Raw genomic sequence first — 127,428 nt, 5'->3', positions numbered from 1 at the left:
CATGTGTTGTACGCATAGAAAATGACTTTACGGTACAGTAATACAGTATGGGTAACTATACTATGTACATTTCTTTTTGATTAAAATATTGTTGCAGTACAAAATTAAAATGTGTTTACATTATCATTACTACATTAGTGAAATACATGACTGCATGCAATATTACTACATTATTACTGTATTAATGAGGAAGAGTGTCTTTAGAAAGTGTCTGGGAAGCATTTAGTACCATATATAATCTCATACATAAAAGTTTTAAAACTGCATCCAATATTCGTGGTTTTTCGCTATTCGCGGGGGGTAAAGAACGTAACCCCTGCGAATAGTGAGGGAATACTGTAACTGCTGAATTTTGGATTACAATAGGCTGTTAGAAATTATCTCCTGGATGTGTAGCTCTCACCTTACATGTAGATAATGATACATGAGATTTCAATTCATGATTGGACTAGGATGACAAATCAGAGTTAACTACTAAGCAGGATGTCTCTCCTGGCCTCTTCTTCAATATGTGGATGTAGCTGATGAACATTGTGCCCCATGACAATTTTGTTCCTAGCCATTCAGTTAGATCTTGGGGACTGTGGACTTTATAAGTCAGCCTAATTAACTGATATTGTTTGCTTATCTCATTCAAGATTATTCATTCATTTTGAACACAAATACCAGTGCTGATGGAAATGGTGCTATCACAGGAACAGGAAGGGTAGAACATGTAATTATCAGCCAACTGTATATTGGTGCTTCTATAGTTTTAATATGTGTCAAACACTATAGGCACAACTTGGGTGTTAGAAACTTCACTACGTAAGTGGATCATCCATCAAAAAAAGCAGAGTAACATCAAAAACCTGAAAATATGATTGTACATTGGATGATAGTGTTATGGAAAAACAACTGTTGTACAGTAGCATCTAGTGCAACAGCATAATAATGCAGGATTATTTTGCTTGAAGGTGATGTTCTATCAGTTTGTTTGATGCTCAGATTATGGGTAGTATGTTACATTAATGATGATAAACTACAAATGCTGCAGGTGCTTCTGTGGCTGTTTATGATGATCCAAAGGAAGAAGTACTGAAAGATTGACCACAGCAATGACATCAATATCATAATCGATAACTTTTGTATATTTAAATGATGTTCAGTTAGGTCTGGGCAGCTATGACATCAACAACTAACAGTCTTTATTTTCCAAAATACTGGGAACCATTTATGGGTGATTGGATGAATCAGGTTTTCTGAAATCCACTCATTCATAACAGCCAAAATGCTTTATGATTTTTTTATAAGAAGCTAGAAGATCAACACTGAAAAGATTAGTGATGATCATTAAATATTTGACATTTGTGTAAGTGTGAAACATTTGCAATATGTACTCTACACAGAGTCAAGTAGATTTTTATGGTCAACATTCATAGCAGTTTATTGGGAATATTCTTAAGAATACTGTATGTGTGCAGTTTTATAGTGTAGTACCTTTGACTGTATTAGACCTGTAAGTCTTGCATATGATAACTGCAGGGATTATATATGTAAACAACATGAGTTATAACTCAAGCTGTGATAAGTTACAATAGGAGAATCTTTGGTTTACTGGATTTTAACTGTCTCTTGTGATGCTGGTAGTAGAAGATATAGTGATTCATAGATGTACATATGTTGGTAATGTGGCTAATGGTGGTAATAGTAAGCCAGGGATGTTCAACTTGTTTTACTAGTTGTAATTATACAGGTTATTTTATCAATCAGCATAGCATATGTATATCGTATATATTTAGTGAATACATAATGCTGTAACATATGTATATGTTTTATTAATGTGTTCGAGATTTTTCATTAATATCGCTCACCAATATCCAAAGAAAAGTATATTCAGTGTGCAGGTATCTGCTCTCACGTATTTCATCTTGTGCGTTTAATAAAACATTGCAGTTCCGTTTCATCAACAATTTATGTTTTGTCTCTTTTTCTTTCAAGTCAATAATGCAGGAATCTTCAGTTTTATATTAATATATATTCTGAGTCTGTAGTTAGAACATGCTATATTAAAAGTAAAACTACATCAGGTAAGATAAAGTGTTATTGTCTTTGTATTTCAATTCCTAGGTTATTCAAACAAGTTTAGATTTAAATTAAAATCCTTCAGAACATATCTTGATCTCATATAAGTTTAATAGGAAAATATAATATGACCTTCAGTTCTGGTTAATGTGCATTTTAAATTGTGTCCGGTGCAAGACTCAGAAGAAACACACCTATTACTGGTCCTTATGTAGTGCAAAAATGAAACAATTGTGTAATAACAATTATAATATGAAATAGTAATTTTAAGTGTTGGTTATCTACTTTTGATGGTCTTGAAATCAGAGTGAAAAAATCATAATGTGTTCAGCCAGATATGCACTCACAATAAGTTTTATTTCCTGATGTCCAACATTTTAATGATGTCATAAAAATGTCTGTTTCTAATATTGTTGGATATACACGACTGTATAGTTTAGCAGTTATTCTTTAGTTTATTTGGTAACTTAATATTTGAAGATTATTTACTTTTCATAATAAAAGAGTTAAAGTAATTATTTCAAAGTGCGATAGTTATAACAAGTGTGTTTGTGTAATTCGGCAAGAGTCATACCTCGCTAAGTTACTCGAATCTTCTGTAATTTTCTCGACACTTTGCATGAATATTGTGAAATTATATCATCACTTGCATAGTTTACTGAAAGTTTGAGGTCTCGGCAAATAATCCATAAATGTAGGAAACCAAGCAACTACAAGTCCAGTCAGAAAAAAGAAAACATGGATGGCCTGTGAGTGATTTGTCTTAACGGGCAGTGTTTTAAAGTGAGTTTCACAGTTTAATAGAGATAATGAGAATAACTTGTTTATTCAGAGGAGAGGGTGTTCTAAAGCAATTAAATCCATATGTGTGAACTTTGATGGAAAGGAGACAATTACTTGAAGTTTGAGATACAACTTGTTAACCTACAGAGTAGGATAAGTGAATTACACTATGTAACAAAATTTTTACTTTTTCTTGTTTCTAGGCAGAAAGTGTTATTTCCCAATTGCTTATGCCTAAGGTAAATGGAAAAGACCTATTTTTCTCTTCAAACTTTACTTTTGTGACCTGGGTAATGAAATATTTAAATTTACACATTTTCTAGAACATTCCAGGTAGATTCAGTGCTGAGTAGCTGATAGAGAATTTTCTCGAACTTAAAAGAATTTTCAAGAATTTTCTAAATTGTTGTAGAAGCCTCAAAGCTGTGCTGCTCCATGGTGGGAATAAGTATTCATCTCTTCCCCTGGCTCATATGGTGCACCTCAAAGAGGAATACAACAGCGTCAAGACCTTGCTAGAAGCCTTGAAGTATGATGAGTATAGCTGGAAGGTTATCGGAGACTTCAAAATGGTGGCATTCATGATTGGTCTTCAAAGTGGCTTTACCAAGTTTCCTTGTTATATTGGCCTTTGGGACAGCAGGGACACCACAGCACACTACAACAGGAAACACAGGCCACAATGGACCAAGTTCTCTGTGGGGAGGCACAGTGCCATGTGTGAGCCACTAATAGACCTCCAGAAGGTGTTGTTCCCATCATTGCACATAAAATTGGGTCTCACGAGACAATTTGTCACAGCTCTTGATAAAGAGTCTGCAGCCTTCAAGTACCTTTGAGAATTCTTCCCTAAGCTGTCTGAGGCAAAGGTCAAAGCTGGTGTCTTCTTTGGACACAAATAAGGAAGATCATGGAGTGCACCAAATTCCCCAAGAAGCTCAGTAGAAAGGAAAAAAAGCTTGAGGCAGTTTTATCACAGTGGTTTAGATCTTCTTGGGCAATCAGGAGGCCGAACATTATGTGGAACCGGTAGAGGCTCTGGTGAAGAACTAAGGCAAAATGGGTTGCAGAATGTCCCTTAAAGTCCATATCCTTGATGCTCATCTTGATAAATTCAAGGAGAACATGTGAGCATACTCAGAGAAGCAAGGTGAGCGCTTCCACCAAGATATACTGGACTTTGAACGCCGCTACCAAGGAGCATATAACGAAAACATGATGGGAGACTATATTTGGAGGCTGATACGTGAAAGTGATATACATTACAGTCGCAAATGACAAAAAAGTATTCACTTCTAAACATTTGTGTATAACGTGAGTACAAATCTTGATTCATATTTGTTTTATTCATACCTTATGCAAATGAAAATGTGCAAATTTGCCCGTTTTTACAGAGAAAATTGGTTAATTTCTAAATTTTATTATTCAGGTCACGAAAGCAAAGTTTGAAGGAAATAATGACTATTTTCTGTACTTTTACAACATAAGCAATTAAGAAATAACACATACTTTGTGTTACAAAATTTGTGTTACATAGTGTTATTCACTGATACTACTGACATGAGTAGAGAAAAATAGTTCATATTATCAGTTGGATTTTAAAGTAACTAAGATAACATAAGTGGGCATTGACAAGAAAAAAATTATTTAGTTTTAGATACAAATGTGATCTACCAGTGTCAAATTTTTTGTACCTACGTTTGACTTATTTTGAATATATTGTTTTAAAACAGACATAATAAAACTCGCATTTAGCGAGTTAACCAGCATTATACTGTGGTAAATGAAAGCGACAAAAGACGTGGATGGCTGTGAATAAGTAGATCTAAATATACACGACAGTAACGGTGGCAAATATAGAGTAGAGATTCCAATCACGCTATATAACCATGTAAACAGGTTTTGATAATTGGCTAGAAAGAGGTGTCTTCATTTACTAGAAAGGATTATTAAACAACATGAATTAGAAAGAAGAGAGTGGCAACAGAATACAGAGGGGGAGAAACATAAAAGAGAAGAAGAAAGACAAGAAACAAGGAAAGGATAGACTTAAAGAGGGAATAATACCACAAATTGAGATTCCCAAGCTTAACCAACAGAAAGAAGGACCCAGAAATGAAAATGAGGTCAGAGCCAGCTTGCCCAAATTTGATGAACAGATAGATGATTAGATGTTTTCTTGGAGCAATATGTAAGATTCGCTCAAAGTCACAACTGGACAAATGAGACTGAGCAGTCTGTTTCAACCCAACTTTCACAGCAAAAAGTGTACAAATGTAAACCTCAGAAGATGTCATGGACTATGACAAATTAAAAGTGACCTTGCTGAAATAATATGAACTTGTGGAAGAAATTTTTACATTGGGGAAACTATACTTGAGTTTGTGGAATGTGTACAGCAATATTTCAGAAGATGGACTGATATGACAAGATATGAAAATGGTTTTGAGAGACTGGCAGATCTACTAATATGTCAACAGTTTCTGAACATGTGCTCAATTGAAGCATTACTCTTCCTAAAGGAGAGAGCACCAAAAGACATGGACAAGATGATCAAGCTGGTAAAACAGTATTTGTAAAACCATAGAGGGAGTATAATTGGTAAGTCCAAGAATATCCTCTAAAAGTCAAGACCAGTCGTGGTTGACCAGGAGCAGATGTTTACCAAAAGTGGAAGGAATGTAACATACAAAGGGGGGGAAAAATATTTTATACTTGTTATAAAATAGGGTACACTGCAAATGAATGCAAGACCATTATTAACAAGCAACAGCAGAAATCTCAAAGCAGCGGAATATACTTACAAAGATAGTGATGGTAAGAAACAAGAAAAAAGTGAATGTCACCATAGATAATGTTACCAGGAGAAACAGAATCTAGAAATCATGTCATATTTTTCACATGAAGGAAGTGCCATTTTCAGAATTGATCAGTGCACGAGTAATGGTCAGCTCGAGTTAGCAAATGGATCAACAGTGACAATGTGAACAGAATATGTTACAGATACTGAATGGTGCCAATAGGTGAAGGATATGTTGTGGATGGACAAGAAAGTGAAAGTGAGACACTAGGTGCAGCAGTGAGAACCACTCTAATATCAGATAACATGCAAGGTGCACCTGGATGTGTTAATTGATGGGCCAGTAAGAAAGTTTTCCAGAGTAAATATAAAGATGGATAGTTCATATTATATAGGAGACCTTGAAGTAATATGTAGGAAGGCATCAGTTATACGATTGGCAATTAGAAACAAGTCTTAAAGTCTTGAAAAGTAACATCCCAACTGTAGGTTCAGGTGAGCTGAATGAAGTGAAAAAGAATCTTTGGGTCAGTGCCCAAGAGAAAGTCAAGTGCAATATAAAATGAAAAGAGACTTATAAAATGGAGGACCAGAAAGGAAAATTGAACCAAACCTAGCAAAGTGGTTCTACTGTGGAATCAAAAACCCATTAAAGGCAGTCAAAAACACTTCTATAACAAGAAGTCCAATGATTGACATTTCAAGGTTGGACAAAAGGTCTTAGTTTTGCTACCTGGAACCAACAAAAAACTCACCCTGCAGTAGAAAGGACCTTTTGATGTACAGGAAGTTCTTAACAGAATGCAATATAAGGTGAAAGTGGAAAGGACAACCAAGTTCTATTATGCCAATTTGTTAAAGAAGTACTTTGAAAGAGAAGACCTTACAGGTGCATCTAATGAAGAACAAATGGAAATGGCAGGTGTTTTCATAGAAGCAGGATATGAAGACACTGACTTTATTATACAAGATAAAGATCTTTTAGGCCCTAATACCACTGAGCAAAGATAAGACATACAAGGATGTCAACATAAATAAAGAACTGACTGGCAAGACGAAATACTAGATCTACTGTGTCAGTATAAAAATAGATCAGGAAAGATAGGCCTCAGACAACACAAGATCAAAATGAAGAAAAGGGATCCTGTCAAAGTGAAGACCTCCCAGAGCTGGATGGTTAGGGCAATCTGAGGGTCATGGGTTCGAATTTCCATCACATTAAACATACACGTTCTTTCAGCCATGGGGACATTATTATGTGATGGTCAATCCCAATATTCATTGGTAAAAGCATGGCCCAAGAGTTTGCAGTGAGTGATGATAACTAGCTGCCTTTCATTTAGTCTTACACTGCTACATTAGGGATGGCTAGCGCAGATATTCTTCATGTAGCTTGTGTGAAATCCAAAACAAATAAGCTGTATCAAAGGCATTACATAAAGAGAGACTTTTACTGATAAGGATAGAACAATGTTTTGACCTTCCTAGGTCATCTTCAGGTTAAGAAAGAAAGAGTTTGCATGTTACCGTTGACGAACACGTCTCAGGGATGAGAGTAATTTTATAAGTTAAATTGCTAAACAACTATTTTCAAGTGTCAATGACAACCTGGCATGGCAAGATGGTTCGAGCACCATCATCAACGTATGTCACTAGGGCAAAATGCTAGGCTGAAATTAATGTGTAAGAGTGAGGAAGTTAGCTGATTAGATTTGTAGGATCAGTTCACTGGGAGAAGGGAATCTGTTTGGAATAGATGGTTTACACTTAAATATAGAAGGGCCCAGGGTATTTGCAGGGGTAATTAACTCAGCTGTAAGGTAAGTTTTAAACTAGAACTAGATAGAAGTAAGGGTAAAGATAAACTAAATGAAACAAAACTAAGATGTAGATGAAAGTTTATCATAAGAAATCAGTATAAAAGTATTTATAAGAACAGGCTTAATTGTTACCATTGTAATGATAGAAATGTAAGAGATGATTTTAAGGCATCAGTAAGGATAAAATATTTTGATATAATGGAAATAAGTGAAACATGGTTAAATTTTGATGAAAGAAGCACATGGTCATGGGTTATTTAATAGGGACAGAGTAGTAAAGAGTGAGGGAGGAGAGGCTGTATATGTCAAGTGTGGGTTACAACTTGTTGAAGTTGATAATATTAAATATAACAGCAAGGAGATTGAATGTATTTTATTTTCTGTTAGAGGATATCAAAGGAAAAAGTTCTTGGTAAGGAATTTGTTACAGACCACCTGATAAAACTGATGAAATTAGACAAAAATTTTAAAGTGAGATTAAGATTTCAGCTGTTAATAAAGTCAGAATTAGGGATAATTTTAATTTTAGACATATTTATTGAGATACGTTAGAGTCAAATCATGAGGGAGAAAGGTTTCTGGAAACTGTTCCAGGTGTATTTCTTCACCAATTATCCAAGGAACCTACTGGTAATAATGCTATTTTACATTGTTAACTTCTAATATAGAAATGGTTGAAAGAATGGAAAGTTGAAAACACCTAGACACAAGTGATTATTGCTGTGTTGGGTTTGATATTTTGCAATGTATGGAAATCAGGAATAATATTTTGAATCCAAATTTTAAAAAAATTGACTTGAAGGGATACAACAAGAATTATCTGTGGTGAACTGGGAAGCTGAGTTATTTGGAGACATTGAATAAGTGTGGAGAATTTTTAAACAAAAAGATTTTAATATTCAAAATAAACAAAAAAAAAAAAGGTAGCTAAAAGTCAAGAACCAGGTTAGCTCCCTAAGGGTATAAGAGAGACAATTAAATTAAAGCATCATAAATTTAAGAAATTTACATTGACTGGTATTATAAAAGATTTAGAAGATCAATAAAATTGGTCAAACACAAAATTAGAACATCCAAACAGATGTATGAAAAACATTTGGTTGAAAACTTAAAAATTAACAGATTTTTTAAAAAGTATATTAGAGTTAAACAAAATATTACAATAGATATAGAACACTTGAAGGATCACAAAGGAAAGCTTGTACCTAATGATTATGAAATGGCTAGGTTATTAAATTCTGCCATTTTTTCAGTTTTTACTAACAAAGACTTCAGAATATTTTTCATTTTGAGCAACTGATAGATGAAAAAAAGGTTGAACAAGACTACTCCATAAATTCAGAGTTTGTTCAAGTAAAATTGGGAAGTTTAAAGAATGGTAGGGATTCTGGGCCAGATAATATTTCTCCTTGGATATTAAAGGAGGTCAAGGATGATATGTGAGCCTCTTGCAAGAGATTTTTTTTTGTGAGTCCTTGAATAATAGGCAAGTCCCAACAAATTAGAAATTAGTTAATGATGCATCAGCAGTCATACGGCAAGTGTTGGTGGCCGAAAAAGGGACATTTAAGGTCAACCACAAAGGGAACTAGAATGAGTGCCCCCTAGTTAAGCAATATAAGCCATGATTGATAAACTGTCAGAATGATTCATGATTGATCAAATCCTAACAAGAGGAAGAAAATGAACATGTTGGATTACCAGAAGTTCCAAGGTGTGAACATAATACCTTTACAGCTGTATATCTATGTCCTGAAGCCTAATGCTGATCAACCAATGCCTCCTTGAGGTAAGCATTAGGGAAGAGAAATAAATCTGAACGAGGGGAATGAAGAAGTCATGACAATGTGGGGGCTTTGTTCAACCAATACATATCACTGAAGAAGAATGAAAGAAAAATTATAATGAGAATATAAAGGAACCCTATCAAAATTCATGCAGCATCCACTGAAGAAATTGCATATGTGCAAGTGCTCAAAAAGCACTTCTAACAACAATTATTTTTGTCATGAAAAAACTACCATAATGTTAAGCAGCCTATCAAAAGCTATTAAAATCCCACTATCTCACAATGAACACCATAAAAACACTTTATACTCCAATATGCATCAGCCTTCTCAAACTAACAAATCTGTTGAAAATAACAGTGACCTCATAAATTGTACAAGTAATAATGAACACTTCCAACATATCTCTAACACTTTTAATCTTTCTGACATAACTCTATCCAAAGCACAACTCAGTCTCCTTAATAAAGGTTTCAACTTCTACCCAAATAACAGTGATATTAATGACCTTCATGAATTCTATAGAAAACCCCACCCTATTGAAGATCAACATATACTGGACTTCAAAGAAATGTCTTTATGGATACCTCCACCATACAGAGAACCACATTTAGAGAGTTATATTAAAGCTGTAGAAAATAACATAACACATATCTTAAAATCTTCCAAGCAATGTCCTAACAGTATTGACCAAAAAGATGTGCTTTAAGCAATATTAAATCAAACAACATCATAAAAAAGTCAGCAGGCAAGGTTGGTGTTATTGTTATTTTTAACAAAGATAAATATATCATGGAAACAAACAAACATCTAAAGGACACTAATTTCTATAAAACAAACTCTCACATGATCCTAAAACTCAGTTTATTAGGAATTTAATTGATAAACTTAAATAATTCCTCTGAAACAATAAAATTAATAAAGAAACCTTTCATTATTTGATATCCAGACAAGCTTTTCTTGGTAGACCAAATCACTTACCAAAAATACACAAACCAAAGAATCTTGGCCAACCCATATTTTTTGATATAAATGTGGCTACTGATAACCTATCTTTTTTTTGGTTACCAATACGTAAAATACATTTCCTGTATTCTTCTCTTTTAAATAATGAATACTACCTATATTCTTTACATCATAGACGATATTAAAACTGATGGATAGTTACCAACCAATAGTTTTCTTTGCATGATGAATGTTTCTTCCCTTTACACCAATATTCCACATGATGAAAGGACTAAAAATTCTAAAGTCCACATTAAACCTTTCTATCCCAACAGAATCTCGAAAAGTAAGTGATCTTGCAGCATCATTTAACTCTTAACAACTTTGGTTTTATTAACAAGCATTACATTCAGATTAATGGTACTGCAGTGGGTACCAAAATGGCTCCCAATTATGCCAACCTTTTTACGGATCATAGTAAAAAATCAGCTTTTACAACTAAGTCATGCAAACCCTCATACATGAAAAAGTTACATAGATGACATTTTTCATTTGGACAGCCAGTCTTAAATCTCTAACAGAATTCACACTTGCAACACCTTTCAAATAAACAATCAAGTTTACCTGTGGTTACTCTCCTACACAGATTAACTTTCTTGACATCACAGTTTTTATAAAAGACAAAATTTTACAAACTGACTTGTACAAAAAACCTACAGATAGACCACAATACCTTCACAATAAAAGCTGTCATCCCTCTCACAATAAATAAAGCATTACCTTCAGTCAAGCATTTTGAATAAAGAAAATATACTCAGATGAAACAGACTATGGAGAAACACACCAAGGATCTAAAACAAACCATGTTACAAACAGGACATATAAAGGTAATGAAATCGAGAGACAAACTGAAAAGGCTCAGACCACTCAGCTGAAAGACATCCTAATTAAGAGCAGTACTAAACTTTCAAATAGAATTCCTTTTATTATTACCTATCAGTTTAAACTTAGAAATGTTTCATGAATTGTGAAAACACATTTTCATTTCCTATAGCTTAAAAATCATCTTTAGCAGACATTTCCTGAAGTTCCTGTTGTCTCCTTCTGAAAACATAGAATTCTAAAAGATACCCATGTTCACAAAAAAAGTGAAATACGTCCCACCAAAAAATGTTCATCATCCATGTAATAAGGCCTGTTATCAAACCTGCAAGTTCATAAAAAAAACACTGACTCATTTCTGATAAGCACAATCAAAGAAACTAAAATATCCAAAGAAATCACTAGTGAAAAAAAACATCATTCATCTTATACAGTGTAAAAAAATGCAATCACCAATCTGTAGAACATACACAAACAACTCTTAGAGAACATTTCAACAACCATAAATTTTCTATTAACACTGAGAAAGATCTCTCTGTTGTTCAACAGTTTAATCATCAACCTGGTCATTCCATTAATAATATTACTCTCATTGGCATTGAAACAGGATTCAAAACTAAAGCAGATAGAGAAACAGAAGCATACTGGATTGTTAATCTAAACACTGCAGAATGAATCTAAATCCCAGAATCAGTTATCTCCATTCATTGGTTTCATCTTTGTCAGAAATATTATATTTATTCTTTGCTTATTTTTTCATATAAAATGAAAGCTGAATTTCCTTAAGCTTACTATATGTTTAAGATAAGTTTTCATACCTGTTTTTATAAATTGATTAGTATAAGATATATTTTTCAATCAGTTTCCAGATGTCACATTTATTTTACTTAAAAACGTAAGTTTAGTTTTAAATATACACATATTGAACCATTTCTAAAATAAAATATCCCTAACATCTTTTCACATACCCTCTCACCATTGGCTATGTTGTACTAGAAATTAAACATTTACAACAGTAACATAGAACAATAGATATTTCCTGGAAATCCATATGACTTTCATGATGTCAATAAACTCCTCTTACATATATCACTCATTTGATTATACTGACATTCTGAGTTTACCCCTGAAGAAGAAAGGTTCACTTTTTGAAAGAACTTGGATAATAGGGTTTTCATTCATATGTATCAATAAAACTTATCCATTATCCCCAGTTTCTTGTGTTGCTACCTTAAGGAAATCCAAAAACAAACCTCACAGGACACAGGGTCAATGGTACCTGAGAGTGTGGCACTTTTGGTCCTACTAACATGTAAATGAGGGTTTGTAAACAGTATGAAACATGATGTCCATAGGATCCTAGAGGAGGCCAGGAACACAAATAACTGTGCTAAGTTCGGGATCAGTGACCCTTAAAACCAACTGCAGAACACCCATTACGTTTTTATGACTTTCTGGGCACATTATAACACAATTTAATATTAGATTATAACATACAGATAACGAAAATCCTGTCGAGCCACCTGAAACTGATCCTGCTACCTCAATTTGTTATGGACAAATAAATTTACAAGCATACACAGTATGAAGTAACACAGGATTTAAAGTCACAACATATATCTATCTGAAGTTGTGAAGATTTTAATTGCACGTCTATAGTTTAAATGTTTGTCACTGTGCCATTTCATTGAAAAAATGAAATCCACAATGTGTCCTAATGTCCTATAACTTATTTGCAAGTTAAAAATGCAATTATGGAACTCTGTAATCAACATATAAAATATTTAAATTACAATATTAAATGAAGTTTTTAACATTTTCTTCACAATATTTTAGACATTTCAAAACATATGTATCAAAACCAAATCAAGTTGTATGAATTTATATAAGCCAAACAAGACACTACTTAATTCCTTCCACACCTGTCACAGGTCAAAATCCATGTCATCACATTTATTTACTTGAATTTAGAACTGAACTACTATTTCATGAATTTATATCAGTAAATTTGGTATCAACTGTAGAATATAATTCAAATTTCAGCATTATACATTATTCATAAATATATTCTTAATCAACTAAATCATAAAGCCTTAATGGCCAGTTTTGATGTATTCTCCTTCTTCACAGTAGTCCCAACAACCGAAGCCTACAAGATAACTTTAGCACTTTATATCCAAGACCCCAACCCATTGATACATATCCCCAGTAACCAGTTAGCAAGCTTTATAAAATTCACTACCACCAAAATTAACTTTATGTTCAATAACCAAAACTACCTACAAATAAATGGCTTAAGTATGAGGAATCCTGTGTCACCAGTTCTAGCCAACATTTTTATGACATAGATTGAATCGGTAGCGATCAATTCGGCCTTACACCCACCACTGTACTGGTACAGGTATGTTGATGATACAATTGCTGGATTCACATCTACAGAACGCACACTCAGGTTTTTCAATCACGTTAACTCAATACACCCCAACATTAAGTTCACCTGTGAACAGGAAAAAACTTATGAAATAGCATTTCTTCACCTCAAAATCACTAGAACTGATATACAATTCAAAACAGAAATCATAAAAAAAATCACCCATACTGGATTATACATTACCTTGGACTCAACACATTAAGTTTTAATGTACAGTGGTACCTCGGTTCTCGAGCTTAATCCGTTCCAGAAGGCTGTTCGAAAACCGAATCAATTTTTTCCATAAGAAATACTGTAAATTAAATTAATCCGTTACAGACCTCCAAAAATTATGCTGTTGTTTTGAGTTAAGCACAAAGCTACACAATGGGCTATCTGTGCTCTGCCCACCACGGGTATCAAAATCCGGTTTTTAGCGTTGTAAGTCCGCAGACATACTGCTGAGCCAATGGGAGGGGCAAAAATTACGCATTATGAAGCATTTTAAGAAAAAATATTGCATATTTATGCCTGTAAAATAATACTTGCATTAAGTCAACCACAAAAACTATAAACACAATAAAAAACAATAAATGAAAAGTTAACTGCACTTTACCTGTGCTGAGGAGAGCTGATGGCGCAAGTGAAAGGTGGTGAGGAACGTGGAGAGTAGGTGGGTTATTATTGTTTAGAAGGGGAGTCACCTTCCATAAAAACGTCAGGTTACTCTCCTTCTGGGGCTCTTTTCTGTCTCTTTGCACCGCCACAACCTGCTTGAAATTCACTCAACCAATTTTTCACTAAAAACTTGTCTAATGAGGTTTGTTTCTACCTGCTTTTTAAAATGTTTCTTAAGTAAGACATGACATTGTCATTGAAAAGGTTTATGCTGTGGTTTGCTACAGCTTTGTCAGGGTGAAATTTTCTCCATAAAACTTTGTAACTCTCCCCATTTTCCACACATTTCCTTGATTAGTGAACTAGGAACATCCTCCCTTCCCTCCTCCTCATCTGAAGACACTTCCTCAGTTGCCTTTTGTTGTTGCTCCTTCTGAAGGTCTTGGAGTTCTTCTGTAGTGAGCTCAGTCTTGTGGTCTTCCACCAACTCTTACACATTATCAACACTCACATTCAAGCCCATACACTTGCCTAGTGAGACAATATCCTCGACAACAGGCTCAGCCTCAAAGCCTTCAAAGTCTCTATCTGCTACTGAGTCTGGCCACAATTTCTTCCAGGCTAAGTTCATGGTCCTCAAAGATACTTCCCTCCAGACGTTGTCTATGATTCTCAAGCAATGGAAGATATTAAAGTGATTTTTCCAGAACTCACTGAGGGTTAACTCTGTGTCAGAGATCACTTCAAAGCACTTTTGAAACAGTGCTTTGGTGTAGAGTTTCTTAAAGTTCGATATGACCTGCTGGTCCATGGGCTAAATAAGAAGAGTTGTGTTAGGGGGCAAGAGCTTCACCGTAATAAAACTGTACTCCTCCATCAACCCGTCCTCCAAGTCTGGTGGGTTAGCAGGTGCACTGTACATCACAAGAAGGACCTTGAATGGCAACTGTTTTTCCGTGAGTTAATTCTTTACACTTGAGGCAAACACTTCAGGGACTCACTCAATAAAAAAATTGCCTGGCTACCCATGCTTTACTATTAGCCCTCCACATGACATTTAATTTACTTTTCAGGACATTATTTTTCTTAAAAACCCTCTGGTTCTCAGAATGTTACACAAGCAAAGGCTTAAGTTTTAAGTCCCCACTTGCATTACTACATAACAATAGAGTTAGCCTGTCCTTCATTGGCTTGTGTCCTAGCAGTGACTTCTCCTCCTTGGTAATGTAGGTCTACTTTGGCATTTTCTTTCAAAAGAGGTCTGTCTCATCACAGTTGAACTCTTGTTGGGGAATAAAACCCTCAGCTTCTACATAGTCCTTAAATTCCCTAACAAATTTATTCGCAGCGTCTTTGTTAGAACTGGCACCCTCCCCATGTCTCACCACACTACGTATGCCACTTCTCTTCCTAAATTTTTCTAACCACCCTCTACTCGCCATAAAGACATCACTTGTATCAGCACTCGTTTTAGGGGTGTTTTTCAGAAGGTCAGCATACAACTGCTTTGCTTTCTGACAAATGATAATCTCAGAAATGCTATCACCAGCTGTTTTTCGTTTACCCAAATCAACAACAGTTTTTCTACCTCTTCCATTGTTTGGGATCTTTGTTTCGTAAGCACTGTCACTCCTTTTGCAATATCAGCTCTTTTGATAACCTCTTTATTTTTCAGTATGGTGCAGACTGTAGACTTCGCCATACCAAACTGTGTAGCAAGGTTAAACAGGCGAACTCCACTCTCATACATCGCTATGGGATCTTTTTTCACCTCTATTGTGGCTCTAACAACTTTTCTTTTTGGCTTGCTGCTTTCATTTTTCTTCTCTGACCCCATGGTGGCTTATTTAATCAGAATATTCAGAAAAACAACAAAAACAGACAAAAAGAAAAACGAGAACGTTCACAGCTGATTTTAGCGGGGGTGTGGACTGAGCAACAGGTGCGGGTACAATGTTTTGGGCAAGCTTGGCGTGGGCCGAAAATGGTCGAAGGGTCGTTCGGGTCATCAGTCGGGTTATTTCGGGGGGTTCGGCCACGACAGCTTGGTTCGGGAACCGAGTTTATGTTCGACAACCGAGACATTTTTTTCTTAAACAGTATGTTCGAAAACCGAATTGTTCAAGAAGGGAGTCGTTCGAGAACCGAGGTACCACTGTGTAAGTTTAAAACATCTCAATCTTTGTTTCGATGTGTCTCGTGATGCGGCTGAATTATTCCTTTCTAGTTTACAAAACTTCGATATTATAGCACCTATACACTACCTGAGTTATCCTAGATACAATCTATATAAACATTGCCACGGTCGAATATACAGGTTCAAGGTACTAACTTGAGTGAAAAAATAAATAACTTTCTTTGGCTACAACAAAATACGATGAAATATTGTAATGATTACCATGTTTATATAAAATAGAAAATTGTACGAACAATGTATCTGTTATACAGTTTGCATAAAAAAGAGCTATGAAACAGAATATTTTTGTTTTATAATAATTTTTTATAGCTGCCTCTTCTTTAAAATATTGTATTAGTTAACAAAATTAGTTTGAGTAATGTTTGATACAGTAATACAACTTGAAATCCTTGTTAGACCTTTTCCGTTGTTGGTGTAGTTACAGATAAAACGACAAATTTTATTTGTTGCTGATTACCCTGTGTGCCCTTCTATAACACTAAAGAAGTACAAGTTCAGACGAACTTCTCACAGACGTATTCATTGCTCAATTAATCTGATTTATGGTTCGTAGGTTGTAAACTACAACTAACGTTTTAATATAGAATTGAAAACAGTTAGTTACATGCAGAAATTCGTTTGTGCGCAAGCTGTTGCATTACTCTTTGCGTGACCTGTAGATAACAAATTGATTATCAGTTTTATTCTTTGAGTTCTATATGAAGATAGCCTATTTAAATTGTAACACGCAATGATATGACAGCGGCAGTAGAAGTAAAAAAATAGCGCTTTTTAAATAAGAGAAAACGATGTTATGAATATTACATATATTGATTTTAAATAACCAAGACTATTTTATTTGTAACAGTAACAGCTGCACTGAGCTCTGTGATATCATACTATTCCTTGAAAGAAATAAAACAAACATTTCCGAATAGTTACTTGTTAATAATACACAACTTCGAAGAATAACGGAGGATAGCTCTGTCAGGTTTTTTCCATCACGTAATTACCTAGTCATCGATCGTGTGGTCTGTTGTGCAAACTGCACATACAATAAAAATAATTTAGCGTAGTTTAAAGAACATTGATCTAAGACGTAGTTGTTAGAGTTTAGTTCTGTTTTGTTTTCATAACAAAAGGAACATCTCTAGTTCGTACATCAAGCACAATACTATTCCTAGTTTTCATAAACGAGAATCTGAAAATATAATACTTCCTTTTCTTAGAAGTTATTTACTTTATAAGCAGCTCAATTTGAGTGAGAACTTGAATTTACGATTTCTATATCTAGGTACACAAAAGGATATTATTTACTGTTTGGAAATAACAAGACCAACTGTAATAAAATCGTAAACTACACTAAAATATCGAGGTAAGTTTTAAAGTTTTATTTATATTTAAACGCAAAGTTACAGCAGGTAGTGCCTACTCTGTGTCATCTAGGGTTATCGAATCCCGATTTTAAATGTGTAAACCCTCAACCTTAGCTCTGAGTTAATGAAGGGCTTCAAGATAACACTAAGTTAAGTTCAAGAAACCAGACTGCATAAAAATGTTATTTCACAGCTACAATATTATCTAACGTTTGAATACTGAGTGAAGTTGAATAGTTAAATGTTTGTTTGCTTTTTGGTCTACCTGTACCCACTGCAAATATTGAAAACCGAATTTTAGCGTTATAAGTCCATTTACTTGTCGCTGAGTCATGGCCAGGGTAGCAGCCTGAAAAGAGGCATCAGTTTTCTAGCGTTGAAGTTTAAGCATTAACATTTTATCAAAATAAATAATAGCATTATATGACATTTTATTTGCATGGCTTGAGGATTAGAGAGGTCGATTTGCAATCTTAGGGTTACGGGTTCGAATCCCCATCACTAAACATGATCGCCCTTTCAGCAGTTAGGGCATTATAATGTGATCGTCAAGTACACTATTCGCTCGTGAAAGAATAGCCCAATAATCAACAGTGGGTCGCGTTAACTAGTTGTCTTCCCTCTAGTCTACCATTGTTAAGTTAGGGAATGCTAGCGAAACTCAAAACAACAAAATGTATATTAAAGAATAACATAAGGGATGGTAATAATTATTGTTATGGGAGCATAGAAAGGTCGAAGTAAAGAAAAATATTATTAGTCAATAAAAAAAATCATGAATATATTTGAAACGTTTTTGAAACACGATAAGCATTATCGAAGTTTAATGTTTTAGAGATGGTAAGTAGACAGCAAAAGAGCTATAAATGATAATATATAAATTGTTTACGTTCTTAGAGATTAGGCTTATTGTCAGGAACTTACTTTTTCAGTAATATGTAGTAATGTAAGTATATGAATGTGTTGGGCTAAGGATTCTTCTGCAGTAGGTGTTTGCGATATATTTGACGATTTTAAATATTATACAGTTTTATTCTTCTTGTTAAACATCCACTTAGACCTATTCAATTGCTTTAGAAATCAGTTGATAAGCCAAACTATTTTTATGTTATATATATATATTAGTTTTATCTGTTTGTTTGTTTTGGAATTTCGCACAAAGCTACTCGAGGGCTATCTGTGCTAGCCGTCCCTAATTTAGCAGTGTAAGACTAGAGGGAAGGCAGCTAGTCATCACCACCCACCGCCAACTCTTGGGCTACTCTTTTACCAACGAATAGTGAGATTGACCGACACATTATACACCCCCACGGCTGGGAGGGCGAGCATGTTTAGCGCGACGCGGGCGCGAACCCGCGACCCTTGGATTACGAGTCGCACGCCTTACGCGCTTGGCCATGCCAGGCCTAGTTTTATCTTAAACCCTATACAGTTTTCTCTCTCTTTTTTTTTTTGTCAAACGTCCATTTAGATAAATTCAATTGCTTTAGAATTCAGTTTACGAGTCAAACTATTTTCCTCCATTTTATTTGCTATAGTATCTGTATATAATTCACTTACGCTGTCTCGTGAGTTTTTGCGGTTGTATCTTATACTTCCATTAAGTGCTCTTCTTACTTCCAATTAGCATCTACCTTTTGTCAAAGTCCACACCGACAGGTTCAATTAGTTTGACGAGACAAATTATTCTCCTTCTCTCTTTCAAACTGTTAATCTCACTCTAACATGTCAACCATTAGGGTTTTCACACTATGATGGTTAACTTTGTTTTCCAACTTTTCTCACACCGAAATTGTCTTTCCCGTGTCTTTACTTTTTTACTCTCTTTCTCTCTTATTTTTGTACGTTTGGTCACAGCTATTTACATGTCTATAAGTTTGAACTTTTAGAAATCTCTATAGCCTCAACATCAATGAGTCACAAACACAAAATTAATTAATTAATAATACTACATAAAATAAATAGTCTTTTATATCTGACACTTATTATATTTGAGCTGTGAGATATCATGATATATTATTGAAGCAATAGGTACCCTACGTATTGCAAGAGTAGCAAGAGAAGATACGAAATTCAATTTATTATCAAAGCAAAAGCGGTACGTGACACGTGAATTATTGAATTATCGTGGTATGGATATTATAAGAATTAGTAAAGTATAACCTGAAAACTGAATACATAAGATTATCAAAATTGGTTGAACTCTCCTTAGCAATGAGAAGATTAGGTTATATTATGTGATAGGACTACTTCTGACAATAATACGTTATAATCTCCTTGCATATTATATTATTATTATCATTTATTATGTCTCTCGATTCCATGAAGGAACATAGGGCCGCAATCGCTTGCGGATTCATTAACAGGCTGGTTTTTTAAGTGAGTAGATTGTTAGCCCACTGCACAACCCCCCAACCAGGAGGATAAACCTGAGCCGTCCCTAATTTTGCAGTGTAAGACAAGAGGGAAGGCAGCTAGTCATCACCATCCACCGCCAACCCTTGGGCTACTCTTTTACCAACGAATAGTGGAATTGACCGTAACATTATAACGCCCCCACGACTGAAAGGGCGAGCATATTTAGCGTAACTGGGATGCGAACCCGCGACCCTCGGATTACGAAGCGCACACCTTAACGCGCTAGGCCATGCCGGTCCGGGAGATTAAAGGCAAAAATAATGTAAACAAGTTGTGTACCTCTGCTGTTGATTTGATGCATTTTTATCTTTAATAGTTTTGATTTTCTTTGTTTCATTTTATGACATTAAATTTATTAATTTATAAGTTATATTTCTAACTCTGATCCAAATAATTATCGTACTCTGGATCAAAAGCTCTTAGCTACATACATAACCAGACATTTCTTGAAAATATCACTTACATTTTAAATATTTATTGGACAAAAACAACGGATTTGAGGACTTTTTTCATGAGTAAAATAATTTAATTGATATATAAAATTGACTTATTTTAAATGGAAAAAGAAGAAAGTTTGACTGTCACCAGCTATTTTTGCTGTTATTTAATGAATGAGAGCCAGGCCTTGCTCTATTTCATTTAATTAAATAAGCAATTTCACTTGGCAAATTTGATATTAATTTATTGATTTACGCTCACATCTTTTGATATTTTAAGAAGCACCAAAAATGGCATACAAAAATCCGTATTTTTAGCTGAAGGAATGAGTTGGCAACTTTCACTTATATGTTTTAGTTTGTTTGGTAGAGTTTTCTATTATAAGGGAATAAATAACATTAGACAACACTTTTATAAACGAACATACAGGTTTACTACAATAAATGTTACTGAAACTTAAGCCTAATTAATTTGGAAAGAATTAAAAACGAGATAAACAATTAAATTCTATAAAAGTATATAATAGCAACTTCCTACGAAAATGATATACCGATTTTAAAGTATAATAAATCCAAAAATTTATTACCCATATAATTTTAATGAAAGATATACCTAAATTGAGATTTAAAATATTAAGTAATATCTCAGTATAATACATTGAGACAGATATCCTAAAGTTCGTACCTAAATGCTAATAATCATATACTGAAACAACAAACTTAAAATTTGACTAGTCAATAGAAGCACAATAGAATGTGAAAGTTCATGTGTGAGAGCGTCTATATCCACTTGATTCTCAGTAGAGTGGGAGATTGTTTAAAAGAATATTCTAGTCATACGTTCAATGAAGATTAACAGCTTTTAACATGAACTAGGTGAATGTGATGTGGTTTTATCCTCCCAGCATGTTAAAATAAATCAGTAACTTCAATAAGTGAGAGAGACACTTTTGATTCTTGAAAAGAAGCCAATGTTAAACAATCAACAAAGTGCTACTGAACCTTTACTCATACTTCAGATATTTACACACAAAATGTACAGAAAGTAAGAAAAACAGTTTTTCATAACCTGTCAGTGCCATGGGAATGCTATTTAATCTTAATAAAAATTGTTAGGTATTATAATTTATCTCGGACGAGTTTCTGATTTATTGTGTTATGTACATTATGATTTCAAATAGCCGGAAAATTTAATTTTAATTTAAAAGTTAACTGAGTTTCGATATATATCAAATTTATGAAATTTGTCAACAAGATTAACACACACAATTTTATTTCTTAATACAAATATATTTGAATATTCAAACAAAAAATAATACAGTTTATATTAACAGTTATTATAAATAGCTATTACAAATAATGATTTATATACAAAAGTTTTACATCTTACAAACAATACAGATTTTTCTGTCTGGTTTGAAACAATATTTTTTCGACGGTTCACGATGAACGAATTAATTCTGATTTGATGTCGTTACACTTCGCTTAAAGCCTAGCCTCACGACGTTTACAAGCTGACATTTCTCCAACGAAGCTGTCTAATATTCTAGTAGAAACACTAACGTCATGAAAGTTTGTAATGTTCGAAACCTGTAAAAATTCCTGGTGGAATACTTGTAGTTTTCCGATTAATAAGCGTTTATCATAGCTATAACTTCCGAGGTTTATAGTATACGAATAATAGCAAAACAACAATATTCTACTATTTTTCCGCGTCGATTTGTAAGCTTTAAAACAATATTGGTATTTGCACACACATATAGTACATTGTTGATTCTTACACGCGAAAATCATCTATAAATTTAGAGAATAGGCGGAACTTTCACGATACACATTTAACAATATAACTTACAAGCATTTCCAAGTATGCACAGGTGGACAAACATGTGGCCACCTTGAAAATGTTAATTTGTTATATCTTTTATTACATAACAGAAAAATATGTAAAACTATATGTTTTTCTCAGTGCATTTGACGTGATCTGTTCATATATGATCTCAAATTCTAATTTCAACACTGGCTTTTGTAAATACCTGAACGTTTCGTGAGTTTAGTTACATTGTTTCATAATAAGTGTTGTGCACCTGCTTCTTAGATCTTGTTATTCCAATTCGATGATTTCAATTCGGTTGAAATTTTTTTTCCTGAGTTAAATTGATTAACGAAATATTGCAAGACAGACACGTACTCAAAGAAGAATGGTACTCAATCACTACAATATCTGCACAAACTCACTGCTACGTCGATGTGAAGCAGTACTGACATTCAAGGAAATGCCGACTAAATATTAACTCCTGTCACTAGTTTGTGTTACTTTCAGTTTCAGTTTTATGTGGGCCTGGCATGGTTTGGTGGGTTAAAACTTGTAATCCGAGGGTCGCGAGTTCGAATCCCCGTCACACCAAACATGCTCGCCCTTTCAGCTGTGGGTACGTTATAATGTTACGGTTAATCCCACTATTCGTTGGTAAAAGAGTAGCCCAAAAGTTGGCGGTGGGTGGTAATGACTAACTGCCTTCCCTATAGTCTTACACTGCTAAATTAGGAACAGCTAGCGCAGATAGCCCTCGAGTAGCTTTGCACGAAATTCAAAACAAAAACAAAACATTTTCTGCGCTTTCACCTTGTTACTTATTTTTTTTCAACTGGACTATTTTCTACACAGTGTAACGTATTGACTATCTCTCTTGAAGCATAAAACCTAATATGTCTTTTCAATATGTGTAGAGTGAAATCTCCTCTTTATCTCTCTTCTACTGCATAAAGTGTATTACTATTATCAATCGTTTCAGCTCTGTGGTATGTAACAGAGTCATCCTGGAATTTACACCAGTCAGCTCCCCTGAAGTGATTCCAAATAATTGTATTTAACTAGTATTCGGCGATCTTAGTTCATACTTCAGTATTGATACTGGATTTCACAAAATGCAGGCGTTCTATAGCCTGATCAGAGATGTATCCCCATATCAGCTAACCTTGTGGATACTTGACAGTTGTATTCAAATATGCTAGATGAAACTCTTCTCTACATCGATGCCGTACAAAGTGTTTCCCATCAGACCCATTCACGTTGAACTTTGATTCAACTGAAGAGATAATTTTGTTTTACATCGTTTCAATCCAGTTAGTATGTTCTTTGAATTACTCTCCTCTCCTTGTTGGCTTTCTTACTGGGACATTAGCTGAACACAGGTGAGACTGGATGGTGCACGTGGTGGCAGTGACCTAAAAAGTTTCATGCCATGCTCTTTCGAGATCTGTGAACGATAGCCGAAGATTCTGCATGTATTTCGGAACACGATTTTCAATTGTTGTGGAAACGTTTTCCTACTCTTTCCTTCTGCTGTTCCAGACAGGCAGTCACTCTATATCTCTGTACTCAGCAACTTATGTTATATTATTCTTACAACATGCCTTATTGAAAGTTCCTCTTTGCTCAGCTGCTCAAAGAACCAATTACTGATTATTTCTGAGGAGTTAACTTGCAATCTTTGATCATGGTAGCATCTCTTGCACATTGTAGCAAATAAACTTCTAAGCTAACCCTTAGTAAAAACCTTTTTCCATAGAAAAAACAGCTGATGCAATTCCTAGACAATTTATAAATGTGTTGAATTAACACATTAAACAATGGTTCTGAAGAAAATCGTGAACAACTGGATGATGCAATAAACTTTTTCAGCATTATATATATATATATAACGTAACGTAACGTATATCGCCGAATACACGTACCACCAAGTGCTTTATTAGTTTATAAATATAACACCTGGCTACTACATGAATCATTTAGCTACGCTCAGTAATAATAATGGTAGTGTCAGCTAGGGTCCATCAAACTATTATCTATATATCAAGCTTCAAAAAGTAAACATTGACAAAACTTAGATAAAGTAAGACTTTTTAACTAAAAAGCATTCCATAATTAAATTTGTGCTTTATTACTTTACCTCAATAATCACTCAGAGGAAATACAATTATTTTTAGTTAGTAAGACTAGCACAATTCCCAGAGAACTAGATAGAAAATATAGCAAGTGGGAAAGATTATCTTGAAATGTTCAGCAACATTTTGCATCAAAAAATTATTTCAGTTGCTCAGAAAGCAAATATCACGAAGGCTTTTCAGTCATTGATTTTTCAATTACACAACCGTCTTAACTGAAAAAGTAAATCAAATGTTAAACATAAAACTGTGGTGGTCACATTTTAAGTAATTCCATCTGATAGCTCAAAAATCAAGAGTTGCAAAGCCCATTAACATGAACTTTTAAGTCCTTAGCTGTTATCTCCAGTTCTACAAACTGTGGATATACTACAAATTATATCTAATAGCCAAGTTCTGGTCATTAAATGTAATGCAGACATGGTATTTTTGTACTTCACGTTTTCATTCACAAGCTTCTGAAAGCAACGGTTATGACACTCGTAAAGTTATTGACTTTCTAAAGACACGACTGAACTAGCTGTCAACAATTAAGTAATTATTCTGAAATGTAGTATACATAATGTATCTCAATACCACCTTGTAGCTTAGAAAGTAGAGATCACTAGTTTATCGACAAATCAACCACACTGATTGAATAATCAAGAGTGAAAAACACAATGTAGTGTATATGCTTCAGTGTATATCACTTGAAAGGTTAGATGATAGGGAATTCCATCTCTTTTCAGTCTGTGGCTGTCCAGATCAGAAACTGCCCTAGCCTAGCTGGTACTAACCAATCAGCCCTACCAGTATTGACTTGAGGTTGAAACTGGAGTTTTATTGAACAGTCAAAAAAGCTTATTACTTCTATAGCTAGTAAATACTCATTAAGTTTTGAACTCCTTCTTATTTGTCAGGTGTGTCAACGTAACGCAAAAAAATCCCCATTTTCTTATGAATCATTGGTCTCCTGTTTAAGCCAGTGCATCAAAGTCTCATCTTATATGTATGGACACAGCTTAAACATATACTCCACATGTTTTTGCACATTTTGTATCAGCAGGTAATTTATACATTAATGAATCATTATGTCCAGCAAACTCCAGTTGCTTCTATACTGCGAATAATATCTACACTGGAAAATGTGTTTATTCAATAACAAATCACAACACTTCTTTTACACTCGAGTGGCCTCTCTAAATTGTTATCAGAATATCTCATTTGTGCCAACCATTATAGAGATCAGCCACAACATATAGTTCTTTGAACATTGTGGAACATATTATGCTCCATTCTGTAACACTGTTCTGATCTCTTTGTCGCTGATATCTGTCTGACAGGAACTTGCTGTCTTGTTATGGGTAGCCTAATATTCAAGCATTAACTAAAACATGCATCAGGGATAGAATACTTGATCACATTTCTCGTTCCATTCAAAGTACATCCAGATTTTTACAAGAGCAGAAAATGTTACTGATATTTTGGAGAAGTCTGCCATAATTCACTGGTGATATAACTTGAAACTGAGAAAACCATAACTTTTCACATTGTCATAAATTAAGACCAATCTTTCACAGCAGTTAACTTAGCAGGATCCTTTCATTCCCCTGCTCTTCCTACAATATGACTGAAAAATCCTACTTTTGTTCACATGATTGTACATTTTTTTTAAGTTTCAGCTTCAAGTCTACTTTATTTATCCACTGGAATACCATTCTCAGGTTATCAGCATACTCGAAAGTATACCTAAACACCAAGATATCGTTGATCTAGTCCAAACACCTCTACCACTGCAGTCTCTTAAGTATGAATTTTAAGAGCCTTTCGAAAGTGATGGGCACATTACACAGAACAAATAGCATGATGCAGAATTCATACAAACTATATAATACAATAAAAATCTTCTAAAAGCAACGCAGAACTTATATACACTTTGATTTTTCCTGAAAATCGCTGCTCAAAATGGCCAAGCACTCTCCAGTGTTTGTTTGACTCTGCCCTTTAACATCCATTCTATTTCAGTAATGATAATTTGCTTAGACCTCTTAAAAATTTGTGCATTGTTGCTTTATCAGAATGCATTGCCTGTATCTATGTGCTTTTGAATCAACATTGTTCAACTTTATCAGCCATTTGATCCCACAAATACATAGGCATATTCTACTATGAATCCACTGGGTCACTGTTGCTTAATTGAATGTAGATTGCTCATATAATCTTTAACTAACGATTTCAAGTGTGTTGGTATCCATTCACTTGGGCCTGTCCATTGTGTGAGAAATACAAGCTAGCATTACCAATAGCAATGGTTTCTCCCACTTTACTTACCATTGGAGCTGGATAGATGATTATATGTAAGTACAAAAGAACGTCATGTTTTAAGAGAGATGAATGTCCAAGCCAATTTATTGTCCTACACTAGTTTCCAGTAAATGGGCAGGGCCATTAAGGTCCACCCATGGGGTACATGTTTCAATTTCTGCTTTTAAATATTGTGGGACACCTTCTGGTGGGAGAGAACATTGACACATCAACAGGGAGAAATATTTCTCACCCAAGCGCTATCATGTTGGATGAACATCTTGTAAATTCCTTTTCCATAACAGGAACTAGATACACTTTACTTCTTCCTGAAAAATTACTACTAAAGATGACCAAACACTCAACTCATAGCTGGTATTACACATTCTACTCCATTCCGTAACACTGCTCTGATTCCTTTGTCATTGCCACCCATGTTTGACAGAACAACTCATAGAGTTGAATGAACCTTTAATTCTTCGAAAGAATATCGATATCTCGATCCCCTAGAATTTATCTATACATTCCAAAACATCAACATTCTATATATTATCCTCTATCAAATCCTAGAAACAAATGACTTTATTCCACCTTTTGAGGCTATAGATGAAGCGATTTCTAGCAGTCAGTAAGGGTAGGTAACAATTTAAACATACCAATGACATTAAGCCGAGCATCATTTACGTTTAACAATTTTATTAAACTTGTATTAATTCAGTGGGTCTTCAATGCAAAAAAAAAAAAAAAGATTTATGATTAATAGTTCATAATTCTAAAAGTTGTAGCCTGATTAAGGCTTTCAAAAAACCATTCAAGTGTCTCAAGATAAGATAGATCTCTTATAGAAAATAGAATAACCTTAAAGAATGAGACTGTTTGTATAAAAATATAAACAGTGGTATTGATCGATTGTGTGCAGCCCCCTAGTGGCACAGAGGTATGTCTACAGACATACAATGCGAGAAACGGTCTTTCGTAGCACGTGGTAGGTAGGACTAAACAAATTACTACTAAAAATGAAAAAAACCAACACAATTTCACAAACACTTTATTCCTACCTACGAAAAACCGACTCACGCACACCACAAATATACGGCATCCCCAAACCTCAGAAACCAGATTGTCCATTACGACCAATAATGTACACATATGAATCGTTTAATTACAATCTTGGTAAATACATATCATGGGCATTCTCCAAATATGTAACATCAGCTAGCTCATTCATCAAAGACTCTTTTAATTTCAAGTCTAATCTTAGAACTCTACAGACATACAATGCGAGAAACGGTCTTTCGTAGCACGTGGTAGGTAGGATAGAGATAGCCCATTGTTGTTGTTGTTTTTTGTGCGCATCATAATTGTATACACTAGCCTTACTTCGTGCTTAAAGATAAAATAATGCTTTTAAATATATACTTGGTAATGTTACTTTCGTGTATAAACCTGTATTTTAAAAGATAGAAACTTTACAAAGACATGCAAACACTACGCGCACAAAACAAATTCTGTAAAAAAATTTTAATTAAACAAACATGATGGTTTGAAGAAATGCATATATACATTTAAAATATAACCTAGTCAAACGTGAACAGAAGCATATATCCACGGTTTGATCTAAAAATAAATTATTTTGATTTCCTCTTGTTTTTTCATTCTTACGTAAATATATAAAATCAACTTAAAAGAAACTCTGTGGGTTTTTCAGTGATGTCGAGAAAACCCACTTGTAGAGAAATATGTATGTAAAATCGGCTCGTTTGTGTTGAGAAAATATTTTACGTAGAAGAGCGAACAACGTTTTGACCTTCTACGGTCATCGTCAAGTTCACAAATAAAGAAAGAGGTAACTGACCGGAAGCTAACCACATGTTTGGAAGGGGTTGTGTAACTGAGTGTAGGAATGTAGAGGGCGGTGTTAGATGTTTGAATATATAATTTTATATTATTTATTTTATTATATTTAATATAGGTATAAAGGTGGTCTTTTGTATTAGTTTCTTTTGGGTTTAAGTTGTTGTATAAGTAGGACTTCTTTCATTTTGCCTTTGTTTATGTTTGTTTCTTTATTTAATATTTGAGTGTTTTCTATGGTTATGTTGTGTTTATTTGACTTGCAGTGTTCGAAAACGTGTGAAGGTGACTTTTTATGTTCTTTGAATCTGGTTTCTATTTTTCTACTTGTTTCTTCAATATAGAAGTCGTGGCAGTTATCACATTGTATTTTATAAATAATGTTGGTTTGGTGTTTGTCAGTGTAGTTTTTACATAGTATAGACCTCAGTTTTGCGCCTGGTTTTTGAATAAATTTGGTATTAATTGAAATGTCATATTTTGTTACTAATTTTTGCCAAATGTTGGTTATTTGTATGCTGATGTCGGGAATATATGGTATGCAGCAGTATATGGTTTCGTGATTTTTTTATTCGTGAGATATATTTACTTTTGTTGGTTGATTTTGCTTTCTGTCTAGGTGTGTGCGTATAATGTTTTCTACGGTTTGTGGAGGAAACTTATTGATATTGATGAAGTATTGTTTTATTTTGTCTAATTCATCGTTAATTTTATCTGGTGAGCATAATTTTACGGCTGTGTTTATTTGGTTTCTTAGTATGTTGAGTTTTTGTTTTGTTTCATGTGCTGAGTCCCAAGGAATGTATAGTCCAGTATGGGTGATTTTTCGGTGGATTTCTGTTTGAAAGTGTGTGTCGGTTCTTGTAATTTTGAGGTTAAGAAATGATATTTGATTGGTTTCTTCCTGTTCACATGTGAAGTTAATGTTGGGATGTATCGACTTAATGTGATTGAAAAAATTAAGTGTGTGTTCTGTAGATCTGAATCCCGAAACCGTGTCATCCACATATCTGTACCAGTATAGTGGTGGATGTAATGCTGTGTTACTTGCTTGTGTTTCAACTTGTGTCATAAAAATATCAGCTAGAACTGGTGATACTGGGTTGCTCATGCTCAGGCCATTTGTTTGTATATAGTTGTGTTTGTTGAACATGAAGTTTGTCTGCATCGTGGTGAATTCTATGAGAGTTGCTAATTGGTTGCTGGGAATGTCTATAGATGGGTTAGGGTCTCGGATATAGAGTTCTAAGGCTATCTTGCAGGCTTCAGTGGTTGGAACTTCTGTAAAGAGGGATATAACATCGAAACTGGCCATTAAGGCTTTATGATTAAGTTGATTTAGATTAGACTTGAAATTAAAAGAGTATTTGATGAATGAGCTGGCTGATGTTACATATTTAGAGAATGCCCATGATATGTATTTACCAAGATTGTAATTAAACGATTCATATGTGTACATTATTGGTCGTAATGGACAATCTGGTTTATGAGGTTTGGGGATGCCGTATATTTGTGGTGTGCGTGAGTCGGTTTTTCGTAGGTAGGAATAAAGTGTTTGTGAAATTGTGTTGGCTTTTTTCATTTTTAGTAGTAATTTGTTTAGTTGCGTTTCGTGTGCCTTTGTTGGATTTGTGTGTATTGGTTTAAATTTGTTCGTGTCTGATAGGATGTTCTTCATTTTTTGGATTATTCATTCGTGTTCATTATGACTTTTGCGTTACCTTTATGTGCTTTTAGAATTTTTATGTTTTTGTCTTGTTTTAGGTTTTTAATGAAATTAATGTCTCTTTTTGTAAGATTGTTTTTTAGCTTTCTGTTTTGTGAAATTATGTTGATGGTTTTGTAAGAAAATTCTTTGAAAAAATGGTCAGCTTCCAGTCAGTTACCTCTTTCTTTCTTTGTGAACCTGACGATGACCGAAAAAGGTCGAAACGTTGTTCGCTCTTCTATGTAAAATATTTTCTCAACCCAAACGAGCCGATTTTACATATATATTTCTGTGGGTTTTTGTTTCTATTCACGTGCAAACTCTTACCCCCGTCATCTCATGACAGATGTGAGATATAATTACATTTTTCGACTCAGGGGGTCAAAACCTTGATGTATTTAACCAGACTCAAGGTTTCACGCATTAATTTATTTTCTTTCTGCCTAAAGGCTGATTGGTACAGGTCCTGATAAGTAATCAAATCGAACCGGATATGGTATTGTTGGCACACAAAAGTATAGCTAATAAAAAGAGGAGAAAGGGTCCCATACACTAATTTACTTTAATTCTGCTCAAAAGAATTTCAAGTGTCGCGGCTATTGAATATTTCCTCGTGTTCAGATACGGTTTGGTTGTTGCTAAGCACAAAGCTACACAATGAACTATTTATGTTTTGGCCACCATGAATACAGAAACCCGCTTCTTAGCGTCATAAACCTACAAACATACTAGTCAGCCACAAGAAGGGTGTATGTTTTTAAATACATTTAATATTTATAAGGTATGGATGTTACTCAATGTTTATCTAGCACTTATCTAAAGACTATGCAATAATATTGGTTATAGAATTTCATGATAAAGCCACTTGAGATTTGTTTAATTTCTTGTCTTGAACAGAAGACCAAAATATCGGACTTGTAATGTAGTTGTGTTCATCAAATTAAGCTATAGGTTATTGGTAGGTTTAAGGACAGTATAAAGACAACTGATGTCAGAGACGACGTTTCCTGAGTTGGTGTCTAAGAACTTCTCAACCGGTAGAGATCGCAAGTCAAATGACGACGCAAACGATGTAGTGTGGATACTCACTAGCGCTTTTCTCATCTTTACTATGCAGTCAGGTACCGTGTAATACTTTATCCTTTTCTCATCTTTACTATGTAGTCATGTACCGTGTAATACTTTATCCTTTTCTCATCTTTACTATGTAGTCATGTACCGTGTAATACTTTATCCTTATCTCATCTTTACTATGTCAGGTACCGTGTAATACTTTATCCTTTTCTCATCTTTACTATGTAGTCATGTACCGTGTAATACTTTATCCTTTACTCATCGTTACTATGCAGTCAGGTACCGTGTAATACTTTATCCTTTTCTCATCTTTACTATGTAGTCAGGTACTGTGTAATACTTTATCCTTTTCTCATCTTTACTATGTAGTCAGGTACTGTGTAATACTTTATTCTTTCTCATCTTTACTATATAGTCTAATACCATGTAATACCCTCTTTGTTTTTTTATCATTTTACCGTAAAGTCAGATACCATGTAATACTTTCTTTGATTTTTTTCTCATCTTTACTATATAGTCTGGTACCATGTAATGCTCTCTTTTATTCTTTACTCATCTTTACTATGTAGTCAGATGGAGTTAGGCACTTTGTTGTATTCTTTTCTCATCTTTACTATGTAGTTAGATAAAGTGAGATACTTTGTGTTATTCTTTTCTCCTCTTTACTATGTAGTCAGATATAGTGAGATACCTTGTGTTATTCTTTTTTTTTTGTTATTATTCTCTCAGGTACTGAATAATATTCTGTTCTATTCTTTTTTCATCTGTACTGGGAAGTCAATTTCTGTGTGATACTCTGATTTATAATTTTATCAGGGGGACCTAATTACCTATCTGTATATTTTCACTTGTGTTTTATTTTCATTATATGCAATACTTATTGGTGCAAGATGTGAACACCAATTAATATCCCTATCTTCCCACTTCGGTACACATTATCAAACGATTTGGATTATTCACAACTTGTAAGTTTTGTTCGCACACAGAAATTATTAGCGTGTGTTGTATGTTGTAAAACATAAAGCCACTCCATGGACTATTTGTAGTCTGTCCACCATCTGAACCTAAAAAAGTAAGAGAAATGAACGAAACCAGTTAAAATGGTAGTGAATCTTATGAAAAGGAACAGAACGTTCCATTTTCCAGAAGAAAATGAAAAAAAAATATAATTTACGTTATTTCTATATCATGCAAATTACAGAAATTTATCAAAGTTATTTAAAACAGAAAAGTCTATATGAAAATAAAAATTAATTATTCTCTAAGAAAACTTCTGGTATTGATTTGAAGAACACAATACTAAGGTATGCATCCTCTTATTTCATATTTAAATTGAAGTATTAGACAACCTGAGATTACTAACAGGACAAGTAACAACCACAAGTAAACAGTGAGAAATTTGAGATACGGCAGATTACTTTTGAAAATGTTGGTTTTAAACTTCAATTTTTTCTTATTTACTAATTTTAATTGATTGCTTTTTATTTACGAATTTTAAAGGCTATGCTTTGTTGGAGTCTGGTATTGTATCTAGAAAAAACGAAGTCAACATTCTTATCAAAAACGCAGCTAACGTTCTTCTGGGCGGATTCGCTTATTGGGCGTTTGGTTTCTCCCTGAGTTTTGGTAATCATTCGGAACTGTGGTACGCAAGTGGAGATTTCTTTACAAAAGCAAACGAAGATTCTATGGGGATGATCTATGCAAAGTTTGTGTTTCAAGTAAGGATCAGTTCTGTTATTAATATCTATAAGAAATGATAGTGGTTTGTTCTAAATCTTAATCAATTTGTTTAATGATTATTTCTCTATAAATCTTTTGGAAATGTAACATTTATAAACATAACCATTTTAAAAAGTACTAAGATTAATATAGTTTGAAATACGAAATATGGAATTTTCTAGAAAATGAATACTAATGTGATTATATATTGAAATAAGATACCCCTAAATTATGCTAATATGTTTATAAAAATTCCTCGTCAGTGGTTATACTAAATATTGATTAAGTATTCATTATATTATTCTTGTAACTGTAATATGCGAAACATAGATTTTTTTCAAAATTGTAAACGAGCACAAAGATGAAGTTTATGAATAGATTATACATATATCACAAAATCTCATACTGTAGGTGACATATCTAAAACTTCAAGTATAATATATTTGATTTTTTAACCACTGACCTTCAGAATAAAACTTTTGTATACAAATATTATATTTAACGAAGCAGACCTGGCATGCTGTGGTACTTAGGGTGCTCGACACGAGGGTATGGGCCCACATCATCTTTAACTGAAAGCCACCCAAGCGGCCGACCCCAAATCTCGATGCAACTAAAGTCAATTGTTTGTTTGTTTGTTTGTTTTGGAATTTCGCACAAAGCTACTCGAGGGCTATCTGTGCTAGCCGTCCCTAATTTAGTAGTGTAAGACTAGAGGGAAGGCAGCTAGTCATCACCACCCACCGCCAACTCTTGGGCTACTCTTTTACCAACGAAAAGTGGGATTGACCGTCACATTATAACGCCCCCACGGCTGAGAGGGCGAGCATGTTTGGCGCGACCCTCAGATTACGAAGCGCACGCCTTAACGCGCTAGGCCATGCCAGGCCTGGAACTAAAGTCAAATGATTATTTGTTTGTTTATAATGAACCATACAGCTACTGTCAATGTTTTAAACATTAGTAGGTTGGGATTCTTCTACAGTAGGTGTCTGTGACTTGTTGGCATTAAATTTGAACAATAAACAGACGCTATACAATCCACTTGTTTTAAAATAATATATATGAAAAGCAAGTCAAACGCACCTACAAAATGTTTATACTCTATAGAAAACTCACAGTTTTTATCTAAAGCTCTATATAATTTTCTTTCCTTTTCAGAAGTCCACACAAGTTGATTCAATTACTTTAAAAATCTAGTTTACAAGACAAATTATTTTTTCCACTCTTATCATAATAGTATCAGTGAATAATTCACTTACGTTACTCCTTATGTTACTACTATTATATATTTATCCTGAACTTTAATTGTTTGTCTCTTTTTCATCAAGACCCGCATGGGATGGTTCAATTACTTTAGAATATCCTCTGATAAAAAATATTATTCTCCTTAACTATGTTTAACTGTGAAACTCACTTTAAGATATCGCTCGTTAAGGCCAATCACTCAGACGTCAGCTGACTTCATACTTTCCTTTTTGAATGAACTTGATTCTAATGTGGGCTTTATTACATAGTTGTAAGTTTAATATACGGCGATGCTTTGAGTTACTAAGGCCTGGAACTTTCTAGTTACTAGGACTTTCTATGATGTATCAATACTCACATAGCGAGAAAACTTATAAGTTTCGAGAAAGATGACATTCACAATACAACAATAATTGAACTACACATACAATCATTCACAAACGATGACCTGACGATGACCGAAGACGAAACGTTCGCTCTTCTATGTAACAAAAATTTTGATCACTGATTATACATACAATATGTTACGAGTTACGTAACAAAAATTTTGATAATCATTCTCTTTAAAACAATTACTTTTAACACAATTATTAAGAAAATTAAATAATTATTAAATTACTAGCTAAACTAATTAGTAACTATTACAGTAAATAGTCGTGTACATCTAGCAGCTGCACAATGGGCAATCTGTATTCTGCCTACAAAGGGTATCTAAACTGGGTTTCTAGTAATATATTTTCGCAGACATGCCGCTGTGCCACTGGATGGGGAGGGTGGCTAAAGTCAAATGCAGAAAATTATATCTTATGAAATAACTAACATCTTATTGTTAATTAACAAAGGAACTTTTAAAAATTATACGAATACAATCGCCATCTATTAGATAGTTTGTTGTATAAGTTTTTATTTACTATTTTTATTTATTTATCAAAAAAGATTAGATATTGTTGGTATTGCATAAATCACCATACCAAGTTATTTGATGAAAAAAAAAGCTTCATTAAGAATCAACAAACTTCATTTAAAAAATCTATATCACCTCCTGACGACTTCATTAACAATGGACGATCATTTGTGTGTATTGAACAACTGAGCAAAAGTTTATTAGATGGTAATCTTAATTATATTTTTTTTATTAATCACAGCTCTACATTTTTTCGTTAGTAAGGTAAAGAATTGTTGTCGGTAATGAACTATTCGAATTGCATTTTACATTGTTCGTTACTATATACCTTCAGCTGTCCTAAATGTTTTTATTAAACACAAACTTTGTGAGTAACGAAATCCTGAGCTATGAATTTCTTTACAAAGTACAGTTGTACAGGTTTCTTTTATCAAACCTAAAGGTATCATCAAAAATGATTGTCTGATTAATGATTCGTTGAGAGCTCTGTTTTTCTCAACTTCAATAAATAATAAACTACGTTTCTTTATCAGTAAGGTACTGGAGTTTTAAATATTTCGATTGTAATGGACCACTGTATTAACTTGCATCCAAAAAGTATCTGATTTTCTATACATTTCCGGAATAATGAATTTCTATTATGTACAGTTACTACTATTGAACTCTTGTATCACATTTTAAATCCACAATGAACTATGGTTCTACATGTTTCATGACTAATGAACTGATTTGGTGTATGTTTCATGAAACCCAGATTGATGTTCTCGTTCCTTTGTTAATAATTAACAGCAGCTCCAAGTATTTAAGTGTCATGAGTGATGAACTGTGTTTTCACTTGCTTCATCTATCATATAATGTAGTTTAAATGCAACGCCAAATTCTCATTAATATTAATCGCGTTTCTATTTATTTTGTGAAAACAGTTTTAGATTAAGTTATATTTTATCACTGATTAAAATAATACATGGATAAAAACATTTCATTAGGAGCAAAAGATCCATATATTATTTATATTAAACTCAAGACACAACTTTGTTAGGGTTACCTGTAATTAACTCTGGTTAAACGTTTTTGATCAATAATAAACTACAGTTCTGTAAGTTCAATGATAACGAATTGTTTATCTCATGTTTTGTTAATAATAAAGTACAGTTCTAGTTGGTTTAATGCCATTAACAATAAACTTTTGTATCTTCTCCAGTAGTGTAGGCTATTCGTTATTAATACGGTTAGATTCACAATATTTCATGAAGAGTGAACTTTTGCTTTGATGTTTTTATGATAATTAAACAACTGCTACGTGTATTGTCAATATGAACTGTAGTTTTATAAGATTATAAAATTAACTTTTTCATCAACTGAAGTATTTGAGCAACTCAAGAAGCTTGATGTTAAATGTGGACCACATTTTAAGACAGTTACAAAGTCTAAGAGAAGTCCTCTCCTGGATGATATTTACCTTTGACGTATGAGATAAAGCCCATTTGTTCACTCTGACCAGAGACTCATGAAGAGAACTACAACCTGAACTGTTAAGCTGAATTTTCAGCTCAGCACAAAGAACACAGAGATGAATAAGAAAACGTATGACATCACTCATGGAGAAAATTCGCTATTTGAAGCTATTTCGCCACCAGAAGAGATAACATACACCTGGTAATGAAGGTGATAACTCATGGAACAAACAAGAGATTATCTGAGATGTGAGGCGATCTTTAGGAATCACATTGGGTCATAGATAAGATAATGATTGTGGAGAACTGGAAGGCACGCCTCCTATAATAACTAGTCGTTCTGCTGCTGAAAATAGAATAAAATATTTGTCCAAATGTAGAGTTTTGTTGCATTAAAATTAAATATAAATTTAAGCTTAATGTTAGTAAGTTCATAGAGGATTGTCAAATGAAATGGGTGTCAGAGACATCTATACTTAAGGAAGGCGGCATCTGTAATGAAAAGGTTTGAATGATAATTTCAGAAAGGTTGCAACAAAAACGAAACTACAGAAACAACTGCAGGGGCTTCAACTCGGTCAGCTTATCTTTCGAACTGCATGAGCTTCAACAAAGCCTATTAAGCTACATATACATCCTAATACTTAGACTTAGCTTCATTAGATATTAATGGATGAAGAGACTCTGAGGGCTTTCGATAAAGTCTTATGCTGTGGCAAATGCCACAATGACTAATATCAGGTGGTGCTCTCTCAAGAAAAACAAAAGCATCTACTATAATTGGGACTTACAGGAGACTACAAAAAAGACATGCAAGGTGTGCAGTTATGTCTGACTGTTCAATAGATAAAGAGGGTCAAATACATATCTGCTTCCATAAAACTAAATGTGTTCAGACTAGGTATGACCAATGGCATATAGAGTGAAATGATCAGTTTAATAGCACTCAGTATATGCTTACAGAGGTACATTGAATTAAGGTAAAATTATAGTTGAAATTGGAAGTGCTGAAACACCAACTGATTTTATAATGTACTAGGCACGTGGAGTGAAACCATTCCATCCAATCCATATATACTTTATTCTGGCAAATGTTTATAAACCATAAGAACTTGAAAGTAAAGAAGAATGTAATAATAGTTCAACCACAATACTGTGCAATTTTCTTTTGAGCATCAGGGATATAGCCAATGGTGAGATATAATTGATGTTGATGGGTAAAATCACACTGTATTCAGAGAGTGCTTGCTTTCCGTGTTGATAATTTTCAGGAGGAAGAATGGTATGTTAAGATTATATGTTAATTGTAGATGGGTGAATTAATTGATAAATGAATGAATGAATACGTGGGAAATTGCCCATTACCTCAACAAATTAGACTTGACTTCTATATTCTAGCAAATCAAGTTGGATGATGAAAGCCGACCAGTAACTGCTTATTGTACTTCACATGATAAGCACAAAATTTACATTGTCCCACGTGTCCTGAATAATGTGTCTGCTACTTTTGAATGACTGACAAGACTTATATTGAGAGGGAATCACTGGAAGATGTGCTCAATGTATGTTAACGACATTTCTGTGTTTGATAAACATTTAAGTCTACTTTTAAATACCTGAGAAAAGAAAGATCCTATAGACCACATATCAATAGAATGGATTATGAACTCTGAAAATTCAGTAGTGAGTATTGTACGTTGGATCATGGCACTAGAAGAGTATGAATTTGTTGAACATCACCAACTTTAAGTAAGAACTTTAGTGCTTAAGCAATTCAAACAGTTCAAAGAGAGATAAATTATGTAGAACCCTATACTGCTTCTTACAAACACATTTTTCTGGCCAAGATTAAGAAACAGCAATAAGTTGTTGAAGAATATAAAAGACTTTTGGTGATTCATATACTTATGTAAATTGGAACAGACCATCATTTCGCATTGGTGTTTGCTGTTGAAAATGGTGATCCTCCATCTTGAGTGTGATGTTGTTGGCGCCCTAAATGAGAAAATTTACACAGTATTTCGGTGTTATCTTCCCATTGTGGTTCTATGTCATATGAACTTTTTATTCCCTATGGCCTAAATGGTCTCTTGGAATAGACCACATAGAACAGCGTTTGTCAATCGGATGAAAAGTTAACCCAGGGGTTAATGAGATTAGAATCAGGGTGAATGATTATTATCAATTATATTTTGAATTGGGACGCTTTCTAAGTGACTGTTTCAAAATGTCCTGTAAACTAACAAAAGTGTTGCTTTTATCTTAGTATTTTTCCAGTTTTCTATTCTATTCTAATTACGGCAAAATATAGAGATTTTCTAATAAAGGGTAACCATCATCGTCAACTAGAGACCACTGCAGAACAATTTTCTCTTCAGGACGTTCTCTCTACCTTGGTTGAAAATGGCAAGAATTTGATGGTTTTTTATTTGCCCGATGTCCAAGTACATTTTTCTAAAAAAAATCAGTTTCATCAAGCAGCTAAAACCCTGAGTTTGAACAACTTTAAATAGAGAGAACAGCATGCCATTGCATATACTGTCCTCTAAGCAGCAAATAATTCTCTTATTTATAGCGGATATGAAATGTTTATGTTTTTTTAGGTTAAATATATATTTAGAAAATGTATGTAACTTATATTGTTAAGTGTGTATTGCTCAAGTTGAGCCTGTTCTCTACATTTGAAGAAGATTTTCGAGAGGTAAGAATCAACAATATATATATGTGTGTGTGTGTGTGTGTGTATTCTAAAGCACTAGCGTACCTTCGAATACTGTTGTGAACTTTCGAGAATTTCGCTTAAAGATTATAAATTGACGCGTAAAGATACAGTTTATTGAATATTGTTGCTCTGCTAGAGTCAGTATACTGTAAGCCTTGGAAGTCATAATTGTGATAAACGCTTATTAATCGGAAAAGTTAGATATATTTGACCAGGAACGTGTGTAGATTTCGAACATTACAAACCATTTCCAGATGAATGTCTCTTTGATTTATGGTGTACTGTCTGCTGATCTGCATTTCTTTGTTTTTAATATCATCACGTTCTAGGGACGTACTCAGCTTCGAAACTATAAATCAACTATTAGAACACTTCTTTTATTATCTGAGTAACGTTAAATGTTTAAAGTACTTTTGTTAAACAAATTTAATCATGCATTTAACACTTTTAATATCGTAAAAAAATAAAGTGAACGTAAGGAAACTTCCAGTATATTGTGAACTCAGGTTTAGAATAAAACAGTACCAGACATATGTTTCGTAAAACTCTTTGGTGTGTTTAACTCTAAACAGAAATAAAAGTATACAAGTTATTGATGTAGTTATAAATCATAACCGAAGATTAATTTTATTCCTGAGGATGGTGGTGTAAATCATAGAAACATGTAAAGTCTATTTCGGGTCTGGACCCTGTTATTAGAGAATTACTGCGCACTTATTTTAACGCTGTGACGGATTTTCTATTATATGTTTATTTTAGTTAAATATATATTTAGTAATACATGAAAGTTATATTGTTAAATCTGTATCATGAAATTCCCGCCTATTCACTTCAGTGAATTAAATTAGGACGTTACGAAGACATTATATAACTTTAGTGGTGGAAAACTTAATGTGTGATGGTTGAAGAGCTAAATGAATATCAACTCAGAATTAATTCGCTCATTGTGATCCTTCAATCAGATATCAAAACAGTTTCGGATTAGATACAAGACTTGGTATAGTTTATAAGTTTGTAAAACTTTTGTATATAAATCATTGTATGTAATAATCGTTATTTTAATTTGTATTACTGTTTTTATATTAAAATATATTTGTATTAAGAAAGAAACTTGTGTATCAATCTAGTTTGCAAACATCAAAAATTTGATACTTCTGTACATTTAATTAACTTCTAAATTTAAATCATAATTTATCTCACTTTCAAACTATTTGAAATCGTAATACGTAACAGTGTTGTGCCCCTTTAAATTGTATACATATGCATAGGTGATGTTTTGACTTATTTAATATTGAATATACTTTGAAACATGCATGAATTGTATATTTGAAAAACGTTTAGCATAAATATTCTATCTAACGATCTTCGCTATTTCTTTTTTTTCCTTCTATGAACATCAGTATTAATTGTCATTGTGATGATTCGTTTTGCAAGTACTTTAGAAGGTAATTTTATTTCAAACAGTTAAAGTTCTTGTCGCTAAATGCAAAGCTACACGATAGGCGATGTGTTTCGCATCCAACACTGGTACCGACTCCCGATTTTTCACATTGTAAGTTTGTAGACTTGCCGTTTTGCTCCTAGGTTCGGGGTCCAACAGTGGAAAAGTATTCAACTGACACGTAATATAGATCTATAACAGAATTTTATCGAAGTTGTTTAAATGTTATATTGATAATGTTTTTAAAAGAATTAACTCTATTATATTTATTAAAGGCCCGGCATGGCCAAGCGTGTTAAGGCGTGCGACTCGTAATGTGAGGGTCGCTGGTTCGCAATAACAAATATTTATTAAAAGGCCTAGTGTTCAGATATACTTGTTTGTTTGTTTTACGTTCGCGCAAAGCTACTTGAGGGCTATCTGCGCCTGGTGTTAAGGACACTTGACTCTAAGTTTGATGGTTTTTGGTTTGACTTCCAGTCACACCAAATATTCTCGCCATTTCAACCGTGGAGATGGTATAATGTAACGAGATCCTACAATCGTTTATAAAAACATTGCGCAAGAGTCGGTGGTGGTAGTATTGACTAGCAGCTGCTTTGTTTGTTTGTTTGTTTTGGAATTTCGCACAAAGCTACTCGAGGGCTAACTGTGCTAGCCGTCCCTAATTTAGCAGTGTAAGACTAGAGGGAAGGCAGCTAGTCATCACTACCCACTGCCAACTCTTGGGCTACTCTTTTACTAACAAATAGTGGGATTGACCGTAACATTATAACGCCCCCACGGCTGGGAGGGCGAGCATGTTTGGCGCGACGCGGATGCGAACCCGCGACCCTCAGATTACGAGTCACACGCCTTAACGCGCTTGGCCATGCCGAGCCTGACTAGCAGCTGCCTTCTTCCCTTTTGTTGGCTCTGCATAGCCAGGTGGGTTAAGGCAACTTAAACAGTAGCCCGAGAGTTGGCGGTGGGTGGTGATGACTATCTGCCTTCCCTCTTGTTTTACACTGCTAAATTAGGGACGGCTAGCGTAGATAGCCCTCGAGTAGCTTTGAGCGAAATAAAAACAAACAACAAAAACTTCCCATTAGTACATCACTGCTAAATTACGGACAGCTAGCGCAGGTAGCCTTCATGTAGCTTTGCCCGAAATTCCAAACAACCCAATATATATAAAGTGTTGATTTAAAATGTCACCAACTAATTTAATATATTTACTGTCATCAGCAGCAGTTCTGTAGTTTTAGTGTAGCAGTCATGCGGAAATTTATAAGAAGAAACCCGAGGGCCTGGCATGGCCTAGCGCGTTAAGGCGTGCGCTTCGTAATCTGAGGGTCGCGCCCGAGTCGCGCCAAACATGCTCGTCCTCCCAGCCGTGGGGACGTTATAATGTGACGGTCAATCCCACTTTTCGTTGGTAAAAGAGTAGCCCAAGAGTTGGCGGTGGGTGGTGATGACTAGCTGCCTTCCCTCTAGTCTTACACTGCTAAATTAGGGACGGCTAGCATAGATAGCCCTCGAGTAGCTTTGTGCGAAATTCCAAAACAAACAAACAAACAAGAAACCCGAGAGCATTATCAATGGTGTTTACAGACATTACAAGTTTTGTACAATTTAATAAGTACGATACATATTCCTGTATAATGTTTTAAGACTTGCATAATCATAATTTTTTTAACTTGAATACAGAGTTTCTTCAAGGTTTTACAAAGTTGCATCACAGACATAAAAGCAATTTTGCATGCTTATTCTAACTATATTTAAACAATTTTAAATCAAAACTATTTTAGAATGGATACTTTGCCATTTTCTGGCATGTTTTTATTGTACTTCATGAAAAAAAGTTCATATTTTCTGCACACAGCTACAGAGGTTTTACTTGTAAACAAAACGGCCCACTTGTCGATTTGTTACTACGTTTTCTTTTAATCATGTGAAATTAAGGGCAATTCGAAACTATGCAAACAACAACAAACACAAAATACCGTAATACCATATAAAGGTTTTACGGTGGTTGAAAATTTAAAAAGGTAGCACATACCCAATTTTGCTGGTTTTTGTTATGTACGGGTTGTGGAGCGTGTAAAAATGTTTCAATCAAAGAGCCCATCGATTAATTGATTACTAAAGACCATTAATTGTCCAGATCTTAAATATAAATGAAATGACTAACAATGGGTCAGCTCTATAAGTTTTAAAGATAATTCTTCAGCAGTCATTTTCTGTTTCTTGGAGAAGGATTTCCAGAAACCAGTCAAAACAGGTATAAATCGAAATCAAGTTAGATTTAACAGTTAGGGACTAGAAAAAAATCCTCTATTGCACAGAATGCTCCTCAGTCCTGCAAGATATAATAATCTGAATGTACACTGATGCCTTAATGACATTGTCAGCTGTGTATACTGTCGTTCTCTATATTGGCTATATACAGAGGTGGCAAAATCAGAACAAAATCGAGTCATCCGATGTCTTATCATCGTTTTATGAACAATGCGTGTCAAGTACTAAATAAATTAGGCCCACTTTTCATTGCCCAAGTAATTGGGAAAAATAGTTGCAAAAATAAGAGACTCTTGCAGAAATACACTTTTTTTCATTGCCAAGGCTTTAATGTGGCTCAAGGATATGAAATGTAAAGAATTTACTGTTGTGCACTTATTTTAGTGTCTTGGTTTCTTTCAGTAAAGTTTTCTTTTTTGCGTGTGACATATGTTGTTGACTATGCATTATGTAAGTCCTTCCTCTTCTCCAAACTCGTAGAGTTCTTGAGTAAGGATCAACAATATATATTATGTGCTTAAAACACGTAGGTCCAAGAAGTCTTGATACAACTGAAATAGAAACCCTTATATCCCGAGCGCTCTCAAAAGGTGGGCCTTTCTTCTTCTTCAGATTGCCCCTGAAGAAGAAAGGTCCACTTTTCGAAAGCGCTCGGGTTATAAAGGTTTCTATTTTAGTTTTATTGTATTTATATATTAGTGATCAACCGTTTGTGAGCTTTCGTGAAGGTTCTAGAGTCTCGCGTGATTTGTTTAAAAGCAGCCAGCCAAGAGACAAAAGTGGAATATTGTTGGACAATTACAGTCAGTACGCTAAAGGCCTAGAAAGCTACAACTGTGATTAACGTCTATTAATTGGAAAACTATAATTGGATCAGGAACGTTTATAGATTTCGAACATAATAAACCTGTCAACTTCAATGAATAACGTCGAACGTCAGTATTTCTTCGAGAACATTAAATATCTTTACCGGCGAGAAGTAAACTTGTAGCGGCGTGAGGTCAATCAAGCCTAGTCTGCTCAAGCGAGGTACCATATTATCAACTAGGAATTAATTACCTCGTCCTGGCCCTGGTGGTGGTAGTGAGTTTGGCGTTTTATGGCGCAAAACAATTAAGTTATCTATGCCTTGTGGACCTGGAGATCATAGATAAAATATGTAATTTTTAACAGAATATAAGTCTCATTGTTGTCTGCCATTTTGTGAAACTGTTGTATATAAACTATCACTTGTAATAACTATTAGTAATAATCGTTATTTTGAATTGCATCGTTTTGATGTTTGTATATTAAAATATATTTGTATTAAGAAAAGGATATTGGCTAATAACATAAATTTAATACATATTAACTAAGCTACTAAACTCAAATTCAAATTTCCGGTTATTTAAGATGGTAATGCGTAACGTACATAACGTAATAAATTGGAGACTAGTCGGAAATAAAATAATAACACGTAACAGAAGATACAGTATTTTTGATGATGTTGTCTTATTAAGCACAAAGCTTCTGAAGCACTTGTATACAGTGGACTACTCTACCAAGTACTTCAATTACTGCTCAAGTCAGGGCCAACAGTTATGGTGGTTGGTTGATTGAGGAATTACTTGAAGGACATTGTTTCATCCTGATTTTTCTTGGTATTTGGTGTAAAAATGAGAAATTTAATCAAAGTTCATATGTATTCTTACGAGTTTCATACTGGTGTTCTCTAAGTTTTAACAATTAAGAAAGCTGTAGTACCTAGACAATTTGTTTATTATAGTGCAAAGCTACTAACAAGTTTTGTTCTATTCCTCTTATGGAATCGCAGACCAGATTCTAGCGTTTTATATTCATAAACTTATCACTGACCAAGTTGGGTATCAGTTTTTATGGTTAGAGATGACATAGGAAGTCATAAACGCCCAAAGGCTTTTAGAAAGGAGTTATCACCTTTATCTTATGAGTTATCATGTATAATCAGTTAAATATTTGTAAAATAATTTGTGTTATTCACTCTAGTTATTTTTGTTTATGTAATACATAGAGATTTCTAAAGAACCTGAAATGTTATTAGCTGATAAACTGTAAAAAATTATAGGTATATCTAGAGATTTGTGTTAATAGCTTTTCCTTATTATTTTGATTCTTCTGACTAGAATGAACCTAACATGAACGCTCGTGTGAATGTTCTTCCACGAGGGTCAAGAAATTACTGAAAATGAATTTCAACAATAAACAGACATCACCTAATCCACTTGTTTTAAAATAATATATATATTCAAATCAAGTTAAACGCATCTACAAAAAGTTGTAATACTATTGTTTACCACAGTTGTTTCCAAAGCTTCAAATAATTAATTTTTCATCAAAATCCACACAGAATGTTTCAGTTACTTTAGAACCCAACTGGCAAGACGAAGTCTTCTTCTCTGTCTCTGTTGCTACAATATGAGTTGTAAAACGCACTTGGAAATCACTACCATAGCTGTTGGCTACCACAACTGTATCTAGAGCTTTAAATAATTGTATTCTTTTGATCAAAGTCCACACAGGAGGTTCCAGTTACATTAGAACATCCTTTAACAATATAAATAAATCTTATTTATTTCTGTTATTACTTTACAAACTGCAAAATTTATGAATCGTCCGTTATGTCTAAACTGACAATCACGCAATTTAACTTTTTCGCTAACTTACTTCTTCTAAGTATCTGCATGTATTGGTAACACCCTACAAAATAATCTAGAAATATCTACTCTTTTAGTAACAACAAGATTAAACATAACGAGAAAGCCTCAGAGACTTCGACTAATACGACGTCAACAATATTACAAAGGTCACGCATAACAGTTGAACTACAAACACAACTTACGACACGTACAGTTATATGAAGAAACATGTCATAAGCATCGGTTTTAAAATAATTAACTTTTTAAACTCTTGTTATGAAAACTAAATAATCGTTGAATATTAAATCACTAAATAAGCTAAATGATAACTCTAAAAGTGAACTCTCTTATATATCACCATCATGTGATGGCAACATTACAGCATGTAGGCTAAATAACCAAAAATATATATTTTTTTAACTTTATGTAGTGTTATTTACTTTGTATTTTTTCTTTTAGCTTGCCTATGCTACCACTTCAACCACTTTAGTGTCTGGTTCCATGGCTGAAAGATGCAAATTCACAGCTTATTGTGTTTTTACTTTCCTCAACACTATTGTGTACGCTTTACCCGCTGGTTGGATGTGGCGCAATGATGGATTTCTTGCTAGTTTAGGATCTGTTGACATAGGAGGTTCAGGCACTGTTCACTTGGTTGGAGGCTGCTGTGGTCTAGTTGCTTCTGTTATCTTAGGTCCCCGTATTGGGAGGTACGATAGAGGAAATGAACCATTACCACTCGGTAATCCCACAAACGCTATGTTAGGGCTTTTTATGCTGTGGTAGGTATTATAATAATTATTTTTTTCATTAGAAAATAAAGTTATTTTTAAAACAAATATTAATGAAAAATAAAATGCCAACAACAAAAATGCAGGAGAAGTAAAACACCCAATAAAAGTAATATGTAGAATAAAAGTGACCAAGAAAATATTAATTTTATAAACCAAAAAAGTAGATTATGAACACTACTAAAGTTCAATAATACCAAAAAACACGAACCTGTATGAACTCAAATATCAAAATTGTCTACACTAAAAAGTTAAATTCTATGGAATCGAGAGCTGATCCCAAGCAAAATTGTCGTCTTTGCAAAGTGTATATTCGGCGCTCTGCTCCTGTAAAATTGACAAGAACAGTTAATTGCAGTCTCCTACCTCAAGTGCCTATCCTGACAGATTGTGATTTTGGTTTTTGCTTTCTAAGGTGCAATACTTATTTCTGTCAGTTATTTATTTTGTAATAAGTTATATTACTAAAAACAAAGTACCTAAAAATCAGCTTGAATAAATGAGTTAATAAATATTTAGAAGTTATTTTTTTTAGACTTGATTGAAACAACTATGAAAATTTATTTTCGTTTGTGTTTTGTTTATGAAAGGTGGGGTTGGCTAGGATTTAGTGCTGGAAGCACTTTTGGGATTGTCGGGGACAAGTGGAAATACTCCTCTCGGTAAGAGTTGTATATATTTTCAAGACACAAATTGTGGTCCAAATATTCTGTAAACTCATAAATTCTTAAATATTAAATGTTTAAAATACTTTTATGAAACTAATTCAATCATGCATTTAACACTTATAATATCGTATAAATATAAATTGAAGGTTGGAAAATTTCCAGTATATCGTTAAGAAATACATAATTTGTCTTGAGTATCGAAAAAACCTTGCATGATTAAAATTGTAGGCACACCACAAAGCTAAGTTAAAGTGCAATTAAACCTTTTATGAACATTTTAGAAACTGTTTCAATAAATTAAATAATCATTAACAGTTTCATGATCCAAGCACAACTCTTTCCTCAAATCTTGAAAAGTTTACAAAATGATAGCACAAAAACGTTTAACAACTCGTAGTTTTGTGACTCTATGCATTAATGTAAATTGTTTATCATTAAATAATATTTATTTAGTCAATATAAAATAACTTGGGTGATATAAGATATATGTGATGTGCAAATACTATGAATATATCGTGTTTATTTCCTTATGATAGTCCCCCGTTAGGATAGCGATAAGTTTACGGATTTACAATGCTAAAATCAGGGGGTTCGATTCCCCTCAGCGGACCTAGCAGATAGTCCGATGTGGCTTTGCTATAATAAAAAGACACATCCTTATAGGCCCGGCATGGCCAGGTGGTTAAGGTACTCGAGTCGTAAACCGTGGGCTCTAGTCCCCGTCACACCAAGCATGCTAATTTAGCAGTGTAAGACTAGAGGTAAGGCAGCTAGTCATCACCACCCACCGCCAACTCTTGGACTACTCTTTTACCAACGAATAGTGGAATTGATCGTCACATTATAACGCCTTTACAGCTGTAAGGACAAGTACGTGTGGTGTGACAAAGATTCAAACCCACAACCCTCAGATTACGAGTCGAGTGCCCTAACCACCTAACCAAGCCAAGCCACTTATTTAATCACGAGAAGTTTCTTACAGTCTATTTGATTGTTGTATGAATTACATCAGTTTTTTAAAATAACACCTTTCAACGATTAGAACAAGTTTAAAGTATTGAGAATATCGATAAAAATGCTATATTTTAACTTGTCATAATTAGAAAAAATACATTCTAATTCATGTATATTAAAGTAATTTCGGCATACTTTTCGCAGGGGTGCTGCATTTAGTTAGTTGAGTTTTTCTTAAACAGAAAGTAAATTGTTGGTTCTGGACAGGGGTTTTATGACGCAAAGATTTGCTTCTTTGTTTGGTTAAATATTATGAAAAAAAGAATTTAAAACACAAAAAAGGAAAAAAATGCAAAATAACGTGCCAAAAAGTTTCAATTTTTGTGACAAATAATGTTAAAAATAGATGTAATTTATAGGCCAGTGAGCCATAAAAAATCTAGGAATATTGTCAATCAGAAAACTGTCACTACTGTCAGTGATGCTGTCACACATCAGAAAGAAATCTCGAGACAAAGCATACCTAAAACGATGTCACTGCTGGTGAACGTAGCGATATCACGAAAATAAAACGTGAGCATTTGTAAACTGAGGGATCGCGGGCTTGAATCGTTGTCACACCAAACATTCTCGCCCTTTCAGCCGTGTGGGCGTTATAATGTGATGGGCAGTCCCACTATTCGTTAATAAAAGAGTAGCCTGAGAATTTGGCGGTGGGTGGTGATGACTAGCTTCTTCCCTCTAGTCTTACACTGCAAAATTAGGGACGGCTAGCACAGATAGCCCTCGTGTAGCTTTGCGCGAAATTCAAAAAAACAAACAAACAAACACTGTAAACTAAGTGTCCAAAAGGCTAAAAATTGGTGGAGCAGTCACTTGTAAAATAAGTTGATGAGTGAGGAACCTGTATTCAATACGTAAAATAAAAGGCCGAACACCAACCTTAGGCTTGATCTAAAATATATAGTTGTGATGTTGCACGTCTCAAACTGATTGCCAACTGGCGTGAATCCTTGCTATGATGACGTATGGAACATACAGAACTGTAATACGGCCAGAGCAGACGAGAATAAGGAGAAAAGGAATGTTTTTTTTTTTAATTTCGCACAAAGCTACTCGAGGGTTATCTGTGCTAGCCGTCCCTAATTTAGCAGCGTAAGACTAGAGGGAAGGCAGCTAGTCATCACCACCCACCGCCAACTCTTGGGCTACTCTTTTACCAAAGAATAGTGGGATTGACCGTCACATTATAACGGCTGAAAGGGCGAGCATGTTTGGCGTGACGGGGATGCGAACCCGCGACCCTCAGATTACGAGTCGCACGCCTTAACACGCTTGGCCATCCGGGCCGAAAAGGAATGGAGATGGATAATGAAGAACAATTGGCCAGTCTGCTTTGAATGTCCAGAACAAGAAGTAAAAGGTCTAAAGATGTACTAATCCTCACTTTCATTCCACACCGGTCATTCTGTTTCTGTATTATTACTCCTTCTCCCACTGGGACATGGGCTGCAGTGAAATTGAGAAGTAGTACGAATACCTGTGCAAGTTAACTGAGGCCTAATTTACTTTCTTGAAAATGTTTACAGTGTAACAAATAAATAAATAGACATCCACTTCAGAAAGAATATTGTTTTTTTTAAATAAAGAAACATGAAACAAAAAGTATAAGATTACTTCATGGAAAATTTCCTTGAAGGTATCTCTAGAAGTTGCTTGTTTGGGAAACACTTTTGCAATTTGGAGGAAGTGATAAAGAATTCACAAGATATGCACGAGAAGGCTCGTATTCAGCAGCTGGCTTGGTTAGGGTTAAATGGAAATTAATGACATTCAATCAATCATTTAGAATGAGAAGGAACACTATCTTTCCTGAAAACTGTGTGTTGTTTGATAATCTGATAATTGGAATCGTCAGATAAAATACTTTTACTTACTGTAAATTACAATGTATCATGCAACCATGACTTTCCTTTAATACCAGCAATTATGGTCATACAGTTTTCCAGATAGTACTCCAAATCACAACAGAAATGACATTTTGTCGTGGCTTACAGAAGGTTTCCAGAAAGATTTTTCCCAACACAAATGTCTATAATTTCCAAGAATAGTGCAAATGCTAGCTTATTGTAAAATATTAAAGCGTTCCAAATGAAAGAGAGTGTGGTGAACCTGCTGTTGATGTGTGTTATTGTCTGGAATGAAGAGTAGTTCCCAACTGTCTATATTATCATAGTAGCTCATGCTATGAAGATAACTTCTGATGGCTAAGAAGCATATATACACGTCTCATAAAACAACAGTGACTCTTTGCAGTGGGTTACTTCCTACACTTCTTCTCACAACAGGAATAGTCCATTTATTTTTAGGACACATGAATTCGTAGAAATTGTATTTTCTAATGTAATTAGAACTGCATTATTAACCTATTCACTTTGAACAGCATTATTGCAAGTGAAGTGGCGATTTCTTGTTATATTTGATCATCAAGCCATGAGACCACGTGAAAATACAATGTATTTCAGATTTCTTTTCTTTCTTGACATGGCTGTTTGAATGTTACATCATAATAATATTTTATACGTATCCCGAGAGAACTGCTACTTATTTATTGATAGGCTGTGTGTAAAAGGATTTATAATTGACATAGGTAATTTAAGAATGTTCGATATTACACTATGAACCTTCGTTTTCACTTGCATATGTAGACATGCCATGATTCTTAATATAGTTTTCTGTTAGGTGTAGACTTCTCTCTCTGTTCGATTCCAGCTGCGATAGAATTTTCGATCTTAGAAGCTGGCCAGTTTAATAAAATACCCAACATCTTCCCTAATGAAACTAAAAATTTGTTTCCCATTTGTCCAGTTACGTTTAAGTCTTTTCCTTTGCTGTCTGAGCTCATTTCATTCTCTTGATAAGTGATTTCCTTAAATTAATCTGTTGCACATTGTGGTTATTTGTAACCCACCTTTTTGGATATCAACGTGCCTGAATATCACAAAACATCAAATTATTCTGATTTGAAATAGGTGTTAGCTTAACAGTCAACAAATTATTCTGATTTGAAATAGGTGTTAGCTTAACAGTCAACAAATTATTCTGATTTGAAATAGGTGTTAGCTTAACAGCCAACAAATTATTCTGATTTGAAATAGGTGTTAGCTTAACAGCCAACAAATTATTCTGATTTGAAATAGGTGTTAGCTTAACAGCCAACAAATTCTCTCGAATTCTTAATTTGTTACTTTTTCTTAGTTTCATTAATTTTTATTACTTTGTGATACATTTTGTTCAAACATGCTGTGCAATACTTAACGAGCCTTCATGATTTCTAGGAGTTTGTCATTTTATGTAGACAGACATGCTTGCAGAGATTGTTAAATCTAACATTATAACATTGAAATTATTTTGTTTTCATTTATGAATACTATCTATTCTCAGTTTTAATTATGAAATAAATATATGTAATGAACACTATACGTATATTAGCATTTAAAATCATACAAAAAGTTTCTGCTCGTAAAAACTGAGTGCTATCACCGGTGTTATAAATTCATAATTTATACAGCCAGTTAACTGCATTTTTATATAAGTTAATGGCTTATTACAACAGATACACTGTGGTACCACTATGGCATATTTACTATTATATTGGTAAATATTACCCTGCAATAGTCACAGCAGATTAGGTTGATATTTTCATTCATAAATTTGTAGAATTGCTACCCACTAAAATAATATGGCATTACCTATGTGTGAGAGGCCTTATCAACCTTATCGAGAAAGTAGTAAGTTTGAGCTGTCATAAGCAGTTGCAGTGATTTATCTTACTCTGATATGGTGCTAGGATGGAGCCCAGTGAAGAGTTATCCAACCAACCATACACTCTGGCGTTGCAAGGAAATAACACTCGTATCCAGAGAAGAAGCTAGACTATCCTGAGTCTCCTATGATGTATATGCCTGAAAATATCTGTCAAATTACTTATCAGAGTAATGCAATGTGATATCGAGCCTAATATGAAATAAGCATTTTTCTAACCAAAAACAAGCAGTTAGGCAGTTATTTGTCTCAAGAAATGATAAAATCCTAGAGGTTACTCACCGGCAATAATAGACAAGTGGTTATCCAGCTGAATGATGGAATGGTTATTGGTGTAGTAAATAAAGTAAAAGTAACCATTAGTTATAATGGGATAATATTAAAGCCGGCAGTTATTCCTTCTTCAAAACTAAGTACATAATACTAACACATCTTAGATCGTCATTTGATAACTATATAGAAAACTAAGCATAATGATAGCAACAGCTATACCTCAGTGAATTTCAGGCAGCATATACTAATGTAAATATCAAACAAGATAATCAACTGGGTCGAACTACACCGACATAACACTACATAGATATGTATGATGCACGCACAATCAACCAATAACTTCATAGGCTTCTCTAGAGTACTAGTCATATAGCCAGCACTGAAGTAAAAAGCTTGGTCATCTCTAGTAGTGATTGATAGGTACACCCAGATTGTGCATCGCTTTTCAAACAGATGAATATATAGCTCTCTTTAATGTCTTTTTTGTTGTGAACAGGCGAATATCTGAAGACAATGTGTATTGAGTGTGTTTTCTTATAGCAAAGCCACATTAGGCTATATGCCGAGCCCACCGAGGGGAATCGAACCCCTGATTTTAGCGTTGTAAATCCAGAGACACCGCTGTACCAGCGGGGGGCCTGAAGACAATGAAAAGGTTCTATTAGCTCAATTTGCTAGTCCTGATATCTGGATCCTGACAAGTCATATCGGATAATGAGAGCCTGGCCAGACTATATTGGTTTTACTATGAGAGATGGCTTTTATGAGTTTCGCATTAAGTCATTCAGCCAGTGTAATGTGTTCTCCACTTTCTCCACTAATAAAGCTAACACTAAAACGACTGTAATTAAAAGAGTGTCTAATCTATGAGAAAATATCTCCACAGATCTTACTAAAGTAGCAGTATTGTAAAGATTGGCCTCAGTATGCATCTAAAAAATAAGTCAACAGTTTCCTTGGTCTTGTGCCATATTACTAATATTTCGTGACCAATTATTCCAATGTGACCTCACCATTATTGACTCTTACTAAGGTAGTAACATGTTTGAGATGGTGTTAAAATTTGCTTTAGTACAAGCTTCAAGAGAGCATTTTGAATCACTGACAACAGTAATAATTGTAATTGCAGAATGTAGTAAAATGTATAATTGCAGAATGTAGTAAAATGTATAATTGCATAATACAATTGTATGCTTTGTTAAGTACTATAATTTATCCAAGACGAGTCTCTGATGTATTATGTTACCTGCTTTAATTTCAAATACCCGGACATTTTAATTTTAATTTAAAAGTTAATTGAATTTATGATATCTGTCAACAAGATTTATGCACACAGTTTTCTTTCTTGACACGAATATATTTTAATATATAAACAACAAGTCAATTTATAATAACGGTTATTACAAATAACGATTTATATATAGAAATTGTACAAACTTACAAACAATACCGAGTCTTCTATGTGGTCTGGAATTGAATATTTCATTGACGGTTCACGATGAGCGAATCCATTATGAGTTGATATTGTTACACTTCCCTAAGCTACCTAGCTCTTTAGTTTTTGCTGGCCTCACGCTGCTTACAAGCTGACTTTTCTCCAACGAAGATATTTAATGTTTTAGTTAAAATATACTAACATCCTAAATTAATTCAATAAAGTTAAACAGTTTGTAATGTTCGAAATCTATTAACATTCCTGGTCACATATCTATAGTTTCCCGATTAATAAACGTTAATCACAGTTATAGCTTCCAAGGATTATAGTATAGGGACGCGCAGTGATATATCCTGCTGGGGAAGCAAAAGCATAAAAGGTAGATTATAAAATTAAAAAAATACGTATAGGATGGCCAATAAAGATAAAATTCATTACATGCAGTCATTAATCATATGTAAGATTAAGTACTTCCAATTAAAGCTAAAAACAAGACATATTTGACTACTTACTTTATTTATATGTTAATTCCATCCTCCTTTATACTACTTCTATTAATCTTTTAAAAATGTTTATTCCTCTTCACCTTATTATTGGGATTCGATCCTATCTTCGTCGAATATCGCATTTGGCCCACCATGGCCAAGTAGTTAAGGCACTCGACTTGTAATCCAAGGGTCGCGAGTTCGAATCCCTGTAACACCAAACATGTTCGCCCTTTCAGCCGTGGGAGCGTTATAATGTTACGGTCAATTCCACTTTTCGTTGGTAAAACAGTAGCCCGAGAGTTGGCGGTGGGTGGTGATGACTAGCTGCCTCCCCTCTAGTCTTACACTGCTAAATTAGGGACGGATAACGCTGATAGCCCTCGTGTAGCTTTGCGCGAAATTCAAAAACAATCAAGCAAACCTTTTCTTTGTGCATTTACACATTTGTTTTATGTTGCCTATTTAGTTGGAATTCAATCCGGATTTTCATAATCTAGCTAGGCCTGGAGTTCAAACTATATGACTAGAGAAATTTTCCTGTATTTAATTGCCTCATGCGTGTTATTTAAATCATCAAATCCGCTTGAGTTCCATGTTCCATATTCACTGTTAAATAGTAACCACGGCCAACACAAAAGCTTCTGTAAGAGACATTGGTGTACATTGAATTTTCAAACGCACCGCTTTGTTCTTCCAGTCAGTTTTAGTGCTGGCATCGGTCTATCATTTCTGAACACAAAACTTATTCACTAAAAAAATTCAATAATACAATTACGTTTTCCTCTCATCTGTTGAAATCATATTCAAACCTGTAAGGTGATACTTCACAAAAAATTATACATAGAAAAAAATAACAGTATCATATAATACAATGCCTGAAGCACCTGCACATCACCTGAAAACAAAAAGGTAAACACCCACGAGTGGGAGATGTAGGTCGTTAAAAAAAAGTTTCCAAATACAGCAAGAGAATTAACTATAAAGTATTTTTCTTATTATATTTGATTTGTTCATTGTACATTTTGATTTATAAAATAGTAATTACGAAACGTTATCTTATTTATATGTTATTTATTTCGCTTAAAGTTTTTAGTGATGAAGATAATTTAATATATGGACTATAAATTGTCAATAAGTTCCAATTTTGCGTGTATTTTGAAATAAAATGAACTGGTAATAGAAAAGACCAACATAACATTCAAGATACGTTTTTAAAAGAAAACAAGTATGAATTTGAAATTTTTCATTCAGAAACTTATTCATGTAAGAAACATACTATAGTTTAAAGAATATATTATGTAACAAAAGTGCTTTTAGTTAGAAACGAAGCTTTTTATTTTAGAAAAAAACTAAAATCAACTCAAAAAGTAAACATTTTGCAAGTTGTTGTCCAGATTCTTCCTAACAGTACTTTCGACCGTACAAGGTGATTACTATTTATGAACGATAAAGCAGAGTGCTTTCGTATGAATCATCTGCAAACTCATAACGTCATATTTAGCTGATAGTTAAAAATTAATTTTTTTAACATATACTAAGGAAGTACAGTTTTCTTTGTACACACCTTTGCTGACTGTAGTAAACCAACAATATTCTGAAAACTTTTTCTTGGCGCTGTCGTGTTATAAACTTAAGGCGATGTTCTCAAAACTTCAGTTGGCAACAATGTAAAATATATATTGTTGATTCTTACGCTGGAGAATATTCTATAAATTTAGAGAATAGTCGGGAATCTCGGAATATACATTTAACAATATAAGTTACATGCGTTTTAAAATATCTACTTAGTTAAAGAACAAATACCAATATTAAAATAAATATATATTAATAAGTCTGCTATAGCTCCTGAATTGAGATAGTATTTAGCAAAGAAAGAACTACTTGAGTAGTCATTTTTATAAGAAACCTTTGGCACTACTTGAATAGTAAAACGTTCTCTGATTAAGTGGACTATGCATTCTGAAATGGTTGAAGAACTTATAAATCCCAAAACGACGAAAATATGATAGGATAAACAAACTGAACAATGAATTATAAATGAAGGAGGTGCACTGTACTGTTGTAGTCATCCATTGAGCAGTAATCCTCAGCGCATGTTAGGGCTAATAGTTCTCACAACTTTGAAGCAAAATGTTATCCAAACATTGCATAACACAAATATTATAGAGCACCAAACTGTTACATACACTTGTTGTAATGTTTAAAATTGTTTCTTTGGCTGCGTTTAAGTCTAGGCGTTCAGGGCTGATGTGAAAAAAACAATGTTCCACCCAAATAAACAGTAAAACTAAACAAGTTAAACTAAAACATTGAACTGGTGGTTCTCCACAGAAAATATACCACTACCAAAAATTAAAAACACTCACCTGTTTATACTTGTAATCACTGAGTAGACCATGGCTTATCCATTGGTAAATACGTTTGCCGAATTTGTTGTTGATGAACTAGCAGAGCACAGGATAGCTCAGTTCAAAGCACCTGGAACTGATCAGGAAGATTGCTTTAACATCCAGTTGTTCTCTACGTTTTATGACTTGTTAAGTTTTATGAGAATGCATACTTCACTTTATGACATACAGCTTGGTGATTTAGTAGAAAGGGTGATAAAGATAGGATTGAACACTTACACTATGCCATTATAGCACACTGTGAAATAAAATAGAGATCAACTAGACATTTGCTGAACATGTTAATATTTGATCAAGAAGCTTTGCTCCTAATAGAAATAATACATAGTTTACCACCTAAATTGCACGCAACTCCCCATAGTTTCTTCATGAATATGTGGAATGGTGAAGATCTACGTTAGTTGGTTTTCTTGAATTTGTGCATCAACAGCTAAGAAAGGCTACCCTGTGATAAAAAAGCGCTATGATAGAGTAGTGAAAGAACAATTGAACCAAAGGGGAGACTGGATGAGGCTTTGATGTGCGTCAACAGCATGAAATCCCCTTGGCTGTAGTTGGATATGACCACGTCTTGTGACCTCAAATGTTTGCCTATTAACATATGAATTACAACAGTCTATGGGTGCATGATAGTTATAGGACAACTTATATTTCATTTGGTTATTGAGCTGAGGTTTTGTATTCTGAAAATAGTTGATCAACTGATATTCGCCGATTTCATCTTGTTTTAGTCTGGAATAACAAGAATCATACAGAAAAAGACACAACTTATTCAAGTGATCTAACTTCTAATCAATATGGCTGGGATTAAACCCAGAGATGGTGATAGGATAATCATTAGATTGAACACCTCATTACTTAAAGGAAATGGTGATCCTTGCTCTCCAAGCTATCAAGTGATGCTTGCCTTACAATGAATATACTACGTTTTTGTTTTCACGTGATAACCACGAAACTAGAGTTTCTAGTTCTAGTCTATGTTATTTATACTATATCACTGTTTTTAAAACTGGAGATAATAGCTAGTCATCAGCAAATTCAAATGACATGGCGCTGTGATCCTTCCTTTCTGAGCTCTGGAGCAGTATTATAAGGTAAAGTGTATGCACTACATTGTATAACTAGCACACAAATATCTGAACCTAGGAAAACCCGTTGATTGCAAAACTAATAAGACCAAAAGGTCTTTCATCCCCTAATTGTTGAGTTATTTAGCAGAGTGTCACTGCAATAGGTATTTCTAACGTATGAGATGATATCTGTTTTATTAACACAGTTTAACCTAACTTGTGCCAGTTGATACAGTACCTATTACATTGACAGCTGAAAATTATAGGCATGAGTTCGAAATCTCAGGAGATAAGAGTTTGAAACACTTACCTTCTGACTAAGTTAGTTCTTGGAGTAAAACATCAGAGAAATCCCACAAGAATCATTCACCTGCTGGAGAATATCACATAGTCTTTACTAGAAATCTATTGTGAGCACACCAAAGAGGTGTATAACTTTTCTACATACAATGAGGGTATTGTATTTTGCTGAGCGAAATTTGATATATATACTATAGTGACAAGATGAACAATTTAATCCTGAGAAATTTAGCTGAAAAGCCGTAATTTAATTGACAGCAATCAATGGCTGTTCATTTCTGGATACCTGAAAAGGAAAATGGAAAGGTTTATGGCTAAAATGTGGCAACACTTTACTAAAAGCTACCAGCAGTAGCTTAAAAAGTAATTTGAGGCAGTTAAAAAGATAGTTGAGGGAGCCAATCTTTTGCAAGCTATAATTGTGTATGATGATGTACAGTGATAATAAATATATATGTCTAATTAAATACGTTTGTGGTCCGATACTTCTAAAATAATACAAATTCTTTCATGATTATTGGATACATGAGTGAATCATGTATATAAAAATATGATTATTAACCAACGTGTGAAATGAAATAAAGAAATAGATCTGAATACTTAAACTTTGTGGTCTGAGGTTAACTGTGATTATTGATTTGCTAGGTATTGTTTCAAGATATGTTACAGATAATATTTTCATTGAGTAGCCCAAGAGTTGGCGGTGGGTGGTGATGACTAGCTGCCTTCCCTCTAGTCTTACACTGCTAAATTAGGGACGGCTCGGTGTAGTGGGCTAACAACCTACTCACTTAAATACTTGTTGAAAAATCCGCAAGCGATCAATACTTGATGGAATCTAATGGTGATAACTAACTAATATTTTCATTAATACCAGTGAGAGAATATTTTAATTTCTGAAAAAAGATATTTAGCAGAAATTGAATTTTTCTTGTGAGAGAAGAGTAATGGAGAGACTTACTCGATATTGGAGAGAGAATGGTTTATCTGTGTTATTTAATTCATGAAATTATAGTAGTGTAAGGAATTATCAAACAATAGCTTAAATCTCTTAACATATATAAACTTGGTATATCCAGTGTTTCATTTTGTTGTGATGAACTAATTTCAGTCATACAGATATTTTAAAAATTAAGAAAAGCATATAGTTATATAGTTCCCTAAATATTTATTTAAAATTATTTAAGTACAAGGTACAGATTACAGTGAAGGAAAATGCAGGATGTAAGTATGCTAACTGGGTGAAAAAAATTGTTATACTGCCATGTAGGGCAGAAGTTTTGAAAAGTCTCACTATGCTAAGGTCTTCCAGTTTGATAAGGACTTGAACCTTCCTACTTACCCAAAAATACTTGAAAATTGTTATACTGCCATGTAAGGCAGAAGTTTGGAAAAGTCTCACTATGCTAAGGTCTTCCAGTTTGATAAGGACTTGAACCTTCCTACTTACCCAAAAATACTTGAAAATTGTTATACTGCCATGTAAGGCAGAAGTTTGGAAAAGTTTCACTACGCTAAGATCTTCCAGTTTGATAAGGACTTGAACCTTCCTACTTACCCAAAAATACTTGAAACTGGCCTGAATTTCCGACCTATGGATGATGATGTGTCACTATTTGAGTTCATAGGTAAACATTGGGTCTTTCAGAGTCAGTTAGTTGTTAAGCTGAGTTTGAGATCTCCAAAGATCAGTGAGTCCCAGTCGACAGTGCATTTGTCTACAGACTCTGTGAACTCATCAGAGTGCCAATGATAATCTCTCAAATCACGCAACAAATTACACCATAAGTGATAGTCAAATTGATCCCTCATTTTCTCTGCTTCGATCACCATATATGACTATATCAGTTGTCAATAAGGTGAAATAGGCAAAAGTTAGACACTGAATATATGCTTAACTCTGCCAGGACTACTACATTCCCAAGCCAAGGAAGACCTTTGATGGATTAAGATTTCTTAGATAAGTAGTCAATCAACAGGAAAAGAGGCACCACCACTACCACTAATAGTGAATCTGGCAGTACAAAACACTATCATTACAAAATAAGGAAGTATTTCCCCTATCTTACTACCATCAGCAGCAACAATGAGGAATTTTCAGGCCACTATGAGTCCATCCATCTCAACTGTCTACTGTAGATTTTGTTGAGATTGCCAGATCCCTCCAACCGAGTGGAATAGCTTCTATCAAAATCATCCTGAAAGTTATGTAATTGCAGCTTGTAAAACCCGCACATAGGCCATCATCATAGTCCAAAGCCTTGCTAAGAAATGAGTATCAAATATACATAACTGAGAAGAATATCATCTGTGACAGAAATCAACAACATTTTCTCAGTTAGATGAAAAGAACTTCCAAATATTGACAGTACTGACCTAAACCAGGTGGCCTTCACCCAGGTCAAAGCCATCATTTGGAACATAGCAGTAACTGACTGAAAATCTATATCTCCTTTAGAGGATCTGCTATCAGGGCTGAAATAAGAGTTGTATCTCTTCCTTACCATTTGATTTGTTAATGTTTGTACATATTGTTTATATCTCTGCATCTTGCTTTTATTTCTATTTTATTTTCCATTTTTTATTTCATGATTTACCTTGAAGTTAATAAATAATTTTTATCATTTAATACATGAGACTAAGAATTATTTTTTTGTGTTTCTATGTTTAGGAAATAGTCTTCTTTTTCTTGTAAAGCATTCTTTTGTTTAGTATCAGAATATACATTTTACTCTTGAAGACAGTGTTAATGATTATGTGTTACATTTTATTGTTAAAATGTTTTCTTTCTTTCGTTTAACTTATTAGATATTATTAAAAATCTTATGTGTGTTTGCATCAGTGTTAAAGCATCGATGGTTTTTTCGTCTGATGTATTTTGTGTTCAAGGGCATATTTATGTATTGGATTTACTATATATGTGCTAAATAATATTTTTGTAAGTATAATTATGAATTGTATTTTCTCGACTATGAGCTTTTACATTTTAATATGACTAATGATGCTATAAGGGCTCTTTTTCTTGCTTTCGCTTTGTACTTTAAGAATATGTTATTTTATATATTTAAACTAGAAAATGGATTTTTAATTATGTAACATGCTATTTTACTGAAGAGTGTTTGTGTTGTATTTTTCACTCTTCAAGAGTTGTAGCAACTTTATAGCATGTTTTAAAGATGAGAAATTGTTTGTTTGTTTGTTTTTTTAATTTCACGCAAAGCTACTCGAGGGCTATCTGCGCTAGCCGTCCCTAATTTAGCAGTGTAAGACTAGAAGAAGGTAGCTAATCATCACCACACACCGCCAACTCTTGGGCTACTCTTTTACCAACGAATAGTGGGATTCACCGTCACATTATAACGCCCCTACGCCTTAAAGGGCCGGCATGTTTGGTGCGACCGGATTTGAACCCGCGACCTTCGGATTACAAGTCACACGCTTGGCCATGCCGGACGGAGAAATAGTTAACATCGTTCTTGACCAGTGATATTTTTAAATATAGTCGTTCTAAAATGAATATTAATTATCAGCTTGAGTATAAGCCCAAATTAAAGAAAACAACAAGTGTGTATTTAAATACAGTATGTATTTTCCTCTTGTATTATTACAGTATTTATTATTTTTTGTGTATACGTGCAGGTTTCACACAGCATGTGGTCTAGAAAGTCTTTTAAATTTAAGATGCATGACGGGTTTTAGCTATATAATAAGTTATTGGTTCCACATATTGGAATTAAGACGGTCACCTTAATTAAACCAGTTTGTATTTCTGTGGTATGTAACATACCATACTTTTCATACCTCCTCCTTTCCCTCAGTTCGTATATAAAATGTTTTAAAATTTCTATATATATTGAGTAATATTTTAATGCAGAATTTCGGTCAAGGGAGTCACTTTGTTTCTCTCTCCATAGTTAGTAAGAGAACTACTTCAGTCAACAATAATTTCAGGTGTGTTTCTTATAGAAAATACTCTTGTAACACAACACATATTACAAAGAAAGTGGTATTCCTTCTGATAAATCAAGTGATGCACGAGGGATATAGCACCCGTTACTTTAAAGTGAGACTAATCGCGAGTCATGTCAATTGTGGATGCTTTGGTGTTATTGGTGTATAATGCTATGTTTTTAGCTGTGGCATATTCATAGAATTGTTATAAATCTCTTTTATACAAGTAAAAACTTTCAACTCACAGCTCCATCAGCTTTTGACTGATTTCAGATCTAATTACAGTTTTGGACTTGGGAAGTCAAACTCTTTCCATTGGGGTATTTGACCATGCCAAACGTCTTATGGATTACTTTACTCTAATCCTACCTAAAGGAATGTTAATTTGAGGATAGGTTGATAGAGATCCTGAGGAGTAATAAAATTGAATCGGGTGTACATGCACCCCACGCTTGGTATCGCTGGTGCGCACAAATAAACTCTTCAAAAAAAGAAACGCAAAAGGCAAAATTTCAGACAAATTGTTAACAAGTTTATTCCGGGTAGTTCTGTATGACATGTGTGAAACTTTGCACATTCACTGCTCAACATCCAAAGTCTGCAAAGGCGAAGTCCACGCTCACTAGTTGAAGTTTAACGTCACTCAACGTCAATAACGAGTATGTCCCCAGTGAGCATCAGTAACTGCTTGGCATCTTCTGCCCATGGAAGCGATGAGATGACGAATCACATCCTGTGGATAGCTGTCCACTCAGCCTGCAAAGCTGCTGCAAGCTGAGGTAGAGTCTGCGGTTGAGGTTGTCGCAGTCGCAGACGTCGGTCCAACTCGTCCCAAAGATGTTCGATGGGGTTTAAATCTGGTGATCTGGAGGGCCAGGGAAGAACGTTGATGTTGTGTTGTCTCAAGAAGACAGTGGTGAGTCGGGCTGTCTGAAAAACGTCGTTGACGTTCACCATGATTGGTTGCACATGGGGCCTAAGAATCTTGTAGACGGTTGCGTACGGTCTGATCGAAAATCCTACGCAGCCCTGGTATGGTTGAGGCAGTAGACGTCGCAATGGTGGTCCTATCCCGAAGGTAACGTAACCAGATGTAGCGATCTTGTGCAAGCGTGGTCACAAGAGGTCTGCCAGATCGTGGACGGTCACGAGTTGATCCATGTTGTTGGTGACGATTCCATAGCCTTGTGATGGTGCTTGGGTGGACATTAACAGCTCTGGCAGCATCTGATCGAGATTCGCCTGCTTCCAATCGACCAATGGCGTTGTTGCATTGTGCTTCTGTCAGTCTTGGCGTAACTGTATTGCGTGTCGGTGGCTTAACACTGAGCTATGGAAACCGAGAACCCGTCACTTTTATAGGGATTTTGCACATGTTGCACGTGCAGAACATGCAGATCTCTCAAACAAATGTATTGTACACGAATGCGTTTTGGCGAAAAATCCGATGTTTTCCTCCGTTTTCAAAGTGCACCACTTTTATTGTCATTTTGGTCTGACAATCAGTGCCTTAACACGTGTAACATCACATACTTTGAGCTTGTAACGTTATTACATATATTTCTCTTTAAAATAAAAAAATATCCCTTTTGCGTTTCTTGTTTTGAAGAGTATATAACTAATAAAAGGGAAAGAAAAGAAATATTCATAATTTATTCTAATAATGCCTAAAACAGTTTCAAGTGTCCCGGGTATTTCTGAATCTCTCATGTTTTAGTCTTGAAACAACAAGAAAAGACACAACTTATCCAAGTGGTCTCTCTTTGGTTCCACGTTATAACCTCGTCAGAAGAAGCAGGAGAAGCCTGACTTGTCAATTTTAAAAGAAATAAGTAAACAATGCTCGCATTTATTGTCATTATTGCCCGTTGTATTGCATGTGCAATATCGTAATTTATTATTATTCGGTTAGGAAGATTAAAAAAACATATTTCCATCAAAGTAGGTTACAAATAAGCTCAAAATCCATCTTTAATGTTTATGGCAAAGTGAAGGCCACCTGGATCTGGCCTCTATAAGTGAACTTTATCTGCAGTGAAAAGAAAGCACACCAGTGATAATTAACTAAATAATGTGATAAAGTAATCCGATTGTATAGGCGTTGCCCATTAACACGAGGAGACTGGCTTCCAGTATGTTACCATTGTAGAAACAAGCACAGGTAATAACCTGAGCTACGAAATAAGAATTATACTCTGTAAGAGATAGAAAGGAAATTCGTGAATAATATTTCTAAATCATAAGGAAAATATTTTGTATTTAATAATGTTTACAGAAAAACTAAAATGTTTCTTTGTTATGCTTTAATGCAATTTTTATTTTATGAAGTGGATTAAGTAATGGCTATAGAATGAGATTCAGCTGTAACAGTTGGTGTTTGTACTTTATATGATTTCACAGTTAAAAAAATAACTGAAAATTACTTAATTATAATTATTTAAATAACATTGTTCGCTCTGAATTTCTTCCAAAGCTGCTCGAGGGTTATCTGCATCAGTCAGCTGTTTCGAAATTAGAAGTGATATGCTAGAGCAGTGGTTCTTAACCTTTTTCATCGTCTTACCCCCTGAGACTCTCCAGGGTATTACCGCGACCCCTATAGTAATTTTTGTAATGGTGAACTTTGCGTAAAGTTAGAATAAAACAAAACTATATAAAGATCCTAATTTATTGAAAATGTTACAAATAAATGACCTTGAGAAATGCTACAAGTTCTAAACAAATGCAAAATCCATGGAATTACTGAACATACAAAACCTACTTATTCACTCAGTGTGAGGGTTGATATATATATATATATAATGAGAAAATGTACTGAATACGATGGAAACTTTGATATTTAAGTTTTTTAGTTCGATTTATTAATATTATATAGTTAAAAAATTTAGGCAATTCAAAACGTTGTAATATATGAAAATTTTTACTCAAAATTAGACAGGTGGTTGCGCAACAAGCATTTCGACGCGGTTCAACTGCCGCACTTCAGCGTGTTTCTCATTGGTGGGCAGTTACAGGCACTTGCCACAAAAACTACAAACTGCTCTGTGATTTTCCCAATAATTCCCTAACCATTCGTGACCCCCCGAGAAACTTCAAACGACCCTCCAGGGGGTCACAGTAGTGTGCTAGAGGGAAGGCAACTAGTCAACACTATCCACTGCTAACTCTCGGGCTACTCTTTAACTATGAAAAAATAAGATTGCCCATCACATTATAATACCCTCATGACTGAAATGGTAGGTATATGCGGTAACAGGATTTAAACTCACGACTTGCAAATTGCGAGTCGAGCTCCCTTACAACCAAGTCATGCAGGCTTAAAGAATATTTTAAATTGCAAATACACTGTGAACATTAAGCAGTTGTCAGTATTTAGTTAATATTAACATTTTTCTCAAGTGTTTTCTGCTCAGTTTCTTTGACCACTTGTTGCAACTGAAGAGATGCGACAAGGTTTATTGTTATGAGTTGGACAACTGAGTTATTTGGAGATACTAATCCAATGTGGAAAGAAAAATTAAGCAATCAAGATAAATATATTCTTTATAAAATGAAAATGTGGTTGGAAGTAAAAACCCAGGATGGCTCACAAAGGGTATAAGGAATAAAATCAAAGAAATTGAATTTACTTGCATGAAAGGAGATTTAAAAGATTGAAACGAGTGAAACAGGAATAAGGAAATTATAATGGTTGGTTAGAATTGTAAGAATTAACAGAAACGATTTAAATTTAAAAAATACATTAAATGTAAACAAAATGTTAAGGTGAGGTAGGACCTTTTAGAGATGATAAAGAAAGGCTCTTATCTGATGATATGAGATCGCTAGGTTATTAAATTATTTCTTTCTTCAAGATTTATTAATGAAGATAAAAGCAATATTCTTCATCTTGAATAGTCGATGAACCAGACTTAACAAAATGATTACATTAATACTGAGCTTGTTAAGAAGGAAAATGGTAAATTTAAAGAATGGCAGGGTTCCTGAAACGGATAGTATTTCCCTAAGGTTTTGAAAGCAGTTAAGGATTTGGTATGTGAGCCACTTGCTACAACCTTTACAAGTCTGTGAATAGTGAGCAGAACCCAAAGGATAGGAAATTTACTAATGGCAGTCCTCTTTTCAAAGGAGGTGGTAAAAATTGTCCTTTTAATCACAGGCCGATTATTCCTAAATTAGTTGTGGGAAAAGTTTTGGAAAATCTGATAAAAATGCTTTAGAAAGTCGTTTAACAAAACTCAAAATGTTATTGAATAGTCAACATGGTTTTATTAAGGGAAAATTTTGCCTTATAAGTCTATTGACTTTATATGAAAAGGTTCCTGCTTATGTGGATAAGGGTAAAGTTGTATATTTATGTACCTGGATTTTCAGAAGACATTTGGCATGAAAGGCTTGTAAAATTATTTATGTAGGTATGGGGATAATTTAGTTAATTAAATAGAAGTGTGGCTGGATGGAAGAAAGCAGAAGGTTGTCATAAATGGGGTTTTGTCAAACTGGATTAATGTCACAAGTGGGGTACCACAGGGCTGAGTTTTAGGAACTTTCCTCTTTTTGATTTACATCAATGACAGATGAAGGGATGATCAATAAATTGCTTAGATTTACCGATGATACCGAGGAATTGAGTTTTTCTGGTTGTGAGGAAGATGCTGCTGCTTTCCAAAAGGATTTAGATAAGTTAATGAGTTGCGTTACCGGTTTTAATTATAATAAATGCAAAATAATGCACGTGGAGAAAAAAATAATTGGGATTGTAATAACCCTACCAGTGTTGTGAAAGAAAGGATCTTGGTGTGTTGGTTAATCAGTTTCTTAAGCTATCCAAGCAGTATGCCGTTGCTAGTGGTAGCGCAAATAGGATTTTAGGTTGTATTTACAGAAATATTGAATGCAAGTGTAAATAGGTTTTAATTTCGTTGTATAGATCAATGGATAGACCATATTTGCACTATTGTGATCAGTGTTGGACCCCTTATATCAGGAAGGACATTGAATTGTTGGAAAAGGTTCAGAAGATGGTTATTATAATTGTTACTGGAATAGAGGGATTGTAATACAAAGAGAAGCTATGATCTCTGAAATCATTTTCTGTTGTAAATAGACGCTAGAGGGGATGTGCTTGAGGTGTTTAGAATTGTTAAGGGTATTGGCAGTGACTATGTATCAGCTTTCAGCATACTTAATGCTGAGAATGGTAGGACGACATGCCATAAATTTAAATTTTGGTAGGGCAAGACTAACCTTCAGCTTAGACAATTTTATTTTATTACAAGGATGTCTGGTCTTTGAAATCGGTTGCTTGTAATGTTGTGGAAGCAGAAAACTTAACTTAGTTTAAGAGGAAGTTTTGTAGTCCACTTTTAATCAGTCAATATAATGGGATATAAGTAAGCTTTTAGTAGCTGTGGATAATCTTGAGAATGATGTTGTGTGTCATGAATAATACAAAACAACATGTTATACATGTTGTTTTCTTAGGTGTATTTATTTACTTAATAGGGAAGAATATGAACTACAGAGAACAGAAAGAAAGCAGAAAATGTTATATTTAATATTAACTGTATGATGAAAAGAAACCAAAAACAGTGTAAAACAAAGTGCAAAGTTATCTCTATTTCTATGGATATACAAAAGTATATAGAAAAGATCTAAATTACAAGTTAGTTAATTTATGTAAAAATTGTTATATGTGTATAATCGTATGAATACAAATATATATCTCTTAATAAATAGTTTAATATGGTTGGAACAAGTTATTTCTGATAATAGTCATCACATGAAAAATGTCGAAAATAAAACAAAAAACAGCAAGTTTCTTTTGTTACAAAACGTTTTGAAAAAGGATGCTAAAGCATTGATTTTAAGTGATTGATATGTCTTATCTTTATTTTTACAGAGCTTCTGTGACAACTATTCTTGCTTCAATGGGTGGTGGATTGGTTGGGATGACGTTCAGGTAAAGACGTCTTTATAATTGTGCATCTCATATTGTAGTGTTCATTTTCTGTAAAATATAGATTTTTAGTAAATATTATCCTTGTCCTCTTTTGTAGACGTAATTCTGTTTGAAATTTTGTAAAGTTATAACTGTTTTGACAAGTCTACAATATAAAATTATTTCCTTTTATTTAAAAAAAGTCGTTTAAATACACTTAATCTTTGTAATTTAAGAGTGAAACTCATGAATGAACTTTATGTAAACATAACTCAAAACGCCTGCAATGATTATCTTGCACATATTTCTTTCTAATGACACTAATACTGTCTGAGAGTTTCAACTCAAATGATGTTGATACATTTTAATAGTTAGGAAATACAAAGGGCAGTAGAGGTCGTCACATTACTTACATTTTCTAGCAGATAACAACCTCAGAAAGCTCGAGTCTTGTGCTTAGCTAAGGCTAAACAAATAACATGTTCATTTCTATAAAACTACCAAACAAATCGTAAATTTTATTTAGATATCATTCAAAACTTCACTTTATGTTTTTGGCGAATTGAAGCATCAAACACGTTTTTCATAGGTTAACTTTGTTCATAATTAAAAAAGAGTTCACAATCATAATCTTAAAATGACCTTAAATTTTAAATCAAGTGATTATTATTTTAAGATTTATAAATCCAGCATTTTTACTGTTTGTCATTAATATGTCATTAGTATGCCTATGTAAAATCGGAAACTTCAAAGCATAACGAAATGTTTTAAAAACAACTTCAAAGTAAGATAATTATTATATTCGAAACATTGTAGCTTATAAGATACTGTATTAGTTTTCATACAAAGTTGTCTATATTATGTTCATATTAATATTTAGAATTGCAATTTATATTTTTTATTTGTGTAACATTATGTAAAAACAATCGCTGACGTTATCATACGGGCCCGGCATGGCCAAGTGTGTTAAGAGGTGCGATTCATAATCTGAGGGTCGCGGGTTCGCATCCCCATCGCGCCACATATGCTCGCCCTTTCAGCCGTGGGGGCGTTATAATGTGACGGTGAATCCCACTATTCGTTGGTAAAAGAGTAGTCCAATAATTGGCGGTGGATGATGATGACTAGCTGCCTTCCCTCTAGTCTTACACTGCTAAATTAGGTACGGCTAGCGCAGATAGCCCTCGAGTAGCTTTGTGCGAAATTCAAAAAACAAACAAGAAACAAGATCTAGTCAAAGATATGTAAAAATATCAAGAGAAAGATGAGAATAGTTATAGTTAAACATAGTTATTTATGTAGATCTTTAAAGTTTAGCGGAACCAACAAATTATAAACAGTGGTGAACTTAAGGTTGTGTGGGCCCAGGGGCTAATAACTTTTGTGGACGATTCATCTCATGTGATTTACATAGAATAACATTATCAATGGGCCCCATTGAGGTCTCTAGTGACTACCTAAATACGCCACGCTTATAAAATTGAAAATGAGATTTAAATAAGCATTTCTTCAGAGCAGATAGATGTTATACAATATGTTGATTATAGAAATAAATTAACATTAAGCGTTTTGCACATAAAATGTCAGAAACACAAACATTATGTCTTGCAAACTAAGTATATAATCAAAATCCGTAATCATTGTATTAAATGCATACTAAATCTGTACTTAATACACAGTTGGCTGTCTCATGCAATATTTACATTATATGACAGATAACTGTTAAAATGTGTCAAATAAGTTATTTAATATATTACTTACTTTATTCAAATAACGAATAATATGTATAATAAAATATACATATATAACAGTGTTATAATAGTTGTCTCGTTGAAATAAAGGTTTACTTGTAACTTTTAAAGTAGAATGCTAATGATGTAGTCACGTGTTGAGATGTCATATAAGCTCATAATCCATTAATATATTCAATTATATAGACACCATCTGCTGTAACAATACTAGCCCCAGTAACACAAATTTCCGAATAATACCATCCATCTATCACTTGTAGAAATGCCATTGAAATTATAAAAAAAAACTTTTAAAGTTGATAATATTAAAATTCTTTGGTGTTACTTTATGAAATTATGACATCATTGTCTCTGCCCCCTTCTCTCTACCTGGAGTAGTTACTCAGTGCATGCATCCAGCATCTTGCCTTACCTACTGATGTATAAAGAAATGCTTCTAAAATATTATTTAATAAACACATAAAATCTAGTCGTAGTTCATAAAGTATTATTAATGGATTTTAATTTGAATCGGTTCTTAGATTATTTGTGATTTTTCATTATTTTTATATTAATAACATTCTGAATATACAAATATCTCACCTCAGAATAGTTATGTTAAATTAGGGGCCAGAGCAAAGAAATTATTATTAGAAATAGTATCTCAATATTTTTATTGAAATATTAATAAATATATATATTTATATATATAGAGAGAGCACGTTCAATAGTAAGTTTACAGGCAGGCTTATTTTTCTAAAAATCGGGTTTCGGTACCCGAGGTGGATAGAGATACAGATAGCCCATTTTTCTTTATGCTTAAACATCTGGGGATTGTTTGTTTTTAGTTTGTTTTTTTTGAATTTCGCACAAAGCTACTCGAGAGCTATCTGTGCTGACATCTGGTGAATATATGACCAAATAGCAGTTTAATCCATTGTCTATAGATGTATTTGGCTTAAATTTAAATGTAGAAAAGTAACTTAAAATCAAATGTTATTAGTATTTCTCAACCCACATTTAAATTAACACTCACACGCATTATCATTTATTACTTTATCCAAAACAAATTAATATAAAAACAATAAAATAGGTTTAATAATCATTACTTACCTACTTTGTGATTGAAATAATTCTTGTTTTCAGCTTGTTTCTTGAACTGAACTTTTTTATTCATATAATTCTTGATTTTCAAAATTTTGAATTAAGATACGAATTGCGAAAGATCTCGATAGCTTCTACAAGGGCTCTGGGGGGAGTTTGTTAGTTTTTTAGTCGTAAGTTAACGGCCTAAAAATGCTGAGGTTCAGGGTTTGATTCCATGTCCTGGACACAACAGATAGCCAATTCAGTTTTGCTGTAAAAGTAACAAATGAGTAAAGCCTATGTGGGTCAACAATAACTTTCCACATTTACAATGCTAAATTCGAGCATTTGATTCTCTGTGATTTGTGATAAAAACAATTTTGTAAGTGTAGTAACTCTTACATGCATAGATGTTTAGCTTGCTTTTGGGTGCGAAATATTCATGCATCGTAACTGAAGTATGTATTGTTGTTTTGTTTTGTTTTCTCAAATATATATTCATAAGGGAACTTATATTGATTTACTGTTATCCTACACATATGTCAAGGTTTAAGATAGCAGTAAATATATAAATATACAACTGTTGCTTAAGGATAAAACTTATGGCTGATAATGAAATTTATTACTTAATTTGGATATGTTTGTTTGTAGTTAAGCATAAAGCTATGCAATGGGTTATGTGTGCTTTGTCTACTGTGAGTATTAAAACTAGGAGTATATGTCCGCAGATAAAACAATTTGCTACTGAGGTTAATTATAAATATGAAAATAATTCTTTGGTTACTTGATATGAGTGTTTTTAAATAAATGCTTTATTAATATTTTCAGACAAAGATGTCAATTTTATTTACATATTATCTACATTTTTGGTGTTTGTGTAAACATCTTGCATTATTACAAATATGTATATGTTGCAAAACTTGCAAACATTAGAATATTTTTTATTATATTAATCGGTTAGCTACCAGCAAAATTGAAAGATTTTCAACTTAATATATTGTAAACAGTATCAAGAAAATATGTTTTATTTAATAATTTTTCAACGCCTATTTGTATTTTTAGTTTTCTTACCAAAAAAGGTCTTCATGACATACCTATATTGATGGATTCTGTAATGGGGTCTTTAGTGGCTATATCAGGTAATACATTTTTACACATACTATTGGAAGGCATAAACTTAACTGCCAAAGTTTGTACTCAGTTATATTGGTTTTGTCAATGTTATTTACTTTATTGTGCAATGATCAAGCTGTAGGCAAGTGGTGAAAAGATCAAGGGCATTTTCTTTTATTTTGACAAAAATCCGAAGTTAATCTCAATGCAATTAACATTTAATTACGATCATTGTTTGTATGCTTTTAACTTAGTTTAATATTTGATGTTATAAGTATAGCATGTGAGGTCGTAACTACCAAGGTGAGGAAATAGGCTTTTATAAACAAACATATGGAAATTCTGTGATAGTGTGTACTAGTTATATCTAGACATAAATTAATGACCATTAGTTACCTGATACATCACATTACTAAGAATATTTCAGTGCAATAAATGTACTTGGTATTCTTGTCTTTGAAAGTTATTTTCCTTCCTTGTTTATCGTTTTTATTACCTTTAGTAAGATAAAAATATTGTTTGTTGTAAGCTGTATTTTCATTGTTTTAATTTAAATGTTTGACAGAGGGTACATGATTTTAAAATCAAGTAATTCTTGAAAGTAAATTTAGAATACCAGGAAAGTTCCCACTACGCAAAGAATCTAATAACTTCGACTAATAGCTAGACATGAGTACTTTGTATATATGTGTGTGTGTGTGTGTGTGTGTGTGTAAGAAATACTGCGAACCCAAAGAATTATTTAATGAGAAGTTACTGAGTATTTAGTGAGTGAATTAGTTGAGTACCAGAAAAGTTATTCAGGTAGAATTATTGTTTCTGTTCTCTTATTTTGGGTTAGTTGGCGAGTATTGTTGTTTATCAAAAAAAGCAAAATAGTTAAGTTAGGAGTATGTCTCGAAGTTTTAAATTGAAAAATTATATTTGAAATAAGGTTTACATTCAGTTGCAAAGTTTATCCATGCAATATTATATTATTACGATAATGATGTGAGAAATTGGATTACTTTGGTTAAAACATCATAAAACTTTGACTAAACTTCAGCTTTAAAATGACATAAACCAGATCACAAAGTGAGATAAAAATACTACTATAAATGATGAAACAGAAGAAATAGAGAAAATTTAAAGAAAAATGAGGTAGAAAAGAAAGAGAAGAACTGAAAATGAGAAGAATGAGACTAAAAAATTATAATAAAGAAAACTAACATTAAAAATACCAAGATTAAAGAGATAGAATAAATAGAATAAGACCAAAAATTACTTTTTAGAAAATTTAGAAAAAGTAAGATAAAATTTATAGGATGGTTAAAAATGACCAAGAGGTAAGAGTTTGGAATTTAAGAGAGGAATTCAAAGAGAGAGATATAATATTTAAAGAAGTAAAAAACAAATCTAACTGACGACAAGATCGATTAAGTTATTGGATATATACAACTTACAACAATAGGGTTAAAAAATTACAAAAAGACCTTAATGACTAAATGGAAAATAGAACAAAACCTATGAGAGAATAAAACATTTGAAAAATTGTCAATACAAAGTTTAAACAATCTACGTCTCTTTATGTGTTTTTCCAATAATTCCAATCTAAAACACTAATTACTACGGATCATAGGATAGGAAAACCTAATTGAGTTACACCTATTATCTCAACTATTATACCATCTGTTAATGAAGCACATTGCTGGACAGGCTCATTTTGACATTATTATTCATGTGAATTAGTGGAAGGGTGAACAATAAACTATCCATCATGTTGCTCGTTTAGAAAGATCATTTTTGACAACCTTCCAGTTGAGAGCATCGGTAACTTACATATCCAACAGATTTGGAGTAACACACCAGAGGAAACTATCCAAAAAAGTTACAGAATTTACTGAAGATTTTGGAACTTTTGTTTAATTATCTTACACATATTTTCAACACGAAATATTATTTCATTGGCATATGACCAATTTATAAATGTCATAACAGATGAAGGTAAGCGAATTAGATAGAAACAAAATAGATGCACATTCCTAAAAAAAGGTTCTCCAGTTAACAAAGGAACATAAATCCATTAAAGTTGAAAATAAGCTTGTTAAGATACTGTCTATAGGATATGAGATTACCATATCAGGTTGACATAATTTTTTTAAAATATAGTTGAATATTACTTTTATTGTTGGAAGCTCCTTTATTCCTCATGATTTGTGGTTAATTGACACTGATAAAGAGTGAATATTGGAAATGGATTTTATATAGATGTAAATAAGTGTGTGTGTTTGTGTATGTTTTTCGTATAGCAAAGCCACAATATAGTTGAATATTACTTTTATTGTTGGAAGCTCCTTTATTCCTCATGATTTGTGGTTAATTGACACTGATAAAGAGTGAATATTGGAAATGGATTTTATATAGATGTAAATAAGTGTGTGTGTTTGTGTATGTTTTTCGTATAGCAAAGCCACAAAAGGCTATCTGCTCAGCCCACCGAGGGGAATCGAACCCCTGATTTTAGCGTTGTAAATCCGGAGAAGATGTAAATAAGAAGTTATGTTATGTTCATCATATTATTATGTACTACATGGCACTTACCACACCTGAGGATGAATTTTTAGTGACAAAAGTGAAGGTGGTCATTGTATGATCAAGAAGTGAAATACTGATACGAAAGTTTTGAGAATAAATATTCATCTGGTGATTGGGACATAGTGGAACTAAATGCTCTGTCATGTTATAAGAGATTGATCTCTGGAAGAGCTCTCATTGATTGCATAATAAATATGTTATGCATGATATTACTTAGAAAAGACTTAAATTGGTCTGTGATAAAATGAAAAGTTATGGTATTAATGTTAATGAGACCCAAATGTATTAAAGTGCCATGTTATAGCTGAAAAATTCCGAATGCGAGAAAAGATTAACTTCAAAATTAGGTAGGTATTGATAAGGAACGATTGTTATACTGAAAAAATCGATCATGTGGTTTACAGAATCCAAAAGGATTATTGGTCTTCTTTGGAAACAAATCTAAGTAAAAACAATAAGTTTGTTTGCTTTAGAGCAAAACCATATTGGGAGAATCTAATCCAAAATTGTTAACATTGTAAATCAGTAGATTTATTGCTGTCCTACCAGGGGATAAGAACAGTGAGCAATGTAACTTCAGAGAAAGAAGTTGTCAGTAGAAAGTCAACCCTCTAAAGATCCTACATGGCTCTTGTTGAAACCATCTACAGAGAATCATCAAATATGGAGACACGAGTGGATTCATTCTATTACCTACATTACGAAGATTCTCACAGTGATATAATGTAATACGACAATAAGAGACAAGGAGTTATTTTATCTAAATATAATAACTGAGTGAATTAGATAGAAACAAAATAGATGCACATTCTTTAAAAAAATGTTCTCCAGTTAACAAAGGAACATAAATCCATTAAAGTTGAAAATAAACTTGTTAAGATACTGATAAGTTTCTAGATAAAAAAAAACACCAAAAAAGACTTGATGAATGGGCAGTTTAATATACTGGTTTATTTGTGGGTTAGGATTTTTCACGGGACTTAACAATCCAGGAAGGGATGGTGTTTTAAGGTATATTTCATTGTTTTAATTTAGATATTGATAAAGCATGTATGATGTTAAGATCAAGTAAGTTCATAATAGTAGTTCTAGAATACTTAGGAAAGATCACAGTTAAGTAAAAACCTAGTAACTTTGAGTAATACCTAAACATAGGTACATTAGATTAAATACGAGTGACTGATAGTTCATTAAAGTATATAATGAGAAGTTATAGATCATACGACGAGCATTTAGTGAGAAAGTTAGTTAAGGGTCAGAACAGTTATTCAATCGTAGTTATTGTACCTATTCTGTCATTCGGTTACATAGCGTGTTATGTGCTTGTTTATCAACCATACTAAGTAAGTAAATCAGAAATATGTCTGACAATTTGTATTAAAACATTATACTTGAAGCTTGCAGAGTTATGTTGAAAAGTTTATTTATGGAATGAGGGCCACAGCCTACAATCAGTGGAAATGTTATGGAATGTCATAAGAAATTATTATGTGGATTTGATTTGGTAGTATGTTTATGAAATAATTGGAAAGAATCTGTCCAACGATAGAATATGTTACAACAATTTTTCATGTAAAAAATATGATACTAGATTACGGTAGAGAAGAATTTCCCTATTGTAATAAATTAAGGTTGCGCTGCGATTAGAAAATAAACACCTTGAATACGACAAGCGAAAAATCTTCAAATATGACATGATATTTTAGGTTAAAATATATTAATGTTGGGTTGCTTATGTTAGAATATATTTTAGAAGATATTCTAAATTAGAATAAATTCAATTCAAATAAGTTACATGAAGATAGTATCTACCTTAATATTCAATATAAAATATACTCTATTGCATAATGTTTGACATATTTTTATCTACTGAGATGCGCTAAATATAAATGTTTTTAATATGAGTATGCTAAATAAAAATAACCTTTTGTAGAAATACAGTGAATGACATTTTCTGGTTAGATATATTAGTTTAGAATATTTAAATGAGACTTACTGCTCATTAATGTTTCATCTATGAATTTATTAGTATAAAAGCGGATAGCGGTTCTTTTGTTATGAAATGTTTAACGTTTGTTAATAGAATAAAGCAGATAAGGTAGATTTTGCTCACATTGGAATATGCTACATAAACAACTTTTTTTTTAAATTGAAATGCAGTATATAAGAACAGTATTGGAAATGACATATCGGTCTTCTATCAAATTATTTAGCATTGGTTACTTTTCTATTTCTTTGTAATTTTAAATACATCTATATATATTGCATGAGGTCATATACGTCCGTAGATATTTCTGTTAAATGTAAAGAGTGACATGATTTTTCTATGATAAATTAAACTGAGCAACTATATATACATATATATCTAAGCTTGATTAGTTATTATTAAAGCCTATTAATAAATATAAGACTGGATGAAAAATTATTACTAATTCAGGCTAATGTTGTTAGAATAACCTACCATTTCCTTTAATCTATGAAAGTGAGGATAATTGAATGTGGAATTACACTTAGTGACGTTATTCAAATTATGCTCCAATAGTTGCTGAAAGAACCTACAATTTAGGTCTCTCAAATAAAAATTCTATTCGCATTATTTATGGGGAAAATATTAACATTATTTATTCGTTGAATTTTTTTACCAGTAATAACTTACAACAAATATATTAAAGTTGATTCCAGTTCCAAAAATAGATGTTTTAGTATTTTTGTTCTCGTTTCACATTCCATTTGTACAAATTTGTGGCTTTTTTGGTTTACTTTCAACATGTTACTCTACCTAAAATGGCAGTTTGCTCACTTCTTCAGAATGAATCATTAGTTTGTTGCTCTCTCTGGTTCTACTACAGTAAGTTTAAGGGCTTATGTGTTATAAATTGGGTTTCAATACCCAAGGTTTGCAGATGGCCTATTGAGTAGTTTTGCATTTAGATACAAACAAACATTACTGTTTTGAAACCACTTGAGATCGGGATATTGTTTCCATAACATTCTAGTATTACAGTTTCGTCACTCGCTGGTGTTAGTGGTAAGTCTTCGAATTTTTACAACACTAAAATCAGGGGTTTAATTCCCCTCGGTGGACTCAGCAGGTAGCCCATTGTGGCTTTGCTATAAGAAAACACACACGCACAGTTTTTTCTAATAATGAAAACAAGATAAAAGGAAACAGTAAAAATATTATTACAAATTAACTACAGATAGAAATTTCCTGTCTTCTACTTATTAACAAAGTATGTATTTTATGACCGAAGTAATAAAATTGACATAAAGGTCAGGAACAGATGTCTTAAGTGAAAAAGTTACTAACTTTAGACTAAGAAAGCAAATATCTTCAGGAACACCTACTTTGTTTTGATTCTCCAATCAAGGGCTATCTATGGTCAGTTCCAAAGCTCGAGTTCTTGTTTATATTTTAAAGTTTACAATCCTTTTTCAGTCATGCAGCTGACATATCTACTTTGAACTTTTTTGAGTTACTGGCAACAGTGTTTGTTGTTCAGTGAAAGTACAGTTACATTATTAAGAGATGTCAACAAATGAATGAATATGCGAAGAACGTTATACAAATTTTAGCGATAGATTTACTGGTCGTCGAAATATTGACAGCGTTACGTATTATACCTCGGACGAATCTCCGATTTATTATGTTAAAATTTAATTAAAATCGACGTGTATCAACTTTATGATATTTGCCAACGAGACTGATACACACAGTTTTCTTTCTTAACGTAAAGATATTTTAATATACAAACAATTTCTTCACACGTGGTTTTCCCAACTAAAGTGTATAAAGAAATATCTTCAAAAAATACTGGCTTTCGAAGTTAATTTACCGAAGTTTGTAATGTTCGAAATATATAAACGTTCCTGGTCAAATATCTGTAGTTTTCCGATTAATATGCGCTTGTTACTATAGATTCGAAGTTAATAACATAATAACTGTACCAAACCGTCTCTTTGCGTGTTGCGATAGCTATATTTTATACTTATTTGCAAGATTCTCGAAAATTAAACTGGCAATGGTGCTGCCAGTCACTAGGATTTTACACACACACATCGTACATTGTTAGTTCTTAGGCTGGAGAATATTCTACAAATTTAGAGAATAAGCAGGATTTTCGCAATACACGTCTTTACATGCATTTCTAAATAAATATTAAACCGAAACATAAATATTAAAATAAATATATAATATAAATTCGTTACAACAGGCATTTTACCCACATGTAGAATAATATGTTTGACACCGTCAGGTTTGTAGTTATACGTTAAAAACATTACAACAGCATTTAATTCAGGGTAACCGTGATAGTTTATAAATTCATAAAAATATGATTTAAAAACTTAGATTTTAAAATGATTGTGTCTCATCAGAGACACAAAATGAACAACGTAAGAAGGTGAATATTAGCTTGCATGAATTGCCTGATTATACAGTATAATAATAATAAGATATTTAAATAATATGTTATATTGTTGATCAATTAGCATGTTATTATTTACAGTTGGATGGCCTTTAGTGTCAATAAAGAAAATCTGGTTTAGCTTGGTAATAAACGATAAGTTATAACGATAACTTAACGCACCGGGAAATAGATGAATTGTTACATTTATATCCCTTTTGAACTCACCTGGTGATATTACACGTTTCTTTAAGTGTGCACACCATTTGATGTTACATTTTCGTGAAAGTTTTAAGAATGGTTTAACGTTTACTTGCAATTGTTTCAATACTGTCACTGAGAAATTTAAGAACCTAAACGTTTTAAACACAGTGGCAACTTATAATATACTAGCATTTCTTATAAGTTTGGTGGATAAGGATAACATATTATGAGGAAATTTTAAATTTTTATTCTATGGCACAACTGAAATGGAGAATTAGCAGAAGGTCTCGCGTAATTTGGATAAGAAGTGGTAAAACTGGAAGGAACAACTCATCCAACCTGATTAGTTTTGATATTGTCGAGTTAGTATTGAACATGATAGATATTAATGTATCTTAGAACGGCTGGTATGAATATTAACTTTTATTGATAAGGAGAGAACAGCGTTTCGACCTTCCTAGGTCATCTTCAGGTTAAAAAAAAAGAAGAGAGAATTTGAATGTGACCGTTAATCTGACAGTATAAACGGCTACGGGATTGTAGGGGGCGTTGTAGGTGGATGTTAGGTTATTAATTGGTGTTGGTATAAAGGTGTTCCTTTATATTGGTTTAACATTGGTTTTAGTTGCTGTATAAGTAGGCCTTCTTTGATTTTGCGTTTGTTTATATTTGTTACCCTACTTAATATCTGGGTGTTTTCTATGGTTATGTTGTGTTTATTTCATTTGCAGTGTTCAAAAACGTGTGAAGGTAACTTTTTGTGTTCTTTAAATCTAGTTTCCATTTTTCTGCTTCCTTCTCCAATATAGAAGTCGTGGCAGTTATTGCATTGTATTTTATAAATTATGTTGGCGTTGTGTTTGTCAGTGTAGTTTTTACATAGTATGGACTTCAGTTTTGTAGCTGGTTTTTGAATAAATTTGGTGTTTACTGAAATATTGTGTTTGTTATAAATATTTTCCAAATGTTGGTTATTTTGTCGCTGATGTCGGGAACATATGGTATGTAACAGTATAAGGTTTTGTAGCTTGTTGTATCTTGGGATTTATGGTTGTTTGTTGTTGGTTTAAGTATGGTCGTATAAATTTTTCCACGATTTTTGAGGAAAGTTGTTGATGTTGATGAAGTGTTGTTTTATTTTGTTGATTTCATTATTAATTTTATTGAGTGAGCATAGTTTTGTGGCTGTGTTTATTTGGTTTCTTAATATGTTGAATTTTTGTTTTATTTCATGTGTTGAGTCGAAGGTAATGTATAATTCAGTATGGGTGTTGTTGTTTTTTAGGATTTCTATTTTGAATTGTGTATCAGTTCTAGTGATTTTGAGGTTAAGAAATGCTATTTGGTTAGTTTTCACCTGTTCACAGGTGAACTTAATGTTGGAGTGTATCGAGTTAACGTGATTGAAAAACTAAGCGTGTGTTCTGTAGACGTGAATCCAGCAATTGTATCATCAACATGCCTGTACCAGTATAGTGGTGGGTGTAAGGCTGAATTGATCGCCTGTGATTCAATCTGTGTCATAAAAATGTTGGCTAAAACTGGTGACACGGGATTTCCCATAGTTAGGCCATTTATTTGTAGGTAGTTTTGGTGGTAGTAAATTATTTAAGGGTTGCTAACTGGTTGCTGGGGATATGTATCAATGAGTTGGGGTCTTGGATATAATGTTCTAAAGCTATCTTGCAGGCTTCAGTTGTTGAGACTTCGGTGAAGAAGGAGATTACATCAAAACTGTTCATTAATGCTTTATGATTTAGTTAATTAAGAATATATTTAAAGTTAAAAGAGTCTTTGAAAAAGGACCCGGTTGATTTTATATATTTAGAAATATATAATGCCCACGCTAGATAGTTCCCGAGGTTATAGTAAATGATTCATAGATCAACATTATGGGTCGTAGTGGACAATCAGGTTTGTGAGGTTTGGGGGTCCCGTATAGTTGTTGTGTGCGTGAGTCGGTCTTTCGTGGGTAAGAATGTTTTCTGAGATTTTTTTCATTCGTAGTAGTATTTTGTTTTACTGGTTTTCATGTGTTTTTGTTGGATTTGTGTTTTGTAGTTTAAATTTGTTTGTATCTGACAAGATGTTGTTCATTGTTTGAATGTATTGATTTGTGTTCATTATAACTATAGTATTGTCTTTATCTGCTTTTAGAATTTTGTTGTTGTTGTCTTGTTTTAAGTTCTTATAGAATTAATATATTTTTGTGTGAACTTGTTTTTTATATTTCTTCTGTGTGAAATTATATTGGTAGTTTTATGTGAAAATTCTTTGAAAAAGTTGTTTAAGATACTGTTTAGAGGTGCTTCAAGGAAACAGATAATTTCAGTTCTACTTGGAAAAATAGGTTATGGGTTGTCGGTGGAAATTTGTTGTCGAAGTTGTCATTTGATTTGACATCCACCAACTGTCCGCTGTGTACGAAAGCCATATATCTTTCTATACTTTGTCTGTACATGTTTAAATTTCCTTATATGAAAGTTAAAAAGAAAGATTGAACGGCACCATAGTGACAGACGTTTACATAAAGCTTACAGATACATACTAATATCTCCAGCTTAACAGCTGTTTTGTTTCACAATACACATAACATATAATCTCCCTTATATATTGTCATGCAGTTCCTGAGACAGCACAAGTTTGAAATTATATATAAAAACTGGAAGAGCAACTAACAGATAGATTATTCACATTGGAATATAAGGAGACAATAAATAGTGCAGAAATTCTCTAGAGATAACTTATTAAGGCTGAATGCACTATCTACATCAAAATGTTTGCATTCCTGACGTTAAAGCTAAGAATTTAAAAAGTGAAAGTGAAAATAACAATGTAACAATATGGCAACTGCACTATATCTTCCGCATCCATTGTCACCTCATAACAGGACTCTTAAAAGAAAATGTTAAACACTTCGCAACAATAGCAAGAGAACAATCTTTTAACGCAAAAGGAAATAATAAAATCTTTTAGAGAATATTGATAAAATACTTGGAAAAGTTTCGATTACAACTCTATGCATATATACCGAGGTATATTTAAAACTGAACTATACATCTCCTGCGTCAAAATCCTATACTTTAACCTGTTAATAAAGTACACTTCACCAGCTAACCACACAACTATTCTAGTATTAAGTGAATGGACATAGATATTTCAGCTAACCATGGTGTATATGCTGCAATCTATGTTGTAAATGCTCCCACCCTAACGCAATCCTGGAATGAAGAAATTAGCCATTTACTTTGGTTGTAGAAGGATGGATTGGTATCAAATACAATACCCATATCTTGACAAGCAACGAGTAGGCATGGTTATTGGTTCTGACTAATGTTGCAACACGTGCAGAAGATCCAAAAATTACCAATGAATGATATTACTATAGCTTTGGAAAAAAATAGGTGACCCAACGCAACGTCTTACCACCAAATTGGAGGAATACAGTAAGTGATTTAGGGTAAAACGTATGATTGTTATCCAAGCTCTCTCAGGCTTGTCCTTTTGTGTACTTGTTGGAGCACAAATGTGAGAAACAGGCTTTATGGTTAATAGAAAAGAACCTTGAATACTTGTAAATTTTGCATGATATAGAGATCCAAGCATAACTGTCGTTTGAACCAGTCAGTGTGGACTTTCTTCTGGTATATGGAGAGAAACTAATGTGGATGGAGAGTTCACTTTATGCTCACCAGGTTTTTATTACTGAACAAAGGTAATCATTGTCAACGTCAGTTCTAGCATCAAAATCCTTGAGATGAAACCACTGTGGAGCTACTTGGTTAGTTTTACTTTAGCAATTGGTGAACTAATGTCACATGGTACTATCATCTCACGTCAGCCAAAATGACCTCAGGAACGGTTGGCTGCACGAGTGTAAGGGTGAAAAAAAGTCACAGTAGTCACATGTAAAGAAGTGATGTTCTGTGGTTTAATTCAAACAAAATCTTGTTCATCGGAGCTGCGTGACATGCATTTAAAGCCATGCATAAAAATAAATCTTTTCTGTCCAAAGCGAGCATTAGTTCGAGCACTTTTCTCTAAGAGAAAGGGGAATTAAATTGTTGAGTTGTCCTGAAACTATTTATATTCACTTATTCTACTACATACTAGGCTACTCTTTGGTATAATAAATAGCATATTGGAAGGGGCTAATACTTACGGTAATATTAAGGTCATGACTATCATGCTGTTACTAACAAATTTAAGGGTACTAGTTCACGACTGAGCATACAATATAGATTCAACACAATGACTTATTGGCATATTGGTGTAATATTATGTGTGTAATTAGGCGAAGATATGGGTCGAACAGCAGTCACGTAACATCACCTAGATACAAATAAGGCATATGTACCTAAACAACTCCCTGCCATGAAGGCTTCCTAGGAGCAATATGGATGCAGCCAAGAATACAATACAATGGATGTTATTCGAAAGAGCGGAATCATATACACTTTAGAGGGAACGTTGCTTTGTTCATCTCACTAGTGACTGTTGGAAAGATGGAAAAAATGCTCCCCCCTCAATTTCTGCATTTATTTTAGATGGGTATATCATAGATTATGATAATGAGATGAATCTCTGATTATATTGAAAGAAGCCCATTGGCTCAATATATTAAACTTGCAATCTGGATACTAATAAGATAAGTTGTGTGGCAAGAGCAAACCTAAGACTGCTTTCAGTTCAACATGAGAGCTGGCTTATGCGAGCTATGTATCATTCCGTTATGTGTGTGTAAAATGCCCATCACTTTCATAAGGCTAATAGAGTCACTCTTAAAGTGTCACAATGGGAGAGTTGGAACATATTTATGATATAATTGTTTTATTGTTCACAAAGAATCTGTAGCTAAAAACTTGTGAACGGTATACCAACAACAAAAAAGAAAGGCTTGAAACTGAAACCAAAGAATGTGTATTATGGGCCTATATACTCTATATATGAGTAGTTATGAGTGTAGGAAGATGTAAGGTACCACAGTTGTCAATCCTTTGACACTACTTCTCAGTCTGTGTTTTTGTTTTCTTATAGGAAAGCCACATCGGGCTATCTGCTCTGACCACCGAAGGGAATCGAACCCCTGGTACTCGCGTTGTAAATCCAAAGACTTAACTTTGTCCCAGTAGAATGAGTGTTTTGCAAAGCTCTGAGATATGAGGTTTTACAGACTTTTCGTACACAAAGACTGAAAGTTACTAGGTTAGTACACTTCTGCTAATGTTCATTAGTGGTTCCTCTGGTCATATGCGAGTTGAAATATTCAGTGCTGGTGTTAACATTATATGGTGTATATAACCAAGAGAAAAAGCTGAAAAATACAGATTAAATCCAACAAGAGATAACTGGATCTCCTCTTTAAAGAACAGTTCTGAATATTGCTGATCCACTCACAGAGATAGAACAAAGTCACCTATATATATTCATGGTAATAAACTGTTTTACAAAGAAGATTGGTGGTTATCCATTGGGCAATATATTCTCAAAGTCTGTAGCTGGTGAACTGCCAGAATTCTGTAAAGCCAGATTCAGAACATTTAAATAGACTCATACGGATCACAAAGTTAACTTTAATAGATAGTTGTTGTCAGAGTTATGCAAAAAGACAGGTTTTATTAAACTGCTCACTTCACTCTAGCCTGATTGTTTAGTGGAATAATGATACAGAGTGTTAAGCAAACGTTTGCATACCAAGAACTATGTAAAGTTCCCACACGACAAAAAAGCTTTCTAAAGTAAACAGTTGGTATTGTAAGGTATAGTGTGTGTTCTACATTGTACGATTACTATTTTATTATTTGAAATTACGGTGTTTTGGTTATTTCTAGATCAAATGGGCTGATAGAACTTTGTGACCCTTACTTTTCAAACTACTGAGCTTTATAATAGATATCTGAATATTAACTGAAGCTATTGACTCAACTAACATAGTTAGGGTGGCTGATGATAATATACATATTGCTTAGATCATGTAAATATGGCCAAATATTTTTAAATTCAGCTGAAAGAGTTTTGTGACACATGCTTTCTACCAAGTGAGTTTCACACACGGAATGTCAGTAAAATTTTTGCACACCTGAAGAACATATGACTTTCCCTAAGCTGTAAGGCAGTTGTGTTTTGTGTGGATATATGTTGTTAAGTACTGTAGTAACAACAAAAATACTAATATTTATTTATTAAAATTTTATCTAAAAAGTCTTTGGTTAATTCTATTCTGTGTGATTACTTATTTTGTGACGCCTAAAAAAAACGTTTTGAGTTTGATGGCTCATAACTGGTAGAACAGTATTAGACCACAAATGTGTTAGTTACCAGGTAAATGGTTTATGAGACAGAGCAGTCTGTTGTAGATTATCAGTGTATCTGATAACTTATAATAAAGCAATATGTATGTTCAATATATGTATATAAATAAATATATCTGTGAAATGATATTTGAAGTCATTTATGGGTGTTGGATAATACAGATAAATAGAACATAAAGAACAAAATGTTAAGTAACATATAAATGAAAATGAAGGATTGACTTGGATCTTCAAACTTAGCGGTATTAAGATAATTTTGGTTACTAGTCTATAAAATGTCATTTGAAGATAAATGTATCTGCTATTTTCATTAATACATGAGAAATAATGTTTCAATTTAGACAGTGAAATATTTGGAAGAAACTGAAACGTTCGTGGAAGAATAATAGTAATTATGAGACACACTACATCTGAAAGAAAACACGTATGGTTTTAGATGAAGGTTTCTTTTTACAAGTTATTCAAATACTTTAGTTACATTAAATCTAAATGTATATGGGTTTGTCAAACTGTCACTCGCACGTTAAATTTACATACAGGAGCTTTTATTTGGTTGTTATAGAATATTTTAAATTATGCAAAATAAAGTATTTAGTAAAGTACACAGTTTTATTAATGTTTTCATAACTCTATTATAATACAAGGTGTTGTATAAGATAAGATAAGAGTGCCCCTAAATTCCGTAAGGAACAGAGGGCCGCAAACTCTGCGGTTTCAGAACAGGCTGGTTTTTTTAAGTGAGTAGGTTGTTAGCCTACTACACAACCCCAAATCTGGAGGACAATTTCTCAGCCCACCGAGGGGAATCGAACCCCTGATTTTAGCGGTGTAAATCCGGAGACATACCGGGGCACAAGGTGTTGTATATGATGCGTGAAAAGGCAAGCTGTGGAGTTACTAATCGCTAAACGTGTATCTAGTGGAAGATCTCTAAGGAAAGATAACGTAAATGTTAATGTATTTTTATGATCAAAGTATAGGTTGTCGTTGGGTAAGTAAAATAAGCTGATGTATTTGTAGGAATCAATGTTTGTAGTTTTGACCGCTTTTTCTTTCCCATTGTAACTGGTCAATGTTTATGTATGGAAGGAATGTATTGAGTTAAAGGGTACACTGCTAGCCATTTTTCTGGTTATGACAAAAAGGACAGTATGCCTATAAAATTGATAGTTAAGCAAAGACTCTACGAAGCCTGTGAACAGAGAAGTTTAGGAACGTTAGAGATGCATGTTTTATAGGTGATTAGAACATGTTTTCATGTGAACTCCCTAAACATATTACTCGAACAGGGTAATCTGTTGATTGCTCTGCCTCTAAAGGTAGTTTTAAGACTGACGTAATAGATAACTATTATGTATGGTTATGGTTCCATACTATGATTCATATATATATATATATATTGTATCGTGTGGTTATGAAACCAAGCATTTGTGAATTATTTTCAATCTACACAGATAGCTAAATTTCTGTGCAACTGAAATTAATGTGACCATGCATTTGTTCAGTTTAACATAAAATTATTAACCATTTCAACTATACTGTTCTTGCAAAAGCCACCTCCACTTAAACTTAGACAAATAGGCTATTCAGTGGAGCATTTATAACTCCGACTAGTCACTTTCAGGGAGAATACAATTCTCCACAATATCGATATTATCCTTGGTCATGGCATCAACATTTTATATTCCTTATTCATATGTGGTATTCTCTGTAAAACAATTTTCCTGCAAAGTAAGTAGTTTGACCCCTTATTTGAAAGTCGAAAGAATACTTCAAGCCAAAATATGTACGACAACAATAAATGTAATATAAAACACCTGCAAGTTCTATCTATTTCCTTTGGTAAGTTAAACTTCAAACTCATATTGCAATAAATCAAGTCATTTTTCCATTGAAACAAACCCAAAATTAAATTTAAAGCAATCTAAAGTTAAAGTTTAAACGAAGAACTAAACCTCACAAAAAAGTTAAACCTCTCCACGTTTAATTTAATGTATCACTCAAACTAGTCTCTCGAGTTAAAGTAAACAGTGCACTTTAATGTTGAACCAAAATACAAAAGTTCTGCTGAAATTAAGAGTATAAACAATGTTATATATCCTAAATGGGCAAACTTAGCTTTAGTTATGAAACATAACTGAACTAGCAAATCTAGGTTTCACAAAAAAGCACTTTGCATACGTGATATTTTCCACTGAATTGAACATTAGGGCATGGTAGCCTCTGACTAATATTTGATTCACCAACAGAGAAACAGCTTTCAATTTTCGGATATTCGGGATACTCTCCAGCAAAAAAAAAAAAAAAAAAAAAAAAAAAACAACAACAAACGATTAGCTAACAATTGACGAATTTACATTTTTATGGACCACAAGAAGGATAATTGATGTGTCTATTTAAATGGCTCATTGTCCAAACTATTTCAAACAAATTATCACCTTATCTAAGGAGGTTACCAAATTGGTGGTAACAATATATTCTGTATAACAGCAACAGTAATGAAGTTTTCACAGTCTTCAAAGATCCTAGCTCAAACGAAAAGTATATTGTCAATAAATGTATCCAAGTTAGAATATGAGGTTCTTTAGTTTCAATAATTTTATCATCTTAGCTGAGATCACAGGATTTAAAACAAATATATTCTATCAGTTACATTTGCCACATTCTTAAACATGCAAATCAGAAACTAGAAGTCTTAACGTTTCCCCGATACATATACACAGAGAATCCTTGTGTTTCGTGTAGCCTTATAAACAATAAAAAAACAACATCAGTCTAGGTTCACTGATAGTTTTAAATTCTTAACCTCAAGCTTAACCTACCATGAACACCTCAAAGAAAATTTAAGCCCTTTCTTAGTTTATTTTAACTTATTCAGTATATGTATCATTACAATCATTGCATATTGTATTCCAAAAATATGTACCATATTCCTCCCTGAAAAATGAGATATTTAAACATGTTTTTGGTACATCTATTTATCAATGGCTTTTCTTTTTTCACTCTTTATAGGTGGTTGTGCTATACTTCGTCCTTGGGAGGCGCTAATAATTGGCGGATTAGGAGCACTACTTGTGCTGCTGGCTATTCCAATAATTGACTGGCTGCACATCGATGACCCAGTAAACACATTTGCTGTCCATGGTATTGGAGGTTTATGGGGTATGTTAGCCATTGGACTGTTGAGTGAGCGCGATTTCTTAAGGAATTATACACGTGGACTGTCTGGACTACTTTTTGGAGGTGGCTGGCAACTACTAGGCGCACAAGCTCTTTCAGCAGGTGTACTGATTTCCTGGAGCGTTGTTACGTCATTCATTCTTCTAAACGTAAGAAGAAAAAATAACTACAATTAAATTATTTTATTTGTAAGTGCAACTGAACATTACTCTAAGTTTTATCGTTTAGTCAGGCAATAAAAAAGATTAAGCATTAAATAATTGTTTATTTTTTAATTTCGCGCAAAGCTACACGAGAACTATCTGCGCTAGCCGTCCCTAATTTAGTAGTGTAAGAAGAGAAAGAAGGCAGCTTATCATCACCATCCACCGTCAACTCTTAGGGTACTCTTTTATCAACGAAAGGTGGAATTGACCTTCACATTATAACGCCCCCACGGCTGAAAGGGCAAGCATGTTTGGTACGACGGACTCGAACCTGCGACCTTCACATTACGAGTTGAGTTCCTTAACCACCTGGCCATGCCGGGCCCTTAAATAACTGAAATGTGATTCTTGTTTATTCCATACTTACCTTTAGGAGGCACAAGTGCATATACTATGTGTTTGAACTGTGTCATCAAGCAAAAGGTGTTAAATATGTACTAATTTACATTATTTCTAAGACTTATGATCTTTTGAAAATCAATCCTCTGCATATAGGTTTGTGTAATTGTTTACATAAGTGTTAAAATAAATTTTTTCATGAAGTATACAATATTAAAATATTTTTCTTTTTTTTTAGCTTGTTAAAATCACTCTAGGTTTAAGAATGAGTGTTGATGAAGAAATTATGGGTCCAGACTTTGTGGACCACTGTATTCAACACGATGGAAACAGAAGTATCCTATATGCATTGAGTCAACGCATGAATGACCTACATAGGACACAGGTTGCTACCCCTGGAAGTGAAAAATACAACAAAAATTATGTTGAAAAAAAATCACGTCAATGCAAAGATGTAGAAGAAACGTGAAAAGTCACTAAGGCCTAAGAACGAAATGATTAGTGACATAAACACAAACAGAAGGACGATATTTTGTAACATTTAATAATGTTAAATGTATAAGCAATGTTAGTAATGCTTAAGAATAGATATGAAATATGAAAACTAAATAGTCTTTAAAATACTTACATTTTTCTTTTATTACAAAATGTTAATCAACTAAATGGAAACACTTTTTAATTCGAAATTTAAATCTAGGATATAACTGTATATATGAAAATAAATTTAGATTGAAAAGCACATGACATTAATAAAGGTTTTTAAGCTATGGTTAGCTAGCAACCAAAATGGATCTCAAACCAAAAAGATAAAATATAATGTGTTTTTGTTTTCTTACGTTAATCACATATTTCAGCTTGTGAATGAGTAAATTTTCTTTTATATAGAGGTTCTGTTCATCACTAGACCTTACTATGATCTTACGTTAAATTTGACGATAACAATTAGCACGTTCTTTCATTCGCGTTTTCAATCTACATTTAATGGAACTGATGCAGCCTTGCTAAGAGCAAGGACAGGAGAATTTATAAACTACAAATAATATTGATTCTTATATTTAAAAACGACTCTAAACGACAGTTGATAATAAACTACACATCCTTTTTTTTTTTTACAAAAATGCAGTCATATGGAATACACAAATACAGATATTTTTGATTACCTAATAGAGGTCCTTGAGTAGACTAATCATCCAATAATTTATAACTGATAACAATCCCAGTGGAAGCAATGTTTAACCATATAATAATTAAGTCTGTTTTTCACTAGAAATAACTGGAATTTTTCGGATGAAAACCGAATCCTTCGAGAAGTATTAAATAGAGCACTTTTATAATGGGAACACTGAGTATAAAGTAAAGAAATAAAGAGGCAGGGCATGTAACACCAAATAAAAACAAGTGGTGTTTGGAGCTGGACAGTTACCATGTACTGAACTTATGAAATGATTAACAGAATTCCTTCCTTCACTTGAGATATTGTGTATCAATAATTAAATCTAATGTTTCTTACTTAACTGGTAGCATCGAATTTACTAGTTCTATACATGTAGTTTGTCATTTTCATTCAACATGGGAGAGGTTGTAATCTCGGCATATCATTTGACTACTAGTGAAGGATACTGCTGCCACATAACATTCTTGAACAACGTGCAATGTTTCAGCAGTATCTCTTATCGGTGGAATTGGTATTATCTCTAGAGATCAACAAAGTCAATGGTTTTGTGGACTACATGTTATGTGAAAATTGCATGAACACAAAATAAAACATTTTGAGTTTTTTTTTTCATTCAAATAAAAAGGTAGGAAAGGGGCGTTACGTTTGCAATAACGAATGATATACAGATTTCTAACAAAATAAATTATTAGATAAGGTCAGCTAAGGACATATACCTGTGCTATGAATATAACTAGCTATATAACAGATAAAACCTATATAATCTAGACAAATAAGTAAATATAATCCCTTTGTAACTGAAATTAACCCCTAGATGCCTAGATTTTCCTTAACGTTATGTCGCATGGGAATTAGAATCACACTGTTTACTGTATGAGGCTTCAAAGGTCAAAATATTGTTCTGTACTTTATTTTAATTAAAGTTTTATATCCATATCAGCCGTCTTGAGAACACATTTTTACTTTAACTGGATTTCTCGTCATCATGAATTACTTCAAACTTTGTATTTGGATATCTACCTAAAACTCCTGAAAAATAGAGATTAATAATTAAATATTTTATCTAGTGTAATAGCTAACATTCATTTTAAAGATTTCCAGTTACATTTCATAACAATAAAAATAATAAGTACACAGCCAAAATTGATTATTAAACTAGATACACAAATTTTAGCGTGTGTGTTTTCTTAGAGCAAAGCCACATCGGGCTATCTGCTGAGTCCACCGAGGGAAATCGAACATTAGTGATGTAAATCCGTAGACTTACCGCTGTACCAACATAGGACCAAATTTTAGTTTTAATATATGAGAATGGCCGATTTAGGATATAACTTTTAAATTTGGTGAAATGCAAGTTTTTAGTGGGAATAATAATAAATGTTAATATAAATACAAATAAAATGAGACATTAATTTTAACATGGTAGGCGGATTTAGTCATCTTTTAATGTCACTATACATGTCGAAGCATGTGATATAATAACATCAGCTGTACATTTAGTTTCTCAGAACATCCTGATCGTAATTATTATTGTTATTTGAAGTTGTTAAGCACACAATTGGCTATTTACTCCACTTCAGTGCGAGTAACTGAACCTACATTTCAGTATTATAAGCCTTTAAGTTTACTGTTGGAGCAACAGAGAAACTAGTTTGTTTCTAAAATTGTATGTCAAAATATTTTTATGAATAGTTTCATATGATAAAAGTATGTATCGGTGTTTAAACGCGTTTACGAAAGAGCAATTTTATAGATTATATCAATTTTAATAGTAGGTATTCTAAATGGTAATTGAATATTCATGTTTAGAGATAACGAATTCCTGGACCTCAGATAGAATACGATCAGATAAATATATACTATGGCATACGTACTGAATTAGTAAATAGTTTCAGTGTTGCATAAATGTCCTAGCCTAATAAACACTGACTTAGTGATTTTTAGAGTATAATTACATGGATGGATAAAATTCTAACTACGAAATCTGCGAAAGTTACTAAAGATCTTTCTTAGAGGGACACACCTGACTTTAAATACAAAACATATTAATACTTAAGATAAAAAACAGGTTTCCTCAAGAATACACATATTGTTCTTGTCCACAAAGAATCGAGTACTAGAGCGTGGTAGCTCACGTCTATTATCCAATTTGCTTATAAAGCAGACGGCCTCTGGATATCACATGCTATCTTCCATGTTAGGAACTGATTTAAGTTTATTTGAGCTAAGAAGTAGTTCTAAGGGGAAGGTTACATATCAAAGTTCACTATTTAAGAAATAGTGATAATAACTACTTCATCAGTTATTTTACCCAAAAAGCATCTAAGAACTAATATTTTCTCTTTGGAAAAACTTTGCAATTTGCAAAGAAAAGTAAAAAAAAAAAGTTTAAACACTGATTTCTGTGCGGCTTCACCGATTGTCATCTGCCAACAAAATTCGTACACGTAAAGAAAATCCGTCCTTTCCAAAGTATACGTCTACACTTACCTGAACTTTGACATTTCGTACATATATTTAATCAAGGTTTTGTGTCTCACATGACTATTTTTAAGAAATCTATGTTAAAAGCTTATTGTATCACACTAAGTGTGATTAAAAGTAACTAATATATCTTAACCTCCAAGCAAGATAGATTCAATGGCTAAAACGTAACTGGATGGAAAATATCCTTTACTATCTACGTCATTATAAAGTAAATAACTTTGGGGAAAGCGGAAAAATATGATTTCTGAAAAAGTGAGTAAAAGAAGCTCCCATAACAGAGAACAAAGGATTCTGTTTCTGGTATGAAGGTTTTTAAAATTTAGTAAGCCACAACTCTAGGAATTTTAAGAATTATTTGACCATTTGTTCGTGATAATGCACTTATTATAGTATGCATGTTTTAAAACTAAATGAATATTCATATAGTAGATATACAGTAAGAAAGTTTAGGGTTAGTAAGCAAAGTAAGATAGGACTTCTCCATTGGTATAAAACAGCTTTATTTGTGCGTCTTAGTAAATTTATTATTAAAACAACATTATTAAAACAAAGTAATTATCATAGATAAATGGAACGTAACCAGAAATGTATCACTTTATCTGCGCAGCCTTACGACATGACTAAAAGTTCAGTTTGTGTCTGTTCCTTTAACTTTTACTGATCATCGAAGTTTAATTGTACTGTCACACCCACACAACTGTTTCAACAGTTAAAAATGAATATTAATAATTGATGAATGTAAAACAGTTTAAACCTAACTGGATATATAATTGATTATTTTTCTAAATATTTTAATAAATCCAATTACTTCTTTCATTCATATTTTAATATTTTGTACGAAAGTGCTTGTATAAACAGATGATAAATAAATATGTACTATTAGAAGACAAGCAAAACAATTATTTTTGTTGAGAAATTGCTACTCTGCATGCTTACACGATTATAGACACGCAATAAAAAACTTAAGACAAAAGGAAGTATTTTTAATGTTTTTATAACAGCATTCCGAAACAAACTTTCATCATCATGATGGTGTATCATGCAACAAAACAGAGATTAACAAGTTATTTACCACTTATGTCCTAGTTTTGCTCCTTGTCGATATGATGTGTGATCCTCACTTAAAAATGGATATCACACAAGACACACAGGAATATGTGAAGTGAATGAGGTCTGTATTAGTGGACATGTATGCTAACAACTAGAAAAGACCATCGTATAACAGGAAATTTACCAAAATAAAACAGTAACAAACAAAGGTACCAAAGAGAAGATTGGGTGTTAACCCTTTGGCTCTGGATGGATCAGATGTCATTTTGTGCTCCGAGACGTATTAGCTACAGAAGTCGAGAGGCATGATAAAACACACAGTAAATGTGAGTCAGTTATGTCTGTATATGACTGGTGAAATTCTAAGGACTGATTTTATCAAGAGCCAAGAGAGGAGGTTGACAGTCAGATGAGAACGAAACCACTGTTATCCCACTCGTACAATAAACATTAGAAAAATAAAACTGAAGGTACTTACCTGGCTATTCAAGATGAGTCAAAACAAGAAAAGATGACTCAAGACTAAAGACAGTTTACACAGCTGTTAACGATGACCTTCTAACTGATACGGTCAGGATTAAGCCTAAGCTTCAAGAACTATTACAATCATTTGGTTGAGAAACCAATAATTAAAACGAAGTAGTACTTCTTGCTTTCCAAGCTGTTTCAAAGTATAATGTATACACTATATTGGCTGATTACCATTCAGTCATCGCAACCTAGAACAGTTAATATCATAGGATCACTGACAGAAAGAAAGAGGAGAGCCTTGTTTTCCAAGCTACCAAGTAATCTTCACCATACAATTAATACATTAACTTTTGTTATTCCATCTTGATTATTGTGAAGCGAGAACTGATGAAATCCCTATAATGTCACTAATCTGTACAACAGAAGATGATATCTAGAATTCAAAAATTCAGTTGAAAAGGTTTTGTAGCCTTTGATTTCCAAACAATGTTTTCGAGAGGAAATGTTTGAGACGTTTCCCAAGAATCTCCTTTTTTATTTAGATGATTGGCGAGAACTCTTCGAAGAATAGAACATAATTTTCACTAGATAATTTTCAGCACGTTTGAACGGTATTTAACTTCTCGTGCAATCATGAGATTGTGTTATACTATAGCAGCAACACGAATATTAACCCTAGCTTGCAAATATTTTAGCTAAAAACTCTTAGTATAAATTAATTATGTCTCTGATTATTTATTTGTAATGTCTGAAAAGCAAAATATGTAGAGTTTGATGGCTTATAGGTGGTAGATCTGGATATTAACCGTAATTACAAACCTATAGGGCATTATTTGAAGATATAGTATATTTGCAATTTTTATTAATACTTACAGAGAGAATGTTCCAAAGTCGACATTAAAATATCCGGCAACTGTTAAAAGCAAAATATGTAGAGTTTGATGGCTTATAGGTGGTAGATCTGGATCTTATCCCTGATTACAGACCTATAGAGCATTATTTGAAGATATAGTATACTTGCAATTTTTATTAATACTTACAGAGAGAATGTTTCAAAGTCGACATTAAAATATCCGGCAGATGTTAAACTTAAATGAAAAGATAAGAATAATATAGAGACTCGTACTTCATCTCAGAGAAAACACAACTTGTTTGTTTATTGTTAGCATATAACATGATATTTCTATTGAATTCGATCGAAATGTTTATGAGTAGGTTAAATTATCTATAATATATGAAATTTACAAACATTGGCTTAAATACCATAACAAACTTGAAGTACTCAGAATTTTATCTGATTCTGATCAAATTTTTTTAGGCAGAAAGATGAAAACATTTAGTAAAGTATACACTTCTCATGTGCAGCATGCGATTTGGGAAAATGCAAGATGTAATTATTTATGTAGCTGTAGAAAGTAATACCTTTGTGGTATATGTTTGTAAAATGTACCAAAGCTAGTCCTAACCGAAGTAGAAAGTACGTGAAGAAGGACCTTGTACCGATTATCTCTATCATTCATCATCACAGCTCAGTTACTCAGGTATTTAGTATTACTTTATATTTGGTATATTAATCGAATATGCTGTGATTAAGCGAACCTATCCAATAATGACAAATTATTAAAGCTTTCTTCAGGAGAAATTTGGCAACTGATGCTAAATCATAACTACTCCAAAGTCAAGAATCGTTGCAATTGATAGCATTAAAATATTCGGCAAATGTTAAAAGCAAAACATGTGGAGTTTGATGGCTAATACAGATCTATAGGTCAGTATAAGCCATTTTATGTTTTCTATTGTATTACTTAACAGTATGAAGAGTCACTCTAGAAAGAAAGAAATTCTTGATGACGAGAACCCACTTGAAATAAAAATGTATGTCAGAACGGCTGTTATGGGTAATAACAGAAAGAAAGAAAACTAAGCGGATATACGAAATCAAAGAAAAGTTTGTTAACTGATCTTTTCAGCCAGAGAGACATCTTGAGTGACCTGTGTACAAAACAACTGGTCTAGAGACCTCGAAACCCAAACACGACCATTCCTCCTTTAGCAATGTTAACTAAAAGGAAGATAACCAATTAGCAGTAACCACTGCCTAGAGCTACACTCACTCGAACACCAAAATTGAATCATAGTTAAAATGCCCCTATAGCTGAAGCAGAGAGCATATTCAATCATGCTGGGTCGAAGACAATAGAACGTTTTTATTTACAATCAAGCATATTAATCACTAGCTTACGCCCTGCCACCAAAATCAAATGAGTCTGCTTAGTAAATATGTTTAAACCAGTCAGTTGAATTAAGAAGATTACAATACAGTACAATGGTGTGTGAATTGATAAAAACAGTATTGTAATAGTATATTTGTGCAACAGATTTATACTTTCAGGGGTTTACTTTGTGTATTTTGAAACAAAGTATTGTTACAATTAATTCTTCTATTTATGGTGGAACATATTATATGTTTTGCAAGAACGTTGGTCTATCTTTCTCTAAAATCGATGTTCTGTTGAAACAGATAGTATGTTTCACTATATGTTGTTCATGTCGTTAATTACAAATCATTGTTTGCTTACTTATTATTACATAAGCAAAATGGTTTTCCTTTCTCACGTAATTAATTCCTGAATTTAAAATAAATATCAGATTGTAAGCTATAAAAACACTACTCACCTCGCTTTTCTGTAACATATTAATGTTGATGCTCTTGTCTTTTAGGACAACTATATGTCTAAGTACATCCCCGCAAGGCATGGGGGTCATTTAACCTCCCCCTACACTTCGGAGGGAGACTGAAGAAAAAAAAGAAAAATGGGGGAAGAAAAGGAAGGAAAGAAAAACTAGAGGAAAAAGAAAAAAAGGAAGGAAAATATAGAAGAGATAGGAAAGAAATATGGATCGGATAGAGAGAATGAAACATCACCGTAAGAATATTGAGATTCAGATTTGACTTTTGTTTTTTCTTCACACATTTCCTTATCGTCGCAACGCGAGCGCATTCATATCAGTAAACTATTGAAACTTACTTACGTTCTACCATTGGACAAGAAAGACCGTCTCATGTCGCCATTTTGCATATTGAGCTGGAAATAACAAATTTTGTGATGGAGAACGAAATGAAAGAGATGATCAATGCTTTTTCTCATCAGAAGAATCAGGAAAACAATTTTGCTTACTTGAATTTTATTTGGTTTGATGTTAAATACGTTAGAAAGGTAAACACAATAGCTGCAATGAAACATTTATGTTTAAGGTTTTTGATTCTTGATATCAAATATATGTTGTTATTTTTTCGGGGCCATCAGGGTTCTGAAAATTTGTTTTCGTTTTTGATTATTAATGGTAAATATATAATGTTACTTTTTTCGGAGGGGTCAGGGTACTGACCCTCACTTGGAAAATCTGCTATCTGCGCTAGCCGTCCCTAATTTAGCAGTGTAAGACTAGAGGGAAGGCAGCTAGTCATCACCACCTACCGCCAACTGTTGGGCTACTCTTTTACCAAAAAATAGTGGGATTAACCGTAACATTATAACGCCCTCACGGCTGAAAAGGTGAACATGCTTTGTGTGACGGGAATTCGAACCCGCGATTCTCGGATTACAAGTCGTGTGCCTTAACCACATGGCCATGCCAGGCCATTACTAGAAGGGAAATGAGTACACTTTTCTTAACTAGCAGTTCCGGGTAGCATGTTATTAGAAAAATTACATTCGGTTCAAAATATTGCCAAGCCGCTTACAAAAAAATATTTAAAAATTATGTTATTAAACCAGCACCTGAAGATTGACAAAATTCATATATCCGTTCCAATTTACTATAGAAACTTGATATTAATTCTTTGTCCAACTATTAACGGTCAAAAACTATCTCAACTTAATGTTAACAACAGAGAAATAAACACAAAACAGCAAACTTGAAAATTTAATTTCATTAAGATATCACTAGCTATCTTACAATGGGAATTTTAATCAAGTTAAAAGAAATAACCTTAATATTTAGGCGCATTTAAAATAGAGTTATGTTGCTTATACCTTACGTCGAAGTTCGGAGAAGCGTTATACAACCAAGTAAGCATATTTAATTGCAGTAGATAAAATTAACGTACAGTGTAACTTATATACAGAGGTCGAGTACATTATAGTAAAACAAGTTTGGAGACTCATCATGTCGTAGCGCTTTATGTGGCCACGTCAGATCATGTTTTAACTGACAAACATTCACTTTTTCAAGTCCTGAAGCACAGTTTTCGCTGAAAATGGCTCCATTTTAAAGAATATCATGTCGAGAACACATCAGTTTTACCTGTAGGCTAACTATAATCCATCTTGTGTACAAAGGTGGGCATTGCTTATTTCATCAATGATCACAAATAGATTTGCAGGCATTACCTACAGTTAATTAACCAGCATGTCGTCATATGGAATAGCACAAGATCCCGTTTCATTATTCATTTGCTTTAAATATGCAACAGTTAAACAGGAAGTATGAATATAAGTATTATCTAGGTGAACTCGTACCCACTTTGCCTTTTTTTTTCCAAATGGAAATTCTTCTTGATTATACATATGTAAAAATGACTGGTATGGATAGAGAAAGCTCTATGTAGAGGAGCAAACAACGTTTCGATCTTCTTTATTCATGCCAACAGTTTTTACCCATATATTTTTCTGTATAAATGGGTTTTCTCGTCATTACGGATTCTTATTTCTTCTTGTTTATGTTGTGTACTATTTCATAGGGTAATTGAATGGCTTTTGACATTGACTTGTGTTCAAGGATTTAAATCCATTAGAAGATGCCTCACTTTACTTACCACGCTAGGATACGACTCATCTTTACCTACCACACTAGGATACGACTCATAGGTGTTTTTCTTGATGGCTGTTGTGTCCAAAATTCATCCATATCCTTTTGTTTTCTAATATAAAAATATTCCTGTCTTGCAAATTCTAAACCTCGAGGTGAGTACACCCTTTTAATCTAAGTGTATGACTATTTTGTGAAGGAAAGATTTGTTTAGATATCCTTCCCAATTTTCAGTATCACACTAACTATAAAATACAAAACTATTTAGCCCCCCAGTGGCACAGCGGAATGTCTGCAGACAAACAACGCTAGAAACCGGGTAACGATACGCGTGGTGAGCAAAGCACAGATAACCCCTTGTGTAGCTTTGTGATTAATTATAAAACAAACATACAAAACCATTTAAATATTGTTACATATTATAATCTATCTCGGGTGAATTTTCGATCTATTATGTTACATATTACGAATTCCAATAGCCAAAAATTTTCATTTTAATTTTGAAGTTGAATGAATGTTGATATGTATCAAATTTATGATATTTGCCAACAAAATTGATACACTCAATTTTATTTCTTAATACAATCATATAATTTATAATAATGGTTATTACAAATAATGATTCATATACAAAAGTTTTACAAATTACAAACAACAGTGAGTCATCTATCTGGACTCGAACTGAAAAGTTTATCGACGGTTCACGATAAACAAATTAATTCTATGTTGATACACAGACAATATTCACTTCATGGGATGCTAGCTTGCTCTTTTCTTAGTTGCTCACACGCGGTTTACAAAACTAACTTTTCACCGAGGAAAATATTTTATGTCCTCGTTAAAATGCTAACGTCCAAAGCTAATTATTTGAAGTTTGACGGTTTGTAATGCCCGAAATCTAAAAGAGTTTTGGGTAAAGATCCCTCGAGGTAGCTGTAGGAGTTGTTGGCGATAAAGGAAGAGTTTGATTAACATATTAGGACTTTTGTGAATTATGAGCGAGGTCTTTGAAGCTAAACCAGAGTGCGAGTATTTTATGCTAACGTAAATAAACAGCAATGCAATGACAGCAAAAAACAGAAGCACGCATGTAAGGTTTGAAGTATTAAAAGAATGAGACACGACTACTCATTAAGACTAAACTTATTTGTGATATACTACTAAAATTTATATCCTCAGCATATGGCAGTGTTATTGAAAGTCTGTCTTGGCTTAAGCATATAATTTGGTGCTGTTACTAAATTATATTCTAGCCTAATTAAATAATACACAAAACATGCTATCGCGATTCAAGGATGTACTTCATTTATTGGCCAACAGAACAGTACTCTACATTGGATACTGTATACATCTCTCCATATGTATACAAACGGAGAACGGCATTAATGCAGTGTGCATATTAATGTCGAATAGCATAAACAACTGAGAGATATACGGTCTCACTAGACACAGTAGTGTTTCAATGGGAAATAAAGTCGCTGTCAGTTATGCCTTAATATTTATGCACGTTTTTTGAAACAATGTCACTGGCTTGGATACATCGATGACGTATTTACAATATGGAACCATAATCTTTCTTCTTTAATCCAGTTTTTAGACTTTCTAAATTCCGTGTATCTCAACATCAAATTCACCCTGAATTATTGGAATGTCGAGAATAACGACGATTTTATTAAAGTTACCTTAGGGTTCGAAAATGACAATAATACACAATCTTGTTTGCTTATTTATGTGGGCCCGGCATGGCCTAGCGCGTTAAAGCGTGCGCTTCGTAATCTGAGGGTCGCGGGTTCGCGCCCGAATCGCGCCAAACATACTCGCCCTCCCAGCCGTGGGGGCGTTATAATATGACGGTCAATCCCACTATTCGTTGGTAAAAGAGTAGCCCAAAAGTTGGCGGTGGGTGGTGATGACTAGCTGCCTTCCCTCTAGTTTTACACTGCTAAATTAGGGACGGCTAGCACAGATAGCCCTTGAGTAGCTTTGTGCGAAATTCCAAAAACAACAGCTTATTTATTTTTTTGAATTTCGCGCAAATCTACACGAGGGATATCTCCACTTGCCGTCCATAATTTAGCAGTGTAAGAGCAGAAAGAAGGCAGCTTGTCATCACCACCCACCGTCAACTCTTAGGCTACTCTTTTACCAAAATCGAAAAAATGGGATTGACTGTCACTTATAACGCTCCCACGGTTGAAAGGAAAAGCATATTTGGTGTTACAGGGATTCGAACCCGCGACCCTCAGATTAGGAGTTGAGTGCTTTAACGACCTGGCCCAATGTATACAATCTACCAGTTTTAGCATGTTTTGGTGAACGCTCTTGAAAACGCTGTAAAGCGAAACGTTGAGTGTCTAATTAAATAAAAATAGTATTTTAATATTATTTCTTGTATCAATGTGCCTTCTATACAACAATATACATGATATAAATAAAATAATCAAAGTGCTTTTACCTCTAGAATAAGCGTCCTGTTTACGAACACTAAAATTTAGATGTATATTTTATTTTTTTCTACACATAAATTATAATTTCAAATATTTGTCTTTAACTGTTTGTTGTCGTTTTCATATCAATGACGTTATTAGAAATAAAGAAAAAGCTTTGAAATCACAAGGTTATAATCTGACTGAATAACTTATAATGATTCTAGTTGGTTTTCTAATTAATTTTAATACTATAATTATAGTAGTGTGATAATAAGCAAAGAAAACAACGAAAGTATTATAAATGTAACAGTAGTGCTAGTAGAGGAACCCCACTCCCTCTTAAATCATCCTTGATCATTCCCCTTTTGAGTAACAGTTTTTAAAAGTATACATCTCTAAGTCTAACAATATTTAACCTACTTTGAAACATACACGAATCATATGCTTCAAAAATGTTTAACAGAAATAGTTTTAGCGTTATTTTATTATCAATTTATCCCAAAAGTAATGTCCGAAATTTTAATACAGAAAGTGCATTATCATTTCTGTCTTTGTAGAGGGCTTTAATGAAGAAAATATGTAATAGGACGTGTATAAAAACGTTCAGACAAATAAAAGAAACTATCAACTTCACTTTTTTATATCATTAATCAAACAAATCCTTATGAAGATGGATGTGCCCGAGGAGTAAATTAGGCATATAATCACGAGTTTAAAAAAGTGCAGCAGAAACTACACAAAACATTCAAAATGTTTACGGTGCGGAGTCTCTCAATGAAAGAAAATGTCGAAGGTGATTTTAGAAATTCAGATCAGGTTGACTACAGATTAAGTGATGAGTCACGTTCAAGTCGTCCTGTTGAGTTTAATGATAACTCGCTGCTGGCTGCACTTGCTGAAGATCATGCTGTAACAGTTGAAGAACTAGGACAGAAGCTACATTTAACCCATTTAACAGTTCACCTCATCTGCAACAGCTTGTAAATGTAACAAAACTTGGAAAATGGGTCCCCCGTGATTTGGCAGAAGCCAACCTTAGAGCAACTCACGTGAATGTAACTCACCTTTCTTGGACACGTTAGTGACTAGAGATGAAAAATGAATATATTATAAAAATGTTAAGTGCTGCAGATAACGGCTCAGTGCAGGTAAACTGGCTAAAGCACAGACCCAAAATGGACCCCCATCCTAGAGAAGTCTTGTTAAGTGTTTGGTGGAATATTGTTGGTGTAATACACTTTCAGTTGCTGCCACTCAATGTAACGATTACATCAGATTTCTTTTGTCAACAATTATAGTGCTTGAATGTTGCATTGAAAGAAAAGAGGCCTGCTTTGATCAATCGTAAAGGTGTTGTGTTACACCAGGATAATGTGCAGCCTCACACAACAAGGATCATATCTGCAAAGATTGAAGAGCAAGACTATGAAAGACATCCACCTCCTCCTTATCATCCAGACCATGCCCCATCTGATTATCATCTATTCCGAAGTTTCCAGAACTATCTTGATGGAAAAGAGCTTGGAACCTGTGAAGATGATAAAACTAACCTTTCTACATTCTTTCCTACAAACCCCCCAAGAATTTTATAGAAGTGGCATTTAGAAGCTTGTGAATCGTTGGTGGGAAGTAATTAATAATAATGGAACATGCATTATTGATTAAGTAACATTAAAAGCGTATGAAATTTTTCTCTTTTTTTGAACCTAAAATCGGACATTACTTAAGGGATGACCTGATAGTATTGCTCGTCAATTTTCGTACACGTGCTTTGAAAAGTGATTTTATTCACAAGGATGAAAGAAGTATTCAACTAATACATATACAGGGGTATAGCCGAAAGTATTCTTCTTAATAATTATTTTGTTGACAACGACTTAATGCAACAAAGTTTATCATTTTTATATAAAACTTCTTTCAAAATTTCAGGTATTCAAACATCTAATTTCATCAAACATCCTATGATGTGTAAATTTGTAGGAGCAACCAACAGAACATTATTAATTGTATTTCTAAATATGTTTTGTGTGTGCAGTTAAGCATAAAGCGACACAATGGGCTATCTGTGCTCTGCCTACCACGGGTATCGAAACCCGGTTACAGCATTATAAATCAACAGACACACTGTTAAACCATGGGGACTTCTAGGGTGTTACTGGTTTTATACTATTTTCTGTGAATGATATATTTTATACAACAGTTTAAAATTAGCAGAATAATTTACTCATACATTATTGTTTAGTTTGTTTTGAATTTCGCGCAAAGCTACTCGAGGGCTATCTGCGCTAGCCGTAGGTAGGTAGGTATTTCATGTTTATTGGCACAAAGCTACTCTACTATTTGTGCCAAACAAGATGTAGTACACTATAATGGTATATCGAAATAAAGGTAAAAATACGTAAAATATGTAAACTTAAGACCCACCAGAAAGACTGAAGCATAAAGTTCAAACTTGCTGTCAGTCATCTGAAGTTGGCCTTTACAGTCCTGGGTTCAGATCAAAATAAAATTAAATAGTGTAAAAGAAATCATGCTAAAACAGTGTATAGTCAAATAAAAACCTTAAATTATGTTAAAAAGACCAACAACTCTTAAAAAATGTAAAACATCAGTGAAGCGGCCAATATTACCTATGGCATTGGCTAATGTCAAGGGCAAACCTACCGTAAAAATATGTTTAAAATGGCGTTGTCGATTGCTAACTGGTGTACAGTCGGGTTTTGATAACTGGACCATAGTCCATGTATGGAACAGGGTCAGTGGTGATAGAGCCAGAACGGATGGACTTTGCCACTCTGTCAACTAGCTCATTCCAATGAATACCAACGTGACCTGGTATCCAGAAAATCTGGACAGTAATAGATGATAGAGAGAGATGGGCCAGTTTGTTTTGGATATTGATAAGAATAGGGTGGTAACTAACATGGAATAATGTTAGGGCCAATAGACAGCTGAGTGAATCAGTATAGGTCATACAATTCGTATATTGCATAGTTTCAATATGATACAGTGCAAGAGAAATGGTACACAATTCGGCAGTGAACACAGAAACTGCAGAGGGGATTCTCTATGCTACAACCGAACTGTAACAAACCAGGGCAGAACCTACAGAATCACCTGATTTTGAATCATCTGCAAATATAAGAATAGATAGATTGTTTGAAAGATGTTCAGCAAATAAAGAGCGATATTTCCAATCAGGAGTACCAGTCTTCCTCAGATGACTCAAAGATATGTCACAGTTGAAGATAGTAATTAGTCACGGTGGGAGAGGCCGAACTATTAATACTGCTATGCTATTTAAAGATATATCTAATTTTTCTGATTGTGCCCGAATACGAAGGCTAAAAGGAACAATGGCAGATTTTCTATCATAGAGGATGTAAAACACACAACACCAAGTAGAATGTTGTGGTACAGAACGAAGTTCGGAAATATACGTAAGAGACAGTTTCAAACGGCAAATATACAGAGGGGGTTCATGGGACTCCACATACAAACTTTGGACTGGAGAAGTACAAAAGGCCTCAATGCAAAGCCGAAGCCCTTGATGGTGGATAGGATTCAGCATTTTCAGCATGGAATATTGATTCACTCCTCGAGACGTGGAAGAGATAACAGGGAGAATGTTCAGTGCTCTTATACACTTGACAAGAAGTTGCTTGATATGGGAAATAAAGTTTAATTTACAATCAAATATAAGACCTAAGAACTTTGACTCAGGAACGACAGGAAGTACAACATCATCAATACAAAGTTCTGGATCTGGATGAATACCCCACTGGTGGCAGAAATGTATACAGTTTTAGAGAGAGAAAGATTAAAACCATTTGCTGCGGTCTACTTAAGTATATGATTGATTGTAGTTTGTAGCTGCCACTCAATAAACCTCATGTGAAAGTTATCAAAGAAGAGACCATGGGTGATAGCTGTTCACTGATGGCATTAATCTTTACAATGAAAAGTGTAACACTCACAACACAGCCCTGAGAGACTCAAGTTCCTGTGGGAAAAACAGTAAAGTTTTGAGTCCACACGGACCTGGAATCGGCAGTTCATTAACAAATGCTTAATAAAAAGTGGCAAATTGCTACGCAATCCGTATGAGTGAAGGTCTTGCAAGATGCCATATCTTCAGGTTGTATCATAAGCTTTCTCTTAAAAAAAAAAAAAACAAGATGTTGTTGTTTCAAAAAGGCTTCTCTAACTGATGTTTCAATAGGAATTAAGTGGTCTATCATGGAGTGTTGACTTTGGAACCCACATTGAGTGGGTTAGAGAAGGTCATTTGATTCAAGGAACCAAACAAGACGAGCATTAATCATTCTTTCTAAAGCCTTACTGAGACAACTCGTCAAAGCAATGGAATGGTAATTTGAAAGAATATTTGGATCCTTCCTAGGTTTAAGAATAGGGAGACAATAGTTTGGCACCAAGCATCAGGAAAGGCATTCTTCTGCCATGTCCAGTTAAAGACAGCCAGAAGAACAGTAAGAGAGGCAGAAGAAAGGTGGCATAGCATCTCATAATGTATATCATCAGGTCCAACTGATGTATTGTCAGACTGATGAAGGGCAAATTTGAGTTCCACCAGTGTAAGAAAGCAATTGTAGTCATTGGGATGATCAGTGAAAAAGGAAAGAGGCAGATGTTCAACTCATGTTTTAATAACTAAGAAGGAAGGGGATGAGTTTGAAGAGCTAGATACATGGGAGAAACATTTACCAACAGTATTGGCAATGCTTTGAGTATCAGCAACTTGATGGCCATTAAATATTAAGATAGAGAGGGGGGAAAAGTACACCGTCCATTCACCTTCCGTATCTTGTCCCACATGACTTTTGAACTAGTGGTTGAAGAAAAGCTGGAGGTAAATCTAATCCAAGATTCCTTGTGGATTTGACGTCTAACTCGTCGAGTCTGTGCACAAGCTTGCTGAAATGCAGCACAGTTTTTAAGCATGGAATATCTACGAATTTTTTTCTAAGCACATTTCTGAGCTTTTTGTGTTATAGAACAAGCAGAATTCCACTAAGGGTGGGGATGTCGTGGAAAAGATGTCGAGATCTTGGGGATGCACTGAGCAGCTGCTTGGACAATACAGTTAGTTACTGCTGCTACACAACCATGATTTACATAAGATAGCAATTACAAGTTCCGAGAGAGCAGTGAAAGAGGGCCAGTTGACCTTGTCCAACTTTTACTAAAGCACACGGGTCAGGTGGCACTGACCACGGCCAATCTCTCTTAATATGATAGGAAAATTATCACTACCCCGTGGACTGATGTCAACCTCCCAAGAAAAGCAAGTGAAAAGCAAAGGGGAGCAGATAGAAAGATCTATAGCAGTAAATGACTGACTAGTTGCATGAATATAAGTGTAAGAGTCAGTATTGAAGAGAGACAGGTTGTGACTCAGAAGCATATGCTCCATAGCATGACCTCTCAAATCAATACTAGACCCATCCAGAGGGGATTACGCCCATTAAGATCCCACAAAATTAAAAAGGGGATTAGCAGTTGCTTAATGAAGGCATCAAGGTCTGAGGGATGATAATTTTTTCTAGGGGTAAGGTACAGAGAACAAACTGATGGTACGACCCAAGGAGATACAGATGGCTACAGCCTCCAAGAGCGTATTCAATGACAAGAACCAGGTAAGCACGTGTTGATCAACCAGCAGTGCTACTCCCCCATGTCCTTGTCCTACACATGACCTGTCATTTCAGTATAAGGAGTATTGTCGAATTTTGACTGTATTAGTAGGTTTTAAAAATAAACTGCAGATATGGACCACGAACATTTATAGATTTCGAACATTACAAACTGCTCAACTTCAGTACATAACTTTTGGCGTTATTATTTTTACGAGGACATTAAATATTTTTGCTGGAAGAAGTCAGTTTGTACCCGTTGTGAGGCCAGCCAAGAAGACAGCGTTAGCTTAGACGAGGCGTAACAATATCAGCTCAAATTTATTTGCTCGTTGTGGACTTGGATCACCGATGTATTATTCAGTTCCAGACCGGACATAAGACTCAGTGTTGTCTGTAAGTTTGTAAAACTGTTGTACATAAGCCATCATTAGTAATAACCGTTATTATAAACTGTATAATTTTATGTTTATAACTTAAAATATATGTGTTAAAAATGAAATTATATGTATCAATCTTGTTGGCAAATAACATAATTACATATTAATATTTAATTATCTACTAAGTTCAAATTAAAATTGCAATTATTTGAAGTTGTAGTATGTAACATAATACATCCGAGACTCTTCCAAAATAAATTATAATACGTAACAATATCTTAATTTTTGCACAGCTACAATTCTGTCTGTAAACAAGTCACTTTCGATTTCATGAAACCTGGTAGAATAGATGGCAACTTCCGATTTATTACGAACTTTTACCACATCCAAAGAATAATTCATTTTTTAATAAAATTTATTACCCTTTTAGAATACATTCTCCATTATTTGATTTTTTAAGCGATTCACTTAGTTTTTGTACAGACTTGTTGAAATCTTGCAATAAGGCTAAATCAAATGGTTTGATCTTTTACTAATGAAAGTTTTAAAAACAGGTATAAAGTTTATAATACGATTGTATAGAACACGAAATACTTCCTCATATGAATAAATGTGGATTCAAGAGGATTTTGTTTTCCAGTTCTTGTAAACATATCTATCGTTATAAATTATATTTTTGAAAGCTAGACATTTTTTTCAATAAGAAATCATCAGATAACTTCAGATAAGGTAAGCTTATATAGAATCTAGAAACAGGTTGAATAGCTAACAAAATAAATAGGGGTTGGCATGGCCAGGTTGTCAAAATGCTTGACTCGTAATCTGATGGTCGCGGATTCGAATCCCTGCCGCACCAAACATGCTCGCCCTTTCAGCCGTGAGGACGTTACAATGTTATGATCAATCCCACTATTCATTGGTAAAAGAGTAGACCAAGAGTTGGCGGTGGGTGGTGATGACTAGCTACCTTCCCTGTAATCTTACACTGCATAATGAGGGACGGCTAGCGCAGATAGCCCTCGTGTACCTTTGCGTGAAATTCAAAACCAACCAACAAAGTAAATTTTATTACGAGTTTTACACAGTAACAAATTACAATGTTTGGACAGGGGAATATATATATATATATATATATACGAAACGAAGTCACATGACTGGACATTGTTCAATAAACATATTGTTGATGAGTACAAAATTTAGAGATATCTTGTTAATGTTTTGTTTCAAGTTAGTGTTTTTACTTTTTTGCAGATACGCGTTTTACTGGGTTGCTGTGTTTGTAAACAATTGTATTTATAATGTTCACTCAATAAAATGAAATCACATTATGTAATGCTTTAGTGAGTATAGTAATCGCCCAACTTTATTATTTAACTACAAGATTTTTACATCTTTTCATCTTTAATTTCAGATATTGGATACCAGTAAAGGTTTAGACGTTACTTGTCACCTAACTTAATATAGAAAGGAGATTCCATAACTGCCACTTTATTAGTTTCATTTTCTGAATTACCAATATCTCTTTATTCCTATATATTTCTGAGTTAAAACAAATTTATTCTTTATATTTCTAACACTATTACTAGTAACAGTGTAGTTGACTTATAGAATTAATTACAGTTGGCAATAATTAAGGTTAGCACTTTAGAAGTATTTGAAGAATCAATGGTTTACTGAATGATAAAAGAACGAATTTAAAGTTTTATTTTCCTCGACAGCCTGTATGCAAGAAGTGAATCACCACTATTCTCCTGTGATATACTGTTTTACTAAATGATTTTGCAAAGCTTCTTTTACATCACATTATACTCTTCCATCTAGAGGATGAGGGCTAATAATTTATAAGGCCGTTATTATTATCTCCTCAAAGAACTAACATTTAGGTCTCCAACCAAATGCACGCCAACTCTCTACTGGCCTTTCAAAAAGAAAGAAAAACACAGGCTCCCATATTTGATCTTAGATCTCAATTAAAACCAAGAGGTAGATATTGTATGATCTTAGCATTAAACTTTTTCTCAATTCTAATATATTCTACAAATTTAAACTGATAGATGATATATAACACTTATAGAACTATATGAAAGCTTGGGCCTAATTAAAAAAAGAATTACAGAATTCAAAAAGGGAGCTTATGGAAAAGCTTTGGCTTACAATTTTAAAACTAACAGCAAGAACTTTTATGAAAGATATTAAATGGTAGATAAATGTTAAAACCCTGATTGCCCACATTTTTGAAATAGATAGCTTTAAAATCATTTCTTTCTCTTCAGCTTTTGTTGAAGATGTTAATAAAATACTTGATCTTAAATATTGTATAGAAAATACTTAAATTGACCTGAATCATGTAGATACATATTACTCCTTCAGTTACTGGTAATTAAAATAATTGAAAGATTAAAAAATTACAAAATACCAGGACCAAACCTTTTCCCTGAAATAGTAAAGGATATCAAAAATCACATACATCTTGAGACAGTTGGTATGGGTATTAACATTTTTATAATGATAAAGAGGAAGCATCATTTCAACCTTCCAGGTCATCTTCAGACACTGCTCTCTCCTTGTATAAAAGTGTTAATATCCATACCAGCCATTCTGAGATACTTATTTATTTAAAGTGGGTTTCTTGTCAAAGTAAAACAGATAAACTCTTCTTTCCTTTTTAATAACTAAAGAGGTACCAAGCAAGTGGTCAAGAATTGAAAAGCTAATAGTACTCTTATTTTTAATCTAATTAATAGTATCATACATTTTATCTTAGATCTCAATTAAAAATTTAAAGATAGGTGAGAACATCTACACTGGAATAACTTCAGAAAATGATTTTGGCACCACAGTAAAGTCACTTGAACTCCTTTGGTAGATATTTACAGCATGAGTAGTAATACAAGTAGCTGTGGGTATTATAAGTCATTAAGCTTACTTCTGAAACAATTTTTCTAAACCATTTAATGGAATATATCATAAAACATTACCACAAGTATTCTGTAAAGAGAAATCTTGCCTTACTAATCCATTCATTTTGTTGTTTTTTTTCAAGATATTACTTATCTCAGCAGAGAAAGGGGTATACAAACTTTGTCCATTTGAATCTTCAAAGTTTTTGATAACTTGCTATAGGAGAAATAGCAAAAACTTCATACTTGCAAAGGGGAGACAAGTTAATTGTATTGTAAGGTTGCTGAGTGAGAGAAACAAGTTGTTGTTAAGAGGTCCAATCAAACTGAACTTTTATCAGTAATGGTGTATTTTACAGATCTGAGCTCAACTGCTTGGGCTATTTTTTTCATATTTATTTATACTGCCAGGGACAAAGTTTGTAAGTAACTGAAGTCTACTAATGACATTAAAATTTTGGTATTTCTTGCTGTATTAAAGATTTTGAACTAACAGAGAATTACTTTGACCAACTGATAACTTGCACAAATAATTAGCTTTTGGTCTATAATTACACCAACAGCAAGGTAATACACATCTGGTTTATTACAATATGAAACACTCCTACACTAGAATAACTGAAGAAAATTATCTTGACATCACAGTAAAGTCAATCAAGCTCCTACGTTAGTACTAAACTAAGACAGTTTTGGTTTACATTTATAGACGATATGGATTACAAGTCAAAAGAAGTAATTATCTCTTTACCAAACTACTAGTTAGATCTCACTTAGAACATTATTACCTCCACATCTGAAGACAGCCCATTCAAAAAGCCTACAATCAGAAAAGTAAATCTGTCATATCTGATGAGGATTACTGCACTGCCAAAATTTATATTTATGTTCCATTATCCTGTTATTCTCACTATTAAATATGAAAAAAGTGATTCACAACACTATAAATCCCTTTAACAATCTTAAACACATTAATCATATTTAGGTTGTTGTTTTTTTCAAGAGAAAATAATCCCAGTAATTGTAATGTCTTTTTGTGGAACTTTATCCATGGTATAATCTTTGCAGTCCTCCTTTGAGCCCTTCCAGCATTTCAAAATTCTTCCTTAAAGTAAGAACTCTAACACTGAATACAAAATTAAATGTGGCCCAATGAGCAACTTAAACTAAGTTATAAATTCTTTAGGACTGCATTTACAATTTCTCTAAACACAACCTAAAATCCTATTTTCCTACCATTGCCATAAGTAACAGCACATTGGTTGAATGACTTAAAGAGACTGATCACCCAAAACAGCAATATTCATATTTTCTATAATACTGTTAAAGTTCTTCCCAATGAATTTTACTTGAAGTTGCTAATTTCACCAAGTAAATCCTAAAAAAAAAACAGGATAAGAATTTTAAAAATTATGATTTTATAAATGACAGAATAAGCACCAGTCAATTTTTTCCCACAGGTTAATTAGCTTACTTTATTTTTTCTAAACTGGTGGTTATCCATGTACTAAATTATTTCTTAAACTTTTGTTGCACTTATACACTGCTGTCATAATTGACGAGTTAAAGCGGTTTGTAAGGTGAGGTAGTAATAATGTTAGCATCAGTATTATATTAAACCCATCGTATCATCATATACTAATATAATCTTACTGAAGTGAATTCCCTAATTTCACAAAGCGTAAATCATTAAAACTTTTAAAAGGGAATGTGTTGGATTATAAAACATTTCAAATAATTGGTCAAAATTAATAAGTTCGAAATATACAAGTTCTCTAGAAAAATATTTCTGTCTGCTTCACATGCAAAGTCGCATTTTTTCTTGAGATGTGACCATGAATGCAATGAACAGCAGTTTTCTGTACAACACTTGATTAACATTAAATTAGGCCTACTAACGTCAGAACCAAGCTGAGGCTGGTGAGACGAAATCACTGCCTCGCTCAAATTCCAAGTTAGACGGCAGAAATGATACTTTTGACAACAAATTAATAACTTCAGTATTAGTTATGTTGACAAGTTCAGTTGACTACAAAGAAGAGAATCCTCACAGTTTGCTCCTTTTCTTTAAAGAATAAAATACCTGGCTATGATGAGAGCAAACTGAAAAGAAAACACCACATCTTGCCAAGTATTTTAAAAATTAAGGTTAGGTATACGTACAAACCACACTTTGCACGAAAGGACTATACTCCTCTAACTTTGTACGCGCCATGGTAGTTGCTTAAATGAGGAGTTACAGTACCCTCTCGCGTCCAGTACGAACAATATTATTAATTATTAATTTAAAAAGAGGGAAGAGGTATCTTCAGAAAATACAGAAACAAGCACAAAAGAGTAATTATTTTATAATTCTATCAATATGTTATGTGTTGGACTTTAAAAAGATTAAAAGAATTATATTTTTTCCCAGTTTTACTGGTTATAATATTTATTTATCAAATTAAAGCGAGACTGTGAAAATTCAACGATGCTGACACAGGATATAAACGAAGAGAAAAAAAAAATTTTATCTTAAAACTTTAGGCCCGGCATGGCCAGGTGGGTTAAGGCGTTTGACTCGTAATCTGAGGGTCGCGGGTTCGCATCCCTGTCGCACCAAACATGTTCGCCTTTTCAGCCGTGGGGGCGTTATAATGTTACGGTGAATCCCATTATTCGTTGGTAAAAGAGTAGCTCAAGAGTTGACAGTGGGTGGTGATGACTAGCTGCCTTCCCTCTACTTTTACTCTGCTAAATTAGGGACGGCTAGTGCAGATAGCCCTCGAGTAGCTTTGCGCGAAATTCAAAAACAAACAAACAAAACAATTCTGTGTTATTCTGAGTCACTAATGTTTGGTTCAGTTGACTATCTGGTTCCACAAGTAAATTGACATATTCATCTAAACAACAATAACAAGGATATGTTGAGGATTTAGGTTAGAGTGTTTTTCATTCCCCTGAAAACGAATGAAATATAACCAGGGGTGGTCTGAAACTCCTGTTTCTCTTCATCCCGCTGCACAATTGTAGAGATAAGAGGCGCCTAACTTTAGTAATTTGAAGGGACGTGGGAAGTTATACTTTAGAGTTATTGGTAATTGAGAGAAGCACAGGGTACTTGAAGAAGCTATAAAGAAGGCCAGCAGTTGGGGAGAAAGGAGGGTTTCTTGGCTAGTTTGGTTTTGCATCCTGTCGGGTAGTCCGTCAGCGAGAGATGTCGTCGTGGAGTGATGAAATGAGCAAAGTTTGGTTTGTTTTGAATTTCGCTCAAAGCTACGCAAGGTCTACCTGCGCTAGCCGTTTCTAATTTAGCAGTGTAAGACTAGATGAAAGACACCTAGTCATCACCACCCATTGCCAACTCTTGGGTTACTCTGTTACCAACGAATATTGGGATTCACCGTAACATTATAACGCCCCCACGGCTGAAAAGGCGAACATGTTTGGTGCGACAGGGATGCGAACCCGCGACCCTCAGATTACGAGTCGCACGCCTTAACCCACCTGGCCATGCCGGGCCTTAAGTTTTAAGATAAAATATTTTTTTCTCTTAATTATTAGAATTTAGCCAGCAAAAAAATGTACTTCCGGCAATTTAGCGTCGTCTCCGTCATTATCTGCTTGGTCATCATGGCGAACAGAAAACAACTGTCCAGTCATTTAAAAAACTGAATTGTTGTAAAATACAAGTCTCGTGTGTCTCTTTTCGGTATTGCTACACAACTTAATGTTCCGAAATCTACTGTTCAAAGCATAATTGCCAAGTTTAAGTTTACAGGATCAACTGCTCACCTTCCTCGTTCAGGACGCCTCACCAAAATTCCAGAGAGAACCAAGAGTAACGTTCTCAGAGAAGTTAGTAAGAACCCTCGTTTAACACGTAATGACATACAGAAACTGGTAAGGAAAACTGGGGTTGAAGTAAGCACCTCTACAGGTACGAACATATTACGCTCTTCTTGGTTCAAAGCATGTCGTCCTCATAGAACTCCATATTTAAAGCCTGTTAATCTAGAAGCACGATTGAGGTATGCAAGAAAGCATGTAGATAAACCCTTTACCTATTGGAAGAGTATTTTTTGGTCAGGCGAGACTAAAATCGAGCTTTGCGGCCACAATGATGTTCGCAATATTTTCCGTAAGAAAGGGGAACGAAATCTTCCAAAGAACACTGTCCCTACAGTTAAACACGGAGGTGGCTCAATCATGCTATGGGGTTCCTTCAGCTCTTCTGGTGTAGGCAGCCTTCAGCGCGTCAACGGAATCATGAAAAAAAAAAGATTACGTTGATATATTAAGCACTTATATCAGGAATGATGCTCGGAACTTGCGGCTTGGGCGTCGTTGGATCTTCCAGCATGAAAATGACCCTAAGTACACATCGAAACATGTGCAGTTCTGGTTGCAGAGGAACTATATAAGCGTTCTGGAGTGACCATCGCAGTCACCCGATCTCAACCCAATTGAAAACGTTTGGCATGAGTTGAAGACCATGGTTCATCAGCGTCATTCGAAAAACTTGCAAGATTTGGAGGCCTTCTGTAAAGAAGAATGGAAGAAAATACCAGTCGAGTACTGTCAAACGATCATGGAGAGCTATGAGGAGAGATTGCGCCAAGTAATTCACCTGAAAGACGACACAACTGACCATTAAAGTAGACGCACGAACACTTTTTGCCCCTCCTATGTTTGGTTATTTGTTTATAAACAGTTTATTTGTCGTTCAATTTACATAAAAATTTACGTAGATGTGTGTTAGTATAATATTTATAATATACTCTACTTTCATTATCCTAATCGTGATACTTTTTACTTTTTAAGTTATAAGGAAACAACTGCTCACGACGCAGGGATACGAACACTTTCTGTCGTAACTGTAAGTGCAAAGCTACACAATGGGCTATCTGTGCTCAGTCTACCACGAGTATCTAAACCCGGATGCTAGATATGTAAGTCTGCAGACATACTGTTGTGCCACGAGAAAAAATTAGTTTTTATTCCTTAATGTTTATAGGCTACCTGTTGTAACTTATAGAACTAGGTTTACATATGCTACTTTAATGGAAATACCTTGCTAATTGTACTATAAATAATGCACAAGTTACTTATATAATTTCACAGCTGCTTTTGGCTTGAATTACTGGGAGACGGGGTATTGAGCAGGTCGAACCCCCCTGCCTTACGCAGCTCCCCAGCTATTGGATTGTTTTGCATTTGGGGTAGAGTTTCTTCACAATTCTTCTAAATGTAGATTTGGAAACAAAACATATTCAATTTAGACACCAACACCTACCTATAAATATTTAAATCAAGTCCTACTGCTAATTGGCCAAGTGACTAAATATACGTGATAACTGAGATCCACCAACAATTTTTCTCAATTTAATTCAAGCTCTGAAATTAATAAATAAAGTAACTGAGTACGCATGACAACTAAGGCTCAATCAACAACAACTTATCATGTAAACACTAACTACTTCACTTTGACATTAACTACTACTACTTCACTCTACTAACTCATATTGAAAATCATATTAAACAATGAAAACTCGTTGAACTTAGTAATGAAAGTAAAAAAGAATTTATAACAGTATCTTAATATTTAACCACACTATGTCTGCTATATCCAGTGCTGATGAGGCATTGTGGTATTCTCTTGTGGACTGATTTCAACTTAAGTATTAGATAAATAGATCTGCTAATAACAGCAGAGTCAAAGGAACTTGTGGAACAGTCTATGTTAGAAAGCTGTATTTGAGTTTTCATGTGAGTGTGAACTAATTACGTTTGGCACGTTTTGAGTGAAACACGAACAATATTTATTTCAAACCAAACAATGCAGCATACATACTTTTGCACTATCAGTTATCTACTAAGTGGCATTTAGTACTATAGCATGCTTTCACTTTTTAAGAATTGATCACTGCATAACTAAAACACAATGATCTCAAGTACAGTTTTTACTTGAAAATCTCCTAAAGGAATTGTACTAAGAAAGAGTGCTGAAATTCAACAAGTGAACTCAGTTTCTTTGTCCAGTCAACAGTGCAACAGGTCGCCTTTGTTCACACACTCTCTCTCTCACACACACAGCTTTCGATGGCTGCAACATACAGACATCATCTATTCAGTCAGTAAAACACATTATAGTCAGTTACTTTTTCAACACAGATGTTCTATATAGTACAATATCTTCTTGGGCAGAAAACACATTATCTACTGTAGAGAACAAAGAAACAATGCAACTAGAACAAGGCAAACTTCAACAGTTTCACAAAACACTTGTTTGTGATAAAACTGCACAAATAAAAGAAAATAAACAAAAAAATCTTTAAAATTTCTACGTAACTAAAAGCATGTGTAAATTATATAATATGCCTACATACCACAGACTTTCGCCCATGCTAAGGCTCATCAGGTCGATTGGGATACAACCAATAAAGTAATGGTGGAGACATTATTTATGTTATCAAACTGATTGATATGGTGTGAATTCGAAATTTATTATGACATATATTATGAGTAAGAATAAAGTACAACTTTTAAATTAATCTGTAAAAAATTAGCAAACTGTATTATGTTAATTATTTTCATCTAAAACGATTTTGGTATGAATGATCTGATCTAATCTAATATACACACATCCACATGCATGCAGGCCATAGATTAATGTTGATGTTCATCGGCAGACATGACACATGAACATAACAGTTATTAACCTGCTGTTGTAACGGTATTGATGTCGAATATCATTTGTTTAGGTATAGTATTACAGTCCTATCAAAGATGACACAGCTGACAGGACGATCTTTTTGTTTAAACCACCGCACGATTCATTTGGGCCATGTTACATAATCGTTTAAACTGTGATACAAATGTATAGGATGTGTCCCATCACAATAATTTTTAAGCCAGCAATCACAATAATGGCAAGTGTTGAATTATAGCCAACACTGTGTAATTGTGAAATTTATAGATACTACAGATAGAGTAACCATCCTTGAAGCTGACTATAAGGAGTGGCAAGAATCGTACAAGTTGGAGATAACGAAAATTATGGCAATTCTAGGCGAAAGTGAGGTAGAAATTTTGTAGCTTTACATTTTATTTAGAAAATATTTAATTTTAGATAAAGTACACAACAGCCCACCACAGTTTAGAATCATCAAGTCAAAGATGGTTGTAGAAGTATCAAAATCCAAGCTACATCAGAAGTAGGGGAGAGAAGTATACTAATATAATTAATTCACAGTTGTTAATTTTGACCTTGTAGAGTGTGCAGAATGTCACTCTAAGAGGAACTCTGACCAGCTGCAGCAAAACCATGCCCGGCTTTACTATGGCCAGAGAAGAAGAAGGAAGAAGTATAATAACTGTAAAAAATATTTAAATATCATACAGTAAGATGAAAGTGGGGGAAGTTCAATAAATTTAGTAAAACAAAGTAATTAATTTTATGTACTATCTGCAAGAAATCTAGTTAAACTTAAAAGAAGAACTACCAATTATATTGTTGCATTTCAGTTAATATTCTTCCATAAAAAGCGATTCCTTAATTTTGTGATCTGAAAAAACACATCAAAAACGTCGAATCTTGTGAGAACTTTAAGTATTATTGAGTATTCCGACTTTAGTATTCCTATACCTTGATTGATGATAATGTTCAGCCACTGCAATTTTTTTCCACCTCTGTTTTGTTTATTGTTTACGAAAGCCCTAGACCCTGAAAAAAAAAAAAGTGCAGGTCTCATCTTATACATACGAGGTAGTTAACTGTTTTGTTTTGCTTTTGTAAGTTAATAACATTTTAATTTAGACTAATAACGGTAATACACATCTGAAATCTTTGTACATGGGAATGGTAAGTATCAAACACTGTTGTGTAATAACGCTGAAGAGATGTGTCGTGACTGTGTTGTTATCTATTACGTACGAGATGAAACCGTCAACTTTTTTCTCTCTCTTTTACCTCACGGTTCGGCCCGACACAGCCAGGTGGTTGAGGCATCGACTCGTAATCTGAAGGTCGCGGGTTCGAATGCTTGTCACACCAAACATACCCGCCCTTTCAACCGTGGGAACGTTGTAATGTTACAGTCAATCTCACTATTTGTTGGTAAAAAAGTAACCCAAGTGTTGGCGGAGAGTAGTGATGACTAGCTGCCTTTCCTCTAGTCTTACACTGCTAAATTAGGGACGGCTAGCCCAGATAGCCCTTGTGCAGCTTTGCGCGAAATTCAAAACAAACCAAACCCACCTCACGGTTTAGGTATTTCCAGTTTTTCACTGAAGCGTTCGTGGAAATTTTACCCAGTTTCTTTTTCTTTTCTTTTTTGTCGAACTTTTGTGCAGTTAGTATGATAAAATTAAACTTAATTTATAAATTATAGATTCAAAGAAGGCTTTAGTTACTTTCGTAGGAAAATATAAAGAAAATGACATGGAAATTGTTAATTTCATCTATTTTAATATTTCTAATTTCAACAATTGCAGTAAAAATTCTAAAATATGAAAAAATATTACTTGGAAATATTTAACCCAAAACGATGTAAAATATATCCACAAAAATATCTTGTACTAAATTGTTCTTCCAATTTGTAATTTTCGTGCCATGTAAACTCCGCGTAGTACTAGTATTAAATAGGAAAGGAGTTGACAACAAGAAACTCGCCGTTTTAATAACTGAAAATTTTGATGGTGCTTCAAAAATTTATGTTCGTAAGTAGTCTTAAACAATTTTCAGCATTTAACTTTAAGCTTAGTTTTTGCAATACTGCACCAGCTTTCCATTTCATACTTAAAAGTAGGATAATGACCTCGTCGGAAACTTCAAGTTCGACGAAAGATGTTTCACATGTTAAAATCAAATATTTAAGGTAAGTAATAAAACAATTTGATAAAACGCCGAAAAAGTACGTGCTGTTAGTGCTAATACACATTGTGTTATAGAAAATTTAAAATTTTAGAAGAGCTATGTAACAAATTACACAAATTGTTTATTTAAATGTAAGTGTACTGTGAAGTGTAATACTTATAGTGATCTAATAGTATCACTATGTTACTATTTTTGGTAATACGTAATACTACATAATGTTTAGGAAAATGAAGGACCCATTGCCAGTAATGGCATGGGTGTACACAATAATTTTTTTCCGGGGCATAATTAAAATTGTAATTAAAAAATTACATACATATGCTAAAAGAATAAACTTATTAAAAGAATTCCGTTTCATTTTCTAGAGGAGGGAATTGAAAAGCCTTTCCTCCCTGTGGGTGCACCTATGCCTGTTGGACCCTCTCGGCTGTTCCATCATATAAACTGAACAAACACTATTAAGTAACTCAATTAAAAACTCTCTATTAACCTTTAAACAGCAGAAATGTTGTAGTTAGCAGCATCAATTGATGATGGCTGCTACTTGAGGGTTAAAGACATCCCTTATTTATATACTTTCCAAGGTTTCTTTTAAACTCATCCAGATTTACTGCCTCTACATCATCCAAAGGAAACCCATTCCAGAGACTACCACCCTGTTACTAAGTGTTAGAAAAATAAAACTATTTTAACTGAAGATGACTTCTACCTTGACAAAATGTATATTTGTTACCCCAGTTTAAGTATGAAAAAAAAGATGATGCATCAGTATTATAAATTCTCATTACAATCTTAAATACCTTACTTAAATCCCCTCTTTCTTTTTTCTTTTTTTAAGATAATATCTTTTGCAATCTTAATGTCTTCATCCTTGGTATCATTTCAGTACTAGTAGCAACCCTTTCCAACAATTTAATGTCCTTCCTAAGGTAAGAAGCCCAGGATTGAACATGTACTCCAAATGTGGCCCAATCAGTGACCTCTCAATGAAATTAAAACCTTCTGAGACTTGTATTCAGTATTTCCATAGATACAACCTAAAATCCTATTTGCACTACCATTAGTAACAGTACTCTGGTTGGATGGCTTAAGAGACTGATCAAGCATTACATCAAGAGCCTTTTCTTTAAGGTTAAGGTTATTACCATCCAAATTATGCTTAAGATTCAAATTATGATACTCCACATGCAATATTGTCTGTTAATCATAATTAGAACCCATCTGCAATTTATTTACTTAACTCGCTAAATTATTTAAATCCTTTAATAAAGCAGCAGCATCCACTTCACAGTTAGCAACACTCAAAATCTTAATAACGCCAGCAAATTTAAGTAACTTATCAGCCATTCTTTTATCTATGTCATTGATGTAAATCAAAAAGAGCAAACATCCTAAAACTGAGCCATAAGGTATCCCACTTGTGACAATAATCCAGTTTAGGTAAACTGTATTTATAAATTTTAACAACTCTGCTTACTTCTATCCAGCCACTTTTCTATCAAATTTGTAACTTATTGCTAACACTTAGAGAAATAATGTTTTCACAAGCCTTTTTTGTGGTACCTTGTTAAATGCTTTTTGAAAATCCAGATTCACCAAATCTATACCCCTACCTTTCATTTACACAATCAGTAAACGATTACAAAGTGTTAAAAATTTGTAAGGTAAGGAGTTCCGTTGGTGAAACCATGTTGACTATTCAGTAAAGTTTTAAAACTTTGTTAAATGGCTTCTCAAAGTATCCTTTATCAGAGTTTTCAAAACTTTTCCCATAACTGATGTAAGACTAACAGGCCTATAATTATAGTGACAATTTTTAATTAACTCTTTTAAAGAGATGTGTGACATTAGCTAACTTCCAATTCTTTGGCATATGTCCACAATTCAATATTTGGATAAAATAGTAGCAGAAGAATCACATATCCATTTCTTAACCTCCTTCATAACTCTTGGGAAAATAATATTTGGTCCAGGAGACTTGTTATTCTCTAAACTTTTCACTCTTTTCTTAAGACATTCAGAATTTATGCTGTCATTTTGTTCAATCTTGTTTCCTCTTTGAAGTATTCAAGATAAAGAATGCTGCTTTAATTGTCATTACTAAAAGATGAAGAAACTCAGCTGACAACATAAAAATTAACAGTAAAGCTTTTTTTTTTTTTTTGAAGTACATGAGGGGTAAACAAAATGGTAGGTTGAGGACAGAACCTTTGAAGAATGAGGAAGGAAGGCTTGGGTCTGATGATTATGAAAGGGTTAGGTTATTAAATTCTACGTTTTCTTCATTTTTCACTGATGAAGACTTGAGCAGTATTCTCATTTGGACCAATTAATTGATGAAAACAAAGTTGAACAAGACAATTGCATAGATTCTGAACTTGTTAAAATAAAAATTGGAAAGTTTGAAGGATGATAAGGCTTTTAGGCCAGATAACATTTCCCCAAGGGTTTTAAAGGAGGTCAAGGATTTGAATATGTGAGCCACTTTTCATAACTGAATAGTGGACAAGTACCAACAATTGAAAATTTGCTAATGCTGCTCCTATCTTCAAGGGAGATAATAAAAGTTTTTTACTCGTAATTATAGGACTCCTAGTCTTCTATTAATTGTGAGAAAATATTTGGAAAGTCTGATCAAATATAATTTGCATGGTCATTTAACAAAGTTTAGAATTTTACTGGATAGCCAATATGGTTTCACTAAGGAAAAAAATTTGCCTTATAAACCTTGTTACATGCTTTGAAAATGTTACTGCATATGTAGATGGAAGGTAAGGGGTAGATTTGGTGTATCTGACAAAGTGCCAGATAAAAAGCTTGTAATGAAACTTGTATGTATAAGTGTATAAGATAAGTTAACTTGTTGGATAGAAGAGTGGCTTTATGGAAGAAAGCAGAGGGTTGTTATAAATGGAGTTCAGTCAAACTGGATTAATGTTGCAAGTAGCGTACCTCAAGGCTCAGTCTTAGGATCATTGTTCTTTTTGATTTACATTAATGATACAGAAAAAGGAATGGTCAATAAATTACTAAAATTTGTGATATCAAGATCTTGGGTGTTAGTGGCTGTGAAGAGAATGCTGCTGCTTTACAAAAAGATTTAGATCATTTAGTGAGATGGGAAAATAAATGGCAGATGGGTTTTAATCAACCCTTTCACAATAGGCTTGGTATAGTATGCATGAGTTTTTGTGCACATTTGTACATGTTAAGTATTTACACTATAACTTTTGATACATTGTGTATCGTCACAAAATTTAGTAAACTTTTTATACACAAAGAAATTAGATTTTTTTAAGGAAATATTTTGATTCAGTACATAAGCTATATCTCAGTAAAATAAAAAGATGTGAGGTTATTATTTTATATTATAGCTTGATAATATCAGTAATTTAAGTTCATAATTTGTACAAAACTACAGACTCAGTATTTTGACATTGTAAAGATATAAATTTAAAAAGTGCTGCATTCAACATAGCATGTGATCCACTAAAATCTATACTTAGGTGTGTATGTTTAATATTTACTTTTAAATTAAGAAATTAACTCGTATATAAGTTGAAGTTTGAATTATAATCTACAATTTGTTTGCAAATGTATGGATATAAATTCATAAACTATTAGTTAAATAAAATTTCAAATGCAAGTCAACAAATGCAATGACATGACCATTGACCCATGACCTATAGTAAAAGGATTATTTATGATAAATGGAAGATATTGCATGTAGGTGATTGTAATTTGGATGGAAATAACCTTTAACATTGTCATCAAAGAAGAGGATCTTGGTGTAAATATTGACTGGTCTCTCAAGCCATTCAAGCAATGTGCTATTGCTAATAGTAGAGCAAACAGGAGTTTAGATTGTATCTGCAGAAATATTGAATGCAAGCCTTAAAAGATTATAATTTCATTGTATAGGTCACTGGTTAGGCCACATATTGAATATTGGATTAGCCTTAGTCTCCTAACTTAAGGAAAGGCATCTGATTTTTTAAAAGGGTTTGGAGAAGGATTATTAAAAAGGTATTTGGGATGGAGGGGTTGATATATGAGGAGAGGCAAAGATCCTTAGAATTGTTTTCTCTTGAAAAAGGAAGAGTTAGAGGGGGTCTAATTGAAATGTTTAAAATTGTAAAAGGAACTGATAATGCTGATGCATTAACATATTTCACACTCAACAGTGAGAATTGTAAAACTAGGGGACAGAAAAATAAACTTAGGCAAGGTAGAAACCATCTTCAGTTAAGAAAATTTTATTTTGAAGTAGAGTTATTGGACAATGAAATGGGTTGCCTTTGTATGTTGTGAAGGCAGTAAATTTGATAACATCTAAAGGAAAGCTTGATAGATATATGAATAATAATGGTTGGCCTGTAATTTTTTCTCTGTAACAGCTTTAGTGTGGTTTAGATGATAGGAGAACCAAGATGGATCAATGGATCCCTTGTTGTCCCAAGACATTTTATTCATAGAAAACCGTTAATTTTATATTTGCAGTCAACCTTTTCCTACATCTTGTTCAATGTCCTTATTTTCTGTTTCATCAATATTCTTGATTTTCTGTAGTCTTCTATCTTGTCAATTTAAATTTCATAAGTTTGTGATGCTTTTCATTAATTTTATCTTTTAATATTCTTTGTAAACCAATCTAATATTTTATTTGCAGCACCTTTTCCTTTTTATAAGAAGTTCAGTTGAATCTCTAGTTACATGGGTTTGAGTTAGATTGTTTTATGTATACCTGCTTTATATAATGTGACTAGTATTTCAACTTGTAATATCTTTCTTATTTATGCAGTGGAGCAGTTCTCTGGTAGGCCTGGCATGGCCAAGCGTGTAAGGCGTGCGACTCGTAATCCGAGGGTTGCGGGTTCGCACCCGCATTGCGCTAAACATGCTCGCCTCCCAGCCGTGGGGGTGTATAATGTGACGGTCAATCCCACTATTCGTTGATAAAAGAGTAGCCCAAGAGTTGGCGGTGGGTGGTGATGACTAGCTGCCTTCCCTCTAGTCTTACACTGCTAGATTAGGGACAGCTAGCACAGATAGCCCTCGAGTAGCTTTGTGTAAAATTCCAAAACAAACAAACAAACAAGCAGTTCTCTGAGTGAGGAGAAATGAGCTACTCAACAAATTAAAATGAGAAAACCTTGAACACCTTATTATCTTCCAACTTAACACAAAGTTCCATTGTAGGTTAATCAAGATATTTGTTTTTTAATAATTAGAAAACACCCTCAAAATATTTAGTTTTGAATAATTACAAAACTCCCTCAACCGTACCTTTAATTTCTTCCCTTTTTTCATCCCTTGCCTTTTCTCTGCATGTGTTTACCTTAACTCTACCTGTTTATCCTTACCTTTTGAAAAGTTTTCTTCTTGCTCTAATTCTTTCTCTGGATTATTATGCTGTATTAAACTCTTATCTCAATGAATCTTCCTATGGTCAAATGTCAAAGAGCATGTCACCATGTTTGTAGACTTGTATTCAAAATTTTATTGAACTCTTCTGTATGAATGTATGTCAAAAGTTTAGTATCAAAATGCATTTAGACAAGAATTTCTCTACAAACATGTTGTCATAACTGAAGCACTTGTCTGCAGTTTCAGTGTTGCCTGATGGCTTTTGTTATAACTTATATTTAATATTATTTAAAAAACATTGTACTGCTTTTGCACATGTATTCACAGTTTATTTCTTGCATGGAGGCTGATTGGCCATTATCTATTCCACCTCTAATATCTTATGTATATCAAACATTGGGGGTGGGTGGGTAGAGTGGTACTCTCAGTTGAGGCTCTCTGTGATATTTGTCATGAGATAGAGAGAGATATTCTGTTTGGAGGTGTTTCTCCAGAGGGTTCTGAGGGAGTTTTTGTCAATGATCCAGAACACTTTGAAGGGAATTTGGACTTTTTTCTTTTTTTTTTCTGGCACTTTTATTTACTAGGTTGGCTTCTCACAAAGTCAACATGAATTGGCCACCTACTGCTACTTCAGTTAATCACTTGGGTTTGTTAAAGTTTGGGTTCTACTCCAGTCACCTATGAATCTGCTCTCTCCTTGATAACAAAAGGATCTGAGGTGGGAATATATCATTTTTCTGCCTTTATTGGATATTGTTGTTTATGCTGGGAGAGGTGCTTTTCAGTTAACTGATAGGATATCTTTGTCTTGTCCCCAGCATTTATCTGAACAGCATGTTTTGGTGTACCAGTGCCAGAAGGATGTATATTTATATTCTCAAAGCTTTGATCCCCTTTTGGACAAGGGGTGGTGTTCTAAACTGGACCCTGTGATCACTTTGAACAGATCAGTTTTTCTTTGATTCATTTGACCTTCACTACTATTTTGAGATATCTTCCTCCATATTTTATTGAAAATGTCCCCAGGCCCCCCCTAGCATGGCTTTGTGCCTGCAGCACTTGCATCAAGCACTCAAACTAAAAATAAAACCCCAAATGATCATTTCTGGCTATGCCACTGGTATCTTCTATGCATTTCTGGTTAAGCGAGTTATGATTTCTGCTCTTAATATGGGGTACATAGGATGTTCTTATGGTTGAGTCAATGACATGACCAAGTAATGACAAGCTCAGTTTGTTGTACTTGTTGCAACTACAGTGGGTTAAGGAATTTGTCTGGTTGCAGCCAAATGGTAACTTCCTCGTTATAATTCTGGTTGTTTGCCATATGAAACTGTTTATTTATGGTTGGGTTTAATGTAGGTGTATTACAAGATCCACATGTTCTAGTTAAAATGTTTATATTTATGCTAATTTTGTTTTGGCTGAGTGATATTTAACCTGATGCTGCAAGCAGGTTGTTAAAACTCATCTGTCTCATCAAGGTTGGGCAAGTAATTAGCCACAGTTAAATGTTCTTTTCCAATGTTATATTTTGGCAAACTGTTTGTTAATTTAGTATTTCTTCTCTCATAGGGGTATTGAGTTCATTTTAGGTTTTTAGGTTTTTGTTTCATAGAGCAGCACTTCACCCTTGAGAGCCAGTTGTTTTCTGGTATGGTTTGTGCAATGGAATACTGTTCAAACTCTCATTTTTTACTATGTATTGCACCTCTTAGAATGAAGTTTGTGTGTGGTCCCCCCCTTTTTTTTTTACCTGTATCAGGTTCATTTCCTTCTTGCCCCCTGCTAGTACAGTGGTATGTCTCCGGATTTACAACGCTAAAATCAGGGATTCGATTCCCCTCGGTGGGCTAAGCAGATAGCCCTTTGTGGCTTTGCTATACGAAAAACACGCACATTTCCTTCTTGCGAGGCAAGAGTGCTGTTGAAGAAATAGTACAGTGTCCCTACCTGTGTGATTTGGTTTTGTCTCTGAGCACAACAATTTTTTTAGAGTGGTTACTTAGAATGTAGTTTCATTGTTATGTGTGTCCACCAACCCCTCCACCTCTTCAGTGTGGGACTTTAGCATTAAGTGTGGATGAAATCATTATCTTGCCCATGGGAATGAAGCTTGTACTAACATAAAAAAATAGTGATCTTCTGATCCATGAGCAGTGAAGTACAATACATCATTTGGTATATGAAAACCTTAACTTTCTGTTGGTTATCTATAATATAATATTAAGAGTGAGGAAGAGAGAACATGACAGGTGGGTATGGTAAGAGGGGTGTGATTTTTTTATTTTATGGCTCTATAACCAAACAAGATTAAAGGTTATGAAAATTATGGTTTGTCTGAGCAATGATGATTTTATAGTGAATAATTTGCATTAAAATTTGTACTTATTGGAAGGGTGGTGAATAATATAGAGGGGATTACTAGAGAATATGTGCTACATTTCATGCACTAGGGAAAATTCAGGATTTTTTAAATATCACCTTATAAAAGTAAGATATTTAAACTTGTATTCTATTAAAGTATGGATTATTAGCTATGACATTGTTTTACTAATTGATATAACATAAACAAAGTGTAAAATAAATTTTGAATGCCACTAAAATCTTGTGACATGCACAGTAAAGGGTTTCTATGCAGAAAGAGTTTATCCAACCAGTTGTCCCAATCTCTTGAAAATTAAACATAAGTTAGCTTTTCATTTTTCTTCCAGTTTCTGAATTTCTGTATATAGGCATGAGACACTAACTTGTAAGCTTTCAAAATCAGTTGCTCATTGTTACTGTAA

At 33.7% G+C, this 127,428-nt stretch overlaps 2 protein-coding genes and 1 long non-coding RNA gene across 3 annotated transcripts in view; 2 read left to right on the top strand and 1 right to left on the bottom strand.

The window, feature by feature from the left end:
• Window positions 1-17,410: 17,410 nt before the first annotated feature.
• Window positions 17,411-90,906, top strand: LOC143240019 (putative ammonium transporter 3). Its single transcript, XM_076481777.1, has 9 exons — window positions 17,411-17,660; window positions 31,269-31,427; window positions 32,881-33,101; window positions 46,265-46,587; window positions 47,187-47,258; window positions 67,871-67,930; window positions 71,788-71,864; window positions 88,346-88,662; window positions 89,297-90,906. The coding sequence occupies exons 2-9, from the start codon at window positions 31,295-31,297 to the stop codon at window positions 89,525-89,527; spliced, it is 1,434 nt and encodes a 477-aa protein (XP_076337892.1). The 5' UTR covers window positions 17,411-17,660; window positions 31,269-31,294; the 3' UTR covers window positions 89,528-90,906.
• Window positions 67,679-78,040, bottom strand: LOC143240023 (uncharacterized). Its single transcript, XR_013021523.1, has 3 exons — window positions 77,761-78,040; window positions 70,753-70,996; window positions 67,679-67,978 (listed from the first exon to the last, which is right to left on the bottom strand). It is a non-coding gene; the product is annotated as an uncharacterized LOC143240023 (long non-coding RNA).
• Window positions 90,907-118,876: 27,970 nt separating the features above from the next.
• Window positions 118,877-127,428, top strand: part of LOC143240013 (NAD(P)H-hydrate epimerase-like) — an 18,250-nt gene continuing 9,698 nt past the window's right edge. Inside the window, exon 1 of the mRNA XM_076481772.1 lies at window positions 118,877-119,270. Within this exon, the coding sequence (XP_076337887.1) occupies window positions 119,089-119,270 (182 nt within the window). The 5' untranslated portion in view covers window positions 118,877-119,088. The remainder of the gene's footprint in view (window positions 119,271-127,428) is intronic.

Source organism: Tachypleus tridentatus, chromosome 2 (genome assembly GCF_004210375.1).
Source record: "Tachypleus tridentatus isolate NWPU-2018 chromosome 2, ASM421037v1, whole genome shotgun sequence".
NCBI lineage: Eukaryota > Metazoa > Arthropoda > Merostomata > Xiphosura > Limulidae > Tachypleus > Tachypleus tridentatus.
Note: the sequence above shows the minus strand (reverse complement) of the source record. Positions and strands in the feature narration are given on the sequence as shown.

Excerpts from the sequence above, each read along its gene's own strand:
- LOC143240019 (XM_076481777.1), top strand. The coding sequence starts at position 31,295 with ATGTCAGAGACGACGTTTCCTGAGTTGGTGTCTAAGAACTTCTCAACC. Across the intron at positions 31,428-32,880 it reads CATCTTTACTATGCAGTCAG|GCTATGCTTTGTTGGAGTCT; the intron begins GTACCGTGTAAT and ends CGAATTTTAAAG. Across the intron at positions 46,588-47,186 it reads TTAGGGCTTTTTATGCTGTG|GTGGGGTTGGCTAGGATTTA; the intron begins GTAGGTATTATA and ends TGTTTATGAAAG.